We start from the raw sequence: 135690 nt of genomic DNA, 5'->3' as shown, positions 1-135690 counted from the left end.
ATTGCCTGTCTCTGTACTCCATGTTCAGGGGACCGGTGCTAAGTGGGAGGGATGGAAGTTACTATCATGTCTCTGTACTCCATGTTTAGGAGACCGGTGCTAAGTGGGAGGGATGGAAGTTAGCTATCATGTCTCTGTACTCCATGTTTAGGAGACCGGTGCTAAGTGGGAGGGATGGAAGTTAGCTATCATGGCGGGCAGGATGGAAACGTTGGTGGGGTGAGTCTTCCTTGCTCAGAACAGAGCAAGCACACAGTATAATCAATGGATGAGAGAGAAAGAGAGGAGAGAGAGAGAGAGAGGAGGAGAGAATGTGTGTGTGGGGTGTGTGTATATGTGTGTGTGTGTACACATATGGCAGGGACCGGCAAGGAGCAAGATGAAGGAATGGTGAGGGAGGGAGAAACCCTTGTTGCTTCCCCTCCTTCACTCTTCTTGGCAATAAGTGCTTTAAGATCAGCATCTGGGCCCTAGCCGGGTTGTTCAGTGGTTAGAGCGTTGGCCCCAGAACAGAAGGGTCTCAGGTTCCATTCCGGTCAAGGGCATGTGACTCAGTTGCGGGCTCGATCCAATCAATATGTCTCTCTCACATTGATGTTTCTCTCTCTCTGTCTCTCCCCCTCCCACTCTCTAAAAAATCAATGTTTTTTTTTAAAAAAGATCCGCATCTGGAGGCTGGGGACTGGACAAAGCCATTTCCTGTCCCCTTCTGCCCGAGGGGGTCTCCTTTTCCCTCTCCCCCTTGGAACACTCCTGCCCGTACTGAGTGGCCTGAGGCTCCTGTCAGCATGGAGGCTGCGCAAGGCCCCTCATCCCCAGGCCTGGGCCCTGCCCCCATCTCCCTCACCCCAGAGGCAGGGAGGAGCAATCTCCCCCCGCCCCCCCCAAGCCCCATCACTTTCAATCACCTGCCCAGCTCCTGCAATAACCCACGTTCCCCACAGCTCCTCGGGGCTAATGGTATGGCTGCCTCCTGTCCCTGGGTGCACAGCTCTCCCTACATGGTGATTCAATCTGGGTCTTATCACCCCTAGGCCTAGCCCAATGGTGTCTGCCTCTTGTCCAGGCTGGTTAGTGCTAATGGAGGTCTGACCAGGGCTGCAGGCTGATTGATGGGAGGCCTGGTTGCTGAGGGCAAGTTCGCAGGCCCTCCGCTCCTGCCCAGGGGTGGGTGGGCTGGTGCTGCACTATCCCAGGGCGGGAGGCTTAAAGCAGGTGGAGTCATTGGGAGGAGAAGGGGTGGGAACCTGGAGGGAAAAACAGGGGGGAATAGATCTGACAGGTGAGCCAGAGAGAGGCAGTGCAGACAGATGGGGACAGGACCTACAGATGTGGAGGCACGTGGAGACTGCAGGGAGAGACAGCAAACAGCAGAGAGACATACACACATGGGTGGACAGAGGAGGGACAGGGAGACAGATCGTGGATAGCAGCTGAATCAGAGTGTCCTGGAGAACAGCATGGACTCCCCGGGCACTTTCTATCTCACCTGCACTCCCACCCTCCCCACCTCTTCTGCTCCTTGAGCCCCTCTTCAGGTCTGGGGAGTGGGGGTGGGGACTCCCAGCCTTGGAGACTCTGCGTTAGGCTCAGGGGCTCTGAATTTCAGCCAACGTTGAACAGGACTGAAGCAGAGGGGATGGAGGGCAGGTAGCAGAAGGGCAGAAGGGACCTGCCAGGGCACCTGTAGCATTTCCAAGGTCAAGAGCCTCAGGGCATCAGAGACTTAAAATCACAGCTGGAGGTCTGGCTGGAAAAGCTGGGCAGGTGAGGTGAGGGCTCATTCCGGGAGAGCATGGGGAAGGAACTGGATGGCTGTTCTGTCTGTGCCTTAGTGTCCTCCTCCATCTGGGGACAGGAGCTGCAGCCGGTCACTCCACCCCCTTCAGGAGATCTGGGCCCGAGCCTTGTCCTGGGTGGTGAAGAGGGGGGCTAGCACCCACATTACCAGCTTCACTGATAGACATGCATAGCCTGTCCACAGACACACTGGCCAAGCCCTCACAGCCAGGCACACACATACACAGCCCTCCCCCATCACTCAGAGCTGGTGGGTTGACACCCCCCACCCCGCACCCTATTGTGGCACATGCCCTCTCCCTGTTAGTTACCTCCTGGCTGTGCCAAGTCCATTAGCTGCAGCCCCCAACACACACACACCAGGAGCTGAGCACCAGCGGAGATGGATCCATGGAATGGGACCCTGAGGACCCATGGGAGCTGGGACAGGGACCTGAGGCTGTGGGAATCTGGGTCCTCCGGACCTGGCATGGGCCCCTCCATCCAGCGCTTCCTCTCAGAAATGGCTGCCCTGGATGGAAGGCAGTGGCTCAGAAAGGGTGGTGGGCACTGCCAGGGCACCCAGCACCCAGGACAGAACTAAGAATGCCTCTCTCTAAGGAAGCTCCTGCCAGCTCCCTCATATCGACTCTGAGGAGAAGGCCGCCGTGGTGCAGAAGCCAGGGGGCTCCCCAGCCCCCCACATGGGGATAGGTTCTCTGAAGAAGCCAGGGGTCCACGCCATCCTGCCCCCTCTCCTGCCCCAGAGGAAGGACAGTCCTTCCTAAGCAGCCTTGGCTTCCTTCCTATCCTGCTCCCTCAGGGCTGGATTCTGACAGGAGGGCAGAGCTTCTGCTCTGGTTTCCAGAAACAGTGTGGGCAAAACGCTGGGCAGCCTGGGCAGAGAGTGTCTTGTGCCCCCTCGAACCCCCAAGGTCCAAAGGGTTCCCAGAGAGAAGTCCAGACCCGTAGGCCCTGGGCGCTCTGACCACCAGCTGGAGAGAGCCCCGCTTGTCGAATTCCTAAAGGGAAGTGGCCTTGAACAGGCTGCTGGGGAGGGAGCAAGTGAGTGCGGGAGGAGCCAGGACTCAGGAATCCTGACTTTCAGCCACTGCCAGAAGGAACCACCGGGCAGCGAGCTCCCCACTGCCCTCTCCCGGGAATGAGGTGACTCCATTACTTGGAGCATCAGTCCCCTCCCAGACTGTCTCTCTCTGCCCCCCACCCCCACTCCAGCTCTGACAGCCTGCCCTGCTAAGATGGAAGTTTGAGCAGCGTTGGCTCTGGGGCCCTGGGGAGGAGAGAGGTCTGGAGCCAGGAAAGACAGAGACAGACAGGGCCAGAGCAGCAGGAGGACCCTGCAGAGGGGCCCAGAGCGGCGCAGAGGAACAGACTGTGCGTGCAGAGGGCACCGGGCAAGAGGGAGCGAGCGCAGGTGCGGAAGGACAGAGCCGTGGTCTGTGGGGGCAGAGCCCAGGGCAATCCTCTGAGCCCACCTCCCGCTAAACAGGGTGCCTCCCGCTTCTTCCTGGCCTAGGTTCCCTGAAGGCGAAGCCTCTGGACTGGGAGTCAGAGTGCCTGGTTCTGCACTTACAGCTGTGTGATGTCAAGCAAGTTACTCAACCTTTCTGTGCCTTAGTGTCCTCCTCCACAAAGCGGGGGTGAGAATAGCACTAACCTTGCAGGGCTGTGAGGTTAAACAAGCCTCTTGCGTAGAGCTTTTCCAACAGGGCCTGGCCTGCAGTAGGTGCTGTTTGTATCCTCGTTCCCACTCCTCCATTTTCCTCCTCTTCTTCTCTGTGCGACTCCCAGTCCAGGCCCTAGACCTGGTCTTTGGAGAAGAGGCAGGACAGGCGGGCAGGGGTATATTTTGGGGGGATAGGGCTCCCAAAAGAAAAGCTCGTGCCCCCTGATTCCAACCACCCCCTCCAGCTGCAGCTGCTCCAGAGAAGACTTGCCTGGTGGGGAGTGTGAGGTGAGGAGGGGCTGCAGGTCCCTGGGCTGCCCCAACAGACCCTGTGGGAGGAAGAACCCAGGTACTGCTGGGAGGGCAGGGCCAGAGCGCCCCCTCTGGTCACCACCGTCAATTCCAGTCCCCTGACTCCCTGATTTTTCCCAGGGGGAACTTGCCTACCAGCTCACCTCCTCCGGGCAGCCCTCATGGATTAGACACGGATCTTGGTACCCCCATAGGTGCTTCCCAGGGCACAAATCCTCAGACTCTTAGGTCTCCAATGCGTCCATCTAGGAGTGGGAAATGCTTCTGACGCTTTCTCTCCCTCATCCTCGTGGCCTCTCATTCCTGAGTGTCAGGAAGTCCTTCCTGCTATCTGCCCTCCAACTTCCTACCTGGATCTGAAGGGGTTAGTCAGCTCCAGTCCCCCACCCCCACCCTCCACCACTGTAGGTCCCAGCTGCTTGGGGCCTGTGGTCAGAGCTAATGTAGGTGAGAGTTAGCGGACAAGAAGGGATAGAGTTATTAGCATCTTTATCTTTGAGGAATATCGATTGTGGGGTCTCCAGGCTCGCTTGGTCTTATAACGGGGCTCAAGGGGGTGATGGGAGGGGCTCAGGAGAACCTCGTGGAACCTATGGCCCCTATAGTGATGGGAGCAGGGCTGCTGGGCCTTCTCAAAGGAGGACACAGGGACACACAGGTGGGAGGCAAGGGCCCTGGGAAGGCAGAGGGGGCTGAGAGGGGAGTTAGGGTTTGTTATCCTGGGCAGGGAGCACACACTGTGGGTGGGCCAGACAGCTGAGGTGGGCGTGGCTTGGTTTCATTTCACTACACTTTGCTTTAATAGATGCACATTCACGTGCGTGTGCATCAAAGAGAGAAAGAGACAGAGAGACAGAGAATGCTAGAGAGATTCAAAATGGCAGCACAAGAGGGGAGAAGGCAGGGATCCCTCCTCCTGAGGCTCATGAATATGCAAGTGACCCCCAACCTCCCCTCACGGAGGTGTCCTCCCCACTCTTGGATGCTCTGTGCCGCCTGCCAGCGCCTCCCCAAGCAGCCATCTCAGCACATGGTGGTGGGTGGCACCTCACGGTGGGGCATGTTGTCCCCTTCTCACCCCCAGGTGACTTTGGCCCCAGAGTGTCTGGTTTTGTGTTTGCAGGCGACAGTCCCTGTGTGAAGGTTTGTGCAAACTTGGCTCTCTACACACGTCTGTGCAAATCCCCATTCCCAGGCTGCAATTAGAAGGGATGCAGGGCCCTAGCCGCTTTGGCTCAGTGGATAGAGCGTTGACCTACAGACTAGAGCAGTGGTTCTCAACCTTTTGAATGTCGTGACCCACAGGTTGAGAACCGCTGCTGTAGAGCCTAAGACCATTGGAAAACACAGATATTTACATTACGATTCATTAACAGTAGCAAAATTACAGTTATGAAGTAGCAAAGAAAATAATTTTATGGTTGGGGGTCACCACAACATGAGGAACTGTATTAAAGGGTCGCAGCATTAGAAAGGTTGAGAACCACTGGACTAGAGGGTCCCAGGTTCGATTCCGGTCAAGGGCACATGCCCAGGTTGCGGGCTCGATCCCCAGTGGGCAGCGTGCAGGAGGCAGCCAATCAATGATTCTCTCTCATCATGGATGTTTCTATACCTCTCTCCCTCTTCCTTCCTCTCTGAACTTAATAAAAATATTTTTTTAAAAGAAAAGGGGAGCTATGGGGGGGGGGAGAAGAGGAGCACCTGTAATAATCTGAACAATAAAAATTTATTTAAAAAATATACTACAGTAAAAAAAAAAAAAGAAGAAGGGATGTAGGCTGGGGAGAGCTCAGGGATCTGGCCCCTTCCCAACCAGAGGTTATCCAGCTCCGGGGTGACCATTTCCCGGATGGAGCTGGGGATGGAGCTTAGGTTGCAGAAAATCTCCACGAGGGTGAGCACCTCAGAGAGGGAGGTATGGGGGTGCTCAGGACAGAGGACATGATCTCCCCTCCTTCTCTCTCCCCCCCTCTTTCCTTCCTCCCTTCCGCTGGATTCCTTTCTTCCTCTCTTTTCCTTCGGAAGTTGGGAGGAGGGGGCAGGAGTGGCTTCTTGGGCAGGGGGTCAGGCCCAGTTCCCTCTGCCCCAGAGGAGCTGACTTTCCCTCTGCGTGCTGGGAGGAGAAGTAATTAATGACAGGGAGGCCAGGAGGGGAGTGTGTTCAGGGCTAATGTTGGTATTAATGAGGAGCTGGTCCCTAGTGAGGGATAAAATTCAGCTGGGGCATTGTATGTGTGTGTGTGTGTGTGTGTGTGTGTGTGTGTGTGTGTGTGTGTGTGTGTGTCTGTCGGGGGCTATGGGGAACCAGGAGCTCCTGATTTATCCAGTCCCCTCCCTCCCCACAGGACCCCAGCACCCCACCCCTTGCCTTTGTTTTTCTGGAAGTCCCTCCTGCTATCTGCCTTCCAGCCTCCTGCTGAGGGAGGGCCAGGGTCCCTCCCCAAGTCCAAGTCCACCCTGGCTGTGGGAGTGGGGCAGCTCCCTCACCCTTCCTTAGTCCTTATTGTGGGCAGGGAAGGGGGGACGCATTAGGTGATTCCCAAGGCTGTCAGCCCTGCTAATTGCCTCTCAACCTTCCCCTCATCACCAGGGCGCCCCCCACGAACTCCATTAGCCTCCCCTTCCCCTGATAGCCCCTAAATCAGCCCCTGTTATCCACAGGAGGGGGGTGTGGGCTGAGCTGTGATTACAGCTAGAGTGGAGGGGGGTGAGCGATGGGAGCTTGAGTGCCAGGAAGACTGGTGGGCAGGCTGTAGGCGGGGCTGGGAGGGGGAAAGAAGGGGATGGGGGCCTGTGGGCAGATCCAGGCCAGGGACCACTAGGGGAAGGGACCTGAGAGCTTGAAATAGGGAGGGGAGGCCAGGCGGAAGGTGGGCAACTGGGGGTTATAGCTTGTGTTTTAGGCCCCCCCCCCAACACATACTTAAGACCCAAGAGAATTAGGGAGTGGGTCATCCTGACCATTGGTGTCATTGCCAAGCATTTATGCCAAGCTTGGCTGGAGAGGCAGGGATGGCAGCAGGAATCTCCATCCTTTCAGGCCTTCCTGAGAGGACCTGCTGTTCCTTCCAGCTCTCCCCCAGGGCAGCCACCCTCCCTCTGCCCATGTTCTGGTGAGCGCATGTAGAGGGACTGCGGCTGAGACAGGTGGGGTGTGAGGTGAATTGTATATTCAGGAGAGAGACCAGCCTCATGCTCAACTTTCAGCCACTCTTTCCAAGTGGGATCAGGGAGCCCCCTCCAGTCCTCTCCAGTTCCTTCAAGGCAGCTGCCTCTAGGACTTGTCAGCAACCCCCTCCCATCCTAGAGGAACGAGACACCCACACTTTGCCCCCTAGCTCCCCTCTGTGGGCACCCCACTGTGTTCTGAGCCCACCCGCTCCTTGGCACCCCTGCTGGTCCAAGCCATCGGCACTGCTCACCTGGATCCGTGCAGTAAGTAGCCTCCTCACTGGTCTTTCTGCCGCCGCCAGCGGTCGTCCTTGTAAAACCTGAGTGGCATCACGTCCCTCCTTTGTTCAAAATCCGCTCCCCATCTGAGGCAGCACAAAGGCTATAGCCGACCACAGCTGACGAGGTCCTGCAGGGTTTGACCCCCATTACACCTCTGTCCTCAACATCTCTCACCATGCTCCCCTCACTCAGGGGCTCCCCGTCTCCTAACTGGTCTGTGAATATGGCACATGCTGGCCGCAGGGCCTTTGTTTGTACTTGCTCTTCCCCCCAAAATCTGGCTCCCTCCTTCACCTCCTTTAGGTCTTCACCTGGAGGTTACCTTTCTAGCAAGGCTTTCCTTGGCCACTTTTCCTAAACTGCACCCCAGCACTCCCTATCCTCTATGTTTTGTTTTTCTGTGTTTTTCATGATAGGACTTACCATCATCCAATGTGCCACGATCATACTCATTGAGTTTATTTATCATCTCTCCACCGGCACCACTACTAGAATGTAAGCTTTATATTTTACTTTCCATATTTGGAAAGAGATTTTTGTCTATTTCATTCATAGCTATAGCCCCAATGCCTGCACATAGTAGGTGCTCAATGAATCTATTCAATGAATGAATAATTGATCTTTTCCCCAACTAGCATGTGAGCTCTTTGAAGAAGGAAACCTTTATTTCTTCCCTAAATAAATTATTAAATATAGACATCAGCCTGGCCAGTGTGGCTCAGTGGTTGAGCTTCAATCCATGAACCAAGAGGTCACTGGTTTGATCTCGGGTCAGGGTACATGCCCAGGTTACAGGCTTGATCCCCTGCAGAGGGCGTGCGGGAGGCAGCCGATTGATGATGTTTCTCTCTCATGGATGTTTCTATCTTTCTATCCCTCTTCCTTCCTCTCTCTCTAAAAATCAATAAAAACTTTTTTTTGGTAACGTTAGTAGTTGCCATTAACATCATCAACTCATTTTTTCTGTATCCTGGGCATCAGGTAAATACAAAGTGCATACTTGTTGAACGAAAGGATGAATGAGGACCTTGGGCCCCTTGTACTTCCCGCGGTCCTTCTAGCTATAGGACTGGACCCAGGAGCATGTTGGGGTTCAGACTGCTGGAGGAGCATTGCACAAGGTGGCAGCCATTCTCTGTGTTTACGGAGCGCTCACTTTGTGCCAGGCCCTGGGATTGCAAAGATGACTTCAAGCTGGCCCCAGTCTTTGAAGAACTCAGAGTATAGGGAGAGAGGCAAGTGAGACTTTCATACGCGGGGCGGGGAGGGGGGAGGGAGAGGCAGGGGCTGGGAACACTCCCAGAGAAAGGGCAGTTGAGCTGAATGTGAAAGGATGAGAACAAGTGAGCCAGGTGAAGGCAGGGAGGAGCTCAGGTTCCTCTTCTCTGATTCTCAGGCTTCTCATTTACCCCTTGAAGGTGATGGATCACGACTTTCAAGGTCCCTCTGGCTTTTGACATGCTGCAACTCTATGGTCTTTGGCCTCCGGACCCTGGAGCTATCCCCTGGTTTCTGCTGCCCCCTGCTGGTGGCTGTTGGTGGCACATAAAAAAGCAACAGCTCACCTTTTCCTTTCCTTTCTTCCCCAACGTGGCCAACACCCTCCAATCCGCCACCCCCCCCCCAAAAAAAAACAAAAACCTTCCACCTCTCCAACAAGAAATTAAGCAACACTTGATTATCTCTCATATAGAAAATATTCTCAGTATATATTATTTTTTTAAATCTTTATTGTTGAGAGTATTACAGATGTCCCCCTCCTCCCCCCCTCCATTGACCCCCTCCTCCCAGTTCCCACCCCACCTCAGGCCTTCACCACCCTATTGTCTATATCCATGGTTAATGCAAATATGCATATAAGATCTTTGGTTAATCTCTTCCTGCGCCCCCCCACCCACTTCCCTCTGAGATTGGTCAGTCTGTTCCATGTTTCCATGCCACTGGTTCTATTTTATTCATTAGTTTATTTTGTTCATTAGATTCCTTGTTCATTTATTTTGATTTTTAGATTCAATTATTGATAGATATGTGTTTATTGCCATTTTATTGTTCATATTTCTTCTTCTTCTTCTTCTTCTTCTTCTTCTTCTTCTTCTTCTTCTTCTTTTTCTTCTTCTTCTTCATCTTTCTCTTCTTAAAGAATACCCTTTAACATTTCATGTAATACTGATTTGGTGGTGATGAACTCCTTTAGTTTTTTCTTGTCTGCAAAGTTCTTTATCTGACCTTCAATTCTGAATGATAGCTTTGCTGGGTAGAGTAATCTTGGTTGTAGGTTCTTGCTATTCATCACTGAATATTTCTTGCCTCTCCCTTCTGGCCTGCAAAGTTTCTGTTGAGAAATCAGCTGACAGTCATATGGGTGCTCCCTTGTAGGTAACTAACTGCTTTTCTCTTGATGCTTTTAATATTCTCTCTTTGTCTTTTGCTCTTGGCATTTTAATCATGATGTATTTTGGTGTGGTCCTCTTTGGGTTCCTCTTGTTTAGGACTCTCTGGGCTTCCTGGGCTTGTAAGTCTATTTCTTTCACCAGGTAGGGAAAGTTTTCTGTCATTATTTCTTCAAGTAGGTTTTCAATATCTTGCTCTCTCTCTTTTCCTTCTGGCATCCCCCTCTCCCCAGAAGTTGTCCCAGAGGCTCCTTACACTATCTTCATATTTTTGGATTCTTTTTTCTTTTTTGATCTTCTGATTGGGTGTTTTGTTTTTTGTGTTGTTGTTGTTTTTTTGCTTCCTCATATTTCAGTTTGTTTATTGATTCCCAGAATCCTCTACTTTCAACCTTCTGTTGAATCCCTGTAAATTATTCTTTATTAGTGCTATGTAATTCTTCATAGTTACTATGTCTTTTCTCAAGCTGTTGAGCATCTTTGCCATCATTATTCTGAACTCTATGTCTGATAAATTTCTTATCTCCATTTCATTTAGCTCTTCTTCTGGAGAATTAGCTTGTTCTTTCTTTTGAGGATTGTGTTTTTGTCTTCCCATTTCGACTGCCTGTTTGTGTTTGTGTTTATGTATTAGGTAGATCTGCTATGCGGAGGCAGCATCAGACACTGTTTCTTTTTTTTAAATATATTTTTATTGATTTTTTACAGAGAGGAAGAGAGAGTGATAGAGAGTTAGAAACATCGATGAGAGAGAAACATCTATCAGCTGCCTCCTGCACGCCCCCTACTGGGGATGTGCCCGCAACCCAGGTACATGCCCTTGACTGGAATCAAACCTGGGACCCTTCAGTCCGCAGGCCGACGCTCTATCCACTGAGCCAAACCGGTTAGGGCCAGACACTGTTTCTGACTGGCCCTGAGTACCCTGTTTGGAGCTGTCAGCAATCCACAGCTTGTGGCTCCCTCTGCTGGGCTGGGTGCCTTTGGAAGAGATCAAGATGTGTACCAGGATCTGCTTTTCCTAGCCCCAGGCCCGGAAGAAGATCAGGCAAAGACTCAAAGCCTCCAGAGATCTGCCTCTGCCTGCAGTCTGATTGTTATTCTCAGCTTATCTTAGTAGCTACTTAGGAGTGATCATATTCCATTGTATGAATTTGAGGCTATAGACCACAGGATGGGGCAAGAGGTCTTCCAACAGGGTGGGGCAACTGCCTTCTCCCCAGGCAAAAGCCACCTGGATAGCAAAGGTCCTCTCCGCAGCATGAGGGAATGGCTCAGCACAGGAAACTGGGATGGCTGCCCTCTGAGCTCCAACCCCAGGGCCCCCAAACCTGGACTCTCCTCACACAGCTTTAGTCCACTCTGCCCTCTCTCTGCTGGAGCCCAAGATGAGTGGCTGCACACAAAATTTTGTGCAAAGACCCTTTAAGAGGGTGCCTGCATTTCCAGCCATCTCTCGCTGTCAGACAGCAACCCTGCTGCTTTTCATAGCCAGATGTTCTATGGGCTCCTTTATCAGTTCTGGTTTTCAGGGCTGGGGAGCCCAGCTTGGGGTTTAGACCCCAGAGTTCTCAGTGGGAACCCTCTACTGCTGAGACATTCCTCCGGACCTTCAGCTGCTGTCTGTGGGAGCCTGGCCAGTCCTTTTGCGCCTCCGCACTTCCCACCAGCCTCTATGCGGTCTCCACTTTCTGTCCTTGGTTATCAGGGTTCCCTCCCGCGAGTCTCCAGTTGATTTTTCAGGGTGGCTTTTCTGTATTTTAGTTGTATTTCCAATTTGGTCCTGGGAGAGTGTCCTTGTAGCTTCCACTTACTCTGCCGCCATTTTTAGTCTCTCTCTCAATACGTATTATTGACAAAGGACTTGAAACCAGACTACATAAAGAATTTATAACCATTTTAACCCAGCAATCCCACCCCTAAGTAGCTACTAAGATAAAGAAACACGTATATTCACACAAGCTTTTACACAAATGTTCGTGGTAACTTTATTCATAGTATCTTCAAATTGAAAAACACACAAACAAACAAAACAAAACAGTGCCCATCAACTGGTGTAAAGATAAAACAAATTGGGGTAAATTCACACAGTGGAATATCACTCAGCAACAAACTATTGAAAAGCCGTACAGCGGGGGAAAGGAGCTAGCTAGGCACAGATGTGCAAATATTGTATGAGCCATTTATATAAATTCTAGAACAAACAAATCTACAGTAATGAAAAGCAGATCAGAGATTTCATAGGGCTGGTTTGGGGAGGTAAGAATGGAGTTGGGGGTGCAGTGTTTTCTGCGAAGGGCCAGAAGGAAGTTTTTTTGGGGGGGGTAGGGAAGTGTGGTTTTAAATAAACATTTTTATTGATTTCAGAGAGGAAGGGGGAGAGAGATAGAAACATTAATGATGAGAGAGAATCATTGATCAGCTGCCTCCTGCACACCTCACACTGGGGATCGAACCTGCAACCCGGGCATGTGGCCTGACTGGGAATCAAACCATGACCTCCTGGTTCATAGGTTGACGCTCAACCACTGAGCCAAGCTGGCTGGGCTTGTTTGTGGTGTTTTTTTTAAATTTTGATTGGACTGGTGGTTACATAGATGAACACATTTGCCCAAACTCATCAAACTAAATGAAATGATCCAGACACAAAAGGACAAATTTGTATAATTCCACATTTTAGGGACTTAGAGGAGTCAAATTCATAGAGACAGGAAGTGGAATAGACATACAGGGGCTGTGGGAGGAGGAATGGGGAGTTACTGTTTATTAGGGACAGAGTTTCCATTTGGGATGATGAAAAAGCTCTGGAGACGAATGGTGCTGATGGTTGTTGCACACTAAATGAACTTAATGTCACTGAACTGTACACTTAAAAAGTTTAAAATGGTAAATTTTATGTTTTGCTTATTTTACCACAATAAGAAAAAACCATCATCGAACTGTACACTTTTAAGTGGGTACTGGCTCATCCTATAGCTATTATACCTCAACAATATAAAGCTGATTTCTAAAAGTCGCCAAGGAGGAACGTGCCTGTCTTGCTCGTCCTGAACGATTGTAGCTTTTTCTGTCGCAGGCAGCGGTTTGCCCCGTAATCAGACTGACCACAGACCTCGCTTCAAATTCTGCTTCTGCCCCTGACTAGTGTTCTAACCACTCGAGACACGGGTCTCCTCATGTAAATGCATCAAGCTCGATTTTAGGATGAAATGAAGCCATGCACTTAAAGGGCTGATGATGGCGGCCAATGTTATAAAATTGTCTTTGTCCCCTCAGATGGCGACTGAGAAGGGAAAGGTGCCCTAGGATGGGTGGGGGGCAGGTTGGCCTCCGGAGCGAGCACATTGGTCCAGGTCCGTCGCGCGGGCTGTGCAGGTGGCCGCTGGCCGCCAGGTCGCGCCCAGCAGAGGCCGCCGACTAGGAGGCAGGCCGGGGAGGCTCCGCAGGAGGCTGCTTCCCAGCATCACACCTGCCCAGGCGGTGTCAGGGGGCGACACGAGAGGAGAGCCTTCCCCTGCCGCCTTCCCTGCTGGTCTCGATTGAGATCGCGGTCGTTGGCCGCACTGGCAAGGTGCGACCTCATTGACTCCCCCGCAAGCCCACTTGGCCGACTGGAAAGCTGAGGTCCGAGAGGTGCAGCCGGGAGCCCTGCCGCGCAGCTGGCGGGGAGCTGCCCTCCTCCGTCCTCATCCCGGTCCGCTCCGGTCCGCCTGCCGGCTGCCCAGGGTGCCGCTCGGCCTCTCAGTCCCACCCCAGCACCGTTTTCCCCTCCCGGGTTCTCTGGGCTCCCGGCTTCCTTGTGAAAACTTCCTGCCGCGGCGCGGCCCGAGTCCCACCTCCTTCCTGCCCCCCGCCCCTCCGCTTCTCCCCGCCCTGCTGGCCACAGCCTTCGGCTCCCGCCGCCCCGCAGTTGGGCTGGGGCTCCACGCGGGGTCCCTCGTCCCGTCCTCCTCCCCGGCGGTCCCCACGCCAGGCCGACGGAGAGGTAGGACCCCAGGCAGGTGAGTGACTGCGCCCCGCCCCGGGGGAAGGGCGCGCGCACGCTGAAGTCCCCTCTGGACTGGGGTCTGAGCCCCCTGGGCGGGGAGTGGGGAGGAGGGAGAAGGAGATGCCAATGGGTGGTTGTAGCAGAGGGCCCACGGGGACGGGTGCTGTGCATCATGAAACAACAGGTACCTGACAGCAAATGAGGCTGCTTCCAGCGCCCCTGCTGTGCCCCGGTGAGTCCAGGGCAGCCTCCACCTGCTCCCCCGCCCGGGCTGGAGGGACAAGTACCAGGTCCTCTACTTGGCTGCAGGGAGCTTCAAGGGCACCACAGAGATTCCAGGCCGCTAAGTTGGAATCTCTACTCTGCTCCTTACTAGCGGTAGGACCTTGGTCAAGAGACTTAAACTCCGTGCCTCAGTTTCTCATTTCTGGATATACAGTGCCTACTTCATGGGGTCGTTGTTGGCTTGGCAGAGCAAAAGCAAGTCCCCTGGTCAGTGTTTATTGTTCGTGTGTGAGGAGGCTGCAGAGGAGGGACGGCGGTTTGCAGGTTTCTGGCGCTCTGGGCTTTGCCTGTTGGGAGGACTAGGAAGTTGACCGAAGGTCACAGGCACCTGGGTCCTCAAAGGACCCCGTGGGCTTGGGATGATCTGAAGTAGTGCTAACAGCAAGACTGGTGTGTGCGGCAGGTCCAGCTCCAGGAGACCCAGCAGGGCCACCCCTCGCCCCCATCGCCAGCCTCCAGTAGTAGACTCTCTGCTCTCCTGGCCTTTTATGAGTGGCCTCTCCCGGGGCTGGCCTGTGCTCCCAGTCCCCGGGGATGGGAACAGCTTGTGCTGGCCTGAGGTTCCCAGGATCAGCCAGACCTCAGCTCCAGGCAAGATTGGGCAAGGGATCAGCTCTGTACCCTGACCTAAGCTGGGCCTGGGGGGGCAGGGAGCTGTTCTCTGAACCCCATCCCACCCTAGTCCATGATATAGGACCTGTGTGTGTGCCCGTGTGAGCCAGGGTGTGGGGTCAGCTCTCCTGTCCCCTGCTGCTGCCCCTCCCACTTTTGAGGTCTTCCCGAGTCTGCCCATCATACTTGCTGCTGCAGTCGGGGCTACCTTCTCTGCCACCTAGCAGCTGGCTTGGTGGCCAGGCTCACCTCTCTGTCTTCCTCTTTTCACTGCGAATGAGGCCGGTGGTTGGCATCAGTTTCTCCACTGCTCCCACCCCCACCATTCCCTATCAGACTTTCCCAGAAGAGGAAACTCCAGGCAGCCCCATCCACCAATCGGAAACCGGGATAGAGATAGAGGTCACTGGGCTTCTGTCTGCCTCCCACGTCAACACGTGCTGCTGGGGAGGGGGCCGGGCCTCCACTGAGGTGCTCCCTAGCCTCTCCTTCCAGAAGCCTTGGGAGCCTTAAGAAAGAGGACTCCTGGGACACGGAGGGGTTCTGGGGCCCATTCTAACTCGGAGGAGGGTGTTGGCTCCATTCTTGGCACATGAACTTTGGGAAGAAGCCAGCAGGAGAAGGAAGAGAAGGCTGGGACAGAGAAAGAGATATAGAGAGACATAAATAGGGAAATAGAGAAAGAGCCTTAGAGGCTCCCGGAAACAACAATGCTCAGAGGGGGGCGGGGGGCGGGCGGGGGGAGGCCAACTTAGAAAAACAGAGCAGAGACCAAGAGGAAGAGCAAGGAGGGGGAGACAGAGCTTCAGAAGACCAAAAAGAAACCACAGGAGAGAAGGACCTCGAAGGGGCTGCACAGGCTGGTCCAAACCCAGGGACTCGGCTTTCTGACCTGGGACAAACTCCTTAAGCTTCCTGGAATATTTCTTCATCTACAAAATGGGAGGCATAATGCACATACTTTCTAGGATTGCTGAGAGAATGAAAAGCAAGGATCTAGCCCACAGTATACATTTCACAAGTGATGATGGTTGGTATTACCGCTCCCACATGTGGCAAGATAGAGGACTCCAGAGAGGAACAGCATGTGGGTGGGCCTTAAGGCCTCCTGGGTCCCCTCTCCTGCCTCTGACCCCCCACCCTCAAAGCCATGGCATCTGGAGCCTCGTCCCTCTATTTCGGAGGAGGCGTGGATGGACAGTGAGGGGGCATTGCCCCTGGGCTGGAGGGGACACTTCCTGCTCCCCAGGTGACTCGGTGCTACACTGAGGAGCACTCATCCCATAGGAACTTGGAGGCCAGCCCTGAGGAATTCCTGCTAGAGGTCAAGGGGTCAGGTCTGGAGCTGCCTTTCACTTTGTAACAAAGGAAGTTCTTTCTGAAATTCCACCTTCCATGGTCTCGCCAATGCTGTGTCTTGAGGGCCCTGAAAGGAGGGCCTAGTTCCGCTGTCTAGTGCGCCAGGCAGAAGCCACAGCCTCCAAACACCTCTCCCTCTCTCCCATTCCCCACAAAGGAAGACCGAGTCCTACTGGAGAAGGGAGGATTCCGGGGCTTATCAGCGAAATGTGTAGTCACAGCTGGCCGGTGCCAGCACCCTGGGTGCACGCGTGTAGGTGCTGGTGGTGTGGGGATGCGGTGGAGAGGAGGGTGGGGAAGGACCCTGACGCCTCCCAGCTCCCATGGGGAAGACATTCCGTAACTAACGCAGAATGACCATGGGGTGGGAGGGAACATCCCGGGGCAGTCGGCGCCGCACTAATGGAGCCTAGGAGAGGAATTAGGTTGGAGGGGGGTCCCAGTCTCACAAACCAGCAATCACAAGTGGGGTCTCATCACCTGCTCGGTCCATCAGACTCTAGGTGTTCCAGGGGCTGTGAACTTCTGGATTGACCTGGGATAGGCCCACCTGCCCCCAGAGGAGGGATACTGGTACCAAGCCTTTGGCTGGGGTCTCGGGAAGTATTGACCCATGTCCAGTTTGGAGCTGGCTTTAGGCAAGAATTGGGGGGCGGGGAGGGAAGAACAGCCAGGTCTCCTTTGGGCAGGGGGACTGGACTGGTGGCGGGGGGGGGGGGGGGCTGTGGTGAGGAGGGCAGGCAGGAATGGGTGAGGTCTGGAGCCACTGAAGGGGCTTCCTGGGGGAGGCCGGCCTGAAGGATGGGTAGGACCTGGGCATTTCAGGGGTGGCCTGGGCAGAGGCGGCTGTGTGGTGAGAGGCACGTGGGGCAGCAGCTGTGCGGTGTGATGGGAGCACAGGGCAGAGGCCCTGAGGCTGGACATCTGGTGGGGCTCACCCCTCGGAGCCCTTTCCTGTGGTGTGGGCCACAGAGGGCATTAAGAGGGGCGGTGGCCAGAGTGGAGCTGCGCTTTCTGAGGGTACCTGGGGGTGGCGATGAGCACCCATTGGCGGTGGGCCAGAGGGGAGTTTTCCACTGGAAAGCGTGGCTCCCTGGCCTGTGTTACTCTCCACCCACTGCTTTGGTTTTTCAAGGGGAGGCTGGTCCTGCAGTTGCCTCTGACAACTAGTCAGTCCTTGGGCAAGTCATCCATGAAGCGGGGATAACAGTCACTAGCACCTACGGGTGGGGGCGAGGGTGGGGCCTGGCACTGGCGCCAACCTCCAGTAGGCGTGGAGGTGTTTGGTGAATCAGATCCCTGCAGTTTCCCTATTTCCTGATGAGTAAACAGGTCGGACGGAGGACCCTCTAGCTTCTGTTTCCTGAGCCACAGAGAGCGCAAGGCCAGCCCCTCGCCCCTGCCCCCCTCCCCGCCCCGCCTCTGGCACGAACATGAACATGCAGGCTTCCTGTCCCTCCATCCGGCAGACATGCCTGGTGTGCCGGAGGCCTGGCTTGGCTGGACATAGGAGGGGCTCTGAGCTTGCATGTGCAAGCATGGCTATGTGTGCACTGTGTGGCGTGTAGAGCTGGGTCGGAGCGCATCCCTATGTGGGAGGAAGGGGGAGTCTTCAGACTGGGATCTCACGGAGTGGACAGGACTGAGGGATCCTGTCTCCATGGCGAAGATAAGTTAGGAAAGGGCACAGAGAAACAGACACAGAGCCTGGGAGGGAGACAGAGAGGCAGGAGAGGCAGGGCAAGCTGGGCACCACGCTAAGACACATGGCTGAGTGAGCGGATCGTGGCTGCTTCAGCTCCCGCCTCACACCTGAAGGCAGAGTCCCCAGTGCAGGGAGCACACTGCACAATGTACATGGCAGCCTTGATGTAGGAGAGGAAGGAGAGAGGCAATAAGATAGAGGCCAAGAAACTGATGGAGGAAGGAAACCCTCACTGAACCCTGGGAGATGTGAGTGGATTCTCCCACTTTACAGACGAGGAAATGGAGGCTCACAGGGCTCAACTGCCGCCTGAGGTCACATTGCATGTGACAGCTTGTGAGTACTAGAACCTTTGGACTCCAAAGTGGGGAGGACACACACACACACACACACACAGAGGGAGGGAGGGAGGGAGGGAGGAAGGGAGGGAGGGTGAGAGAGAGAGAGAGTAGGGGCCAGCGGAACCAAGCAAGCAGTTGGAGGGTTTTCAGGCTGAGGGCTGGGGAAGCAGAATCTAGGCAACCTGCTGTCAGCCGCCTTTGGCTTGAAGAAGTATCTGGTGGTCAGCCCATTGTTCTGGGGGTTAGGTCTGGGGGATCAGGGCAGCCCCGCCCCCTGCTGTCCCCAGTTCTTCTCTCCCTGTCAGCATCTAAGGCCCTATTCCTATTCCTGATCATCTTGGGGGTTCTCCAGAAAAACACACAGCTTTTCCTGGAATTAATACTCGAAGGGTATGACAGTGCCAAGGGACGTGGGTGGGTGCAGGGCTGAGACAGCTAGTGCTAACCGAGCTCATTATATATGGGCTCTGAGCGCATTATCTGTACTAACTCAGACTTTAGTCTGCCCAGCCACCCTACCAAGGAAGTACTCTTGTCCTCCCCATGTTATAGACGGGGTTCAAACCCAGGCTTGAGTGGGGTGGGAGGGGATGCAGCACTCAGAGGGCATCCTTTGCTGCACCACTTCCCAGAGAAGAGAAGCGGGGAGGGACGGTGTGGAAGGTCCTCTTGCTGGCCTACGCCATCAGCCCCGCTCTTGCTGTGTGCTTATGGATCGTCTGTCTGCTAGGAACTCTCCCAGGGGCCTCGACTCATTCCCCTCCTCCTAGCAGGGGCTGTGGCACCAGGAGGGTAGCTGGCGGGCTCCGCACTGGAGAAAACCAGGCTGAGCTTGGAGAAGAGCAGGGGAGGATGAGCTGGTTTGGGCTCTGTGTGGGTTTGGGGGTAGAGAGGGCAGGGATGCTGGGGCTGCTCAGACAGGACTGGGGCCTGGAGGCCTGGCCGGGAGCCCAGCTGCTTTGCATCTCGAGGTGGAGGAGAGAGAAGTGTCAGCTCATTCTTGACTGTAAACACATCCCGGTTCCCACGCCTCTGATAGTGTTCTTGCTGCAGCCCCCATCCCCTTCGCCGCCAGGCTTCTCCACTGCCCTTAACTGGGGCTGTTAAAAAAGAGAGACAAAGCCCCTGGGATTCCTGCCTGGGCTCGGAGAAGACTGGAACCACAGTCCTGGTGCTCCTGGCGGTGTGGCTTTGGGCAAGTGACTCGCCCTCTTTGTGCCTGTGGCTCCTTATCTGTAAAATGAGTAATAATACCTACCACAATGGACTGATATAAGCTTTAAATAAGATGAGCTGTGTTAATCGCTCAGCACCCTGCCCTACTCAACACTGTAGCCCCTGTGTGGGCTCACATTATCATTCTTGTGAGGGAAGGGGTCTGGGTGCCTCAAACCAGAGATACAGTGGAGGAAGGGGATTAAGCAGCGGGGAGGGGCCTTCTGCATGGGAAGGAGCAGTGGGGGATCCTGGGGGTACAGCTCAGTGAATGAATTGAGGGCCCCTGGGGTGGGATGGGGTGCCAGCAGTTGTCTGATTTAAACCCCTTGAGGGGCTCATGCAATCACATGGGCCCAGTGCTGCTGGGACTGGAGGGGCTGGGAGAGATTGGACCAGGGCCTCGGGCGCGCTTGCCCCTCAGGAACAAAAATGCTCCAAAGGAAACAAGCCTGGGAGGCCAGGCTGGGGCGCTGGGCTCCTGGTCAGGCCTGTGCACCCTCCTCAGGGGCTGAGGCAGGTTAGGCCAAACCCTTCCCCTCCTTCCAGGCTTCCCATCCCATCTCCCCACTCCCTGCTGACTACCCACTGGTCTCCCAGACCACACCCTGGCTTCCAGCCCCACTACCAAGCAGCTGATACTTCCTCTGAACCCCCATCCTACCATGAGGCCCTTTGGCAAAGAGCCTTGTTCGAGCCCAGCTATCCTCACGCTCCCTGCCCACCCCCAGGCCTCTCAGAGCCCCTGGAGAACCATCTGCTCTAGAGGTTGGTGGGAGGAGGGGAGGTGGGAGGGGCTGACGGTGGGAGGGGCTGATGTGAATGGAAGAAGGACTTTCTGTGGGCCAGGAGCCTGATCTGCATGGCCCCTCCTCCTGCCGCTATCCTTCCTGCTCCAGATCCTTCCTGCTGCAGGTTTTCCCACCTCACTGGGGCCTCTAACTGGAGACAGATCCCAGCCAGGGGCAGCCTGGGGTCCTGGTGTGGTTGGAGATGAGGCTTACCCAGGGATGGTCGAGGATCCAGACAGATGGAGTTCCAGCCTGAGGACAGGGGCCCCATGCCAGGGCCACCGTGAGGGCTCAGCAAGAGTGGAATGTGGACAGGGTGATGTGTGGAGGGCTCAGGGGTCTGCCCATGGCCCTGGCTGCTGAGCACTGGAGGGAGAAGTGGGAGGTCAGCTGGGAGCAGACAGGGCGAGCCCTGGAGGTAGGCACTGGGCCTGGGAAGGTGGCTGGAGCAGGGCAGGGGCAGAGGGAGTAGCTTGGGGAGGTTGGGGGAAGGAGCCAGCTCTGTTTGGGAGGGGGATGGCAGCATGTGTGGGGAGGCTGTGGGGTGGTGCACTGGGACAGGCTATGGGATCTGAAGGACACTACTGGTCCCGGAGGACAGGCCGAGTCCCCTCACCCACTCAGAGTGAGCCACAGTGCTCAGCTTGAGAGACAAGCCACTGGAAAGAGGGATCCCCCACATCCCACCTGAGTTGAGGGCAGTGGGAAGGTGGAGTCACCCCACTCCCTGCTGCCCTCCCCCAAATACACATTCCATCTAATCTCCACTTCCTGTCTCCAGGCTCCATATCTTGAGGACCAGGGTCCCCCAGGCCTTGAGGCCACATTGCCAACAACACAACACGTTGCTGGGCTCACCTGAGTTCTGGATGCGGTAGGGGCCTGGTGAGTTACTTGTAGTGAGTTAGTGGGCCCTGAGGCCTGAGGGGAGGAAGTACAAAAGCCAGAGGTGGAGATGTGCCTGCAGGGAGCTGTGAGCCTAGCCAGAGTGTGTGTGTGTGTGGGGGGGGGGGGGGGACTGCTGCTCTGCAGGGCCAGAGAGCGAGGGTAAAGATTGTCAGTGGGAGGGAGGCCACCTGGGAGGAGAGGTGCTGCCCTTGGCTGAGAGGGATTCCTGTGGGGTCTCTCCTTCCGGTGAGACGGGTAAGTCAGGAGGGAAGGAGGGCCGCCCTGACTGGAGCTGGGAGCAGCTCTGGGGCCCCTGGGAGTGTGTGGGTGGGGGGCATGTGTGGGGCCAGGCATTGAGCATTCCAGAGATACTCATGGGTACAAGGGGCCAGCAGCCGACCTTTCTGCTCCAAAATCATAAGCAGATGTGAGCGCCTCTGGGAGGTGTAGAGCAGGAACCAGGGCAAGTTTTAGGAACATTAAACATGGAATCTGAAACCAGCAGCGGGGGCGGCCACTCAGGAGCTCAGCCTCCCGTAACAGACTTCATCTGAGTCCTGACCCGCTTCCCACCCACTGGGCGAGGCTAGGGGTGGAGGAAATGGAGAGGAGTCCATTTCCAGATGGCTGATGGGTGACCCGAGGGAGGTGGGTGCTTTCGTTAAACCCGAGGCCAGGTTGGGGGCCCCCTCGGGTGATAGCTCTTGGAATTGGGTGCAGTGATGAGCTGGCAAGTGTTTGACAACAGACTTGGTGTGTGTTTGTGTGCGGCTGGCCTGGTGTGTGTTTGTCGGTTTCCATGGTGTAAATAACCCCCATATGACATCAGGAGCTGCGAGATGAGCACCATTGGTCCTCATGGGTCCATAGGAGCGGTGCCAACACGCCAGAGGTTGGGAGGGCCTCCTTCAAGGTCACCTGGACCCAGCCTACCTCCTTCGTCCCATAGAGCAGGACGCCTGCAACCACATCAGGGTGGTTTTGGCCTCTGCCTGCATACATCCGGTGATGGGGAGCTCACCCCCGAGGTTGCTCATTCCATTACCAAACTGCTTTGACTGTAAAAAAGTTCTTCCTCCAACTGAGCCCAAGTGGACTTCCCTCGTAACTTGCCCCCATTGGCTCTCGTTTCGAATCTTGGTGTGAACATCGAAGTGCCCTGGGTAGGGCTGGGTTGCGGCTGGAGATTCGGAGAGAAGAGGCATGATCAGGAAATGGGCACGGGAACAGTGGTGTGTGTGTGTGTGGGGGGGGGGGGTGCCGGGGCTCCAGAAGGGGTGGGTGGGGCAGTCTGCTAGTGGGGGTCGAGGAGCAGAGCAGAGATGCAAGGGTGGCCCTTGGGGCTGGACCTTGAAGGTGAGAACTCAAGGTGAAGAATCAAGGGAGGACGGCTAGGAGGGGAGGCAGTGTGAGCACTGGGGACGCCACCCAGTCAGGAAAGAGACCTGGGAGCTGGGCCAGGGAGCAGGGGGCAGAGGAGGCATGGCAGCAGCCTGTTCTCTTCTGCCACCTGCTCAGGCCTCCGCAGAGACTGGGTCCTCAGAGCCTAGGCTGTGGCTGCAGGGCCCCTCGTCATGTCGCAGGCCTCCGCCACGTCGCCACCTCTGCGCTCCCTCCTTCTGGCCCTGGGCCTGGGGCTGGCTGGAGCCCTCAACCCCAATGACCCCAATACCTGCAGCTTCTGGGAAAGGTGAGAGGGGCCCCTGCTGTACCTCACGGGCTCCAAGCCCCCAGCTCCCCATTCTCCCCACTAGGGCCCCTCTTCCCTGACCTCCCGCCCTCTCCCCAGCCCTCACCTCCTGCCTGTTTCTGCTCTGCTCTCTCCTCCCCTCCATGGCTGCCTCTGACTCTCTCCCTATCTCTGACCTTGTCTTAATCTCCATCCCAGCTCTGACCCTGTCTGTCCTTTCTTTATCTCAGGCCCTTGGTCTCGGTGGGAGTCTGGCTGCAGGACAGGGCACAGAGTGGGAGCCATTTTCTGTGCGGGTGGGCAAGCGGAGGGGACATAAAGGACAGGGTTGGGAAACAAGGCCTAGGGCAGGATTTGGCCAGAAATGCTGCAACCCATGAGTGGGCTCTAGCTCCATCTCCCTGCATGGGAAGAGGAGGAAGGAAAAATTGCCAGCTCTGGTCCTATCGGGTGAGAAGGGGCTCTGATGGGGCGGGGGGAGGGGGTTCCAGGAATATTCTAATTCTGGGAGGATCCCTTCAGATTGCAGGGCAGGATGTGGGTTCATTCCAGGTTTGGGGGAGCACGTCCAAATGTTGGGGTGGTGATTCCCCACTGTGGCCAAGCTTCACACCCCTGCTTCTCATGGCCCCTGTGCCAGCTCAGGCCTCTCCTGCCCTGGGCCCCTGGCCCCTTCCTGTCTTGCAGCTTCACCACCACCACCAAGGAGTCCCACTCGCGCCCTTTCAGTCTGCTCCCCTCGGAGACCTGCAATCAGCCCTGGCAGAGCCCCCACACCTGCCCTAAACCCACGTGAGTGCCCTGCCCGCTCTTGGGCAGATGGGCTGCCCCTGCTGCTACACACCCTCATTCTTTTCTCGGAACCTTTAGGGTTTGGAGGAAGCATCTGGCCTCCGGGCCCTCACGGGGTGGTGTGGTCTGCGCTCTCCCAGCCCAGAGTGTTGGACAGGCCCCAGGCCTCCCACAGTGCTGCTCTGTATTGGGGTGGGGAGGGGTGCTGGACCTCAGCAGGGAGACTGACGGCCCTTCCGGGTCTCCGCAGGGTTGTCTACAGGACTGTCTACCGCCAGGTGGTGAAGATGGACCACCGGAAGCGCCTGAAGTGCTGCCAGGGCTTCTACGAGAGCCGTGGGGCCTGCGTCCGTGAGTCCTGGGTGGGGCGTGGAATGGGAGGGGCTGAGCCCATCCTTTCTAGTCCTCCCCTGCATCCACCAGGGTAGGGCTCCTCTGCCCTTTGGGTGTCCCCCTCCTCCTGCTCACCTGGCGTTGTCCCTAGGGACACAGCTGTGATTCCCAGGGCTGACCCTAGCTGACCCCGTTCCCTGCCCTCCTCATGCCCCTCCGTAGTCTGTCCTGCCTCCCGTCTTCCTGTGCTCACCCTCTGTCTGCAGTCTGCCTGTGTCTCTCACTGTGTGTGTGTGTGTGTGTGTGTGTGTGTGTGTGTGTGTGTGTGTGTCGGGGGGGGGGTTGTGTCTGCATCTGTCTCTTCCTGCCCCTGTCTCTCTGTCTCTGACTTGTTGCTGTTCAGTCTCTCCTGTCCCCGCCTCCCCCCACCTCAACACCCTGAAACCCCCAGACTGGGGCCTGCTGTGCCTCTCTCTCCTTGCCTCACCTCTGGCCCGTCATCAGCCCCTGCCAAGCCTGACCTACCCTGGACCCCAGTCTCTGGACAGCATCCGTGTCTAGTTGCTACCTGAGGACCCTCTCCCCGTTTTCTCAGGGTGCCTCGAGAATTTCCCAGGAAGGGGCCAGGGACCCCGGAAACCTGAGGTCTTGGCCCTCAGCCTTTCTGCGTGTTAGAGGCAGAGTGCTGCTTAGAGAGCCCCGGGCCCTGGTGTGGGAGGGAGATGGGGTTAGACTTCAGAGTATGAGGGTGGGTGAGGGCAGGCTTGCGAGCCTCTTCCCACTCCCCCCTCTCTGCCCCAGCACTCTGTGTCCAGGAGTGTGTCCATGGCCGCTGTGTGGCACCCAATCGGTGCCAGTGTGTGCAAGCCTGGCGAGGTGACGACTGCTCCAGTGGTGAGTGGCTGCTGACTGCAGGGCCTCGGGCACACCCTCCTAGCCAGGCACAGGGCCTCGGACCCTGGGGCAGGTATCCACCAGAGCCCCTTTGGGATGTGCTTCACGCCAGCGGTTGCCAACCTTTCGGACCTCACGGACCACCATTGCTCCGCGGACCACCGGTTGGCGACTGCTGCTCTCCGCTGCCTTTGCCGGGGATGTGGTAGCTTTGGGCCAAGCCAGGCGTGGCGTATGTGGGGGATGGGAGACAGGGACAGGGATTAACTGGAGGCTGAGGGGGCATGGGTGAGACCCCTGGTAACCTCTTCCACCCTCCTCATCTCACAGACTGTCCCCCGGGAGTGTGGGGACCACAGTGTGACAAGCCCTGCAGCTGTGGCAACAGCAGCTCCTGTGACCCCAAGAGTGGGGCATGTTCCTGCCCCTCTGGTCTGCAGCCCCCCCACTGCCTTCAGCCCTGCTCCCCTGGCCGTTACGGCCCTGCCTGCCAGCTCTTCTGCAACTGCCATGGGGCACCTTGTGACCCCCAGACTGGAGCCTGCTTCTGCCCCCCAGAGAGAACGGGGCCCAGGTGTGTAGTGGGGGACAAGCACACTAATGGGGTCACAGGCACAGGACCACACTGGCACACATGGGCATATGCGGGAACTCCGACGGGTTCCAAAGGGAGGGTTGGCGTCAGAGGCCAAGATCCGAGTCCCTGCTCTGCCACTCCCTGGCTGAGTGACCTTGAGCAAATCATTGACTTTGTGAGCTTGATTCCTGTCTGTGCAGTGGCAACAGCGTTATCCACGTGGGAAGGTTACTGTGAAGATAACATGAGAGAGCATGTGTGTGAAAGCATGTCATAAAGTGGGGCTGAGACAGGGAGCCTCGTGGCAAGGCCGGGTACAGGGAGAGCTGGGGAGCCCCAGGAAGGAGAAGGTTCACTAGGTGGGAACCACGGCCCGGCTGCACGGAGGAGCTCCGGAGCTGAGACCTCCACGCAGGTAGAGGCTCCCCCAGAAGGAACAGCAGGAGCCAAGGTGGAGGTGGACCGGGTGTCTGGGGCCTCCACTCTACCGCACCTGGTGGTGCTATGTCCCTGCCATTTCCAGTCCTGGCAAGTTTTTGTTTTTTTTTTAAGCTTTTTTTTTTTTTTATTAAATATATTTTATTGATTTTTTACAGAGAGGAAGGGAGAGGGATAGAGAGTCAGAAACATCGATGAGAGAGAAACATCGATCAGCTGCCTCCTGCACACCCCACACTGGGGACGTGCCCGCAACCAAGGTACATGCCCTTGACCAGAATCGGACCTGGGACCCTTTAGTCTGCAGGCCGACGCTCTATCCACTGAGCCAAACCGGTTAGGGCAAGTCCTAGAAAGTTTTACTTTCTGATGCCAGAGTCCCCTACAAGGGGGTGGGGGGAGTGTGCTCACTGAGCCCTGAAGTCAGGCCTTAGGGCAAAGGGGAGGCAAGTACTGCTTGCTCACGCTGACCCACACTGACCTCACCTGCTCTGCCCGCCAGCTGTGAGGTGTCCTGTCTCCAGGACACTGTTGGCCTCCTCTGCCCCAGCACCTCTCCTTGCCACAACGGGGGTGTCTTCGAGGCCTCCCGAGGCTCCTGCAGCTGCCCACCTGGCTGGATGGTATGAAGGGTGGGGCCTGTTGAGCCGGGGTGGGGTCTGATAGGGCCCGAGGAGGGTATACGTGAAGCGGGTGGCTTGTGGGCCCTGGAGCGGTGTGAGGGCTCTTGGTGTGGGAGTATTCAAGGGTCCTGTAACCAGGGGGAGACCCAGTGCCGGGGAGTCTGTCAACCTCTCACTCCACAGGGCACCATCTGTACCCTGCCCTGCGCCCAGGGCTTCCATGGACCCAACTGCTCCCAGGAATGTCGCTGTCACAACGGTGGCCTCTGCAACCCGTTGACTGGGCAGTGCAGCTGTGCTCCTGGCTACACGGGGGAGAGGTGAGTGGCATCGGGAGGGCGGGAGCGGTGGGGACGGGCCAGGAGGATGGACGTGGCCAGGCTCACTCAGCTGGGCGCCCAGGTGCCGAGAGGAGTGCCCCGTGGGCCACTTCGGACAGGACTGTGCGGAGACATGCGACTGCGCCCCCGGGGCCCGCTGCTTCCCCAACGGCGCGTGTCTGTGCGAACACGGCTTCACCGGGGACCGCTGCACCGAGCGCCTCTGCCCGGATGGCTTCTATGGCCTCAGCTGCCAGCTGCCCTGCACCTGCGACCCAGAGCACAGCCTCAGGTGGGCCTGGGGACCTGGTCAAGGACTCAGGAGGCCCGTGGGCGGGGCCTTCGGTGCTGAAGCCACCTGGGTCATATCCGGGGCATATCCACGGGCGGGATGGATGTCACAGAAGGGAAAAGAGGGGCCTTGGGACCGGCTGGCGGGGCGCTCTCGGAACAGCACCGAGCCTTCCTTATGGCCCCCTCCCTTGGCATCGTGGGCTGTCCCCCGCAAAGGGGTCTGGGTTGGCCCGAGGCCCCGGCTCAGAGCGCACCACCTGCCTCGCCCGCAGCTGCCACCCGATGAGCGGGGAGTGCTCGTGCCAGCCGGGCTGGGCCGGCCTTCACTGCAATGAGAGCTGCCCGCGGGACACGCACGGGCCCGGCTGCCGGGAGCATTGCCTCTGCCTGCACGGCGGCCTCTGCCAGCCCGACAGCGGCCTCTGCCGGTGCGCGCCCGGCTACACGGTGAGGCGCGCCCTGCGAACTGGACCCGGGGGGAGGCGGGGCGGGATGAGCGGAAGAGCCGCCGCTCACTAGTCCGCCCGCTGCCTTCAGGGCCCGCACTGCGCTAGCCTCTGTCCGCCTGACACTTATGGAGTCGACTGCTCCTCTCGCTGCTCCTGCGAGAATGCCATCGCCTGCTCCCCTATCGACGGCGCTTGCATCTGCAAGGAAGGTAAAGGGGTGCGTCCGGAGGGGCGGGTTGGGGGCGGGGCCACGGAGAGAAGAGAGGCGGCAGGGTAAGGGAGGAGCTGCTGGGCAGCAGCTGGGCCGTGGGAAAGTAGCCAGGCTACTTCCTTCCTGGAATCTCCACTTTATTTTTCTTCAACTGCAGAAATCCCACTCACTCTTAAAGGCCCAGCCCAGAAGGCCCCTCTTTGGCGAACCCTGTTCACCCTCAGTGATACATAACCACAGAGGGGCAGCACCAGGCAGGGCCTCCGAGATCTCCAGGGGTGCAGGGTGGCAGTCTGTAGGCTGGGTTCTGACACAGGCTAGCTCTCTAGTATGTTTACAAACCTCCAGTCTCCAGTTCCCACTCTTCCCTACTGCCTTACACATGATGGGAAGAATTCACGTAGTTACCTGTTGGGGCCTCTGGAAGCATTTGGTTTGCTGCCAACTCCCTTCATTTTGCAGAAGAGGCATCCAAGACCCAGAACGGGGTGGTGCGTGGCTGGCAGTCACTTCGCCTTTTGTTCCACATCTAACAGTTTATATGCTTGTCTCTTGTAAGGGACCATGAGCACCCCCACTTCACCCCCAACTCATAGCACAGAGCCCGACATAGTCAATGCTTAGTGTGTGCTCACCCAGGAGAGGGGCTGGGTCCCCATGCCTACCTGCAAACCTCTCTTCTAGGTTGGCAGCGTGGTAACTGCTCTGTGCCCTGCCCACCTGGTACCTGGGGATTCGGTTGCAATGCCAGCTGCCAGTGTGCCCATGAGGCAGCCTGCAGCCCCCAAACTGGAGCCTGTACCTGCACCCCTGGGTGGCACGGGGTCCACTGCCAGCTCCCTTGTCCAGTAAGTGCCCAACAGCCTGCCTGCCTGGGGGAAGGGAGGGCATGGCATCCCTCAGCTGACTAGTCTGCCCTCCCCTCCACTCCCTCTCCAAGAAGGGGAAGTTTGGTGAAGGCTGTGCCAATCACTGTGACTGTGACCACTCTGATGGCTGTGACCCTGTTCATGGACAGTGCCAGTGCCAGGCTGGCTGGACAGGTGAGCATTCCGGGTGACCAGGCCCCAGGCCCATTGTGGAGTTGGGGGTATACCAGTAAACTCCAAGAAATGTGTCCAGAAGAACCCTTATGGAAGGGGTAGGGCAGGCCAGGCTCACCCTATTCCTCTCTCCCACAGGTACCCGCTGCCACCTGCCCTGCCCTGAGGGCTTCTGGGGAGCCAACTGTAGCAACACCTGCACCTGCAAGAATGGGGGCACCTGCATCCCCGAGAGTGGCAATTGTGTGTGTGTACCTGGATTCCGAGGTCCCTCCTGCCAGAGACGTGAGGCTCCCTCCCCTCCTCCCACCTGTCAGCAGTGTGGCACAGTGTAGTGTCAGAAGCCTTCTACTCTACCCATCTTGTTTTCTTCCACTGATTCCAATCTTTGGGCCAGTGGGAAGGAGGGAGGGAGATAGTGGGATCAAGGGCTGTTTGCCCCCAATCACCAGGAGCCCTTTTCTCCCAGCCTGCCAGCCTGGCCGCTATGGCAAACGCTGTGTGCCCTGCAAGTGTGCTAACCACTCCTCCTGCCACCCCTCCAATGGAACCTGCTACTGCCTGGCTGGCTGGACTGGCTCAGACTGTTCTCAAGGTACGTGGTGGCTCGTGTGTCTGAGAGCATGTGCATGCCAGAGGGTGGGCTGAGAACCAGCGGCTTCTGTTCCCCTGCTCCTGGGTATGAAAGCCTCTGGACCTACCTTGAGTCAGTTAGTTATATAAACAATATAAACAAAAACTTCTGGAGCATCACCTCCATTCTGGGTGCTGAGGATGCAGCAATGAACAGGTCAGGAGAAACAGCTCCCTGTCCTTCTCCGTGGGAGACCTAGGAAGAGCAGTACAGGGAAGGCGGTGAGGGAAGCCATAAGCTCGTTGTTTTGTTTTGTTTTTAAAAATATGTTTTTATTGATCTTTTAGAGAGAGAGGAAGGGAGAAGGATAGAGAGATAGAAACATCAATGAGAGAAACATCATCGATCAGCTGCCTCCTGCACACCCCCCCACTGGGCATCAAGCCTGCAACCCAGGCATGTGCCCTGACCGGGATCGAACTGAACAGCCTCTTGATTCCTGGGTCAATGCACAACCATTGAGCTACACCGGCCGGGCCACAAGCTCAGTTTCTTATTAATTAATTAATTGGTTCTTTCTCACATCTATAATAATAAAAGCGTAATATGCTAATTAGACCAGATAGCTGAATAACCTTCCAGACGTCCTTCCAGACATCTGGAAGACAACCTTCTGGATGAAGCTGGGGCTGCAAGGGCTGAGGCAAGCCGTGGAGGCTGCGAGGGCCGAATCAAGCTGCTGCGACCAACCAGTGGGCTGCGGCGGGTGGGCAGGGCCTCCTTCTGCGAGGGAAGCCCGGGGCCAGGTGCCTGCTGGGGGCCGAAGGGAAGCCTGGGTCCCGGGTGCCAGAGTGAAGCCAGTGCCGGCAGCCAGGGGAAGGAAGGCCTACTCTTGCACGAATTTCGTGCATCGGGCCTCTAGTAAATATATGAAGAACATCATAGAAAAGATTAATGCAGAACAACCAAGTGAAATAGATTTTGAAAAGGGAAATGAGAAGCTATTGCTATGGAACAGGCTGGATGGAAGCTCATTGTCAGGCAGGGTAGAGAAAAGTCATCCTGGTGGAGAGCTTTGCCATGGAATTCAGTAATAACTACTATTAGATTTTCTGTTAGTATCAGACACATAAAAATTATACCTTAAACAGCGTGAACATTTACTTTTGTCACATTAAAAAAAAATATTTTTAAAGTCCAGAGCTACACAGTGCAGGGTAGTTTGGACGGCTCTGGTCGCCTGGCCCGGCCACGCTGTTCAGAATGGCCATTAGACAGCCAAGTGTAGACGTTAAGTAGGCAGCTGAGCACATGGGTCTGCCGGTCAGCATTTGTGAGTCATCCGAGTGTAGATACTGTTCAAAGCCTCGGTGTCCCTGGGGAGAGAGACCAACGCTGCGGGGAAGGTTTCAGTGTTGTTGGGGCCCAGAATTCATCCGGTGAGTGCAGAGGGGGGCTGGGCTGGCACACCTTGTCTCCTGCAGCATGCCCTCCAGGACGTTGGGGAGACAACTGCGCCCAGCCCTGCCAGTGTCACCATGGCGGGACCTGCCACCCCCAGGATGGAAGCTGTTTTTGCCCCCCAGGCTGGACCGGACACCTCTGCTTGGAAGGTACCAACAGAAGCGGAGCTCCGTGCCCCTGCGCCCAAGTCAGCCCTAGCCCAGTGTCCTGGCAACCTCTGATCTCCGCCTACCTCCTTGGCTCTCTCCCAGGCTGTTCTCCAGGGATGTTTGGTGCCAATTGCTCCCAACCATGCCAATGTGGTTTTGGAGAGAGGTGCCACCCAGAGACAGGGGCCTGTGTGTGTCCTCCAGGGCACAGTGGTGCCCCCTGCAGGATTGGTGAGTTCTCCTCTAGGCCTTGAATATCCCCAGGGAATGAGGACATGGGCACCTGCCTGGATCTCTGCCAAGATCTTGGCCCCTCACCTAGGAGTCTCTCCCATGCATGTCCCCCAAGCTCACCAGCAGAGCCAAGACACTGTTCTGAATGACTGCCCTACCCACTAGGAAGCCAGGAGCCCTTCACCATGATGCCTACCTTTCCAGTGCCCTATAACTCACTGGGGGCCGTGATTGGCATCGCAGTGCTGGGGTCCCTGGTGGTGGCCCTGGTGGCATTGTTCATCGGCTACCGCCGTTGGCAAAAAGGCAAGCAGCACCAACACCTGGCAGTGGCGTACAGCAGCGGGCGACTGGATGGCTCGGAGTATGTCATGCCAGGTGAGCATGCAGGGGGCAGGGGACACATCCAAGTAGCTGGCTCATAGGCACAGGGCTCCTGGGTCTCTCCCTGGACCTGGAAGATGGGAAATGAGGAGTTGGAGAAGGAAGGGAAGTCAGAGGGGCTGATTACTGATCTCCGGGGTCAGAATAGCATTCCTGGGGCCAGGCCTGTCTCCGACTGGGGTGTCACCCTGCACCTGTGTCTGTTCTTGCAGATATCCCTATGAGCTACAGTCACTACTACTCAAACCCCAGCTACCACACCCTATCACAGTGCTCGCCTAACCCTCCACCCCCCAACAAGGTCAGTGCTGGGGAGGGTGCACTGTGGGGAGATGGCAAACACCTGCTTCTCTGGAAAGCTCCATCCTTGCTCCTCCCCCATCAGGTTCCAGGCAATCAGCTCTTTGCCAGCCTCCAGGCCCCTGAGCGGCCAGGTGGAGCCCATGGGCCTGATAACCACACCACGCTGCCTGCTGACTGGAAGCACCTGGACAGGGGTAGGAGCCTAGAGGCCAGGCCTCTGGTGAGGTCGGGGGTGTGCAGCCCAGCGTCCCGCTCCATCTGAGTGTGCGCATCTGCAGGAGGGGGTTCTGGGCACCAGTGTTAGAGGAGACTGAGCCCAGGAGTTTGATTGCGGGTTGCTTCCTCCTCCTCAGGTAGCAGCCGCTTGGACCGAAGCTACAGCTGTAGCTACGGCAACAGTAATGGCCCAGGCCCATTCTACGGTAAAGGTATGAGCGCGGGGGGGGGGGGGGGGGCGCGGGTGTGAGCAAGGGGCTGCACTGGAGTTTGTTTAGGAGCCAGTGCCTCCCCTGAGCCTGAATTCTTTCCCCATCCTCAGGACCCATCTCTGAAGACGGGCTGGGGGCCAGTATGGCTTCCCTGAGCAGTGAGAACCCCTATGCCACCATCCGGGACCTGCCCAGCCTGCTAGGGGGCCCCCGGGAGAGCAGCTATGTGGAAATGAAAGGCCCTCCCTCAGGATCTCCCCACAGGCAGCCTCCTCAGCTTCCGGCCAGCCAGAGGCCGAGGTACCCCCAGCCACAGCCGCAGCCGCAGCGAGACAGTGGTACCTATGAGCAGCCTAGCGCTCTGCCCCATGGTGAGCCTCCTTCTCCGCTGGGGCAGGGGCTGGAGAGATGGAAGGGAGAAGGGCCAAGGGAGGTAGAAAGGGACAGAGAAAGAGAATATGGAGGTGGCACGCTGTGGCAGCAAGAGCAAGGCCTTGGGGGTCTGACTTGGGCCCAGACCGGGCATGATGTTGGGAATCACATTGCTGCTTAGAGCCTGAGCGGTGGGACCCACCTCACAGGGCTGAGGATCGAAATGGCGGTTGTATAGCACCTGGCGTGTGGAGTTGGTCCCCAGAAAAGTGGGGAACCAGGCAGGGGGTGAGCAAGGGGGCTGCATGGGCAGGTGACAGTGTCCTCAAATCCTGTGAGGTGGGCAGGTCAAGGTGGCCTCCCCCACTGGCAGCTGAGAAGCTGCACAAACTGCCTATAGCCAGGCACCAGCTCTGCTTTGGGCAGAAGAGGCTGGAGAGGAGAGAGGAGTAAGAAGGGGAGGAGCCACCTCCTCCTCATTCCGTCCCTTCTCTGTCTCCAGACCCAGACTCCGTGGGCTCCCAGCACTCCCAGTCTCTCGGCCCGACCCCCGGCCACTATGACTCGCCCAAGAACAGCCACATCCCTGGACACTATGATTTGCCTCCTGTACGGCATCCCCCATCCCCCCCACTTCAGCACCGGGACCCTTGAGGGGCCAAGATGGTGTGCAGAGGCCAGCACACCTGTTCTTGCTGCCCAAGGTTGGGGACAGAGCCGGCTGAACCCTGCCAGGAGCAGGGAGAGGTCTGGCAGGCCGGGACCATGAACATGTTTATGAACAAATTTAATAGAGGAAGTGAATGGAGAGATGGGAGCCTGGCTCCCACTTCCACATTGGGACACTGGTTGGCAGGAAGCCTGCACTCCCTTTCCCCAGCCCACTGCTCCCCAAGGCTGCCGGGCCTGTGTACATAAACTGGGGGGTTGAACATTACTGGATAACTGGTTTCATATTGATGTAAAAAACGTATACTGAGCACCTTTTCTCTGCACTCCCAGGCTGGGCTCTGTGTATGTGTGCATATGTGAGCTTTTGCGTGTGTGTGTGTGTGGGGGGGGGGGGGTGTTTTCAGAGGGGTACCAGGGATTGGCCCTATCCTATGGCTCTCACCATTTAGTAGAGAGGCAGCCCCAAACCAGTTAACTAGCAGTAGTCTCCTAGCTGGCCCCCTGCATTCACTTAGAACCCCTGCCAGCCAGCTGCTCCAAATGCAAGCTGATTAGGTGGCCCCTGTCTGAGAGTCTTCATGCTGCTCCCTTGCTCCCGGCCAGAGTCAAAACTGTCAAAGGTCTTAAGTAAAGGCTCTGCTGGCCTCACGCTGTGTCTGCAGCCTCACCCTGAACTGTGTTCGCTGTCACTCTGCCTCAGTAACACTGGCTTCGAGTCCTCCTCTCAGTCATACTTCTTGCTGCCACAGGGACTTCACACGTCTGGAATGCTCTTCTCCCCCACTTACCTGTTAACCTCTCTTGGCTTTCACATCCCCTCCTCTGGGAAGCACCTCTCTTTCTTAGCACTAATAACAGCTGCATGCATTCAACAGATGCCTGCAGAAGGCCTGCCGGGCACCAGGCACCTCAGTAATGTGTTTTTTGTGGGTTTTTTTTTGTTTTGTTTTTTGTGATTCTTTGATTAATTTCTGCTTCTCCCACCAGTCTGTAAGTCCCCTGTGTTTATGGTCAACATTGGTTCTCCTTGGCACATAGCAGGCACTCAATAAATGTTCCCTAAAAGATAGGCTGAGTGAATTAAAAGTATCAGTCACACTATGGTAAGTGCTCAGATCGAGGGGAAATGGCATGTTCTGAGAGTTAATAGACTGCACAGGGGGGAGCCTACCCCAAAGACTGGCATCTCTACAGGGGAACTACACCACGGCTGAAAGGTGGGAAGGGCTGGGAGTGGCACTGGGGCAGTGGAACCGAGTGGGGTGGGGGAGGCTGGAGGCAGGAAGGCAGACGGGAGAGGATATACTTAAATGAGGGTCTAGCAGGGTCTGGACTACCTGAGCACTTAGAATTCAGGATTTCTAAAAAGCATTACCAGACTCATTAACGCATTAGCAGATCAGCTAAGTTCCCAGACCTAGAGGAGGCCACATAGATGCTGTGGAGAATAGGAACCTAGCTCCACACCAGCTCCCTGTGGGTCTCTCTGGGCCTTTTCCACCAGGAGCCCCTCCTTACAGGCTAGGAGGGCAGACCCAGAGAGAGGATCTGCCCCACCCGGACTCTCCCCAGATTCCTCAGACACCCCGTTCCTGATAGGCTGAACCAGCTCAGCTTTCTTGGGCTCAGTTTCCTGGGGGACTTGGGATGGCTGGACGCCCGCCGGCCTTAGCCCCCACCCCTCGTTCTGGTCTCGTCTAGCCCTGTCCCCTCCGCCCCGGCTCTTCCTGGGTCGTGTGGGAATCTTGGCTCGCGCCCTTCCCAAAGGTTTCGCAGGGCCGGACCCTCTAGGGCTCACCTGCCCCCTAGATCTCTGCCGCCCAAGTCCTGCGGCTCCTCGCCCCCCGCCCCCCGCCGCCTGCGGCTCCGCCCCTCCCTGCTACGAGTCGGCAGCGCTCTCTGGCGGCCACGTGCCGCGTGCGCTCTGCGGTTGCCCCCTCTCCGCGGCAGCCCAGCCGGCGTCGGCGGCGTTGTCGTGGAGAGGGACGCGGAAGCTACGCCGCTGCCACTGCGGGCACACCGGGCTGGTGGATGCGGAATAGAGACCCCTGAGCCCGCCACCGCCTGCAGAATCACCACTCATCCTGCTTCCTCGCCCCGGTGAGGGTCCCCAGAGTCGCTGCGGACGGCACCCACATGTCTGTCGAGGCGAGCACGCAGGGAGCCTCCCCCAGGGCCCTGCGTCCCGGGATCCAGAAGTCGTCGGGCACAGTGACCAAGAAGGGGGATCGCGCGGCCAAGGAGAAGCCTGCGACCGTGCTGCTGCCCGTGGGCGAGGAGGAGCCCAAAAACCCTGGTAGGTGGCGGCGGGCTTGGGGGATCGAGGCCTTGAGGCTGTGTGCTACCACCAGCCTCTTGCGGCTCCGATTAGCCAGGCTGGATGGTGCGCTGTGGTGCCAGGCACTGAACTGGAGTGCTGGGCGGGGGAGACAGGTGATCCGGGAAATAATAATAGAATTTCTGGTGCAAAGAAGTGCTGTGGGGAAAGGGCTCCACCCGCTGAAGTTCAGTGTGTGAATGTGCCGGCTCCTGGCACGTGCAAGAGTGTTGTAAGTGGTCACCATCATTCAGTGGGTGGCCTTGGGCACGTTTCTTCTCTGTGGTATGGAGATTGAGTCATGCCCGGCCTACTGAGGTGGAAACGTGTTTTGTAGACTGCAAACTCATTTGTTGATTCAGCAAGCATGCATCGCACACCCACTGTGTGCCGAGCTCCATCTTGGAATATGAATCCCAGTTTGACTCACATCACCGTTCTTGAATCTCAGCTTGGCAAATGTTTGAACTGGACTGATCTTAAAGAACCCACACTCTGTTTGCGATGCTGACAAAGACAATCAGCTGTGATATGATGTATGAGAAAAGAAGGACCAGGGAAGGATGGGAGGACGAGGGCGGGGGGCTACCAGAAGGTGCCTGCTCTTCAGGCAGATGCAACACAGAAAGGAAGATGGGCACCGGCCTGCATGCGTGGAATTTACATTCTCTGCGGTAAGAAAACCACGAAAAGTCTAGGCAGGAGTGTGGCTCTGTGCGTTGCAAGTGATAGAACCCCAACCTAAGTTAATTATCCACAAAGGGGAATTTATTGGAAGGCTTCTTTTTTATTTTTATTTTTTATATTTTATTGATTTTTTACAGAGAGGAAGAGAGAGGGAAACACCGATGAGAGAGAAACATCGATCAGCTGCCTCCTGCACACCTCCTACTGGGGATGTGCCCTCAACCAAGGTACATGCCCTTGACTGGAATCGAACCTGGGACCCTTCAGTCTGCAGGCCGACACTCTATCCACTGAGCCAAACCGGTCAGGGAAAGACTTCTTTAAAAAAACTATATATATATATATATATATATATATTTCAGAGAGGAAGGACGAGGTAGAGAGAGAAACACCAGTGATGAGAGAGAATCATTGATTGTCTGCCTCCTGCACATCCCCCACTGGGGATTGAGCCCACAACCCAGGCATGTGCCCTTGACCGGAATCGAACCAGGGACCCTTCAGTCCGCAGGCCGACGCTCTATCCACTGAGCCAAACCTGCTAGGGCTGGAAGGCTTCTTGATTCACAGCCACAGCTTTGCCATCAGAGAGGGACAGGAACTTGCTGTTCCTGGACTCCCCATACAGCAAGCTGAGAAAAAGTTATGAGACCTTGGTCAGGTGCCATCTCTTTGTCAGGGCTGGTGGCTGAGGGGAGGGAATGATGGGAGTTGGAGAAAGAGCATTTTCCTGAAGGAGAGACAGGACAAAACCCAGTGACATTAAACACACACACATCCCCCCCCCCCACTCTGTATGGGAAATGGAGTGGAAGGGGGAGAGAATGGATGCGGGGAGATGGGTTATGAGATATTTCAAGAGCCCAGGTGAGAGACAGTGGTAGTTGGAGTAGGGTGTGAGGGAGAATGGGTTAGGCTCCTGGGAGAAATACTTCGGAGGTAGAAGTAATAAGAATTGGAGTCCTAGATGGGGTGGAGAGAAAGGAACATGGAAAGAATGATCCCGGGTTTCTGGATTGAGGAGGTAGATGGAGATAGGAAGCCCGAAGGAAGAGTGTACGAGGGAGGACCCACTATTGGAGATCTTAAAGGGGGAGGGGCTGGCAGGTGCTCTCATTTGCCAGGGGCACCCTTCCCATCTCCCGGAACCACTTCTTCCTGAAGCAGGAAAAGCAGGGTCCCCGGGGACTCAACACCTCAGGTTTGAGTAGTGGGATGCGGTGGGCATCTATCTGTCTGGATTCATACAGTGCTTGGATGACTCAATATTCCTGAAGGTTTTGAACAGTGCGGGAAAGGAGTGAGAGCCGTGCACATGTTTGCTAAATAAATAAAAGCCTGCAGCTCTGCTGGACCTCAGGGTCTGTGGGGTGGGAGTGGGAGTGAAGAGATTGTTCCGTCTTTTGCTTCCATCAGGCCTGGCTGGGCTGGGGACACCCTCGGGGAGGCGCGAGGAAGCGCCCTGACTGGGTGGGAGGAGGAGCCAGCACATTTCCACTCCCTGTAGTCCTTTCTCCCACGTCTTGATTTCCCACGGTTTTCAGCGTGGGTCTTAGGTTTTTAAATGTCTGTAAGACCATCCACCTCAGGGGCCTACCGCCCTGAGGCCAAGCCCCGCTGCGCCGCGCCCCTGTCTGCCTCCTCCCGCAGAGGAGTACCAGTGCACCGGGTCCCTGGAGACCGACTTCGCCGAGCTCTGCACCCGGTTGGGCTACTCGGACTTCCCCAAAGTTGTCACCCGGCCCCGCCCGCACCCGGCCTTTGTCCCCTCCTCCTCTGTGTCGGAAAAGCCCATCATAGGTGAGTGACAGTGGAGCTCGGGGTGCCCGCCAGAGCCCCCTCATCCATCCCCAGCCTCCCACTGCACGGAGGGCTGAATGGGGGCGGGGGGGCTCAGGGCAGGGTGGGTGTAAGTGGTGGTGGGGGTGGCTTCAGGGGGCAGGTGGGAGTGTAGGGGAAATCTCCCTCCAAACCTGGCAGACCCCAGCCTGGCCCCAGCAGCGGAGGCCCCGACCAGCATCTCCCAAACCTGCCTGCCCCCCACCCCCATTCCCCCCGCTTGGCTGCCCCGCCCCTCACTGTCTGCTTGCACCTCTTTCTGCTAGATGATCAGCGGCTGTCAGGTTCCTGCAGCCTCAACAGCCTGGAGAGCAAGTACGTGTTCTTCCGGCCCACAATCCAGGTAGAACTGGAGCCCGAAGACAAGACTGTGAAGGAAATCTACATCCGAGGTGGGCCCCCTCCCCCACCTCCCTCCCAACCCTCCACCAGCCCCTCCCGGAGGCCTGGGGCACCGTCTTTCTCTCCCTTCCGTAGGCTGGAAGGTTGAGGAGAGGATCCTGGGCATCTTCTCTAAATGTCTGCCCCCCCTCAACCAGCTGCAGTCTATCAAGTGAGGGGACATGCGGGGGGTGGGCAATGTGGGGGATGGCTCCGGGGAAAGAATTGAAGAGACAGGGGAGATCCTGGGGAGGTGGGGAGGTGGGGGGATGAGGAGGGTGTGGCAGGGAGGATGGTGTGGGAAGGAGGCGATGCTCCAGCTGTGTTCCTGCGCCTTCCACCAACAGCTTTTGGAAGGTGGGGCTGACTGATAAGACCCTGGCCACGTTCATCGCCCTGCTACCTCTCTGCTCATCCACACTCAGGTCAGAGGGGAACAGGCAAGCGGGGAGGCCCAGTGCCTGGTAGCCAGGCTGGGTAGGTGGTCAGAGGGAGCAGTTTGGGGAGGGAGGGGAGTGGCAAGTCCAGCTCCTGTGGGCCTGGGCTGACATCCCTGGGGAAACAGCGTGCAGCTGGTATCTGTTGGGTTTTGAAGCTCCCATCTGACAAGAAGCAGAGTCCCTTTTTCTGCTTCTACCAGCGCCTGAAGAGCCTGCCTTCTGAGGCCTCAGCCCCTCCCCTCTGCATCAGTCCCACCACCGCTCTCTCCCTGGAGGGTTTTCTCGTTCCTGGATGCCTGGGGCCTGACGCTGTACTAAGGGCTGGTTCTCACTCTCCAGGACCTGGCAGTCCAGTGAGGGAGGGGGAAGGATCTAGGAACAGATGCTGCAGGGCAGGGTGGGGACAGTGGGGGTGAAAGAGTGGTTCATAGGGGGAGGGAGTGGGAGCAGAGAGGTAGTGCTACCCCATGGGAGAAAATGTTTAAATAGAGACATTTCTAGCTATTAGTTCAATTTGTGTTGTGACTGGGAAAAAGTCCTCTGTCCTCGCAGCACTGTCGGAGAAGCCACTGCCTTGTGCGTAGGATACATATTAGTTATTTACTGCTGTGGAACAGATCACCTCTGAATTTAGTGGCGTAAAACAACAAACATCTCAGAGTTTCTGTGAAGTAAATCTGGAGCAGGTCAGTGGGTGCTGTCAGCTCAGGTGTTAGTGAGGCTGCAGTAGAGCTGTTGGCTGGGGCTGCACCATCTCACCTGGGATTGGAGCATCTGCTTCCAGGCTCACTCGTGTGGCTGTTGATAGGCTGCAGCGTGTCCACCCTGAGCCCCTCCTAGGCAGTCTGAGTGCCCTCACCACCTGGCAGCTCACGTGACCCAGAGAGCACCCAAGGTGGAAGCCACAGCCTTTTTGTAAGCTGACCTTGGAAGTGACCTCCCATCACTTCTGCCACATTCCATTCATCAGGTGTGAGTCACTAGGTCCAGCCACACTCCAGGGAAGGAGATTATACAAGGGCATAGAGACATTAGGAAGTGGGGGGTCCTCGGGGTCATTCTAGAGGCCACCTCACCATAGGTCGCTAATTCTGGGGAGTGACCCCTTCACGTGGCCACACTTCTGGATTTTTAGTCTGGAGAATTAAATATAATTTAGTTCTCATATAATTTCCTATATTGGGATCCATCCTTTAACTCTGGTTTCAAGCTGCTCCTCAGAGCCCCACACTTCCTCTTTGTCCCTTCCTTCACCTGGCCTCAGTGGTGTCCCCTGGTTCTCAGATCAACCCCACCCTCAGGAAGGTGTCTTTGGAGGGGAACCCGCTGCCGGAGCAGTCATATCACAAGCTCATGGGACTGGACAGCACGTGAGTCTCCTTTCCACCACCCCTTCTCTGGGCCTGTCCCCATTTCAAGCCATCCTAGTCCCCACCCTTCCTTGCCCCTCTTGCGCCTCCCCAGGCACCCTCAATTCCTGCCCCACAAACTTCAGACCCGATGACCCTCCTCATGCCCCCGAGTTTCCTGAGATTCCAGTGCGCGCCCAGGCCCCGGAGTTCCCAGTGACGGTTCCTCTGCCCAGGATCACGCACTTGTCTCTGCGGAACAACAACATCGATGACCACGGGGCGAAGCTCCTGGGCCAGGCTCTGTCCACGCTGCACACCTGCAACCGGACCCTGGTCTCGCTCAACCTGGGCTTCAACCACATCGGAGACGAGGGCGCGGGCTACATCGCGGATGTGCGTGCACAGGAGGGAGGGACCCGCTGAGCCGGGTGCCCACTGGTCTGTTGGTCACGCCCCTCCCCACCCCTCAGGGCCTCCGGCTGAACCGCTCCCTGCTGTGGCTGTCCCTGGCCCACAACCGCATTCAGGACAAAGGCGCCCTGAAGCTGGCCGAGGTGGGCGTGCCGGCTGGGCGGGCTGCGGGCTGGATGAGTGGATAGGCTCACGGTGTCTGACCGCTGTGCCTCGGCCCAGGTCCTGCAGCCCTTCGAGCTGACACACACGGAAGTGGTGGAGCGCCGGCGCCTCCTGCTGGAAAAGGGGACCCAGGAGCGCTTGCGGTCGGTGAGCTGCACCCCAGCCTCTTCCTAGGTCAGCTGTTTCTCAGCAAGCTGGTCCTGTCCCAGTTCCTCTTCTGTACTGACTGTCCCCTGCCCAGCTTCTGCGCTGGCCTAACACACGTTTGGGCTGTCACTGCAGAATCCCTCCAGGGGCAGAACGTATTGGTTAAAAGAAAGCAGTAGCCCTGGCCAGTGTGGCTCCGTTGGTTGGAGCATCTTCCCGTGCACCTAAAGGTCATGGGTTCCATTCCCGGTCATGGTGGGTGCAGTAGGGAACTGATGGATGTTTCTCTCACTTCGATGTTTCTTTCACTCCCTTCCTCTCTCTAAAATCAATAAAAACATATCCTCGGGTGAGGATTTTGGAGAAAGGAGTAGATTTAGACTGCTAGAACTTGAAATCCCTCGTGACCTTGGCATGTTACTCACAGGATTGTTGAAAGGATTAAATGCATGTAAAACACAGGAACAATATGAGTCTGAGCCCCTTCTCCCACCCCCACCCCCAGGGCCCTCTGCCATTTCTCCCCAACAGCACCACCATCCCCAGAAGTCCCAAATGCACTCTTTTAGCTTTTAGGCAGGCAGCTGGGATGGGGGTGCTGCCTGTTGGACCGCCCCCTAGGCACAGACTTCCCCCTCCCCCTGCCGGGGAAGGCGCACTGGCTTCTGCCTCCATTCCCTCCCATTTGTGAGCACAGCCTTCCTCTTCTCGACATGGGGACTACAAAACAGAACGTGAGAAGAATCAGGTGACGGGAGTCAGCAGTGTGGCGCTGATAGACAAGGCGGACAAGATGCAGGCAGCAAGGACCTCAAAGGGCCTGGTCAAGAAAAAGGAGAAGGCAGGGGTAGGTGTGCTGTGGGCAAGAGAGCCTCAGGCAATCTCGAGGAGCAGCGAGGAAACTTCATGGAGGAAACTTCATGATATGCAGGTGGAGCGGGCGGGAAGGAGGCCTTCAAAAGCCTACTTCAGGCCCAGGGTCCTAACACTGGCCTCTTCCCAGCCGCTCCCCACCCCCTAGGGAGGGAGGACTTTAATTTGACTTCTTACATCCTTCATAGGAAGTGGTGAAGAAAGAGGAGAAGTCGGGGTCTGGACAGTCACCCATACAAGGAAACCTGAAGAAGGAAGATGCCACAAAGACAAGCAAGGGGAGTAAGTGCTAGTGCCCCTCTGCAGCGCCTTCTTGGTTTGGAGGAAGGAGCAGTGGGCAGGATGCAGGAGGGATGAGCTGGTCTTCTGGGCACACTCCTTTCTAGTCTGTTGCCTTTCGGGAGATGGTGTGGAAAGCCCTACCTAGTCCCATATCCTGACCACCGCACCCTTGTGTCCCTGGGCAGACCCTGTGGCCTTGCCCTGAGAAGAGGACCCCCTCCAGCTGGGGGTCCCCTGAGCTCTGTTTCTGTTGCACCCAAACCCAGTTTGAGGAGTCGCCTTCCCGGCCCAGCCCTTCTCTCTGGGGAACTGGGTGGTAACAGAGGTCTGCACTGTGCATTCTGACCCTCTTCCTGCTCCAGAGGTGACCATCCCTGAGCAGAAACCAACCAAGGGAAAAGGGACCAAGACTGGGAGCAAAGAGAAGCGCAGCATCCTCCTGGAGTCCGAGGTAGGCTTCAGGGGAAGGGGGCGGGAGCACGTCCCAGGAGCCCTCCTGGCATGTCCTGTACTGTGGCAGCGGCTGCTTCCACATGACACCCCCGTCCCAGCCTGGGCTTGCTGGGGATAACAGGATGCCCCTCCCTTCAGGTTTGAGGAGCCCCCTCCCCTTCTTTTTCCTTGCTTATTAGGAGCTCACACTTTGATCCTGTCTCAAATCAGTTTGCTTCCCAAAAGGCCACTGACTTAACCATCACCACCTCCACCGTTTGCTGGGACAGCTGCCCTGGGAACGGAGCATCTCATAGTCATGGTGTTGCCCCACTGTGTGTGACGCTCCTTCAGACCCTCTCTCCTTTGCCCTGGAGCCTCCCTTTCCCTTCCCACTGGGACCAATTTGTTCCTTGCTTCCTGGACTGTCACCCATTAGCTCCCACCTGCCAGCCCTCCAGCTCTCCTCTCCAAGAGGCTGTCTCTGTCCATCAGGAGACCTTCCCTTTTAGGAGTCCTCTCTGGCATCCGAGACAAGACCTTACAAAAGAGGACGGTCGGGTAGAGAAGAGGGGTGAGGCTGCCTCGCACTCCGTTGTCCCGTCTTGTCCAGGCTGCCGTGTCTCACCAGGACTATGGCACTTTCTTCTCATCCTCTCTCCATCTGTCCCTCCCATCATTGCCCTCGGTGCGCTAGCCCTTAGGAAACGGGGAAAACCCGTGTGCCGTGTACTGTTTCAGGCCTTTGACCACCTGCTCTCTTCGCCTGGAACAGCTTTCCTCTCATCTTTATCTGGTATCTACTGGGTACCATTCAGACTTCAGCTCACAGGCCACCTCCTCTGGGAGACTGGGCTGGTGCTCCTATAGGACCCTGAGCTGACCTCTGCCACTTGTCACATATACCACATTACCATTTCCCTTTCTGCCTCGCACGCCCAGGTGCTTCTTGAGGATATGGGCATATTTACTTTTGTATCCCCAGCACCTAGGACAACGCCTGGACTATAGCCAGCCCTCAAAACATGCATGTCGAATGAATGAATGAGTGGCCTGTAGACCAACCTCCCCGTGGCTGCAATTACTATTCTACTTTAGCAGCTGATTGTTGAAGCTACCGAGATGGTCAACCCTCTGTTGGAGCCCGTGGAACACCGAGATGCGAAAGTTTTCATGCCTGGGAACAAGGTCCTTTTGCACCTCAACCTCCTCCGTAAGAGCCAACCACCCCTGCCCTCCTGTCTCAAGGCTACCTGGGGCCCATCCTGCCCTAAGGGTGCCCCCACCCTGACCCCACAGAGCAGGACCTGGTTCTCCCCCGGTTGGAGGGACACCATCATGATGTCGGAGGCCCTTTTGAGTGAGAGGAAGTCAGGTCCTGGGTCGGGCAATTTGAAGGGAGTGAGAGGATAGGTGGGGGTGGGGAAAAGAAGGCGGCTGAGGGAAGGCAGAGGAGCAGTGAAGGCGTGTTGGGGTGAGGAGTTAGTCTCGGCTGGTGAGCTGGGAGCTGGCGGTGGAGTGAGGCTGTCCCCAGGGTGGTGGTGTAAGAGGCACTTTGTCGGCTCCTTCCACCAGGAAACCGCATCACCGAGGTGGGGCTGGAGGGCTTCCTCAATGCGGTGCGATACCAGGCACAGTTCTCCAAGTCCTCCAAGAGTGCGGCCAAGGGCCCCATGGGGCTGCTCTGGCTGAATCTGGCGGTGAGTCCCCTTCACTGTCCTGCGCCGCTTCTGTAGTTTCCTAGTTCTTTTTCTCACACACGCCCTCCGTCTGTCTTGCTGCAAGATTAGCAAACTCACTCTGCCTTTTGTCCACGTCCCGCAGCCCCTAACCCATCCTGTCCCAGGAAGATCTTTCTCCCAGAAAACTCGTTTCCATCCCTTTTGTCAGCCGTCGGCCTTCCTTTTCCTCCTTCAGAAAAACAACTTCTCCCCGCAAAGCCCTATATACATCATGATCCAGGAACTGATGCTGCCAAGGGACCCCATCAGTAAGGCCAAGCCCAGAGAGGAGGAGGCCATGGCTTCCGCCACCTAGCCACCCGCCTCGCACCTCCAGCCCACAGACGCATCTCCTGTCCAGGTGTGGGCTGACCTCCCTAAGTGAGATCTCAGATCAGGAACAAAGGCCACTGCTGTACTTTTCCCCCCTTGAAGTTAAAACTTTGTTCTGGAACTACTTGGAACATTTGGACTCTTGAGTCTGTTCATGTAACGGCCAGAAATGGCTGAATCGCTGCCGTTTGCCGGGCCTTGCTCTCCTGCTTCCTGAGGGCCTCGTTCTTGCTTGCTCAGGCCAGAGCCACTCTCTCCTGTTTCCTAGAGCACATGTACCTACAGTGTCCGCAGTCGTAAACCAGGGACACCCAAATGGTGTGGGGGCCAGAGGAGTCAGGAGAGCTGGGGGCCCGTCCGAGTGGCTCCCTGAGAGGGCCTGCTGACAGGTGGAGAGCGCACAGGGCTGGCTCCTGGGAACCAACAGCCACTTCATGGGGAGCTTCCAGAGAAGGGTCCCTCCTTCCCCATCCCTTCACTCTGTTGCCTCGACAGAGATGTGCTCACCAGCTCAGGAGGTCTTGTGACTTAGGATCCAGCCGAGAACTCTCTTGGTGAGGCTCAGTGGCTCTCCAGGCTTCTCGGCCTCTGACCACCAGCTCAGCCTCTGGGCAGCTGGCTGAGCTGCTGCAGGAAACCTGGCCATGCTTTAGATTCCCAACACGGAACAATTACAGGTGCTTGGCAAGGATTAGTCACCTCAGCTGCTCCAGTTACTCCTGCCTGCATCCCTCTAAAGTAAAGCTTCTGTGATCCTTTACAGCCCCCATTCTCACTCCTGCACTTCATCACCAATGACTTGTGCACTAATTCTATGCCCAACTAGACCATAAGCTTCCGAGGTCAGCACCTGGAATCATGATAGGTTAGGAGGAGGAAGATTAGGGCTGAAAGAGAATTTGTCTCCAAATCCAACAGTGAAGGCAGATAGTAAAGATTTGATGGTTAGGGGATGTGGCTGTGGCTGTGTCAGTCGTCACTGGCTTGGGAGTGTGGAGCCTGCAGGGGGTGCAGGCTGAGATGCCCCTCCCCTGCATGTTTGCCTTTAAAGCCCTGATGCTCACTGAGGGCAGCTCAGGAGGTCTCGTGACTTAGGATCCACTGCTCCTCTATGTATGTGTGTGTGTTTAAATCAAGTGGGTGAAGTGTTTTTGTGTTTTGGCCATGGGGCTGTGTAACTTAGTTTGCCCAACTGTACTTCAGTGAGCACACATTTGGAGCTTGGGAGAGAATATGGCAAGAGCTGGGTCTGGGACTGGATGTCAGGTGAGGGGGACTTCCTTCTGTCCCTCTATCCAGTCGCAGGGGGAAGAACCACAGTATCTTTTATCATAGCAGTTTAACAAGAATCACACACACACCACTACAGTTAAAGAATATTTAACTTTTCTTAAAAAAAAATCTTAATCATGAAAGGAAGAAAATAAAAGAGTATACATTATTTTAACAACAGAACAGTCATTTCCATATCTGTGTTTTATATATTATATATATATTTATATATGTATATATACACCTAGCACAGTGTGTATATTCTGTGAGTCAGTGGGGGAGTGCCATGGACATGGTAATAGGGGCCAATGTTGCAGTGGCTCCTGGGATGGTCCTGGGTGAAGTTAGGGACTCCAGCATTTGAACCCCCTACTCTGGGGCCCACCCAGTTTTTAGCTCCGTACCTGATCACTGGTTTTCTGTAGGGAAAGGGTGGACACAGCTGGGGTAAGAAGTCCCCTGAAGGCGGGAAGTCCAGTGGGGAGGGTGTAGCTTGGCCCTGAGCCGCAGAGGCCGGGCTTCCGCGCTAGGTGGGCCCACGGGGGACTGGCTCAACCTTCAGGCCCTGATCCTGGAGCTGGGTGAGAACTAGGAGATGCACGGGAACCTCTTCCCTTGGCAGCAGCTGCTGTGGCTGCCTCCAGCACTCCAGGAACAGAAAGGTCCAAGTTATTTACAACAGCCAAGATGCACATACAATACATACATATTTATAGGAAACCAAGTGACAGAAGAGGTGGAGGCACCCTCCTTAGCCTTGGGACCCTGGGGGAAAGGAAGGGGAAGGAGAAAGTGCATTTACACAGAAGCCTTCCCCGTTCACTCGCATGCCTGAGGTACCCACGCGTACCAGTGGACACGCATATGTGGGACAAGGGGGCCTTAAAGATGCAGTCAGCATGCACAGGAGACCCAGGACCGGGGGCCTGAGGGAGGGGGAGACCCTGAAACTGGTCCTGGCCGGTGTGCTCAGTGGTTAGAGTGCTCGATTCCCGGTCACTGGGTTGCAGGTTTGATCCCCAGCCTCTGGTCAGGGTGCTTGTGAGAGGCAACCACTCGATGTCTCTCTCCACCTCCCTCTTTAAAAAAAAATCAATGGAAAATATCCTCGGGTGAGGATGAGCAAGACACTGAAACTGGACTCGCAAGCAACATGCGGGCCTCCCTCGGTACGTCTCCTGAACTGCCTCTGTCTACCGCGGGAGGAGGTCTGGGCTAGCCCCACCCTGTGCCTGCCCGAGGCCAGTCCCTAGCGGAGGAGTGGGGTGCAGAGGACCGTGGTGTGCACAGTTACAGTCCTGGGGATGTGGCTGCGTCTGCCGCGCTGTCTTCCCGGGGGCTTCTGGTGCCTGTGGAGGATGCAGTGATGACTGAGGAACTGGCCTGAGATGACCTTCCCTCTTAGGTTTTGCCCGGAAAGTCCTCAAGCTCCTAAGAACTGGGGGAATTATCTGTACTCGGGGGGCAAGGAGGCCCCCTCAGAACCTCTTTCCCCTCACACTGCGTGGCAGCGTGTCACTAGCAGACGCGTTCTCCCCTGGGGCTGGTTCGAAGAGGAAACCAGCTTCACTCACTGTCCTCAGGGCAGGGCCCCCGTTCGTGGCTGTCCCAGGAGTCCGAGGACGGGGGACCCTTCACTGGAGGCGACAGGGAGCAGTCTGCCCATCTAGCCGCTTCTGTGTGGAAACTGCCCACAGGCGTGGTGCCGCCAGAGGACTCGCCCCCGAGAGACCTGAGCAGCTCTCTGTAGGCCAGCTCCATGTCCTGGAAGAGTGCGGGAAGGTCCGGTTCAGAGGGTCCCTGGGTGCACTGGGGGAGCCCTGGGCAGGCCAAGAGCTAGGGCTCCCATGGACACACCACTGGTCCACATCCCCACCAGTCCAAGCTCCCCCGCCAGCACGACTGAACACGGCTGCTTCCCTCCGCCTCGGGGGCCTGAGCCCATTTCCCTCACCTTGAGCCTGTTGAGCTTGAGGGTGAGTTGCTCAATGGTTTGGAAGATTATGCCCATGTCCTTGATTGCCAGGCTGGGAGGCGAGCAGCTGGGGCGCCTTGGCTCTCCACTGCCTCCCCGTGGCTGCGGCTGCGGCTGCGGCTGCGGCTCTGTCCGCCAGGCAGGGAGGCCGTCGGGCTGGGAGAGGTCTGTGCGTGCCCCTGAGGAGTCGGTGCTGGAGTCCAGGGGTCCTGCTGGCATGCTGACATAAAAACAGTTCCCTGTCCCCATGGCGAGAGAGAGAGATTAGGAGGCAAGTGCAGAGCAAGTGGAAGCCACCTTCTCTCCCTTGGCGCTCCCCGTGCTGCCTGACTGGGCCAAGGAAACCATCCTAGGGGTGAGCTCAGCGCACTCCGCCTCGTGCTGCCTACTGCACGCCTAGAGCCTTCTAGATGGCGATTTTGCTTAGCGTGTCCCATGCCAGGGAAGACACTCAGTGGTGACAGTTAAGGCAGAAGTGGCAGGGTTGTGTGTTTCATTGGGGAAATGGGGAAGGGCTCCCATTCCTAGAAGGAAGGGTAAGAAGGTGGTGGCTGGTTTTAGAAACTTGTGAAAAGCCATGGGCAGTAGCCTCCTTGACCCTATCCCATCGGCCATCTACTTCACAATCCTGGAGATACCTCCACTCATCATAGGGGGTCAGACAGCTGGAGGAAGGACACAGAGGGTCCCTGACCAGGCAGCAGGCATAGGTGAACGCCAAGGAACTGTGGAGGGCATGTAAGCCTATTTCCACCATGACGCTGGAGTGGTGGCTGGTGTGGGCAAGAAGTGGCTCACTGTCAGGCTATCAGGCTAAGGACACTGGGCCCTGGGCACCGGGCCAGGCTTCCCGCCCACGTCATCACAGCACCAGCTGCTCACCCTACTGCTCTGAAAGACACCTGGGCAGCTCTCGACAAGGGGATGGCACAAGGCCTGTCCCTGTCTGTGGCCACAGGCAGGGCTCTAATGCCCAGGGCCCGGCTCTGCCCTCTGGGCCCCACACTCAGCGCTGGCCTGTCTCTGGCTCCCAGGAGGGGTTCATTACCCGTAGCCTTTGCTCCGCCTTCCACTTCAGGTGGCTCAGCCTCTGACTGGCCACCCTCTGGTAGTGCAGGGACAGCCTTACTGCCTGCCACCTCAGCTGCACCGCCACCGCCACCACCACCACCAGGGAGAGCAGAAACCAAAAGAGAAGGGAAGGGAAGGAGAGGAGGAAGGAGTGGGGGTGGAGAGAAAGAAAAAGGGAAGAACACAGTGAACACAAGCTCACACGTGACTCTACCCCAGGGAGCTGCGGAGAACTTTCCCACCAATTCACCAAAGGAGAGAGAAGGAAGGTCAGTTCCCAGAAACCCAGGAGAGAGGGCAGACCTGAAGCAGATGAATAATAAATGCTCCTGGAAAGGGAGGCAGAGCTGAGCACGAGGGGAGGATCGGGAATCCCATCCCACTCCTCAGGAGCACCCTGCCCTGCTGCTCTCCTCCACAGGGCTTCCCTCTCCAGCTGACCCCTCCCCTGCCACGACTCCCTCCCTGGGCTCACTGCTCGGGCCAAACCCGTCCTGAGCACCATCCTGGCCAGGCTCAGCTTCGCTTGTCTTAAAGCCGTCCACCATATCCACAGCTGGGTGCCCTCCCTGCCACCTCCTTCACTCGCCACACCCCTTACTCCCCGAGCATCTTCCCAGACTTGTCCGATGGCCCCTCTCTCAGCTCAACCTCTAGTTCAGCTGCATCTCCATCCCGCACTGCCAGTTCCTTCATCTCTGCCATCTGGAGGGACTGGCTGCAAGCAGGAGTCCTTGTCTCTGCAGGCCTGAGGCTCTGAGAAGAGCCACACCTTTTCCTTAGGACTGGCAGACGAGTGAGGGACACTAGCAGAGACTTTTACTGATGGCTGATCAGTGCCAGGTACTAGGCAATATCCTATTACAGAATGAAGTTCAGAGATGGTCCCGAGTTTGCTCTAAAGTCACACAGGCATGAAGAGATGGAGCTGGGGCTTGGCCCTTGATTGTCCGACCCCAAAGTCTTTGCCCTCTGCACGCTATCAACACGTCTCGTTCCCCTGGGACCCAGGGTGAGCCCCTGCACATGTGGCTTCCGGAATAAGGGGGGGAAGGGAGCAGCCTTTGGAAGACTCGCCTCTACCCTAGCAAAACCAGGCATTCGTCTCCCCCATGGGCCCCAATTTATGTTACCTTTTCTCACAACTTTGTAACTTCCTGCTGCCTCTGTGCTTGAAGCTTCTTCCTCTGGACTCCTGCCTAGCTCAGGAGGCTCCCAGATCCCGGAATTTCTTGTCCTTGGAGGCAGGTGTTCCAGAGAACAGAGAGCCACGTCCTCCTGCTCTGGCTGGCCCCCCTCTGGCCCTGGGAGCTGGGTGTTCTCCCCTTCACCCCCAGTGGGAGCTCGTCCGGGGGAGCCTGGGTCCCAGGGGTGAGAGGTGATGCTGACGACAGAAGGTGTAGGTGTCAGGTCGTCCTCGGGCTCCCCAGCAGCCTGTGGTTCCCTGGGGTGACTTGGCAGCCGGCCCCGCAGGATTAGGTGCCGCAGGATCTCCACTGGAGGGAAACAGGGAGGTGGCTTCCATGCACAGGACCCAGCCAGCAGGAGGAAGAGTGCAGAGGTGGCAGGAGGTGGCTAACTCCCCTCCCACCGCCAACTTGGTGAACCTGCCTCCTCCGTCACCCGGTGGAGCTGGAGGGCTCTGGCCAGCTAGCGGGGCTGGGGAATGGGAATGACAACTGTGTCTCGGCATCATCTCACCTCAGCACAACCAGGGGGAACCTTCAGGCAGGTGGAGGGTGCAGACAGCTGCCAGCTCACACTGGTCAAGCTACTGGGGGACTGGGGGCCGATGGCAGGGTCCACGAGGCACTCACCATCTTCTAGGGCTGCATCGGCAAGTCCTTCCATGAACAGAGGGCCTGGGAGGGGCAGGACGATGGGATCTCTGGTCCTGCCACCTCTGTTCTCTCCATCCAGGGATGCGGAAGGGTGAGGCAGGGCACCCAGCTCCTTGTCCTCTATGCTGCCCTCATGCGTGAGGTCCTCAAGCAGGACCGAGCGCTTCCCTTTGACCCTCTGTTGTGGCCCAGAACCTGTTGTGGTGGAAGGTCAGTGTAAGGCAGGGAAAGAGGGAAGGCATGTGGGGGTTGATGCCATGCCTAGCTTTGGATTTAAGGGGCTGGGAACATTGGGTGATTCATTCTACAATGTGTACTGAGCACCTATTATGGCTGGACACTGTCCCAGCTCTTGGCATACATCAGTAAATAAAGATTGCTGCCCCGTGGAGCTTAAATTCAAGTGCAGGGACGCAGAGGAATAACAAAATAAGCCCATCACCGAAATAAATCAGAAGGTGAGAAGTGCTATAGGAAGGAAGAAAAATAAGAGCAGGGTATGGAGGATCAGGAGTGTGGCTACAGTACTAAACAGAGGGGTCAAAGAAGGTGTATTGTTGCAAAGGTAAGACTTGAAGGAGGTGTGGAAGTTAGGAGGAAAAGCATTTTAAGCAGAAAGAACAGAAAAGGGACACAGCCAGGTTGCCTACCCAGGGAGATTTCTCTCTAAACTCAAGACCCTAAACTAATTCACATACAAACTATCAATGAGAATTGTTCAGGGCCCTCGTGCCTCTGCCAATTTCATTCCAGTAATTGTCTTGGGTCCTTTGAGCTCCCAGTCCCCCTGAGGACCCCCGCACAATGCACTCCCTGATACACAGCTTCTGCCTGCATCTCATTCTCCACTAGTAACCCCTGGTGGGGAAGCAGGGCGTCCTGGACTCCCAAATATCCCTCTCTTCCTCCACTGCCAAGTACCTATCACCATGAGCCAGGGCCACAATCTGTTCAGGTGAGCTAGTCTACACTCCCTTAAGTCTGTTTCCCTTCCTCACTGGCTCTTTCTTCCTCCCTCTGTTCTTATCAAAACCTCACACCTGTGGCCCTGATGGATCCCTCCCATCAACCCCACCCCCGACCACCTTCCTACCTGTGCCTACAAAAAATGGACTGGGGTTGTCTCCCACAAAGACCATCCAGGGGACTTACCTCCAGGGAGCGCCTCTGGTTCTGGTTCCCTCTGAAATACTTCCGAGTCATCCAGTTCTACCCTGAGGGAAGAAATGGGCAGGCAAGCGATCACCTGCCAGAATGCTGGCTCTCCGCCACCCAGGAGTCTAGAGGTCATGAAATTCCACCCTGGCCTCCAGAGTGAGAATGGGCAATGAGGGCGCAGGGATCAAGAAGGAAGCTGCTCGGTTTCAGCACCTGCTGTCTGACTGGCAGCCCAGAGAGGAGGGTGGGTGCCAGCCAAACCTCTCCTGGTCCCAATTCTACCTCCCCGCCCCGTTTTAGGTGCAGTCTCCATTACAGCCATGCGGGGCTGCTGGGGACGGCAGACAGGGAGGGAAGGCAGAGTGTGGGAACATCCCTCTGTCTGCCTGGTACCACCTGTCTGCTGAGGCTGCCCATCCCCCGAGGTGAAGGCTGAAGAACAGCAGAAAACAAGGGGTGTGGAGTGGGTAAGCAAGGGGGCCTGGAGGGCTAAGTACCTGCTGGACCTGGGGCTCTGGTGGGCTGACTCCTGAGGGCCTGGGGGTGGAGGAAGGACAGGTGTCGGGGCAGCTCCTGGGTGCCTGGTGGCATTCCGCACAACCTCTTCTAGGAGTTCCATCCACCTGTAGCTCAACAGGAGTAGAGAGGACTGGTGAAGGGAACAAGATCCAGGCACACAGTATCTCACCTGAAACCCTGCCCAGAGCCTTGAAGCCTTTTCCACACCCTCCCCAGGGAGCCTGGGCCCAGCAGGTCCCACCGCCCCACACCGTCCTGCTGGCTGCTGCTGTGCAGCTCTATTACTTGCAGCTCCAATGACTGAACACCACCCTCTGTTACACTCCGTGCTGAGCATCCTGTATCTGTTCTCTCTCAAGAAAACTCAATACCCACATTGACAGATGAAAACCGGAAGCTGAGAAACTGCCTGACTCAACCTGTCTCCTCCCACTGTGCGCCACCTCCAGCTGCCTCGTCAGGGGGTGGGGACGGGAAGGCAAACATCGAAGAATATGTGACTTTAGAACACTCGACTGGGAAGGGAAGCAAACCCCAGCAGAAAGGGGATGGAGCCAGAGGAAGGAAAGAAGAGCCAAGTGGCTGGGAGATTGCTGGGAACTCCCTCGCCCTCCCACTGCTCACAGGGCAGGGAGGATCCTACAAGCTTCTCCAAGTCCGTCTATCTCCAACTTCCCTGCCCAATGCCTGCCCTCTGACTGCTCTGGGGCCCATCTCTCGCCTCACTGTCCTCACACACACCATCCTGGTCCCTAAGGGACAGCAGTTATAAGGGACCCTTGAATCAATTCTCACGTGTTCTTGTCTGATGACGTCAATGCCACCAGCTCATAGATCTGGGGTGGGCCCAACTCGGAGGTGCAGATGATGAAGAAGGCCCGCTTATCTGTGAGAAAACGAAGGGAGATGGCCCTGCATTGGGGGTAGCAGAGGCCCGACTCCAGCCTGGGCCGGGAGCCAGAGTGCGGACTCAAAGCCCTGACCCTCAACATGGACATAGAATGCAGCGTAAGACAGACCTGGGTCATCAGAACCACTTGGGACCTACTTACAAGGACAGAGGCAATTCTGGAACCCCTAATGGCACCTTTCATGGCCACCCATTACACGCCTGCTTTCCTAACAGTGCAGGCTGATGTGTGTGGTGCTTGGGTTTATAAAACTTTTCATGCCCACCAGGCCTTTGATCCCCCACATTAGGGATCAGGAAAGCAAGCCCGAGCGTGGGGCTGCCAGAGCCCTTCCCTGTGCACATGCCCCTTCTCATGGAAACGTCTGTCCGCTGGACTCAACTCTACTGTGGGGCTTCGGTTCTTCCCGCCACTCTTGTAGCAGGAAGGCTTGTCCTACTCTCTGCCCAATCCTATTCTTCCCAATCCTGCCTACACCTCCTTAGCCCGTCCTGGGTGCTCACAGCCCCTCCTGGTTGTTTATCTTCACCTTGGTCCCCCCATCCAACCCATCATCCTATCCCATTTTGGATCACATCCTCCTTAGATGGCTCAAGACAGGTGGAAAGGAACACAGGTGGACCCATAACTCCCGCAGGCCCCAGACTGGCCCTGCATCACCCAGTCTCACTGCACATCAGTAACCGTGATCATGGCCCTGGGGCCCAGGCCAGCGGGGACGGTCTCCTCAGAGTACCTGTGGCCACGGAGCGGATGAGAACGGCATTGAGCTTGAGCACGGGGCTGAAGGTCTGCTTGTTGTCTGAGGAGCCCACAGCTGTCTTGCTGTGGCACTTAAGCAGCAGCTTCTCATCCTGTTTCTGCAGCAGCACGAGGAGGTCCTCCAGCAGCAGCACGTGGAGGTCTGGGAGGGGGTGGTGCTTGTAAGGCATTTCCAGTTCCCACTCCACCATCCACACACAGGGTGCCAGGGGCTCTGGGATGCCTGGCCCCTTTCTTGTTCGTACCCCCCATGCTGTGCATAAGGAGTCTGAACTCTCCTAGTTATGTTTTAAACTGCTTCCCGGCTCCCTTACTGCCCCTTTACAGAGCACCAGGTTCCAGGAGTCATGCTCTAGGGAGGGAAGTGCTGGGGCAGCCCAGCCCCCCACTGACTTCCCCTGGCCCCAGCACACACCCTCATACCCAGGGTCTTATCCTTGCTGATCCTCCACGTCAGGGGCCCCTCATGGATCATCTTTCTGGTTGTAAGGTCCAGACTCTGTTAAGAAGAAACCATTTGTTCATTCATTCATCCATTCAACAAGTATTTGAGAACCTACTATGTGCCAGACACCATGCTAAGGGGCTCAGGATCAGTGGTGACAAGAAATAGACCTTGTCCTTACCCTCTTGTGAGGGACACAGACAAGTGAACAGGCCACTACGAAGTCACGGGCCATCCACCTTCCTAAGAGCACTGCTTCACTTGCCCATCCATTCAGCTTTATTCCCTCCCAAAGGATCTTTATCTTACCTCAAGTTGGAACTCCCACCCCCTGCTCTTCCCGGCTGAGTCTAACGTCTAGTCTTTATTGGTGGAGCTGTTTGCCCATGTCTGTCTAGGGATGGACTGACAATGCTAACAGGAGGTATGTGTGTTCCAGGGCCCCACCACGCCCTCCTACCAGACAGGTATCCTGCCTCCTACTCTCCAGGCACTGACGGAAGTTCTTCTCTCCAGGGTGCCCCAGAAGCGTGTGCGTGCGTGTGCGTGTGCATGTGGTGACCATGCTGCCCCTCTGCCTCCTACCTTGAATTCTGCTGCCAAGGGGTTGCTGGCCCTCTCCAAGGAGGTGGTGTCCAGGCGTTTCTGATAGCCCTCTAAACGGTGCCGGTTCTCTGTCTGCTTCACCGCTTCATTCACGTACTTAAGAATTTCCCGGCATTGATCCCGGGCCCGGCAAAGCTTCTCATGCTCAGAGGTGCCACCTACCAGTCAGCACAGAGGAGGCAGTTAGGAGCTCGCTCCTGTCCGAGAAGCCTGGAGTCCGACATCACCGGCAACTCACACCCACCACCGACCAGCAGGGATGGTACAGATTCGCCACCCGTGCCTAATCTGAGGACCTCAAGGGTAACGTTATCTTTACTGAGGGTCTTCGGATTTCAGATCATTGCTCTGAAGACACTGACAGCTCTTGGGAATTCTTGCCTAGCCCACAAGCAGCTCTGCAGACGTGGGGGCAGGAACAGAGACTGGGCAAGTGCGGTGACTGTGCCTCTAGGATACCTGTTGAATTACGTGGAGATTCCTCACACCGTATACCCTGACTCCAATACCCCAAATGTGAGAGCGGTGAAAGACGCTCAGGATCCCAGGAACAGTGAAACACGGGTCAGACCCCCTTATTCAGCATGGCCCCTACTCCGCTAGTTACCACACACGGTTGTGTCTTTTGTGCCTTGCAGCGGCATCAGTGTGTGTGTGGGGGGAGGATGGGGACTAAAATCCAGCCATGGCCCCTGGTGTGGAACCATGGCCCTCAGTGGAGCCAAGGTGCCCTCCATGGACCAACCTGTGTCCACTCAGATGCTGTCCTCTTAGCTGTACAAAGGCCCCACATGGGCTAGAGGTAGCCCTCACCCCTGCCACTGCTGAGCACCTTACTTTCCCAAGGTGCATTGACAATCATTATCTTCTTTGAGACTGCTCATAACAAGGCAAGGATGAAGACCCTGAAGACCAGAGAGGTCAAGTGACTTTCTAAGGTCACCAAGTATGTCAATGCTAGGACTAGGGTCAGAAATGAGGGTTGCTACCTCCCACGCTAGCCCCTCGCCCAGCCCTACCCTCCGTGTGCTTAATGATACTCTCCAGCAGCAGTGGGTACTTGGTCAGCCGCTGCATCTCAGAGATAATGAGGTCCCGCAGCTGCAGCCGCCGGCACTGAGGGTGGCTCTCAGCCTCCTAGACGAAAGGAGGCACAGACAGGAAGATGTCAAGCCAGGATTAGGAGCTGGTTTATGGGCTCAGGACCTGGGTGGGTGTGAAAATGCCAAATAGGTCCTAATTCCAGAGAGTAACCCAGAACAGCGGTGGCAGCTTCTTTCTTGAATATTTAAGGCAAAGCATGCGGGGGCAGGGAGACAGATGCCTATGGAAGGGATATGGTCAAAGGAGCCACGCAGAGCAGGTGTTACTCCCCCTTTATAGACAGTAAACAAGTGAGCCGGACCTAATGACTGCTTATCCAGTGTTCTTTCCCGCAAACAGCAGCCGCTGTCTTGAGAGTAGATATAGGTCAGTGTTTTGGGAGAGGTGGCGTGAGGGAGGGTGCAGATGGGTGCAGGGAGTTCGCATTATCCTCTCCAGTAGAGAGAAGGGGCAGGGGTGCTTGGAGCTGGGGGCCAGGAGGGAGTTCAAGAGATCTGGCCCTGCCCCGCCTTTACTGAGATATGACTGACTTGGCTAACTTTTAGTGGCAATGAGAGAAGGCGGAAGGATGGCAAAGAACGCACCTGCATGAAGAGCTGGAATCGGCTCTCCTTCCGCTGCTTGGTCTTGATCAGCTCCAGGGCTATGGATTGGTACGAGCAGAACTGGGCGGCCACTTGCTGGAGTTCCTCTCGGGCAGGACCATCAAACTGAGAGGCAGAGTGGACACGGGCAGGCATCATCACATCCCTACCTAGGACTGGTCCCTCCCCGTCTCCTCCTTTGCCACATCCTCAAGCCTTGGTAATGCCCCCCCTCTCCTCCAAGCAGAAGTTTGCAGCTATACCCGAGCCAGCATGAGGTCACTGATTTCTTTGATGATGGGGCCCTCCTCCCGGAGCTTCTTCATGGCTTCACACCAGGAATCTGGGCAAGGGGAGAAGAAACAGCAAGGCCTGGGTGGAGCGGCAGAGGATCTGACAGCAGTGTTGTGGGGAAGGGTCTGGAAACCAGTATGCTTTGGGGGTAACTGGAATGCTGCTGTACAGGAGAACTGCCAGGGTTTTCCACACAGGGAGGTCCCAGCATGTGGGTGAAAGGGGAACCGAAGCCTGAAGGCTAGCCAGAGGGGTGTGGAGGGAGGAGGGGGGAGGCCATCTCCTCACTGTGGATCTCTATGAGTTCAGGTAGGTTGGGGAAGAGCCGGGCCAGCTCCTCCCGGGGCATCAGGTTCTCCTTCTTCATTCGCTGGTAGAAGATCAGGTCCAGGACCCGGAGCGTGCGCAGATGGGAAGCCTCTGTCACAAACAACTCTGAGCAGCGGTTGTGACAGGAGGAGTAGAAAGACAGGGAGAAAACATATCAGCAAGTATCTAGAGTCACTACCGTGACTCCCCAAACCACTTTGTTTTGGGGGGAACTGAGTACTGTTTTCAAATCGTACATGGACTTTCTCTTACCCAAGGGTCAGAACTGAGTTGTTCCTTAGGATCAACAAGGACCTGGGCCTGTCCCCAGGGCCCACCCTCTTTACTCCTCACACCTATTCGCACACGAGTTAGAGTGGAAATGGGGTGAGTAGGGATGGGGCGAAGAGGAGCACGTTCTCACCGTTGATGACCTCCTGCCGGTCAATCTCCCTCTGGGTTAGCCCCGCCACCACATCCTTGCCCACTGTGTGCTGCCAGTTTTGGGTGTCTGGCTCTAGCTCCAGGTCGGACAGCTGGCCCAGGTCATCCTCTAGGAGGTGGGGGAGGAGGACATCTGTGCAGAACCCCAGGCTGGGGGACTCAATGCTCCTGGGAGAAAATGAGCAGCTCAGCTTTACTTGGAGGAAAAACTCACACTTGGGGTTTGTCCCTCCCTCTCCTGCCCAATCTGCTTGCCCCGTGCCCACTGGGAAGCAGCAGGCCATGGAGGAGAGGCACACCTAACCAGCCATTCAGGGGTGGGAGAAACAGTGGAACGTGGCTGGAACTCAGGCACCTAAGAGAAGTGCTACTGCACCCATCACTCACCTGCGACCCATTTTGGGGGTGAAGGGAGGAGTAGGGTTCTCAAGAGACCTGTGGAGAGAATGTTAACTTTCAGAACCCGCTGCTCCTGCCCCTGCACTATCAGTGGGCTGAGCCGCGGAGCCCTGCCCACCTGGTGGAGAGGCTGGAGGCAGATGATGAGGCTGACTGGTGGAGGCGAGCAGCCTCCGCAGCGGCATCCATGTCAACGTCACTGCGAGAGCGGGGCACATTCTCCGTCTTCCGAGAGCGCTTCAGCTCCTCCCGGCCCTTCAGGCTCTCAGAGCGGCCCAAGCGAATCTCGGAGCGAGAGCTGGGAAAAAGGGCAAGAGACCTTGGGACCCGATGTCCTGGCCAGCTTCATCTGCTGCCCATCTCAAGGACGCCTCAGTGGTGCAGACTCTCCACCCGATCCCCACAAAAGGCCCAAACACCAAGATTCAGCCAAACACGAAAATTCCTAGATGAAAGACGCTTTCCAACGATAAATACTTCTGCTGCTCTACAAAGTTCTCCCCCACCGGGGCAGGGAAGGACAGAGTCTCTCGTCTTGCTCAGGACCGATCAGAAAGCAATCCTAACAGGAAAGTGGAATCTGGAACTAACAAAATCAGACTTGCAGTGTCCTAATGCCAAGGAAACCAGGCCCCATCAGGAAAGCCGTGGGCACCAATTAAACTAGCAGGTCCCATCTGGCCACCATCTTGCCCTCTGCTATGGAACAGGTCAGCTCCCACTGTGGACTCCGCTTGAGCCGGACCCTTCCTTTCACAAGACCATCTACGAGGAAATGTCTTCACACACTCATTCTAGCATTTTCTACACTGCCTGCCAGAACATTCTATCTGCTGACAGAGCACTGCCCCTCCATTCAATGCAGATTTCTTCCATTCTTCACTTCACAGGATCCTTCCCAAGCTTCCATTTCCTTTCTTGGAAGCAGACCAGCTTGGAAGCTTACTTACAGGAGCTGCTTACTGACCATCAGGAACCTGCTTCCCGGCTTGCCAGGCTTGGCCACTGAGCCTCTCTGGGGCTCGATGAGACGCTGACAAGTGGGTGTGGCCCTTTCAGGACCTGCAGCACATCCGCCCTGCGAGAGCAGCATCTCTGGACCCTTGCTGTCCAGGATGTCGCCTCCCCCCACAACCCTGCTGGGCTGCTTCTTTGTTGACATTATTACTAATCCCACATCCTGCCATGCATCCAGGACCACAGGAGGCCTGTAGAGTCTGGAGAGCTCTTAAGAGCACAGCATGCTGCTACACAGGAGCCTAATGGCTTGGTCTCCATTCATCAAGTGTCTCCATACTGTCAGAGGATCTACATGGGGCCTCCATCCTCAGCATCTTTTTTTTTTTTTTTAAATATATTTTGATTTTTTAGAGAGAGGAAGGCAGAGGGAGAGGGATAGAGAGTTAGAAACATCGATGGGAGAGAAACATCGATCAGCTGCCTCCTGCAAACCTCCTACTGGGGATGTGCCCGCAACCAAGGTACATGCCCTTGGCCGGAATCAAAGCTGGGACCCTTCAGTCCACAGGCCGACGCTCTATCCACTGAGCCACACCAGCCAGGGCATCCTCAGCATCTTGAGGGTTTGTCCTCAGGGTTAGAAACCACACTGCGCACTGGTCCGCTACTGAACTCACCCCCGAAATCTGTTAGAACAATTCCAATGCAGACTAACTCAAAACACTTTCACCAGTGCCCCAATGGGTTACTTCAGCACAACAAACTTCATCCAGTGAGGTTACTGGGGCTGCAGAGCTAAGCAACTTCCTTCAGTGCCCATACGTGAATAGTACTCCCACCAACAAGTGAGGCACATAACCCACCTTTGGGACTGCCTTCTAAGTATCTACGACAACCTCTGACCCACTGTGATGGCACTATTTCTAAGGTTGCCAGTGAGCTTAGTCACCAAATCCAAAGGCTTCTGTGAATTTAGGATCCTAGTGAACATCTTAGGGCAAATATACCCAGCAACTTCAAGAATACAAATTTGCAATTGGTCTCAAATATTCTATCAAAATATTGATGTATCTTACAATTGTGTATTTGATCTTCTATATGACTACGCCTACCCCAGCAATTACATAATTTGTATATTTAATTTACTCAGTAATATGAGAACTCAACCTCATCCCAGTACAAATCTTTTATCTTCTCTAAATCTTTGTTAATTCTCATTTGGCAAAATCATTTAACACGTATTAAACTTAACGAAAAGGAGTAACCTTTCACACAAGAAGGAGTGTCTCACATATGATTTAATCATTAGGTATTTCAGAGGTAAATGGTTCGACTATGAAGGCTGCTACTTATTGGGTTGCCTTTGTGCCTGCCTTTATTTAGTCCAGTCCAGTGGCTCAGACTTGAGTGCATACAAGCATTATTCATTATTCTTGTATACATAAGACCACACTCCTGTACCTCAAGGGTGACTTAAGAAATTTGCAAGGACATTTCCAACTACAGGCAAATTTCATTTAGGCGTTGACTATAGAGTCATGCCGTAGTCAAGAACAAGACCCTACTTCCCCTTCACAGTTTCCTCTAGCCTTGTCATTTAGGGTTTCCTGATTAGCTGCTTCATAATATAATTGAGCTCATTCTTGGGATGAAGGCTGCTGAGAAGTCAGGGTTGAATCTGAAGGAAATTTTAAAGGATTGTGGTTCCTGGGCTGGGAGGTCGGGACCCTGCTCTCTCTTCTGCTGGCCTGAGTGCCAACACCTATTACGTCTTCCTCTGAAGATACACAGGTGGGAAGGCTGGGGGAGGGAGAGTCTCACAGTCTAGTGCAGGGGCTAAAGTAGCTGGAATTAAGCTAGCTCCAAACCCTACCCAGGCGCCCCTCCTTGGGCAGCTCCCATCCAGCCACTGCTACCTGTCGCTCTCCAGCAGGTCCTCGGGAAAGCTTCCTGTCGAGAGTCGCTGCATCCCAGGTTCTGGGGCATCATACTGCTGGTTGTTCTCAAAGTGCTGAATGATGTTCCTCACATTGCCTGGTTTAACTAGAAGCAGAAAGATAATGGAGGGCACTCTGCTTTCTGTATAAGGACGATGGCTCAGGACTCTCGCTCCCCTCTAACCCCGAAGACAGAGCAAGGAGCAAGCATGGATGAGAACAGTGTGGGGCTGAGAACAGGAGGCACAGTCTAGACCTGGCTCTTCTGCTGAGAACAGGGTGGCTTGGGCAGTCCCTCTACCTTTCTGGGTTTGCTCTTTCTCATCTGCAAAATGAGAGGGTTTGGAAGTACATAGTCTATGGATATTTCTTTTGACTCCCACATTCTTTATCACAATGATTCTTCTGCTTGAAAATTGTGACTAGGTTTTTCTCAAGATCCACATATAGGTTAAAAAAATACTTAGGGGGACCAAAAAACGTATCTACATGTCGTCTGGCCATGGTACCAAATTATATCGAACACTTTTCAAATTTATATTACTTTTAGAGTTCATGATTTCTCTTCTTCTATGAGTTTTCCTTCCTGTTCTTTCTGCTCTCCACGCCCCCATCCCTGGTCTCCATTATAGAATCAAACCCTTTATTACCAGTGAGGGGGGTCTTAGGAGGAACAAAGAAGAGATGTCATTTCTGGCATTCACATTCCAGCCCCTTTTCAAAGCTAAGACAAAAGACAGCTATTCTTGTTCAAAGAAGCAGACAGGGCATATAAGAGTAAAAAGGCATGTGTGATACCATGCAGAGACCTGGAGAAGACATTTCTGGCTCAGGGCTCAATGGCTCTCATCTTCAAAGTCAACTAGCTCAGCTCCAAGTTCAGTGATATCTGAATAGGAGTTGGACCAGAAATGCTGCTCAGCCTGAGACCAATGGAAGGATAAGTGGGACTGGGGGTGGGGAGCAGGGCAAGGCAGGTACCCCAGAGGGCAGGCCCTGATCCTAACCAACTGACTGGTGTCCTGCTCAAGCTTCAGATTCTGATATCTACATGTACAAACTTACAAATCTCCCTATGTATCGAAATTTCAGTTTCATAAGAAAATTTCTAAGCCACAGGAAACAGATAAATAACATTTAGTTGATCTCCTCAAAGCGCACAACTTCATATCCTTTAGGCAGGTAACTAGAGTAATATTTTTCTAGAACTGTCGGACAGGTGGCTGTGTGTATGTGACAGGAGTAGGGGTATCACCATCACTCCCATTTCTGAGCTCAGGGCCAGACCTGCCTGTCCCAGACTGAATGTGCATCTGGGCCGTGGGGCAACAGCAGAAGCCAGGGCCAGCTGTGCAGCCACAGCCCCAAGCTGCCCTGGCTGGGTGATGACGGAGCCCGGCTGAGTCCACGGTTCCCTCTCCCATGGGCCACTTGGAAAATGCCTTCTGTCCTTGGGATATAGGATGTCCCAACTGTGACAAGAAATAGGCGTGGACCTGAGATCTTGTATAACTAAAAAACCCAGAGTACAGGGTAAAGTTGGTGGGAAGTAGCACATTTTTAAAAAGAGCTAAGTTTGCCCAGCTGGCCGTGGCTCAGTTGTTGAGCATCAACCTATGAACCAGGAGGTCACGGTTCTATTCCTGGTAAGAGCACATGCCCCCAGTGTGGGGCATACAGGAGGCAGCAGATCAATGCTTCTCTCTCATCATTGATGTTTCTATCTCTCTATCCCTCTCTCTTCCTCTCAGAAATCAATAAAAATATAAATAAAAAAGCAAGGTTTCACTAGTAGCCTTTGTTCTCCTTCCTCCATTATCTGAATGAGAATAAAACTAAGTAAGTATATTATGTTACTAACAATCAGATATTCTAATAAATTGGCAAGAGTTGATCATCCTAAATGGCAAAACTCAATATTGAGATTTTCTAGTTTTGGTGGGTATGTGGTCTTTAGAGATGAATATAGGTATGTCTGGTGTCCTGAGAATTTGAGAACACAAACCAAATCATGGTATCATAATTCAAAGATCTGACTCAAAGAGATGGTGAACACCCAGCATCCTGATCCTGCCCCAGGATCAGCAGCTCCACCCTGGGCGTTTCCGTCCCCTCTCAGGCGGACACAAAGCACGCGGCTTGGGCAAGGCTGCTCAATCTCTTAAAGCCTGATGCTTGCTCACGCCGTCCTTGGGCAGGGCAGATGGGACGAAGTATGTGTTAAAACTAAGGGCCTGGGTTTCAAGGCCATTCTTTTATTTTTTTTTATATTGTTTTATAATCACTTTTTCAATAATTATTTTTGTTGTTTAAACAGCATAATGAAACTAGGCATTCAATAATTTAAAAAATTTTTATAGTTTGTAGATCATTATTTTCAATTGACACTTTTACACAGAATGAATTCTAGCAACAGAATCATTTCCTGATTGCATCCCACTGCTATCTTCCTCCATACATTTATTATAGAACCTAGAAATATTAATCACTTAAATATTCCCTCGCTGATGGGAAATGAACTTGTCTAATTCTAAGTTCTAGCTTCTTTGGGTTAATGTGTATTATGTATATATGTTTTAATACACATTTTAGAAGACAGATAATAGGTAATCTACATATTAGGGTCATTCTTTTCTTTTTAATATATACTTTTTAATTGATTTCAGAGAGAAAGAGGGAGAGAGAGATAGAAACATCAATGATGAAAGAGAATCATTGATAGGCTGCCTCCTGCATGCCCCCTACTGGGGATCGAGCCCGCAACCCGGGCATGTGCCCTTGACCAGAATCGAACCTGGGGCCCTTCAGTCCACAGGCTGATGCTCTATTCACTGAGCCAAACCAGCTATGGCAGGGTCATTCTTTTTTAACTGTTGTAGTTATACAGTGCTGGCAAAATTAAGAGTCAAAAAGATGGAGGTACTATACTAAAGGGATTAAGCAAAGTAGGTGATATAAATTAAAACTACCCCAAAAAAACTGCTGGAGACCCATTATTTATTTTTAAAAACCCACAAAAACCCGTAACCTTAAAAAATGAGGATTTTTGTTATTATTTCGATTGAAAATAAAAATCTGAGGAACTTCTGCAGGACATTTCAATGTGCAAGGGTTTCCCTCATTTCTATAAAATCCTGGACGGTTGGCACCTCATCCATGGAAAGGTGACAGAGTGAAAGAGGAAGGCCTCAGACTGTGGGACAATTGTGAGGAGGAGTGTCCTGGCCCTTTCAACCCTGCAACAGGCAGGCGTGAAGGTGGGAGCCCCCTGGGCAGTGTCTTGTGTCCCAGAGCAGCTTTAGCAGCAAGGCGGAACGTAAAAGAGAAGTGGAATAAGGAAAGGGAGGGAAGGAAGAGGGGCAGGACAGGAGGAGAGGATGAAGAAAGAAAAGGGAAGGAAAGATGGGATTTGGGAAATGGAAACTCAATGCTAATGCAAAGAAAAATTCAAAGAAAACGGTCCTTTTACCTTCCACAGGGGACAAGGGAATATGAAATGCTAAAAAACAAACAAACAAAAACAAAAGTAAACCATGAAAAGTCAAATTAAAATAAAAATTACATCAAGCTGGAAAATGGATGTTGTGGCAAAAATCAGGGCTGATCTAGGAGTCCCCTCCCCTTTCCCCCAGAGCAGCAACTTCAGAAAAGGCAGCAGTCCCACCCACGGCCTTCACAGATTTCCAGGACTAGTATTGGTGGTCTTAGGGAATGACTGTGAGGGCCAGCAGCAATTTCCAGACAAATGACACAGTGGGGAAGAAATCAACGACAGGACCAACCGAGCTGGGTTACTGATGGCATTCAGGGAACCTCTGGGCCCCAAACCTGCCCTCTTTCCAACTAGTTCTGCTTAATAGTAACTAATTCCCCATCAAGGGCCCATAATTGCTCCCAACACACAGGCCCTCAGGAGTACAGATGAAGGTGAAGGAGGCACTCGGTTGTCAACAGAGCAATACTGCCAAGGGGGATATATCCTCCCATATGGCTGTTCAGCGAGCGGCTCTGGCACAGTTACCTATTCCTCAAAGAGCCTGCAGTGGTGTGGCCAGGTGAGAACACAGTAGCACCAAGAGGAAGCTGCATCTCAGAGTTTGGGCCTGTGGCTCTCAGAAACCCTGGAAGACCTTCTGCCATCATGCTGGTCTATGAAGGGGCTGAGGTCCCCCTTGAGGCTGTTGCTCCCCAAGTACTCACTACTCTGGGACGAGCTTTTGGGCTTCCCGATGTATTTGAGGATGGGGTTTCGCTTCTTGTCTTCCAAGGCATCCTTTTCTTTCTTGGGATTGCTGCTCTGCTGAGAAAAGAGACATGGGGGTTGGAGAAGATCCCAATACCCAGATTTGGCCACTAATCACTCTGCCACTGCTCCGAAGACTGGCCCTAAATAAGAAACTGGAGAGCAGGGTTATGCTTGTTCCCTAACTAGGTTTGGAGGAAGGGAGAGAGCTGCTCGATGGTGAGGATTTTCACCATGGCCACAGGGGGTGGGATGAGCTAGATACCTCCAAAAGGGCTTTCCCAGTCTGCCTCAGTGCGGAGACCTGTGTCAAGAGAAGACACTTTATAGGGTGGCTCTGTTACCTTCTTGGTCTTCGGGAAGAAGGGCAGCCACTTGTCCTTGTCAGGAGCAGACAACGGGGCCTTTTCAGCCGTGTTGGAAGACCGTGCCTCTCGAAGCCGGATCCCAGCATGGCTCATGTAGGTGTTGAGGGCGAAGTCCATGGGGGCGCTGGAAGGCAGGAGTGGGGTGCTGTCTCACAGAGCTCAGTCATGTCTCTGCCAGCATGGGGAAGGGCAAGAATGCTGCTTTGGTTCCTCACCACCACCCAGTAGGGTGGCAAAGCGGTAGGTAGGGGCCAGGGCAGTCTAAGGGAGGCCTGGAATATTCAAACAGGGCAGCAGGCAGAAGCTGGCTAGAAGTCTTGGCTGCCATGACTCCCAGGAGAAATTGTACTTTTCCTGAGCAGAATTCTTCCTAACACGGGGATAGTGGTCAGTGGAAGGACATGCCAGTTCCCTACAATGGAAGCAAACCAGCCGTGGGAAGGCCTGGAGGGCCAGGGGAGGACCCAGTTCATGTCCTCAGGCACTTACTTGGGGGTGGAGTGGCACAGGGAGGGGGAGAAATGCCAACCAGCCTCTTCTAAGGCAGACTGCCCTCGCCACCCGCCCTCAGCCAAGTACAAAGAGAAAAGACAGAAAGGAGCTGTCAAGTAGCTTTCAGTTGCCACAGATGAAACTGTCCAGAGCTCTATGTTTAAAAATGGATTTGGCTCTCAATTTGGTAGATGATCCACTTTGTGGGTTCAGTGCAGCAAATGCCCTGGTTTTCCTCTCCTCTTAAACAGACTTCTAACCCCATCCCCGCTCCCCTAGGAAGTGTGGATGCTCAGGGAATGCATGCTCATTTTAACACTGGCTGATGAGAAACAAAGATCTGTATCCAGACTGCAAAAAATAATCATAATATGTGCCAAGAGAGAAAATATTTTGTAGCTCAGCTCCTTTCTGTAGGTGCTGCTCTCACAGGCCGTCCTACACCCTTACTTCTTTAGGTAGGCTAGGAGAAAAAAGTGGGAGGGAGACCAGGGCTAATTTGGGTGAAGGGATGCAAGGTATGGGAATACTGTGAGCGATGGCAGCTCAGCGTCTTCACACTGAGAAGCAGACGCCCATCCCAGGCAGCGATCCTGAGTATTAGGGGCCTGGAGCTCATGAGCTTGCTGTGTGGTGGTGACACAGATGGTGCCACCAGGGATAGACAGTGATCCTACAATGCTGGAGACTCTCCTGTGATTGGCAGAGATGGGAAAGCACAGCAGCTCAACCTCATTCCTTCCCACCTTGAAACTACACCACAGACTCACTCACCTCCTGTCTTCCTCGTATTTGAACCTGGAACAAAAGAAAGAACAGATGACTCAGACTGCAAGGGCAGCGGCTCCTCCACCGGTGCAGACTGGGAGGAAGGGGGTGTGGGGAGGAGGGAGGAGTATGGCGAAAAGATCAGATGTAACTCTGGGTCTCAGCTCTAGAGCCAGTGTGGGGGCAGGAGAGGAGGGTTCTCATTCTCTCGAGGGACTCCATCCACAGTTTTAACGACAATGTCCTTCTAGCTAACAGAGGGGAATGTGAAAATCCAGCTCCTGCCTGTTATCTGTTTCAGCCTCTGAAGTTATTATGGAGGAAGAGGCGCCTCCTTTTGTCCACCTAAAACTAAAGGAGGGGTTGGGTTGGGCTGACACAGAGGTCAGAGGAAAGAAGGTGAGAGAGCGAGATAATACCTTGGGACCCGATTCAAAGAAACCTATTGAAAAGAGGTGAGTAAAGAGTAACTGAAACTTCCATTTGAGTGTTAACTATGGGCCTGGCACTATCCTAACCTACTGACAAGTATTAACTCATCTAATTCTCAAAATAACCCATGAGACGGTCCATGTAATGAGACTGAAGCTCCACTGCTTTAAATGGAAACCATTAGAAGTGGGGTTCTTATGCTGTCTGTAATAATCCCAAATAATTCCCTGGTGCTCCAATCTCAGAATGGGCTCAGTCAGGTTTTGCCTCCATCCCTGGACTGGTTGGGTGATACTGCCATCTGACTGTGAGGGAAACTAAGGCCCAGAAGGATTCAGGGCTTGGCTGAAGGTCAGAGGGCTGTTTTCAGAGAATATGCGTTCCCTGTCTGATCTCATCTAGTCTCAACTCCATCCAGCCCAGACCTCTTATCAAATACCAGCTTCATATATGCAGCTGCTACTCAACTCTCCAGTTTGATGTCTAAAAAAACATCTGTCCATCTGAGCCCCCAACCGTCTACTACAAAACTGCTCCACACAGTCGTTCCTATCCTGAGTGATGGCTCCTTCCTTTGTCCTTTTAGTAGCGTAGGTTAAAAAACCATGGCGTCTTCCTTGACTTTTTAAAAGAAACCCATTTGCTCTACTGTCAAAGTAGACTGAGAACTGACATCTTTCCACAACTTCCATGGCCACCAACCGTGGACCACGCCCCCACTGCATGGCTTTGGGAACTGACTTCCCTGTCTGGAACCCTTCCTCGCTCTCCCCCCACCCCCCACCCCCCACCCACTTGAGTCTCTCACAGTTCCAATGGCTTCTCAGTCACAGGTGCTAGGTGGTTGACCATCCTGTTACCTCTCGAACTTTAGCACTGTCTTTCTGAATCTGCTCTGTCCACACTGGTCTGCCATTCTTCAAATATGTCAAGCACATTCCTACTTTGCCCTGGCTGCTGTCTCTGCCTGCTCTTTCCCCCAATGTCTTCAAGGATAACTCCTCACTTTCTTAATTAAAACTGCACTCCCCCGACCCCCGCCCAGTTCTGGAGCTCCTGCCCTCCACAGCCTGCTCTATGCCCCACCACCTCCCAGCACTTACTATTTTCCAATCTACTATGTAATTTACTTATCTATTACACATTGTTTTCTCTCCCCACTATAACAACAGCTCCACAAGAAGCACTGTTTGGTTTACTAATGTATCCCAGGAGCCTAGAACAGTGCTAGGCACACAGCAGAGACTCCAGAAATAGCTGCTGAATTGAAAAATCAGTGTTAGTAGAGACTATGGAGATCGTCTAGTCCAACATTTGCCATTTTATAAGTGATACTAAGGTAGATGAAGTGGCTTGAACAAGGTCACACAACTAATGAGTAGCAGCAGCACTGGGGTGAAATCTACCTCTAAGCCTGAAGTGTCCCCACAAAGCCACCACAGGAGCTTGCGACACTTTAGAAAATGGGACTGGAAAGGAGCAGCCACAGCAGCTATGCCAGAGGCTCTTTAATACGTTTAGTTAGGCTAGTCTGCTGTCAGCCAGTTCTATCCATCTCCTGAAGTAACTTGATCCATTGGAGACTGTGTGCCGCTCAGGCTCAGTCAGATATGATCTTAGGGACAGGAAGGGAGACCAGTCAGGCAGAGGGCTACGAAGGGGAAGCCTAAAGCTTACTGCCCTGGCTGGTGTGGATCGGCTGGGTGTGTCCAGTGTACCAAAAGGTCGCTGGTTCGATTCCTGGTCAAGGCACATGCCTAGGTTGCGGGCTCGATCCCCAGTAGGGGGCGTGCAGGAGACCATCAATAGATATGTTTCTCTCTCCCACCCGCTCACTTCCTCTCTCTCTAAAATCAATTAAAAAAAGAAGGAAAGAAAGCAAGCAAGCAAGTTCACTGCACTCCTAGAGCCCGTGGTTTATCAGACCCACCCTATGACTGTCAGAAGCCCTGAATTCTGCAACTCCCTTGATATATCATCAGCCCTCAGCCTGAGAAATGCAGCCCCATCTTTCAGGGGAAGGAGAATCAGACAAGAAGTGGAAGAGGAGAGGTTGGTAAACAGACCCACAAAATATCAACCTAGCCCTACCTGGTTTGGCTCAGTGGATAGAGCGTCACCTGCAGACTGAAGGGCCCCAGGTTCAATTCCAGGTCAGGGTACATGCCAGTGTGGGGGCTGGATCCCCAGTAGGGGGCATGCAGGAGGCAGCTGACCAATGATTCTCTATCATCATTGATGTTTCGATCTCTCTCTTCCTCTCCCTTTTTCTCTGAAAAATACATTAAAAAAAAAAAAAAAAAAGTCAACCTATTGTGAGGGTAACAGTGGAACTGGAGACTCACAGAATATCTCCCAGGGCAGCCAGCTGCTTCTCGGCCACTTGGCGCTCTCGGAGAGGGTTCCCGTCCAGGTCCAGCAGGTCATGTTCACCGTACAGGCTGCCCAGTCCCAGAGTGCGCTTCGTTCTGAGCCAGAGAGACACAAATGTACACAAATGCTTGACAGACAGGTACCCAGAAATGTGACACACACACACACACACACACACAACGAGATACACACATCACAGGGGAAAGAAAAAGGGCGAGGAGCAGAGGGAAGAGAGGGCCAGGCCACCTGTAGTCCTGGATCTGCTCCTGGATCTCGGGCATGGCTGCCTCCTGAGCCTCACAGAGAACGCAGCGCAAGTCCTCGCCACTCCGCAAGCGCAAGTCTATGATGGAAGCCAGAGACAGAAATGGGGAAGGACGTTGGGGAGGAGGAGATTACATTAGTAGAGCATGTCAAAGGGAGGGAGGCTAGCTTTCTGCCCTTCTGTTAGCCAAAGGAAGCGGAGGCCTGGACCTAGCAGGCATTCCCGAGTTCAGGACTAAAATCCCGATGTGCAAGCCCCAAGGCAAGGACGAGACCATTTTCTGGATGTCCTGTGCTCTACTAAGTGGAGAAGTATTAAAGCCCCCTCCTGGGCTGTGTCTAGAATCTAGACTAGATGCTGCCCTCCGATACCAGAGGCATGAGTTTGAGAGGCTCACACTCCTCCTAGGCCCCAGGGCCAGCTCACAAGCACTTCATATGAAACCCACTCGCCCAGACACTGCACACTCTCCTACCCGGCATCTAGCTTCACGCAGCCATGGCCAAGTTCCTGGCAGTGGTGGCTCCCTCTCTGCTTTTAAGCAATCTCTGCTCACCCTCTCGCCTGTGCCCATGAGCTTTCCTTCCTTCACCCTCTCTCCAAAGGCAGCTTCAAATTCTATCTTCTGGAAAACTGGCTGGGATCCACCCCTCAGGCTGGTGACTGGAGAGAGGAAGGGAGCGAAGTGCTCACCTAGGTCACTCCAGGCCAGCTGTGGTCAGCATTAGCTGAGGAATGTATAACAACACCCCGAGATCCCAGCTCTGTGGGTGGGTGGCGTGAGGCACTGGTTTCTGTGCTTTTAAAGAGTTCCCCAGCGATTCTGATGACCGACCAGGCTTAGAAATCTCTCACTGCACCCAATTTTCTCTTTGTACAGATGACCCAACTGAGGCCCAGAAAGGTCACATGGCAGGTTGGCAGACATGAGCCCAGGTCTCCTAACCAAGTTGTGTCTTCCTGTGACAAGCTCCACCAGGCAGTGAGCTCCCGGGCAGGGCCTGTCCCGTTTGGTGAGGAGTGCTGGAGGAACTGTCTCTATTTCCCCTATTAGAGGATAGCTGCTTGGGACAGGGACTAGGCCCCTCTGCTCTGCAGCCCCCCGGGCACCGAGGACAGGATGGGCACTAACTGACCAATGAGCCAACTTACCGATTTCAGCCTGTAACGTCTCTGGGACCTTCACTCTCAGTGGCTAAAAAACAGAAGAGTGGGGGCAGAAGTGGTGAGGTCACCACCCCAGGGGACGTGGGAGACAGCACTGCCTTCTCTCCCTTTCCCTACATCTATCCGGCACTCCTCTCACCATCCCCCAACCTGTACATATGAATTCCAGGCTAGGGTTTTTGGAGAAATGGAATCTGAGAATACAGAGTAAGCCGGGACTATACTGAGGGTGGGACATGCGGTTTCTTCACTCTTATTTCAAGGACATCAGAGTGCATGGGATGGATGTTCCAAGAAAGTGGACTGGTGCTAATACAGCAGCAAGGCAGGCTCCTTTATTAGGCTGTTGGATGGGCTGCCCCTCCCTGAGCTCCCGGGAAACCGGTCTTATGTTACCCAGTCTTCCTGTGAGCATGTTCTGGCTTTTGCTCTGAGTACCTGACAGCTGGGGTGGTTCCACAACAACCAACAGGGAACAACCTGCCACTCTAATCGCCTTATTCAAGATCCATCTAAGGGGCAACAATAAACATCTTGAGGAAAAGCAGTTCATTTCTCACTCATTAGTCCTAGTAGCCAGATGAAGAGTCTTGTTGGAACTGGCTTAATCAGGTTAGAAGGTCTAAGACGGGAGCTGCCGCCAGCCGGGTCCCTGCAGCATCCTTGGGAACTAAGCCCAGCTGAGGTGCTCATCTGTCCCCCTTCTCTGGGCTGTCCTCCCTCTGAACTCTGCCTGAGGGCAGTCAGAGCAAGGCAGGCTGGCTCACCTGATGTCTCTGAGCCTATTTCTTAATACCAGGGACGAGCGAGGCAGGAAGGGCTGGGGACACTATGCCTGGAGAGAACCACTCAGAGAGGATGTGTATTGCATTGTGGTGCATACGGAACAAAAGAGGTTTCCAGAGCAGATAAGCCCTGAGAGAGCAGAGCTAGAACAGGATCCGGGCGTCTCAATCTCTCAGCCCACACTTCTCTTTAAGAACCTGTTTGCTTTTGGCCTGAATGTTTTGCTTAGTTTTTCCTGTCTCTGAGTGGTCCAAAGAGTGTAATAAAATTGTAATCCAACCCATGACTGTCATACCGCATTTTTCTCTAGGAAAATATTCCAGATGTCTTTTCCCAAGCTTCGGGAATCCTTGGAGTTTGTCTGCTGATAAACTTCTGCACACAAGTAAAAAAGCTAGGAGGAGAGGAAAAGATGGGTTGGTGAAGTAGTCCTCAACCAGGAGGGACTCTGCTCCCAGGAGGCCATTAGCAATGTCTGGAGACACCTGAGAGGAGCTACTGCCGTCTAGTTGGCAGACTCCAGGGACGTGGCTAAATATCCTGTAATGCACACGATAGCCCCCCCACAGCCAACCACTCTACAGCTCAGAACGTCAGGCAGTGCGGAGGTTGAGGAACCCCAGCTTAGGACGTTTCAGGAGCCTAAGGTAACCCCCTCTGCCTTTGCATGCACCATAGCCAACACAACTGTCTCAACTCTGTACCCTTCCTACTCCGGATACTTTGCGTCTTGCACTTGCTGACAGGTGGTTTTCTAAGGGCCCTGCCTTCTCTCTCTGTGACTGATGTGCTCCCTTCATTCAGGAATGTTGTTGAGATACCAGCCCTTGGGACTTACACACAGGTACTCAATGGCATCTGTTGAGCAAAGGGATATTGACTGGCTGCTAATAGTGGTATCCCCAGAAAGAAAAACCAGTAGTCCTTGCCTTGGGCAAGAAGGTTATTCTGAAGAGCATAACATCAAGCTCTCTCCTTCATTCCACTTCCTTTTGAAGCAGCTGAGCAGAATGAGAGCAACTGGTAAGGCTACTGGCTCTGAGCACTATCCCAGGGCACTCTGGCCTGTCACCTCCTAGTCCTTCTTATCATCACCTTCAGATCCAAGGCCCTTTGTTGTCTTGTCCCTCTGCCAAGCTATCTTGTAGTAACACTGTATATTTCCAAGGGCCACTCTCAACTCCCCCTTTGATCCACTTTTGTTCACAAACCTCTAGAAGACCATCCCTTCCAAGCTGACCAAGAATGAGCCGTCTTGGCCTTGCTCTTGCTGCTTCTCCCTATGTTGCTGATGTGCGTAGCAGTGAAACCTCCCTTCCACTTAAGTTTCACCTCCATATATATATATATATATATATATGTTTTTTTAATATATTTTATTGATTTTTTACAGAGAGGAAGGGAGAGGGACAGAGAGCTAGAAACATTGATGAGAGAGAAACATCGATCAGCTGCCTCCTGCACACCTCCCATTGGGGATGTGCCCGCAACCAAGGTACATGCCCTTGACCGGAATCGAACCCGGGACCCTTCAGTTCGCAGGCCGATGCTCTATCCACTGAGCCAAACCGGTTAGGGCTCACCTCCTTTTATATTTTATCCATGACCTGGAGATGCCTAACGGTGCCATGGAACAGGGAGAGGGGTCACCTTCATTCAGGAATGTTGTTGAGACACCAGCTCTGCTGGTGAAGCACAAGCAGACACTCAGTCAAGATGGACCCTTCTGACTTACCAGTGGGCTGGGGTCTGCCTGAGAGAAGATGTAACGTAGAAAAACCCCCAGGTGAGCTGGCCGTGACTTAAGTTTCTCAAGATCCTGGAATATGATGTCGCTCTGGAAGGCAGAAGGAGACTGGCTGGGGGGCACAGTGGCAGGGTGCAGCAGCAGGGCCTGTTCCAGCGTAGTGCCCATGTTCTCGGCCTCCCAGGGTTTCTAAGCGGTGGCTCCCTCCTCCACATTCCCTCCCAGATGGTGTAATCAAACTGCCCCCAGTTGAGAGCAGCCAGTATGACAAAGAATGATGAAAGGAGAAAACCAGGAAACCGTTACCTCGTTGTTGAAATAACCCGGGTCATAATCTTCTTCTGGGCCAATAATTAAAGGCTTTGGGCTTTGATCTACACCCTGGGGGAGAGAGCCGAGTTGTAGAGATGAGAGGTTAGAGGACAGGGGATCCAATCCCTTGATGAAGCCTGTTTAGTAAGAGCACAGCGCTGACAGGAAAGCCACATGTGTCTGGCAAACGCTGACATCTCACTACCATCCCCAAATCTCAGAAAATATGATTTCCACTTGCAGGAAGTCAAGTGCATCTGGGGGGGTGGTGCAGAGCTGACTTAGAGGAGCCTGGTCACAGGACATATGAAGATGGGAAGTGAGAGAAAGTGCACTCTTCCTGTTTGCGAAAGAACTGGGGAGGGAATGTCCGCCAACAAAATAAGAACCTGGCTCCTGTTGGGTGCAGGCTTTGTTGTTCTCCTAAACAGCCACCCCCACACAGAACACACCCCCTCCAAGTCCAGCAGCTACAATGTTACTTGATAGTTACTGTGTCTACTTGATAGTTACTGACAGCACCTGAAGCAGTCCATGTCTACCTCCTTGAGCATTTCCTTTGCCTGTTCAAGATCTATGGTAGACATCCATTACCTGTCTGGAATCCCAAATTCTAAGATTGGCTTTTCTTTCTCTCCCTCTTATGCCAATTTTAATCACCTAACTCTCACTGGTGTGCCATCGACATAAGATATGATGAGATTTCAAACTGCATACACTTTTCAGATGCTGCAATGAACAAGGCTTTCTCCTACAGGTTCCTTGCACGTTCAAAGCTTTTCTAGCAATTATATTTTTCTCTCAATTTAATCTACCTCATTTCTAACAACTCCCCAACAAGGGCTCAGCTTCTGGAGCCCACCTAGATTACTCAGGCCTACCTCTTTGCAGGCCTCAGATACTTCCTAATTCACTATCTAGGGGGCTTTTCCTGACAGTTCCTCCTTGCTACTCCTCACTCATCCTTGTTCTCCTGGGTATGTATAGACTCTAAGCCCAGAATCACTGAGTCACGAATGTGAGAGACCCGGAAGACACCTCAGAGCTCAGAGTCTAGCACTCATTTATAAATGAGAAAGTGAGGCCCAGAGAGACTGAACGGCAAGTGCAAAGCTGCAGAGTCAAGCCTGATGTGCTATATTTGTATATCTCAGAGGATGGGGGGGGGGGGGCAGGGGAGAGGAGGAGGGAGAAGAGGTGCTAGATGCCTCTACTTGGCTCTCAGAACCTGAAAGCACCAGGTTTTTGCTTGTTTGGGGAGGATTTTTTTTCTTTAAGCTTTACAAATACATAGTTTTTCTGATTACAGAAGTAGAATATGCTTATTATAGAATAACCAAACATTTCAGGATCATGTAACAAAGTTCCCTTTGATCCCATGCCCTGCTGCTGACCGTTTCATGGACAGTACAGGTTTCTCCAGACTCTTACTAACATAGATTATTGTTAAGAAATTGAAACTATACTGTATTTGCTCTTATCACTCAAAAATAGCAACTTAAATAGTTTTCAGAAGATGAACAGATTCAAAGGAAGAAAAAATGGACGCCAAGACTGATTACTGCTCCTATTAGCCACCTACCAGAAACCCTCGCTAAGAACAGCATGTGAACCCGACCTCCCTCGGACCCTAACTTGGTCCTGCAGTGCTACCGAGGGGGTGGGGAGGGACACTCAGAGAGCGGCCAGGGGAGGAGCAGGCTGGGCTGGGGCTCAGGAGAACTAAGTTCTTGTCTGACGTTGCCATTACCAAGCTGAGTCCTTGAACAGTCCCGTAGCCTTTATTTGCCTCACTTGTCTCACTTACAAATGGAGATATTGATGCCTACTTCCTTTCCTGATGGGGAAAATTAAATGAGACATTTTTTCCTAAAGGATCTAGCACAGCAGCTGGTGTACGAGGCATTTTAATACAGGTAGGACCATTTTCCCACCATTCTCCCTCCATGAGCTAAAAGTAACCAAACTCTATCCTGCGGGTATAACTAAAGCATTAAATAGTGTGTGATACTGGTTTTAATGTAAGGGAATGACAGAACTGCTTTAAAATAAACTGAAGTGTAAACAAGTGAGTTAGCTTAAGGAAAAATATTATGTAATATTATACAATTGGCTTGAGACTATGGAAAAAATCATTATGGTGGTAGCAGATGAATTTTAAGAGACACTGTTTTACAAAACTTGGAGTTCTCTTTCCAGCGTCTCTAACAGGCAGCGACCTACCTCCTGCCTGAACAACAAGCAATTCCCTGGCTCTCAAGTCCGCCCATCCCACTGTCAGACAGCCCAGATTCCTGGAAAGCTCTTTGCACTGAGCAGACACCTGTCTTCCTGAAATCTCCCTGGAACCCAGCTCTCCCCTTCAAAGCAGTGGCTTTAGGTCAGGCTTTGCGGAAGCTCAGGCTCCAGGGAAGTGCCCCTGAGGGTGAGGGGAGGTTCATCAGGAAAGGTCCCAGGGTACCTGAGCTTTTATTTGTTCTCCATATTAGGGTGGCAAATAATAAGATCATGTTTACAAAAAGGATTTTGCTAAAGACAGAGAAATTTGCTATTACTATTCTGGAGAAACACTAAACAAACCTATTTCCTGTTTTATACAGACATTGAAAGATCACCTATCCTCTCCTTAGACATCACTTCGCTTCAGATGTATTCACTGACTCTTCACACAGAACTGATAGTCTTACTTTCATGCACTTACTGATAACAAGTTCTTTCTTTACTATTTATTCTCTAGGTAAGTGTCTATCTCAAAACAGAGGTTTGGTTTGATTATTTAAGACTATGTACTAGTGACCCAGTTTTTGAAAAAGGGAAAGGAAGACTGCAGGTTGGCTTTGAATCACTCACCTGGTCGCTGGTAGGGGGGGCTGGTGCATCCGAGCCCTGCCACCTGTGGTGCTGGGCCACCCTGGCCATGATCACAGGGGAGGTTCGAGGACTGTCTAATCCAGGGTCTGACAGCACTGAGTTCCGATTTATCAATGACTAAAGGAACAGAGAATTCTGTGAGAAGGAAACTCATCCAAAAGACTCTCAGAGCTCTGCTCACTTGGTGGTAACACTCATCAGCTAATATGAATTCAGTACTGATTCTGTGCCTGACACTGTATTAACTTGATTATATAGTACCTGATTTAATTCTCACAACAGTCCTTTGAGGGAGATACTATTATTCTTCCTACTTTTCACACAAGGACACTAACACTTGGAGCAGTAGAAGACTTGCTGAAGGTCAAATAAATACTAATGTGGTATTCCCCGGCTTCACCCTGGACAGTCTCATCCCACAGAAGGGGTCACTGCATTAATCAAGCCCTCAGCACTAAGCTATGATGCCTCCCAGATGTCGAACCCTCAAGATAATGTAGATCATTTAGGACCCTCTGGCCCCTTCCTCATGTCTTTCCTGTATGCTGATCCTTTCACATACATGCATCATCTTCCCCCAAATGGACAGGAGCAGTAAGGAAAGAAAATTCCAACTCTTATTTAAAATTAGGTTTTAAACATATTTTAAATGACCGATTCACATAATTAACCTGGTTAAGTATATACTTTGCGAACATCACTATTACATCTTTCATTCACTTGTATTTTTATATGCAAGTTTATATTTGCAGTTTACATATGCAAACTGAGAACACCTGGAAGAGGAACCTTTGAGGCCAAAGGATGAACTCCTCAGACCACTCCAGGAAAGAAGTACAGAAAGATCTGAGACAGAGAGAGAGGCAACACTGCTTCTGCTAGGCAGGGGTCACCGCATTAATCAAAGACGAGTTACTAGTATTTGCAGCCAGGCAGAAATGTGTTTTGGGCCAAGTCACCACAATTTTAGATTTCTGTCTCTGCTCCCTTACACTCAAAGGCTTGCTACAGATAATGACACGCCTCTCTCTCCACCCTACTTTTTTTTTTGTTAATCCTCACCTGAGGTTATTTTTCCATTGATATTTATTTTTTTAAATATATTTTTATTGATTTCAGAGAGGAAGGGAGAGAGGAGAGAGAGATGGAAACATCCATGATGAGAGAATCATTAATTGGCTGCCTCCTGCATGACCCCTACAGGGGATCAAGCCCGCGCCCCTGACCGGAATCAAACCCAGGACCCTTTCAGTCCACAGGCCGACGCTCTATCCACTGAGCCAAACCAGCTAGGAATTTCCACTGATATTTAGAGAGAGTGGAGGGGGAAAGACAGAGAGAAACATCAATGTGACACATTGATTGGTTGCCTCCTGCACAGGGATCAAGCCTGCAACCGAGGTACATGCCCTTGACTGGAATTAAACCCAGGACCCTTCTGTTTGCGGGCCCACGCTCTATCCACTGAGCCATATTGGCTAGGGCTCCATCATAGCACGGAGCTATGATGAAACAGAAGTCAGATTTGGTGATCTTTCATATAGGATGCATTTGAAATCCCTTTTTTGGAACCGAGAGCAGAGTGACTGACGTCCTTAGAATTGGAACTATCGAAGAGGCCCACAGACGACGGGCCAGAGGCCGTGGCAACTGGAGAAGGAACACTAAACCTACAGTTTTAAATGGGCTCGCCCCTGCTGGCACTCACCTCACTGAGGGAAGGGAAGCGTTCTGTCCCAGAGTCCAAGCCACTGTCCCCGTCCTGTGAATCCAGAGAAAGTCGGCCTGACAAGGAAACATAAGCAGGAGCTGTGGTTTGGGGAAAGGAGAACCGTAACCGGGAACCTGTGACAGGGCAGACGAGGGAACCTGCCACCTTCCTTTCTCTCCGTTTCCCTTTGTCTCTCTTATGTCATGATCCCTCCAGTCAGACGCTTTACAACTAGCTTTCACCTGTGCCCAGGCCATGTCACCCCCTGAAATAACACCCATAGCTCTATCTCACAGTCACCTCATCCACAACTCTCTCTGGTTCCTGTTCATTTCCTCTTGCAACAATATTTCTTTTTTGTTGTTGTTTTTTGTTTTTGTCAGTCCTCACCTGAGGATATTTTTTACATTGATTTTTAAAGAGAGTGGAAGGGAGGGAGGGAGAGCAGGAGGGAGACAGAGAGAAACATTGATGTGAGAGAGATCCATCGATGGGTTACCTCCCACACACAGGATCAAACCTGCAACCCAGGTATGTGCCATTGACTGGGAATCAAACCTGTGAACCTTTGGTGCATGGGCTGATGCTCTAACCACTGAGTAACACGTCCTGGGTGCAACAGTATTTCTTAAGCTCCGAAGTGCCAGGTGCTGGTAGGCAAAGTGGCATCTGGGCCATCATCATGCCAGTCTCTTCCTGGCACTTATCTACCCAGTGCTACTGGCTTTGCATTCATTTCTATTGAATGAATTGTATCCAATTTCTCTGTGCTCTGATACTGCTTTTTCTCAGGACACTATTTCCCAGAGGCAGATACTATATGTTTTCTTTCCCTGAATCTGCCTCATGGAGAGGGGACAATGGATAAGAAACCTGGACTAGAGACATGCCGGAGAAAAAAAGGGTGGTGGGGGGCTTACCTTCTGATGATCTCTGGCTGATGTCACCGTATAGTGGAAGTATGTCCTAAAAAAGAAAGATTCAGAGGGTGGGCAAATTCTATTAACCTCTCTCCCTACTATTTCCTTCCTCCAATCAAGCCTTCCCGTAGTCTCAGCAGATACTATCTGCTTACAGTTAGTGGCCTCTTTTGCTTTATTGCCTTAAAAATGCCCAGCTATAAGAGCTATTGCTTTATTTGTACAGTTTCGGGAGAATGGTGACCTCTAATGGCAGAAAGAGAACTTTACCATCAGAAACATTCTAAAAATTCGCTTGATTTGTAACCTAAGCATGACCTCAAGACATCTTCTGCCTTAGTTGGGCTACACACAGAAAGAACGTCCGTCACGTGGTACGGAACGCTCAAGCAGATGACTGAGCGCACATGTGAAAGGCCCATCTCTAAAGATCTTTGAGGTGCTGGCCTCCGGCTGGCTGACCAGCCAATGTAGGGAGAATTATATTCATAGTGTTTCACTGTTTATAAAGCCCTCTTTTCTCTCTCTCACGTAGTCTTTCAACAACTCTGACGTTGACCTCTCATGTTATAAATGAGGAAACAGAGCCCAGAGATCTTAGGTAACTTGCCCAAGCTACACAGCAGTGAGCTATAAAGCCAGGGCTGCATTCCGATTGCAGGTGGAGCATTTCAGACTCGCACCTCACAGAGCACACGAGTGCACAGGCAGTGGCAGCAGCAACATGCACAGGCCCCGTGCTGAGGACACGCTCTAACTCCGACAACAACCCGTCAGGCAGAGCCTGTCTCATCTCCATCAAGGCTTCCAGGGATGAAGTAACTTGTCCAAGAGTCTCAAAACTGGTGAGCACTCGCACTGGGATGTGAATCCAGATGGTATTGAGTCCAGAACCTGAGCTCCTATCAACCATGTGACACTGAGAAGTCCTTCAGAAAATAAAACAGCTTACATTTGATTAGCCTATGTTTCTCAGACTTGTTGGATCTGATGTTCTAAAGGAGAAAGTGGATAATCCTCCAATAATTTCTATATGGCCTTGGCAAATACTACTCTTGGAGATCCTCAAGTTTCTGGAAAGTTACTTCCTATGTAGCCAAATAATTAAGGCCTGCAAGAGATAAGACACTACCAATAGCAAACGCCCTACTAGAACAGATAAGGACCCGAGTCTCCTCTCTGGGATTTTCCACAAAGTAGGGTTAGCTGCTGCTATAAAAACCTCTCAACCGACTGGGAATCCTTTCTTAGGCTGACTTTTAAAAGTACTTGTATTTATGTGAGAAGATCTGAGAAATAAGTGTTGGAAAAGTTACCAGATGAATGCTGAGTGGAGGTGGTGTAGAAATATATATGTCACTATGAAGAAATTACTCAGAAGGAGATGGATAATTAGGAGACTAAAGCCAACAGTAATATTTTATATTTATTTATTTTCACTGCAACTATAAGCTCTTGGAAAGGTTTTTCTTTTCTGTCTCCAGCGTGAGGACAGTGCTCAGCCTCTTTGGCTATAAAAAAGGCGGACCTTTGTTTCCTGGTTAGATACTAAACACTTCCTAGCTCAGCCTTGGGTCCTGGCATGACTCAGGAAGCTTCTGCCCTCACTTTCTCACTAATTCCACCCAGGCCACCTGCAGGGTGCCCATCCTAGAGCTCTGCCTACTATCACTCACCACTAAGCCACCAGTCTCCTGCTGGATCTTCAGCTGCAACTGAGTGACTCGCCGCCGGGCAGCTTCAATCTGCTCTTCTAGCAGGCTGGTGGGGTTCCGGCTATACACCTCACAGATATGCTGGGGGGGGGGGGCGGGGTGAGGAGGGCAGGGAGGAGGGGGAAAAGGCAGATGGGGTGGTTAGTAGAGAATGGACAACTCATCAGTGAGAGGAACAGGCAGTTATTCCCAAACAAAGAGAGAGCGATCTTTGTGTTCTAGTAGACACACACTATTTCACGATCAATTAGGAGCAGAAAAAGTATAAATGGTGAGAAACAGAACACAAGGCAACTGGAGAAAGAAGACACAACACAAAGGCCCATCCTAATCTGACCCATTCTTCAAAGGTTGGCTTAAGCCCCACACCCTAAAAGAGGTGTTCTTTGACTGGCGTACTACTCGTGTGAGATGTAAGTGACTGTCCAGATCAGCACTCGAAAAGGTGCCAAAGAGGAAACACACACAGTGAAAAGCACCTCGATGAGAGGAAGAAGCGCGGACGAGGGAGCCACCATCGCTCTTCACAGCCCCGCAGCTGGGAAGCAGTCTGACACTCATCTAGCACTCCTCCCAGCACACAGGGAGCACAGCACACACATGTACAGCGGGGCTGTGCAGTCAGGGAGTCCTGGCTTTGAATTCTGGTGCCTTCACTTACTAGCTGTGTAGACCTGGGCAAGCTTTCATCTGTCCTCACTGATAAAAGTACCTGCAAATGACAGTACCTGCCTCTTGGGAGAGCTGAGCTATAAGGTCTGAATAAGATTATGCATGTGCTTTTCTGGTGCTTAACAACATTACTGAATATGGCCAGCTATTTCTTTCTTTCTTTCTTTCTTTCTTTCTTTCTTTCTTTCTTTCTTTCTTTCCTTTCTTTTCTTTCTTTCTTTCTTTCTTTCTTTCTTTCTTTCTTTCTTTCTTTCTTTCCTTCTTTCCTTCTTTCCTTCTTTCCTTCTTTCCTTTCTTTCCTTCTTCCTTTCTTTCCTTCTTTCCTTCTTTCCTTCTTTCCTTCTTTCCTTCTTTCCTTCTTTCCTTCTTTCCTTCTTTCCTTCTTTCTTTCTTTCTTTCTTTCTATCTATCTATCTATCTATCTATCTATCTATCTATCTGTAAAAGCCTAAGCGACCATTATGACCTAACGACCAGAACGACCAGTCCACCAGTTGCTATGACGCGCACTGACCACCAGGGAGCAGACGCTCAATGCAGGAGCTGCCCTCTGGTGGTTATTGCACTCCCACAGCCAACCTCCCACGGCCAGCCAACCTCCCGCAGTCCCTCCCCCTGTCCCTCCTCCCAGCAGGCCCCAGCCGGCAGGCACCCAGGCCCTCGCCAGGCTGGCCCAATCAGGACTGGACAAGATGGCCCTGATTGCTGGCCAGGCCTAGGGACCCCTCCCATGCACAAATTTCATGCACCGGGCCTCTAGTTTCACTATAAAATAAAATACTCAGTAAAGCTGGCTGGTTAAATAATTAAATAAAGACTGCATGCATATATTCTCAAGCTCATCTGGGCCTTGCTGCTATCTGCCAATCCTTTTTACAAATTCCTCACACTTGCTTTTTCCATCTTCTCCAGGCCTAGCAAGCCTCCAACCCTTTCCCTAGTCTCAGCAGACAATATCATCTGGTAAGAACTTTTTCAACTATTTCACTTCAAAACATTTGCAGCTATTCCTCCTTCCCCCAGAAGAGAAACTATGTCTAATCTTTTACAAAGTTAATGCCTCCAACTGCCTCAGGCTCTTCTTAGGCACTAGTCACATACCTGCAAAGTTTTCTCTTTCCAATGGCTCCTTCTCAAGTTTCCAATCTTAAACCACTACAACAAAACCCTTTCCATCAACTCAAATTATTATTATTATTATTATTATTATTATTATTATTTTTAATATATTTTTATTGACCTTTAGAGAGAAAGGAAGGGTGAGGGGAAGAGAGAGAGAGAGAGAGAGAGAGAGAGAGAGAGAGAGAGAGAGAAGCATCGATGTGAGAGAGAAATATTGATCGGTTGCTTTCTGTACACACTCCGACTGGGGATCGAACCGCAACCTGGATATGTGCCCTAACCAGGAATCAAATGGACGACCTTTCGGTGCATGGGACAACGCTCCGCTAACTGAGCTACACCGGCCAGGGCTCAGCTCTGATTAATCTTCAAGCCACTTCCTCAGGTTTTTCTCCCTCCTTTCATGGCCACATATTTCAAAACAGAAATTTACACTTACCCCCAGATGGCTTTGCCTTCCAGTCACTCCTCAATCTAGTTCCTCCCTAGTATTTCAAACAGCTACAGAACAAAATGACCTAATTGCCAAATCCAATGGTCTCTTCTAGGTCCTTCTCAAAATGCTGCCCTCTTTTGACTTCCTAACTCTACACTATCTTGGGTCTCCTCACACCCCTTTCCCAACTGTATCTTTATCCCTGCCTCATCTCTGAAATCTAGATGAGCCTTCAGTCCCACAAACATTTACAGAGACCCAATATATGCCAGGTCCTGTGCCAGCTGTGCAGGAGGTATATTCAAATGTAGAAATAGAGGCAAGGTCCTTGTCTTTAAGAACTTAGTCCAAGCCCCAGCCAGTGTTGCTAAGTGGTTAGAGTGCCTGCCCATGCACCAAAGGATCTTGGGTTCAATTCCTAATCAAGGGCACATACCTGGGTTGCAGGTTTGATCCCTGGCCCTGGTTGGGGCATGTGCGGGGAGCAACCAATCGATGTGTCTCTTTCACATCAATGCTTCTCCCCCCCTGCCCCGTGTCTCTCTCCTTTCCTTCCATTCTCTCTGAAAAGCAATGGGGAAAAGAATATCCTCAGGTGAGGATTAACGAGAAAGAAAGAAATATAACACAACTGGTGTGATGTTAGAGGTTGGTGCACTGTGCTACAGAGCACATAAGTTTCAAAATTCCATCCTTAGCTTTCTTCTCTCTCTGCATTGGTGCCCTGGGTGATATCATCTAATTTCCAACTTCAACTACCACCTTAGTGCCGAGGATACCCAAATGTCTATTTCAACCTAGGTCCAGCCCTGTTACCTCCATATGTTCTGTGATAGTCTTTTTATCTGAGTGTCCCAGGGGCACCTTAAACTCAGGACACCCAAAGCTGACCTTCATTTCTTTCCCCTAAACCCTGCTCATCTCCCTGTCTCACTTTCTCAATGGCATCACCATCTACCCAGGCACCCAAATTCCAGGCTTTTACTCTCTCTCCTCCTTTACTGCTCCTTCCAACCGATAAGTTCTACTGATATGACTTCTGATATGTCTCCCATTGCCAGCCCCAACTTTCTGTCCTTACTTCTGCTGTTCTTGTTAAACCTGTCATCATTTTTTACCTATTTCAATAGCCTCCTCAATGACTTCCTCATGCATCAATCCACTTAACACACTAAGAACACTGATTTGAAGATATGTTCTTTCTCCTACCCAAAAATCCTTTGATCAATTCCTACTGTCACCAGAATAAACTCCAAGCCCATCCAGGCCCAAAGCATTTTCCAGAGGGAAACAAATTGATCCCAACTCAAGCATCACCTCATGAGGACTTCTCTGATCATTGCATAATTAATTGTTCCTTCTTTTGGGCGTCCACGGTGTTTAAAAATTTCACTAACATAAACGTCACCACTTTAAAATGTACAATTCAGTGGTTTTGAGCATATTCCCAGAGTTGCTTCTTTCACTTAGTATAGTATTTTCAGGGTTCTTCCATGTTAAGGGCAAGACTTGTCTGATCTTTTTCATCTCTGTATACCATAGGAACTAAAACAATACTTTACATACAGTGGGCACTTACCAAAATTTGCTGAATTGAAATAAGTGAGGGGCTTGCTGCAAGCCACAGCTACTATAGGAATCTGATGATTCCACTCCAGCTAAAGTAATCTTACTGCTCTCTACGCACATCATTTCCAGGCCGGAAAGTCTCTGTGCATCCCATTCACCAACAGTGCCCCCTTCTCTATCAGCCTGGCTGGGCATTCACCTATCCACCCACCTTCCTTCTCCCTGACCCTTCCTTTCCCTGGAAACCATCAAGATCAATTCCAACTGACTCCATTCTCCTCAATTCTAATGTTCCCTCATTTTAATCTAGTCTACTTGTCTCATCACTTGTTTGTGTTTTGTCTACGTATTCACTCTTCTATATATTATCTATGAGCTATTACCCTATTCACTCTATTGGTCACATTCTGTTTTAACAAATTCTTATTTCATTAAGGCAATGGCCAGTCTACCCTCAGCAGTGACCTTACCTGTAACTCTTTTTCTTCCTGCCTCAGCATATTCCTAAGGATCTGGGTGGCATGTTTTTGAAATTCGAGATCCTAAGAATGAAAAACATGACAGTAGTGAGAACTAAGTATCAGTTCGATTCTCTTCTACCAGCTGATTCGTGGGCAAGGAAAGCTATGAGAGTTGAGTCTGTGTCATAAATGTCTAACACTTGGAACCTTGCTAGAATTCAGTAAACATATCATCTTATTTTATCTGAACTTCCTAGAAACCTTGCTGTAATCACCTCTGGTATCAAATTGCTCTCTAAAGTCTCCCAGGACTTGCTGGCTCAGCCTTCTTTCCAACCGGGAAATCCCATTCCCCATTCTATCTGCATCTTGATCTCTTCTAACACCTCACACAGCTTCCCCTGGTCCTCAGGTTCTCTCCCTACGTGTATGTTTCCTTCCCTGACTCTCTCCCCCTCCACACTGGGCTCCATATTTCATTCCTCCAAGCAGCCTTTCCCTCAGGAAGCCTTCCTTCTACTCCGGTTCCACACCCTCCTGACAATGACTGGCAGTATTTAACAGATGCCCTGTCTGTGCTGCAGGTGTGGGAGGAGCACTCTCAAAGGGCCTCCTGAGTATTCCACGTATTTTGGAAATGCACTGTATGTTGCTATCTGATACAACTACACATGCATTTACATGGAAGAACATCTCTTTGGTTTGTCTCTGTTTGTCAGCATATCTTTCAATTTAACCTGCTTTCCCCCCGATGGGAGTCATTTAGAGGGACAGCAGAGCGAGGAGAGGAGAGGAGCAGGAGGACCATACCTGCAGAGGTTTGGGTCCTGTGATGCGCTGTGGAGGTGGCAGAGGTGGAGGAGGTGGTGGTGGTGGGATCACAGGGGTGACCTGAGGAGCTCCTGCTGGGTCTGGGTCCTGCTGGAGCCCAGAGACGCCGACAGTTGAGGGTGAAGAGCCCAGGAGGGTCAGTGCAACATAGGCACCAGCTGGAGGGACAGATAAAAGAAGGCTTGCTCACATGGTCCTGTTCTGGAGAGCAGACATTCAAACAAAAAGGAAGCGGTTCTTTCCCCTTCTCCTCTCTTTAAGCTTATAATTCTGTAGGAAAAGTTCTCCTCACTTACCATGCCCCGCCCCCTCTAATTCCTGCTTATCTACCCTGCATCAACACAAGTACCCTTTCTTTCCCTTTCTTCATGCAGAGACCTCAACCAAAATCCCACCTATATATACCTGGGAATTCTTCCGATGGTCTGCCCGATCAGTCTCGTTTCTTCCTTTGTCTCACTAAATTAAGTGGCCAATATAAAGCCCCTAGTATATTGCCTGCTTGGCACATGGAAGGCACTCAGATTCTAGCCTTCTACCCTCCCCAAACTTCCTACACCCTTTAACTGTTTCCTTATGATTTGTTGCTTCTGTTTGATTACCTGGGAAGACTCGATTGTTGCATCTTCCTAGCTGCAAATACAGTATTTTTGCTTTCCTCGCCAAAATAAGAAACAAATGAGGAAGAATGTCTGTGAGTGGGAGCCAATGGTATTTGAGTGAGACCTGGTCTGAGTAAAATATGGTCTAAATGTGAGTGCAAAGATGGGTGTAAAATGAAGATGAAGATGTTGATGAGAGACTAGCAGTGTCTCCACCTGAAATGATAATAGAAAACTGTGGCAGTCTAAGTGGGCGATTCCACGTCAAAATTAAAGATGTGACTTTAGCCGCTGCCCACATTTACAAAGGAAGCCTCCAGGGTCAACAGGGCCTGCCCTTGCCCCATTGCCTACTAGCTCAACTGCTCCCCTCAATTCTTTAGTGGTCAATTCTCTCCAACTCACATTTGATAAGCTTCACCACCTCCAGGTGTGAGCTATTGGCCACCATGGTGCCGTTCACCTGTTGGGGGAACAAATGATATTGAGTAATGGAGATGGAAACTAGGTGATCTTTGTACAAGTTCAAAATGCCACTCCTTTAGGAAGCTATTTTCCAGAGTTCTTTAACCACCTCTGGTCACTTATTTATTCAAATCCACATTACGAATTTATTCCTGTTCACATCTGCCACGTGTTTTGTCTTCCCAGCTGGTCTGTAAGTTTGCAAGGATAAGGCCTGCAGCTTCATTCGTTTGCTCGTTCATTCATTTAAAAGTTTCGGTACATGTTTTTCCAACCATTAGCCTTGTACACGTGTCAACTGACGTAACGGCTCTAGGACTCTATTCCGGAAGAAAGCGCTGCATGCATAGGGAAGATGACGGTACTTTAGAATTGGCAAGGACCCAAGTGAGCATTGTATGGAGGACAATGAACAGCAAGCCAAGAATCTGAAGGCACTGAGTCCTTCACTGGTCTCAACATCTCCCTCTCAATCTTGCTTTTGTCATTTGTGAAACGGGAATAATAAAACCTATTCTAGAAGCATGGCTACTTTAAAGTCAAGAAGAGCTAGAATATATTAGTCCTCACCTTCTGTCACCATATACTACTGTGCTCACGCTCATGGAACCACCCCTAACTCCATGGCTGACGGACAGCTGGTACTGAAATGGACATGCGCACTCCCTAACTCCGTGGCTGACTGATAGCTGGTGCTGAAATGGACATGCGCGAAGGGAAGGTCACTCACTTTGATGATGCGGTCACCCTCTCTCACACCGGCTTTCATGGCTGCACCTCCTGTAAGGAGAAGGCCTGGTCAGCAGAGCCCAACATCCTGCAGATGTCACTGAGTGTACACCAAGGTCCCTGTTAGATCACTTCCCTCCAAAATTTCTTCTCACCTTTCTGTGTTAAGTACCTCAAATGTGTACATCCTACTTTGCTCCAGTGACAAAACCACTTTTAAACTAGAGTGGACTATACCAGGTCACATCTCTCTCTCTTTTTAAAATTCTCACCTGAGGACATGCTTAGAAAGAGGAAGGGAGAGAGAGAAACACTGATGTGACAGAGGAACATTGATTGGCTGCCTATCATACATGCCCAACTGGAGGAACAACCCACAACCCAGGTATGTGCCCTGACCGGAATAAAAAAACCAATAACCTTTAGTGCACAGGATGATGCTCAACCAACTGAGCATGTAGTCAACACTGAAATTTCTCTTGTTAAGACTAGAAACATCTAGATGTGCTTTGAGAGAGTTTTGTTTTGATCAGATGAATGCAGCTGACTTACATAAAACCCTGATTTTTATGCTTCTCATTAACTTGTCTCAGTGTTAGTGTTTCTTGTGCTTCCTGGATATAAACTCTAGGTCATTTAAAACCACATAGTGGTCAAAACCACTGCAGTCTTCAGTCGAATAATTTTAGAGCACATTCTGAGTTCTAGGCATTCAGTCACAATCTTAATCTGGTCTATTTGAAAGGAAGAAACTATTGCCTTGGTTGAATGTGGACCCATGCACCAAGAGGTCGCTGGCTCAATTCCTGGTCAGGCACATGCCTGGGTTGCGGGTTTGACCCCCAGAAAGGGGTGTGCAGGAGGCAGCCAATCGATGTTTCTCACTGATATTTCTATCTTTCTCTCCCTCTTCTTTCCTCTCTAACAATCAATAAAATCATATTAAAAAAAAAAAAAAGGAAGACACTGGAAATAGTTTAAAACAGTTCTTATAACAGAAAATAAAACCGTTATCATTATCATCTTTAATGAACTCCCAAAGTATTTTTATGAACTTCTCAGAGCTTATGAGCCACTGTTTAAAAACTCTTGTTTTAATCCTTTTCTCTGTATTTCTTTTAGGAATTATTACATTAGCAATTATATTTAATATAGTAAACTCATTTTTCCCACTGGATAAGTAACTCTTATTTGATCTTGGGACGCATCCAGGAACATTTAAACAAAGCACACATACTCTTCCCAGAGCCTGGCCCGTCTCCTGTTGTGGCCTGGCCTTCCGAAGTCTGGCATCTGAGCTAGGTGGAAGAAAGCCATTTTGCCAGAACGTATGAAATGCAAGTGACTTCTAATAACTTAGTGACTAAAAAAGAACCCTTCAGAGTTAAGGGATCTATATATCCTATCTAATAAAAGAGTGATCTGGAAATTGACTGTCACTCCAACACACAAGATGGCTGCCCGCATGTGGTCAAAGATGGCTGCCCCCATGTGGACACAAGATGGCTGCCACAAGATGGCCAGCAGGGGAGGGCAGTTGGGAGGGACCAGGCCTGCAGGGGAGAGCAGTTGTGGGCGATCAAGCCTGCAGGGGAGGGCAGTTAGGGGTGACCAAGCCAGCAGAGGAGGGAAGTTGGGGGCGACCGGGCCTGCAGGGAAGGGCAGTTTGGGGGGACCCAGGCCTGCAGGGGAGAGCAGTTGTGGGGGGACCAGGCCTGCTGGGGAGGGCAGTTAGGGTGACTAGGCCTGCTGGGGAGGGCAGTTAGGGGTGACCAGGCCTGCTGGGGAGGGCAGTTAGGGGCAAGGGGAGGGCAGTTAGGGGCAAACAGGCTGGCAGGGGAGCAGTTAGGCATCAATCAGGCTGGCAGGGGAGTGGTTAGGGGGTGATCAGGCTGGCAGGCAGAAGCAGTTAGGGGCAATCAGGAAGGCAGGCAGGTGAGCAGTTGGGAGCCAGCAGTCCTGGATTGTGAGAGGGATGTTCGACTGCCCATTTAGGCCCGATCCTACTGGGATCCCTTGAGAGGTCCCAGATTGGAGAGGGTGCAGGCTTGGCTGAGGGACACATACCCCCGTGCACGAATTTCGTGCACCGGGCCTCTAGTACTAGTATAAAATGCTAATATGCTAAGTGTCTGACCATCCAACTGGTTGCTATGACGTTCACTGACCACCAGGGGGCAGACACTCAAGGCAGGAGCTGCCAAGCTGCAGTGACTTGGCAGTGGCGGTTCTTGGGTGACGCACCCCAAAACCAGAGAGGAAGGAGCCCAATTCCTCATGGGGCTGTACAATTCCACCTTCAGCTGTGGGTTATGTTGTTGCTGGGGCACTATCGGCCCCAAATCTGGCTTACTGCACACTTGTGTTTGCGTTCCACACCCTGCATGACAGCAACTTTGTAGAGTGCCCTCTCACACTCCAGGACGCCTTGGGGGAATGTCGGAGAGCTGGTTTTGGCACGATCCCCACAGGCCAGGCCAAGGGACCCCCACCTGGCAGAGGGACCCCATTCACACTGCAGACACCAGGGAGGGACCACGGGAGGTTGGCTCCAGGGCATGTCAGTCCTGCCCCAGTGGCCACCTTCTAATTAATTTCCTTTCAATGTGCACAAATCCATGCACCGGGTCACTATTTAGAGCAGAAGTTCTCAGAGTTAAGTACAAGAATCACCAGGGGAATTTATTACAAAGCCTATTCCTTGGCCCCCTTGCCAGAAAGTGATTGAGTACTTCTGAGGCTGGGCCCAGGATTGCAGACTTCAACCTTTCTAGCATCCAGGTGATTCTGATACAGGCAGAACAAAGACTACACTTTGAGAAAGAGTGAACCAGAGGAACCTAATATCTGAAAAGGCAATAACTGCTGTGTTACTCTTGTGATTTCAATGCCAATCCAAGTCTCTTCCTCTCTCCTTCCCCAAATATACATACATGCACATATTTTCCAAAACTCCTATTTTGCTGCAACTCATCCTTTTGTTCTTTCCTCTCTGGGTCTGACTCTACTCAGGCCTAAGAGGAGGAAAAACTGAAGGAGTGCTGAATTCATACTTCAGGGAGGAGATCTCCAAACTTTCTGTATCAAAGAGACCACAAAGGTAAAGTACAAGTTACTGGCAGTCCAACTAGCTGTTTCACCCAGTCCAGCAACCTTGAGAGAACAAGGGAAGCAAAGAAAAAAGTATCTTTTCAGAACTCTAGCCATGGATATGAAAAACAAACTTCCCACTGATAAGTCGCAATAATTGTTTATTTTATTGCATGATCCATTTACCTCATTTTGGTCATAAGTTTGACATCCTCTTTTTGTCTTTCCCATAAAAAAATCCCAAATCTTTCCAAAATTACTTAAAGTGTATTTGCCTTCCCATTTTGCACTGTACTTAGGGTGACATGCTAGCCTGCTCCCTACCCCTTTCCTCGTATCTTTAAACAATGTCCCCAGGCTCAATACCACTTGCTACACTGCTGTCCGCCCCTCTTTGGGACACTTGCTTTACGCTCTCCCCTGTGCTCATTTCCTGTTTTCTTCAGCCTGGGTTACTAACAACGATGATTCTCTCACCTGACATATAAACAGGCTTTGAAATATTTGAAGTTCTTTCATACCTAACTGGTTACTTGATTGACTTGCTTTACCATGTCCTCCCACTCTTCACTCCCACATTCCTACCTGCCAATGTGGTTTTCACTTCCATCTTTCAAACTACTCCTGAAATACTATTTCATTTATTTATTTATTTTTGTTAATCCTCACCCAAGGATATTTTTTCCATTGATTTTTAGAGAGGGTAGCAGGGAGTGGGGAGGAGAGAGAGAGAGAGAGAGAGAGAGAGAGAGAGAGAGAGAGAGAGAGAGAGAGACAGACATCAGTGTGACAGAGATACATCGATTGGTTGCCTCCCGCACACCACTGACAGGGGCCAGGGATCAAACCTTCTTAGCCTGTGCGTTGGCCGACATTCTAACCACTGAACCACACCAGCCAGGGCAAAATCCTATTTCTTTTAAGAGAGGTTCTGGAACTGATTAAAAGAATAATATATCTCGAACCACAAATTTCCAAACACCATTTCCTCTCCTGTGCTGTCCAATAGCCATCATACATCTTCTGACCCAGTGTGAAGAGCTCCCTTGTAGGGCAACCAGGCAGCTAACTGATGCTATTTTTACACTTCCCAAGAGGGGAAGTGAGCATAAAGTGACACCCCCAGAAACTCTGCCTTGTGGCTTAATTTTGTGGAGACCTTCCCAAATGCTCCTGGGGAACCAGTTCTAGAGTAATTCAATTGTGCCCCCTACGACGTCCCAGGCCCTCAGAGAAATGACATGTAAGTTCTCCACGTTATGCAGCATTGTCACATACAGGGTGGCTTTGTGAGAACTGCCACGGCAGGAGGGATGCAATACTTACCAGGCCGCACAGACTGTACCAGAACGATGCGGTCCCCACTGACTGTGAAGCCGAAGCCATGCTGGTCCTTCTGGATGATGACACAGCGCTGAACAAGACCTGTGAATGGTGAGAAGGGGAAAGAAGGGGGTTAGGTAGGCACTGTCACGGGAAGATCAGTGCATACAAGCCAAGACCATCCCAGGAGAGCCCCAGATGTTTCTTCCTCCAGAAAGTCTTTCCAGACTAACCAGATTCCCAGACTTAGCCTGTCCAAATGCTATGGCAACGGCATGCCTCCCTCAGTGATCCATTCTATACTCCATACAAGAAATCACCTTCTCTGAGATACCTGTCTCTCTTGTACATGTCTGTCTCTCTCTGTTTGTCTGGGTGAGATCTCTGAAGAAAGGGTAGGGCCAACTCCAGGCTGAAGACTAACGTTACAGAGAAGCAATCCTGGGACTGAAGCCCAGTGAGACTGCAAGTTTTCTGTCAAATTACAGCTAGCGAATGCAGCAGGTGGGACGCCAGTGCTTGCTGACTCTGCAGAGCTGGACAACTCATTCAGGGTGACCCAGGGCTGGCCCCTTGCCAAATCCAGGGAAGAATAAATGACAAGAGAAAACCCTTTTTCCACTTGTGCATCCATACACAAACATAGAAAATAAGAAAGGCTGTAACTCCCAACTATCTCCATCTTGTGGGTGTGTATTAGGCTTCGTGCATGTGTGCAGGTATGTGACTGCTTCTTGCAATGGATAAAGCATGAGTTCTAGATTTAAAACCCCTTGGTTTCAGGTCCTGATTCCGTCCCTTACAAGCTTGTGCACTTGGGCAAGTTTCTTAACCCCTCTGAACCTCAGCTTCCTCATCTATAAAACAGAGATAAAATCTACTTTCTACAGTTGATATAAGGACTAAATTTATATACAACATGTAATGTTGCCTAGTACACAGTATGAGCGCATAGAAAGGCTAAGTAGTTTTATAGGGGGTAGTTGTAGCGGGGTATACGGATTAGTCTGTATGAGTGTACACCTGTGTCAATGTGTTAATGCCCCAAGAAGGACGTTACCTGTTGTCTCAGAGGAGTCAGGCGGGCCGTGGTGGGAAGGGGTCTTGCGTTCAGGTGCTGAATCTCCCAAAGACAGGCTACTTAACCTGGAGAAGGAGTAATAAAAGCATATCAGTGAGGTGGGTAGGGAGGGACCATTGTAGTGGGGAAAAAACCCCTGTAAAAAGCAGCCCCACGTTTTGGGCACTAAGACACCAACCCTCTACCTGAAACCCACTCCACCTGGTGGAAGATTAGCCATGTCTACACCACTAGCAATACCACCTATTTGGCATCCTAGGCTGGCAGGGCTAACATGACCTCTTTAATACTCATCAAGGTGTGAAGGGAAACAGCCCTTCCTGGAGTCAGGAGACAAAGAGACAATAGCAAGAACGGGATGTGCACAAATACACACACTTGTTGGGTCTTACCAGGCTGCAATGGGGCTGATGGAACAGAACAGAGCACCAGAGAAAATGAATGCAAGAAAAAGACAGGAAAAAATAAACAGCTAGTTAGTTTTAGGTAAAGGAAGGGGAGACTGGAGGGAAAGGACATGGTGAGTCAAAAACATACAGAAGCCTGCATGAGCACAGCAGAGGACTGCAGTGGTGGCAACAGAGATGATCTTCCCCACTTTAGTTTCATTTCTTCATCTCTCCCAGTATCTCTGGGAGGGTAACTGGGTATTTGGTTCTCACCTGTTGGGTAACAGGCAACTTGTACATTTTTCTAGAAAGGAGGGTACAGAAATGACTCAAACCTTTGAAAATTCCATTCATCTTGTGGGTACCATGGGAGAACAGGAATCTTATCTATTTGGTGGTAGTATTCTAACCCCACATTCAGCCCCACTCCTACCACCAGACTGAGGCAGCTTGCCTCAAGGTACCAATCAGATCATCAAACTAGATTTATTGCTCGATCTCCTCTTTAATAGGATCCCTGCAGGAACATGAGAAGCTCAAATCATTGCTATGCCTCTCCTGTTTAGAGAAGTGTCCAAATGGCCAGTTCCTAGTCAACTGTTGCTGCCCCTCTGAAGGGCATCTCCTATTTACATCTACAGCAAAATGGAAGCACTGTTTGCAGTGGCAAAACACTGGAAGGAATCTAAATGTTCACAATGGGTGACTGGTTAAATAAATTGCAGAATATCAATGTAATGACACAGTAGCCAGCCTACAACAGAATGAGGAGCTCATTATATACCATAAGGAATGGTCTCTAAGACACATTGGTGAGTGAAAAAAGCAGGATGCAGAATTATGTGGACAGAAAAAAAAAGTGGCTAAAAGAGAAAAAAAGGAAACTATTTTTTATATGTTAAAATATCTGCTTATACATGCATAAAATACCTAAAATATTCCTGAAAGGGTGCAAAGTAAGCCCTTTGTACACTGGTTGCCTCCGAGGAAGGAAAACTGAGTGCCGGGGGCACAGGGATGGAGTTGGAAATTTCTTATATTTTCATTTGTAACTTTTAAGTCCTGAACCATGTGAAGGTGCTAGCTATCCAAATAACAAGTACAATTCAAATAAATAACTTTGAAATTTAGAAGAAGGGGGGGTCTCCCCTCCCTCACCCTGGCACCCCTCTTACCTGGACAGGTGAGACTGCTTTTTACCGGCTGATCTTTGGATCAGAGAGAGAAGGACATCAAGGAAGAGGAGAGCGTGGGGCCCAGGGGAGAGCAACACAGGAAAGGAGGAAGAGAAAGAAAAAACAAAACAAGACATAAACTAGACAAGACACTGGAAATGGTTGGTTCCAAAGAAAAACCACAGTCAAGCTATCATGGACCCAGGTATGGAAATTGACCACAATAGAGTAGAGTGAGCTTACTAAAATGCAAATCTGCCCCATCATTTTGCTGCTTAAAACCTTTTAGAGCTTCCCTATTATACTCCAGAGAAAGGCCATCCTGTCTCCAAGTTAGGGCCATTAAACCATGGCATCTAACAGGCTGCCTGATGCTGGTCAGCCTCCAATGCCTGCCACAGCTCCCAGGACCTGTGCTTCCTGCAGCACGAATACCAATGGAACTGCTTGTTTGCTTGTCTGGTCTGTGGGCTTGTTCAGACGAAGCCGTGGATCCATGAAGGCAGGGTGGTTCTGAACAGGTCCCCAGTGTCAGACTCCATCCTATTCCTGGTCCCTGCTTTGTCCTCCTTTCACTTGCTATGGCTTCTGGCTTTTGTCTTTGCCCGTATTGTTCCTTCTCCCAGATGTCCTTCCTACTCTACTCCTCATTACTGTATCTATAAGCCAGACAAGAAGGTAAACTTCCCGAAGCTACAGCTTCTGGCTTTTTTTTTTTTTTTCCCCCAAATTACCCTGTCCATCATTCCTGATCACACCTCCCTCCTCTTCATTCCAGGTAAATATTCAGCTTAGTTCATCATTTAATAAGTGTTCTAGAATATATGGATAATAACGAAACTTAATGTGGTAATAATTTCACAATATACGTAAGTCATGCTGTACATCTTAAACTTGTGCAATGCTGTATGTAAATTATATCTCAATAAAACTGGGGAAAAAAGTTCTAGAATCTAGACCTGTGCTATCTAACACAATAGCCACTAACCACATGTAGCTATTAAATTTAAATTTCAGTTTCTCAGTTGTATTAGCCACAGGTGAACTGCTTAATAGCTACCTATGGCTAGTGACTACTGTACTGCACAGCACAGAATAAAACTGCCATCACCACACAAGCTCTGGCACCACTGGGCTTGTAGTTTCACATGGTGACAACTGGCTGAAACTGGGTGGTATCAATCCCCTCAACAGAGGTTCCTGGTCTCTTTGTCCTTACCTTTATCCCACCACAAATATGTAAATGAGGAAAAGGTCTAGAATACCCCTGTTCTGTGATAATAATGATTAAGTTCTTATTACCTACCAGGCCCTGTGCTAAACATTCGACATACATTACCTCATTTAATCATCATAAGAGCCTGGTGAGGTAGGTAGTACATCCGTTTTCAGGTAAGTGAAGAGAGAGGTTAAAAAGTAGAGTTAAGATGTACATAAAGGGCACTCTCCTCCCGGGAGCACACCTATGCCTTTCCTTTCCCTCCCCCACCCCCCACATTACAATTAGCTTCCTCACTACCAAGCTCCAAGGGCCCTTCCTTTATGTCTATAACTTGTTTCCTAGGCCCATTTCTTCTAGGAATTACTTTATCTACCTCTGTGATTACACAATAAATGTTCGCTTACAAAAAAAAAAAAAAGTTGGTCTGACTTCAAGGTCTGTGCTCCTAAACAAAAAGTTATATGATCTGTGGCCATGTGTATATCTAACTGGTCTTTATTAGAACTTCTCTCCTATTTTCTTTTTAACATACATATATACACATACATGCGCATAATATATACACACACGTAATTTGTGCACCTCACATGTGCACACACATATGTGACATACATGATATATAGAATATATGTGGTATATGTGTATATAGAGATACATAACACAGATGATAGAGATAAAAAGCACACTATACAAAGGCTGGCCTAGGAGCAAAGTAATATGCCCGAGTCCCTCCCCAAAGCCAGGAGCAGCAGTTAACCAGGAAGGAGCCACCCTGCCAAGACCTTAGCTCCAGATAAAATCCACACTCACTGAACCATGACCCGGCCTTACTACTCTGGTTTCCCTTATCTACCAGGGTGGAGCTTTAAGCAGCCTCCTGGCACCCTAACTCTCCAAGGATTCTGCCCCTGGTAGAATTTTCCCTGTGGTCTGAGGCTCGCAAACAGCCTCCTGGGCCTGTATATCCCTACAGGAAAGAGGCCTGTTTGCAGACAATCCCTGCTGATAGAACATGACACAAATGCTCCCTGAGAGCTTACACTACGGAATACAATCTATATATATCAAAGCCTAAGCGACCAAACAACCAGTCGACCGGTCACTATGACCCGCACTGACCACCAGGGGACAGACGCTCAACGCACAGGATCAGTCTCCCTCCTCTCTGGATCGGGCCTGCGGGGATCGACCGAAACCGGCTATCCAACATCCCCCAAGGGGTCCCGGATTGCGAGAGGGCACAGGCCAGGCCGAGGGACCCCACCAGTGCACGAATCCATGCACCAGGCCTCTAGTTAGAAATAAAAGGACTCAGAAAGCAGTTGCAATAAGAACCAGAGTGCAAAGTTAACACTCTAGGAGTTATAGAAATAGGTTAGATTTAGGAACCCAGGAAATTCAGGAGCTAATTCCAGTTCTGTCTCTAATTCACTATGGGCCCTTGTCTTCCACTTGCGTCAGCTCTCTCATCTGTAAAACAAGGGAAGACAAATGGAGGGAAAAAGTCTCTGGCAATGTGGCCAGAAAAGGCTCACATCTCAACTGGATCATCTACTAGCTGAAGAGCAGTGCATGAATCACTGGAGGCTCCAATCCTGGGGATCCAATTCAGCAGGTTTGTGGTGTGGAATCTATTTTTATTTTAACAAGCAGCCCAAGTGATTCCTTATTCAGAGGGCCATAACTTTAAGGAACTCTCAAAATAAGTCCCTTAACTTCTGAGTCTATCATCAGTTTTCCCTATGAGACCTAAAAGCCCTTGAGAATGAGGACAGAATCTTACTCATCCTTGAATCACCAGACAAGTTCCAGCATAGTGACTGGTGCATGGTAAGTGCCTGCACCAAAAATGTTTGCTGAAGTAATATACATGTCCTTTGTTTCAGAGCTGATGTGAGGATCAAAGAGGCAATGTTTGTTAAATTCTCTGAAAGTACTGTGGACCCTGAGAAAGAAGAGACCTACCAAGGACACCTAGTGGCTAACTGGGCTCACATTTAAAACAACAACAAAAAACAAACAACAACAAAAACAGAGCCCAGCAGCCATTTCTAAACAGGGGCCTCTCACACATGCCACACTTCAAGGAAAAGCCTGCACGGAACTGCCAGTCTACCTGCACTATGTTCCTGCTATTTGAGTCAACCCCTATAAAGGAGTTCCTGGAATTGTATTTCAACCAAAACACAGACTTTTCCTGTCAAATCAGAGCCCCATCAGAATTTTCACTGAACAATCAGAACTACTCCATTCTGACCAATTACGACAGTGCTTTTTTAGATCAATAAAACTGTGAAGATTTGGAAACCTCACCTGCATGAGAACTGACCAATCAGGGACTGGAGGCAGGAACTTCTCTATATATGTCAGCTCCCCTCTGGCTTGAGAAAGCACACTTTCCCTTTCCACCAAAGACTGTGTTTCCAGAGCTGAGCTGAGCAGGGTCTACACACCAGCCGGGAGGTGGGGCAGACTGGAGCAGAGCAGGGCCACCTCGCCTCAGGGCCATTTCACAGCTGTGCTGTTGCCTGGCGTTTCGTAACTGATCTGTAACATTACTGAGCTGTCCCACAGCTGTGCTGTATCACAACTGAACTGTTTGCACTGAATGAAGTTTCCTTCTTCACCGTACCTGACAGTGAGAATTCATATTGACATTGAACTGGCACCAATAACCATCGGTCAGCAGAGTAAAGTCCCATGCAAATAGGTCCATGGGGGTGACCTATGCTCAACATGTGTCAGGGGTGGGGTGAGCAGGACAAGAATGGGTGAACAATAAATAGAAAGGGGACGATTCCTGGTGTGTTCTAAATCTAGGGAGGGCAGAGCCAGGAATGCTCTCCTTCCTACTGCCACGGAGGCCTCTTCAAGAAAAGGAGAGTTTAGGACTGTTTGACTGTCAGAGCAGACAACTTGGCAGCCAGGTGTGTGTGCAGGAGGAAGAGAGAACTGGTATGTTGAGAGGGCTGGGTAGCTTGATTCAACATTTAATACTTAACATACAGCCCATGTGGTGTGGTTTGGCAAGCAGGGCTTTAGGAATAAAACACAGTAAGTCCTCACATAAAGTTATTGATAGTTTCTTGGAACTACAGTGAAACGATGTATAACTAAACCAATTTTACCACAGACTGATCTAAGTAAGAGCTAAGATCTTATAGCATTTTATCAACATTGTAACCAAACAACAATTAAACAACTATATTCAAGGAACTGCTGTACAGGCTCAAGCTCAGCTCAGCCTCCTCCTAGATATGTCATCTTAGGCAAGTTGTCCAACCTCTCCAAGCCTAAATTTCTCAATGACAAATGTGCATTATCCCATTTTTCTCAAAGAGGGGTTGGGAGGACCAAATCACCTTCACCAATACTTCAAAGCGAAAATGTCCAAACTGAAAAATCTATTTCCCCATCCCAAACCTGATGTCCCATGCAAACATTTCCTTCTCAGGAAACAATGCAATGCTCATGCCAGCAATCTGAGTTATCTCTGATATTCCCCTCCTCTAATCTAATCAATGGCCAAGACCTGCTGATAATACTCATTAATATTTCTGGAATTTATCTACATCTGCCTTCCCCATCACAGGCTGGTGTAAGACACCATTATCCCTTACCTACAACAACTAGTGTCACATCTACTCTAGCTTCCACTTTTCCAGAACCCATTCATTCTCTACACAAAGTCAGAGGGATCTTTTTTACAAAAATAAACCAGAACATACATCACCCTTTAGTGGTTTCCCACTGTCCCTGTATAAAGTTCCAAATCCTTCACATGGCCTAACAGGTCCTCTGTGACATCCTCATGCTTACTCTTAAGTCTCATCATCTCTTGCCACTCCCCTCCTTGCTCACTATATATCAATCCCAGAGGCCTTCTCTCCTGCCTTGGCCAAGGCAACTCATACTCATTCATTACTACAGAGCGTAAAGAATGTGAAGGCCCTGTGCTAAACATTCTGACACCGCTAGGCTGGATCTCCCCTGTAATTTCCCTTTGCAGTGCCTAATTCAATAGCAACTAATTACTTGGGTGCTTTTTTTTTTTTTTTGGTTTAATGTCTGCTTTCCCTGTTTAATGACAAGCTTCATTGTCTCTTGTTCTCTATAGAGCATGCAACAACTCCAGAACCTAGTGCACAGTAGTCAATACATATGTGCTGAAAGATAAAATCAGAACTTATGCAAATAAACTTTGTAGACATCAAATATCATAAACATACACTTACAATCAAGAGAAAATTTTGAGTGACCTCCATAATGCATGTAAGTTAGGATTAAATTCACAATTTCATAGTTTTAGCAAAGACAAAAATGGAGTGGGAAGGGGTTAAGCCTGTTCTGTAGACTTATCGCAGGGAGCAACATCTTAACCTGGCTGTAAGAACAGGTTAATAAGCTCCTAAAGCCTCCAATTTCCCAGATTTCTAGAATTCAATTCTGTACACTCAGCAGTGAAACATCCACTAAACAGATAATGTGTGTTGATAATCAACTGAAGACTAGCTGGAGAGAACCCTGATAACCAAGGATGGAAAGTGGAGACCGCATAGAGACTGGTGGGAAGGGAGGAGGCACCAAAGAGCTGGCCGAGCTCCCAAAGACAGCAGCTGAAGGTCCAGAGAAATATCTCAGCTGTGGGGGTTGCCACTGAGAAACAACCATCGGTTGCCTCCCGTCTGCACCCCTACCAGGGATCAAACCCGAAACCTAGGTGTGTGGGGACAACGCTCCAACCACTGACCTACCTGGCCAGGGCTGTTGCTCTTTATTTTTAATGTGGCTCCTAGAAAATTTTCAATGTCGCTTGCATTCTGTTTCTACTGGACAGTGCTGGTCTGGCTTCCTTGGGTCACAGCTGTGCCACAGTTTTCCTTCTTTCCCATGGCAAGGACTCCAGCCCTCAGACCAGTCAGAGGAAACTAGAAGCCTCCCTGAGTAGCTCCTCCAATAACTTCTCTGTTTCCCATAGCACCTGGTACATATTTCTGCCAAAGCACTTCCCACATGGGTGCTGACTTTTCTCCCTTGCTTGCTGGACTAGTGAGCTACTGAAGAGCTGATGCATGCTAGATTCCTGTCTGTATCCCAGCAAGGCATACCTTGCTTTATACTTTGCATAAACAGAATTGTTATTTGAGTCCATTTTTTATTATTATTGGCACAAATAAAGAATAATCTATAAAATAATTAACCCAGAGTTAATGGCCAATCTAAGAAGTCTTCATTTGGCTCAGAAGATTCACCCTTCTAATTTAAGGTAGATTTTAAATTAGTTGCCTCCCTCAACTTCATACCAAAATTGACAGGAAATTACTTGGTGGCAGAGGAAAGTTAGTTTTAAAACTGCTGAGGTTAAACCATAAAGCCAATACCTCGTGGTAGTAACCTGAGCAGATGGTAGAATGGCTGCTCTTCTCTGTAATCCCTTTCCTACCTCAGGCAGGCAGCACCCTTTCTCCAGCTCAGAGATGCAAATCTAGTCACAACATCTGTAATGGGGGTTGTGAGACCTAGAGTGTCACAGGCTGAGTGTCCCTACCCTCGCCATTCTTAGCTAGTAACTTCAGGAAGCTTTACCAGAAACAGAGAGAGGAAAGATGGGCGGGTGGAGGAGGTTCTTTCCCAGCTTGCAAAAGGCTCCCTACAAATTCCTTGTTCCATCCTTGTAAAAATTGCCTGGAAACTCCCATCCTTCAGGAAGTTTTCCTCAATTAACCCTCTAATGATGACTTAGGAGTAATCAACATATTCTTTGCATCCTTCTACCCCTCAAGCATTTGACTTGGGCTATAAGCACATCAAGTATTCTATCTGTGTTCTAATAAAATACCTGTTCTGAAGGAGGGACTTATGTCTTCTATTTTGTGTTTCTTCAGCACCCACATCTCCAGCCCCTAGTCTAGCACCCGCCCTGAACTCCCCCAATAATCTGAGCTCTACAAAGTATACTTGACAGACACAGTTGGGGTTAGGAAGCTGACAGAAGGCCAGCCAGAGAAAATCTGAGTTGACTTCCCTAACAGCCAGAGACCCCTGTAGCTGTCACTACGGTTTCATCACCATGCGACCCTCCCTCCATCCTTCATGTTGACTGATGGGACTAAGACTGCTGGACAGCCAAAGCTGTTAAAACATAAACTCGCCTAAGACAACTCCAAGCAACAAACCCACAAACATTTCCCCGACAGGAGGTAGAGTGGCCACAAACCAAAAGAATGCTCCACTGGCTCTGCCTATCTGGACACTTCGGGGGCCTGCCAATCGAGCTTATACAAATAAAGAGAGTAAACCAGCTGCAGCCTTCTCCACTGGGGGAAGTGCCAGAACATTCTGTGGGAAGACAAGAGTTTTCAGAGCAGTGGCCCTGGCCACTTCCAGCAAGTGCTGCTGTCTCTCTACTTCTCCTAGTAAATTAAATCTTTCACATTGAGAGGGCTGCACAACAGCGAAAGCAGTATTAAGACAAAAATTACTGGTGCTGGGAGATAGGCTTATACCCACCCACCCACCCCACCCACCCCGGTTACAGGTGAATAGAAATAATAAGCATTTGTTCTATGCCAGTGGTCGGCAAACTGTGGCTCGCGAGCCACATGCGGCTCTTTGGCCCCTTGAGTGTGGCTCTTCCACAAACTACCACGGCCGGGGCGAGCCTATTTTGAAGAAGTGGCTTTAGAAGTTTAAGTTTAAAAAATCTGGCTCTCAAAAGAAATTTCAATCGTTGAACTGTTGATATTTGGCTCTGTTGACTAATGAGGTTGCCGACCACTGTTCTATGCAGTTACACTTCAGAGCACTTGCACTGGCTCAGAGCTTATTGTTTATTATCTGGCAGCACAGAGTAGTCTGAATAACGTGTCCCACGGTTTGAAGGTCTGGATTAGTTCTAGGCCTTAGTTTCCTCATAAATAAAAAGTATGATGGGGTATGTGCGCGTGCACGCGCACATGAGTGCGTGTGGAGCAGAGTGATGGGGTCAGGTGTGCGGCAAAGTGATGCAGACAGGAATGGATGAACCAAATGGTCCCTGAAGTTCCTTTCCAGGGACTTGGAAAATGCGCCCTGATTATATCCAGGCACAAACCACATTATCATATTATTTGGGGTTTTATTATATCAACAAGGGGCCACCTAGGGCAGAGCAATGAAAGTATTTCAATTAGGTATTACCGGATTGCAAGACATAATCTTTAGGAAACACACCTGGATTGACCAAGAGAAAAACAATGGCAACTGAGCAATCAACACTGATCTTCCTCTCCACTGGGCCAGGCACAGAGTACATACGCATTAAAAACTTGTTGACTGATGAATGACAATCTTAAAATTCTAACCCAACTCGAGCACTCTAAAGCACTCTTGCCCTTGGGCCCAGTTTCTAGGGCTGAACTCAAGTATGCACTATCTTCTCTAGGAAGTTTTCTGAACTAGTCCACCTTCTCCAATGATCTTTTTAGTAACTAAATTCATTTCTACTGCATTTTGAATCCACACTGTATTCCTTAGCACTTGTTTTCAAATTATGTCATCCACATTGATCTTGTCTCTCTCTAAATAAATAATAAACTTAAGAGCAGAAAGCCGGCCACATGCTTTGTTGACAGAGACCACAATGACTAGCATGGTCTAAGCACATACTGGTACTCTCAGGAAACACTGTGACTGACTGATAGATGGACACCAATGATGAGGATAAGAGCTAGCATGTTTTTAAGCACTTACTGAGATAAGATAGCATGGTTAGGCGTATGGGTTTCTGAGCTCCTTGCCTAGATAGAAATTCTGGCTCTGACATTTATCAGGTCTGTGATCTTACATAAGATACTGAACTTTTCTGCATCTCACTCTTAAAACAGGGATATAACAGTACCCATTTCATGGGATTATTCAGACCAAATTATTAAAAACATAAAAATAACATGCTTACACCAGGATCTGGTTCTCAGTAAGAACTCATTATTATTATAGCCATTCGTATTTATTTTACTTAATCCTCACAACAGACCCATGGGATGATACTAATAATGTCATAATTTTACAGATGAGCTACAGAAAGGCTGAGGAACTTGCTTAATTCATGCATCCAGTGAGTGAGATGAAGCTGGTGTTTGAACCCAAGCAGTTTAACTGCAGAGCCCTTTCTCTGCTAATGCGTTTGCTCCCTGTCTAGAGTCCTCACCATTCATTTTTTTTTTCTTAAATATATTTTATTGATATTTTACAGAGAGGAAGGGAGAGGGACAGAGAGCCAGAAACATCGATGAGAGAGAAACATCGATCAGCTGCCTCCTGCACGCCCCCCACTGGGGATGTGCCCGCAACCAAGGTACATGCCCTTGACCGGAATCGAACCCGGGACCCTTCAGTCCGCAGGCCGACGCTCTATCCACTGAACCAAACCGGTTTCGGCTCTCACCATTCATTTTACTTTGCTATATAGATCAACTCTTACTGCATGTCAGTGTTCTGAAATATCAGATCACAAATTCAAGGTGGCATAGGTTGGCTGCTATTTCTCCTTATATAATTTCAGATTCTGCTAACATGTATTAAGCATCTGCTGAGTGGTAGGTATTGTGCTGGGCAGCATCTCATCTGATCCTCAGAACAACTCTGAACATACACGTTTTATAGATGAGGAAACTGCAGTTCAGAGAAGACAAAGGACTTGCCTGAGGTCCCAGGGTTGGTGACTCCAAGTCCAACAGCCAAACCTCACTAAGCCAGTCTGGCTCTGGGTGTTTCCTGGAACAAGTGTAACACACAGTGCAGATTACCATTTATGTCTGATGGCCAAATGCACAGGTTTTGGAATCAAATCACTGGGTTGGTAATCCTGATGCTGACACTGGCTTTGTGATCTTAGGCAAGATATGTAATCTCTCCACCTCAGATTTCCTTGTCTGTAACTGAAGTAGGGAACTACTTCACTAGATTGTTATAATATTAAGCACAGGGTACACAATAAATGTGATGTATATTAGCTCTTTTATTATTACCACCATGGGAAAAAGGGGACTTAAGTTGCTCCCTATATTAGTCTAGCATTTCCCCATCTATTATTTAGGAATATCCCTGTAAAAAAAGACAGATGTTCAAATCAAATGACAGATGGGAAAACTAAGGTGTAGGAACATTAAGGCCCTTTCTCAAGGTTAGAACTGATCTTCTAACTTCTAGCATATATAACTCTTTCCCAGATCCTGCTATCTGTTGCCTCTCTGAACTTTTCTAAAGTGTCCAGGATTTCAGAGTATACAACCTCTCATCCAGTTCCAAAGGAAGGCCTGATAGTCCTGGCTATCTTAATTGTCCCTTTTGAGCTTTAAGAATTCACCTTATCTTCCAACCAAAAATGGGTGCTGGGCAAGCTGGTCCAAGCGGAAAATTCAACTCCATCCCAAATCTCCGCTGTCCCAGCAGATTTCCAGGATGTGCTGGCTCCCAGAAACCACAATTACAGTCAAGTTCAAGGCAGAGGAGTAATTAGGCCCATACCATTGGCTCAGCAGTCTCTTGGCCTCTCCCTTCAGGGCTGACTCCATCTCTCTACCGCTCCCACCCTCCCCCCTACCCAAACCTCATCTCAACCACTGCAGAGAGAGATGCAATGGGAATTTCCATCCTTTCTCTCTTCCAGATCCTACTCCATTTCCAGGAAACTAAAGAAGGGTGGGGTGAGGGAGGAAAGAAACCATCTCATGGATATAACACACTGAATGGCAGCAAGAGATGGAAATAACTCTGACGGAAAGAGAAGCATTCTTGATTTCCCTCCCTCCGTTACATTCTCTACTTCCCACAAAGATGACATCATGAGGGAGTTCCCAGGTGAGACCCCCAAATGTGAAAATGAAAGGGATCTGGTATAACGAGAAACAGCAACCTCAGTCTCTCCAGACAGGGAACAATCTTTGCTGGAGATGGGAGGCAAGAGGTGACACCTAGAAATCCAAAGGAATCTAGGATTCTCTCTCTTATCTCCAAGATCCTGGAGGGGTCCTGCAGGATATTTACCTGTCACAGCTCCTCCTAATCTGGGCTAACGGGAAGGAATGCCAGGCCTTGCCTTCTTTACTAAATATGCTGCTCTTCTTTCCTGAAATATAAAACTGATGTTCCCTTTATTTCATACTCCAGCACAGGGGTACTTTTGCAGTACTTTCCTTCTTTCTTGCAGTTACTGTCCATTACTTGGGGGGTTGATTCGCTCAGGTTAGCTCCAATGACTGCCCTGGACACACAATTACGAAACAGAATACTGTCCCTTATTGCTCCCAGGGCTGTTCCCAACCCCCATGACCATAATGTTGAAGGACTTCAGTGGGTCGGAGTACCCTATAATGTTGGACAGTGCAGAGGACAGGGAGGGGTTGACACCCTAATAGGGAGTGGACTTTAACATCCTATAGCAGTGGTCGCCAACCTTTCAAACCTCGCGGACCACCAGTTGGTGACTGCTGTCCTATAGAGCTTTTCAGAGGCCAGAACTGAAAGTTGTCAAGGCAATTTCTTGAGGCCATTCCAGAGACCCCGGAATTGTGGCTGACAGAGAAGACTGAGAATTCTGCAAATGAGAAGGATTTTCTTTTCCAGATTTCATTTAACGAGACCTCTCTCCACATCTGACAATGTTGATCTTTCAGGCCTGCTGCTCTTACCCTACACTCCCTTCGTAGGGGACAATATTTATTCTGGTGTTTTCAGCCAACTCTTTTAACACTGACTCCTCCCGAATCTTGTTTTCAGCGCTTAATATCTCTCAAGTTTCTGACTCCTCTTTGTAACTTGGGGAAGGTGGCGCCTCAACCTGTAGATACTCAAATTGAATGCACTGAAAACCTTATCTCTGTAAACCCCACACCTTTCCTCTAGCAACCAATCTTGACTCTTCCTTCTCTCTGACCAAATAGCCAGTTAAACAATAAACCTGCCAATTTGATACAAATGTTTATATTTCTCATTTTCCCCCCTTTACTTCAAGACTTGCAAGAGACTGCATGGTACAGTGGTTAAGAGCAGACACTAGAGCCACACTGCCTGCATTTGAATTCTAGTTCCACAACTTACCAGCTGTGTGACCTTAGCCTTCTCATTATCTTCAGTGTAAAATGGGGACACCAACAGTACTAACTCTCAGGGTTGTATGATTAAAAGAGTTACTATGCGCAAAGTGCTTAAAACAGTGCCACCCACTCCCTTCCCCTGCCTGGGTGAGCTATCTTTACCTTATGCCACGAACTCACAGTGAAAATCTCCACCCCCATTACTGCATTCTTTGTGCACTGTAGTAATCTATTTAATCATCTATGAGCTACCTGAGGCAGCGATTATCTTATTCATTCTTGCAGAATTAAGGCATAATGCCAAACCTGCATTCTAGGCACTCAGTAATGTATAGGGCGTGTCTGTTAATAGTCATTAGATCACTGAGAGCCTTAACACATGCAACACAGTTATGGGCAGGTCAGTTCTTACCACTGAAGGAGAAAGAAACACTGAAATGGAAAACTGACTACCATACTACTTAGCGTGCTGGCCTGATAGGCATGTTTCCCATGATGAGCTGGATACACTTCATTCACTAGGTCAAGAACATATACTCAGTTCCTACCATGTTGCTCTGCTATACTGGTCTCTGCCTTCTGGAATTCTCAGTTCAGAAAGGGGAGAGAATCTTTTCAAAATAAGGTGATGGCAAGAGTGAGTCATGGTTTTAGAAACAAATAGAGTGTGGATAACTCTTAAGTTTTCAATCACTAATGAAAAACAACGAAGGAAGACTTCTGATTAGGTTCTTAAGAGCTGGGTAAGTAGTAAATAAGTTTATCAGAAACCATGACCCAGCCACTCAAAAATAAGACACCCCTGGTGCTTATGAAAATTGTATGAAGTCATGCATCCACAGCACCTATTACAGGCCTGGTACATAGTAAGCAATAAAACAGTTACTTCTAACATTACTGTTTTAAAACTTTTTTAAAAAATATATTTTATTGATTTGTTACAGAGGTAGGGAGAGGGATAGAGAGTTAGAAACATCGATGAGAGAGACACCGATTCAGCTGCCTCCTGCACACCTCCCACCGGGGTTGTGCCTGCAACCAAGTTACATGCCTTTGACCAGAATCGAACCTGGGACCTTTCAGTCCACAGGCCAACACTCTATCCACTGAGCCAAACCGGTTAGGGCCTAACATTACTGTTTTAAACTATCTTCCTCTATGATAGCAAGATTCCTCTAAAATGAAGAGTGCTGGTCTAGATTAGTCTTTCCGAAATTATACAATTTTACAAACCAATAAAATACTGAATTCGGGGGGGAAAAATATTGATTTCACTACAAAAATTATTTACTCTCTGGTGGCCTGGAAAAATTTCCTTACCTGTAAAATTAGATATTATTATCTAATTATATTATCTGGAGGAAACCAAAGCCTGACAACTAGGGCTAAAGAGAAATTATACCAACATACACATTGTCTATTTTACACCTCCCACTTGCCAGACTCTGGTAAATATCCTGGGGCTACAAAGTCAAAAGAATGTTTCCCCCTCAGAATGTATATGGCAGGCCCCTGGCCGAGTAGCTCAGTTGGTTAGAGCAGTGTCTGGATATGCCAAGATTGCGTGATCAATCCCTGGTCAGGGCACATACAAGAGTCCACCAATTCTATATAATAAAAGCCTAATATGCTAAGTGTCTGGTTGTCCAGTCGTCCGTTCAACCAATCAAAGCATAATATGCTAATGATATGGTAAGGCCACTCCCTATGACGCGCACTGACCACCAGGGGCAGACAGTAGACCGGTCGACCAGTCGCTGTGACATGCACTGACCACCAGGGGGCAGATGCTCCGACCAGTAGGTTAGCTTGCTGCTGGGGTCCGGCCAATCAGGATTGAGCAAGACAGGCCGGACATGCCCTGGAGCCCTCCCACGTCCCTCTCCAGCCCCAGTAGTGCACCGGTGGGGTCCCTTTACCTGGCCTGTGCCCTCTCACAATCTGGGACCCCGTGGGGGATGTTGGAGAGCCAGTTTCGGCCCACAGTCCCACAGTCCAGGCCAAGGGATACCACTGGTGCACAAATTCATGCACCAGGCCTCTAGAGAATGCATAAATATGTAGAACAACAAATCCATGTTTTTTTCTCTCTTTCTAAAATCAATTGAAAATTTTCAAAATGTATATAGCCGGCCCTCACTGGTTTGGCTCAGTGGCTAGAGCGTTGGCCTGCGGACTGAAGGGCCCAGGTTCAATTCTGGCCAAAGGCACATGCCTGGGTTGCGGGCTCGATCCCCAGTAGGGGCCGTGCAGAAGACAGCCGATCAATGATTCTCTTTATCATTGATGTTTCTATCTCTCTCTCTCTCCCTTCCTCTCTTAAATCAATAAAGAAATATTTTTTTAAAAATGTATATGGCTGGAGAAACGTAAAGACCTCAAAGGTTGCTATGAGGGGGAAAAAGAGAATACAAGCTAAAATGTTTTTTAAAAAAGCAAAACAAAACACTGTAGAAATAGGGCAACAGTACCCAACTCATAGGACTCTTATGAGTATAGCAGCATAAATTTTAGTACCAACAGTAACACCAGGTCAAATAGCCTTGCTTGCATTGTCCCTGGCCTTAGGTAAGTGAGGTTTAAGGCTAGATGCAAAGGCCGGGCCATACCATCTAAGATGAAAAGGAAAAGGAAAAGGAAAAGGAAGGAAGGAAAGAAACATCTATAAAGATGTATGTATTTCTTTCAGGCTTTCAATAGTAATCAAGTAAATACAGACAGTCTGGATGGGTAGGATGCAGAATTTATCAGGGCAGAGCTGTTTAAACCTTTTCCTATCAACAGTGAGTCAGTCTCTCCCATCCAGGGCTGCAGGGCTTGCAGAGTCTCTTCCCCCGTGATTCTGAACAGTCCTGCCTCTAAATCCCCAAAGCATAACTATGGCTCTTACTATACTTACTTGTTAAGTTGTAACTACTTGTTTCTATGTCTGTCTCTTCCTTTAGTCACTAGATAGTGTCTGACATACAGCATACACTAAATATTCATTGAATGAATAAAGGAATGGATACAGAATTTAATAATCTCCTTTTTATTTTTCAAGAATTCCTAATGAGGAAATCCAAAATCTGCTTCACAGGTCTAGGAGGTCTAGGAAAAAAGTTCTAAAACCCAGATTTTCTCCAAAATTAAAAATATATACAGATTAGAAATGAAGAGGTAAAACCGTCATTATTTGTCAGGCAAGCTAATTCCAAAATCTTAGGGAATTAACAAAAAAGCTACAAGAATTAATGAGTTAGTTTAGCAAGGTTACAGGATATAAGGCCAATATAACAAAAATCAATTGTATTTATATGTAAACAAAAAAATAATTGAAAATTGGTACTTAAAATATTATCAAAAAATAAAATATTTAGGGGTAAATTTGACAAAAGATATAAAAGACCAGAATACTAAAACATACAAAACATTGCTGAGAGAAATTAAAGACTGAAATAGAAGGAGCACTATACCATGTTCATAAACTGGAAGATGAAATATTGTTAAAATGACAATTTTTTCCAAACTGATCTATGGAGTCAACACAATCTCAACCACAATCCCAGAAGCCATTTTTGTCCAAACAGGCAAACTGATTTTAAAATCTTTATGAAAATGAAAAAGCCCTAGAATAACTAAAAGCAGTTTTGAAAACAGAAGAACAATGTTGAAAAACTTGTATTATCTGAGTTCAAGACTTACTATAAAGTTATAATAACTAAACCAGTGGGTTACTGATATAGATCAATGGAACAGAGTAGAGTCCATACCACATATATATGATCAATTTTCAGCAACAGTGCCAATGCAATTCAATCAGGAAAAAAAATATTCTTTTTAACAAATAGTGCTAGGACAACTGGACATCCATATGCCTAAATAAATAAATAATCTTAAACTTTATCTCACACCCTATATAAAAAGTAACTAGAAATAAATCATAGATCTAAATGGAAAAGCTAGAGCAATAAAACTTCTAGGAGAAAATCTTACTGACTTTAAATTTGGCAAGGATTTATTTATTAAATATAAAGAGTACAAACTATAAAAGGAAAAAGCAATATATTAGATTTCATCAAAACTTAGAACCTCTGCTCTTCAAAAGACACTGTATGCAAATTTAAAACAAGTTTTAAAAGACATTGTTACGAAAATGAAAAAGCAAGTCACAGACCGAAGAAAATAGTTGCAAAAACATATCTGACAACAAAACTGTATGTAGAATACACAAAGAACCCTTACAATTTAATAACTGAGTTAATACTAGGCAATTATGCCCAATTAAAAAATAAACAAAAGACCTGAACAAACACCTCATCAAAGAAAACATATACATGGCAAATAGGCACATAAAAAATGTTCAGCATCATTAGTCATCAGGGATATGCAAATTAGAACCACAATAAGACATTACTGTGCACACTTACTAACAAGGTTAAAATTAAAAAGACAGACAAGATGTAGAGCAACGGGAATTCTCATACACTGCTAGTGGGAATGTAAAATTACAAAACCACTTTGGAAAATAATTTGGCAATTTATGATGTTAAACATACACCTACCATATGACTCAGCTATTTCTATCATCGGATTTACACAAGAAAAATGAAAACATATCCACACAAAGACTTGTACATGAATGCTCATAGCAGCTTTATTTGTAGTAGCCCAAATGTCCATCAACAGGAGAATGGATACACAAATTATCCAGAAAATATAATGCTATTCAGCAATAAAAGGAACACACTATTTATACATACAACAGAGATTAATCCCAAATTGTGTGAAAGAATTCAGACAAGAAAAGAGGACATTCCATTTATGAAGAATTATAGAAAATGTGAACTAATCTATAGTGATAAAAAAGAAATCCCAAGGAGATTTCCCTGGGGATGGGGGAGAAGAGAAGACAGAGATTACAAAACCACACAAGAAAACTTTTGGGGATTATCGGTATGTTGCTTATCTCGGTGGTGATAGCGTCACAGATGTATACATGTGAAAAAGTAAATCAAGTTATATACTTTAAATGTACACATTGATTGTACATCAAATATACCTCCATAAAACTATTTAAAAAAACAAAACAGCCTTAAGGGGAAAAAAAGTATTCTAGGCCCACACTAGAAACTAAACATTGCCCTTCTTAATTACAGAGATATAGGCACAGACTCTTTTTACTGGTAATACAAGTCTGTCCTAAGACATTCTGTTTATTATGCAGGTCACAGTGTTGCCAGATCATAAAACGAGGCAATGGCCTTTGGATTTAAAACAGGGGAAAGCCACAATATTTACACACACTCTTATATTCTATCTTTTTGTACATACAAATGATAGTTTAATCAATGAATGCACGGCAAGTCCCAAATACCCACATTAATGAAGAGACAGCATAAATAATCAGCAAAACCAGAAAATCCAAAAAGCATTTTCATTTGCTTTTGCAATTTAATACATGGTTTTGTTTTGCAGAAGACATTCTTGGGCTTTGACTAACATTAAAATGAACAGTCATTTTTTTCCTATTTTATACTAGATCAGGAGCCAAGGAGTTCACAGATGGCAAGGGTAAATTACAATACTGACATCAATAAAGCAACTGAGTTACATGTAGACATTGAGAATTCTAAAGCATTCATACATGTCTACCAATGTTACATACTTACAGTTAAACGTCTGCCCATGTGCTTCCCACTAACTCTTCTGAGCTGCCCCAAAGAGTTTTTCTGGTCCTCTAAATGCTTATACCTCCATGTAAAATGTGTTATAGCTTGCCTATGCACACATCAGAAAAGGTGGAAAAAGCAAAAGATTTAATGCTGAGATTCTGTCTGTAAATTCTCAGCAATTGCAATCTCAGATGATGCAGCTGTTATGTAGGAAGGAGGGAGAGACAGGTGTGATGGGTATACAGTTCAGGTAGAAGAGAGCTGTTCAAGAGAAAGATACTGAGATTTCAGGCCACATGGACATTTAGCCAGCAGTATACACTCTCCTTACACACTTTAAAGAGGGCACTATAGAGATGCATCCTTCCAATTCTAAAGCCTTTATTAAGTATTTACTTGGGCACAGCAAACGCTGAGTACTTTAAAAAAAAGAAAAAAGAATCACATATGTCTTTGTTCTGTAATGCTCCTGAGTGGAAAAAAAAAAAAAAGAGAGAGACAATGACATGGACACATTTAAAATCAAATGAATAACCATCAAGGACATATATTTCATTATCATCCAAAATGTATCCAATATTAAGTCCTAATTGTGTGGCCATCTGATTAGAGCATTAGAGAGACCACCTTCTGGGAGTTTTCAATCTAAGCAATAATAAGGTTTCAAAGAAGGAAAAACAGCCCAGCCTAGGCCAGTGTGACTCAGTTGGTTAGAGTGTCATCCCATACATCGAAAGGTCGCAGGTTCAACCCCGGTTGGGGTGCAGAGAGGCAACAGATCAATGTTTCTCTCTCACATCAATGTTTCTCTCTCACATCAATGTTTCTCTCTCTCTCCACCCCCCTTCCTCTCTCTCTCTCTAAAATAAATAAAACAAAAACATCTTTGGGAAAGAATTAAAAAACAAGGGGGGCGGGGAAGATAAAGAGCCAAATAAGTGAAATCAACTGTCGGTTATCTATGCTAAAAGAGAGGCAAAGTGAAGCACCGGAAAGAAAATTAGCCTAATTAAAAAAAAAAAGTATTGCATTCCTATTCCAGTTTTGACACTCTGTAGTCACAGGTAAACTGCTTAATTTATGCCTCAGTTTCTCCATGAGTACCCTAATCTCATAGGGTTGTTATAAAAATTAAATAAAACTATATGCATAAAAATTCTCATAAAAATACAAGCAAACCAAACCATTACTATGTAAAAAGGATTATATACCATGACAAAGTGGGACTTATCCCAGGAATGCAAAGTTGGTTTAATATATGACATTTCTCTAAAGAAGATATACAATGATCCATAGCACATGAAAAGATGTTCAACATCATTAGTCATTAAGGAAATGCAAATCAAAACAATGAGATACTACTTTACAGTGTACCTTTTTTATTAGCTATAATTAAAAAGACAGATAATTAAGAGTTGGAGAGGATGTAGAGAAATAGAAAACCTCACAAATTTTTGGTGGGTCTGTAAAATGGTGCAGTCACTTTGAAAAAGTCTGGCAGTTCCTCTAAATGCTAAACACAGAACTATGCTATGATCTAGCAATTCCACTACTAGGTATGTACCCAAGAGACTGCAAACATATACTTGTACACATATACATGAATGAACCTTGAAAATATGCTAAGTGAAAGAAGCCAGTCACATAGGGCCACATACTGTATGATTCCACCTACATAAAATGTCCAGAATAGGCAAATCCATAGAGACAGAAAGTAGATTAGTGGTGGCTTGGGACTGGGGGAGGCGCAATGGGAATGACTGCTAATGGGTACAAGGTTTCTTTATGGTGTGATGAAAATTTTCTGGAATTAGATAGTGGTGATGATTGCACAATTCTGTGAAAATATGAAAAACCACTGGGGACTTCTGATCAAGATGATGGAACAAATAAACACTATGCTTGTCTCCTCCCACGACCACATCAAAATTACAACTAAATTACAGAACCACCCCTGAGACAACCTGAAGACCAGCTGACTTCTCGCACCTGTTTCCCATCTTTTCCAGCTTCTGGAGGTGCCTGTGTGCCTTGGCCTGTGGCTTTGTCCTCCATCATCAGAGACAGTAACATAGCATCCTTCCGCCCCCCTGACCTCATCTTCTGACTGAGGCCCTCCTGCCTTCCTCTTATAAGGATTCCTATGATGTCACTGTCCCCCTGGATCATCCAGGACCACCTCTCATCTCAAAATCAGATTCACAGGTTCAGGGGACAAGGACATGGACTTCTTTGGGTCGTTCCTCTGCTGACCACAGCTCTCCAGACTGAAGAACTCCAGCCATGGTTGGGGAGGGTCCCTGAACAGCTGGATGGTGAGTGGCTCAACACATGTCTGTGCCCAAGAGTTGAGTTCTGCCCCAGGGCTCCTGCTCTCGGACTGCTGTGGGGTTTGCTCTAAGAATCCACAAAAACACAATCGTGGGTGGCGTTTTTCAGGGCTGAGTGTAAATCCATGTTTTTCTGAAATCTTTGGCACTTGCTTTGCTGGCAAACTACAGAGAGGATGGGTTTGCACTTCCGAAAAACAGGATCAGAAAGTCAGAACAGCCACTGCATGTGTGACAAGGTTCACATTCTTGGAAAGTGTCTGTGTCAACAGGAGACATATTTGGAGTCCTGCACAGCAACGTTCATGACACCAGTTGGGGTGACAGCACTGCTGACAGCACATGGCTTTCCTCCTCACATTTTTCTTTATCACTATACTTTATAACAAGAATGTCTTGTTTTTATAGAAACAATAAAATCATTATTCTAAAGAAAAAAAACCTGACCTCCCCTTGACTCATCTTTCCTTTAATCCTGTCACATATCCCCTCTAGCTTCTCTCACAGCAGTTATAAACAGATTCTAAATTCTTTTATGCTTTAGATCATAACTCATTATTAATAACAATAATAATAATGAGAAGTAGTTGTTATATAGCTGTCTGTCTTCCTTAAATAGATGTAAATTCTAACTATCCCCGGTGCCTAGAACACTGCCTAACATTTAGTATGTATTTAATTAATATGTTGAATGAATAAAAATTTCCCATATCCCACACTAACAAATGGGAAGTAGGATCTTAATAAGGGAGTGGTCTCTCCCCTATGCCTTGCCTACTACTTTCTCATACTGCCAGGCTTCAAGTTCAGGATTAGTGAAAGGCCTGAGCTAAAGCAGAAGCTGAGCTATTAGCCTTAGGCTAGGCACGGCTAAGAGAACCAGGATTTCTTCTGGGGTTCCCATGACTTCATTAAATGATCCTAAGGCCTGAAACGCTCTAACACAGGCCTTGTTCTGCACCTACCATCATCCACTGACCCACACCAATGCCTCAGATTCCTGGAGCCACTGGTCTGGAGAATCTAGGGAGTTTTCTAGAAATTCTGAGAAGCAACCCCCTGATTCACAGGGTAAAAAGAAAAGCAGGAGAAGAGGGTGAGACTAAGGTCAGAACACTTTTGGGAACCTTGGTAGTGTGGTCCCTGAACCCCATTTCAAGGGGAGTGACAAGGGCCCTAAGAATAGCGACTCCAGAACAGCATGGGATCCCTATTCCTATCCCTGGAGCAGAGAAGCTATTGGGAGTGTGCGCTGCTGCAAGGACAGAATGACCACTCTACAGACATATGTTCTAGAGATGTAAGCTCTTTGATACAGGAACCACGTTTTAAAAATCATATTAATATTCTAAAAGGAATCAATTACATGGAAAATTCAGAACCTAGGAACAGTTTGGGGAAGGAACCATATTAGGAAATTTATTCTCTCACTTAATCCAAAACTGAATTACTAAAATTATGTACATTTGATTTTGACATTTGCTATAAAATTTGACATTTCTATAAGATTTGTTCTAACCTTTTTTTTGGGGGGGGGGTTGTTAGTTTACTTTGAAATTATAAAAAATTCTATAAACCCACCTATCCCTGAAGATCTCTAGTAGATAGGATTTATTTGCACCTAAGCCAATGATTGAAAGGGCTAAACAAGGTTTCACAGATGTAGGGCCCAGAAATTCACTTTAGTTTAGCTTACCTGTTTCAATTCAACTTATTTAACCAGTATTCGTGGAATGTCTACTGTATGGTAGGCACTAGGTTAGGTGTCAAGGTTACAGAGTGACCAGCCTTTGCCCCCAAGGTGTTCACAATCCATTGAAGAAATCCACAACAAAGAAAAAGTTCTGTTATAAGAAGGTAAGAAAAGCTAATGAAGAGCACAGATGTGGTAAGACAGTGGCTCTCCAAGTATGGATCACCTGGACACTGTTAAAAATGCAAATTCTCGGGCCCCAGCCCCAATCCAAATTTAGTGAGAAATTTTGGGCTGGGGAACAGCAATTTGTATTTTAACAAGCTCTCCAGCTAATTCTAATGTGTACTAAAGATTGCAACCTTTGATTTAAGGCAACTTAGCCCTACCTTGAAAAATTAAACTAAAAGTCTTACTGACAGGGACCAGGAGCTACATTTTTTCTCTTCTTTCTGACCAAACTCCATAAAAGAACTGACTAGACTGTTATCACCATTTCCCCTTTTCAACCCACTGCAAACTGGCTCCTGCCCCTCTTCACCCTTTCACCTGGAGGCCATTCAATCCTCCTCAAGTCCAGACATTTCTCTCTCCTTCCCATCCTTCCCAACTTGGGAGCATGACATTGCTGACCTTCCCTCTTTTCATTTCTGAGGTTCCACACTGCCCTGGCTCCTCCTGCCATCCCTCCACCCCCTTTTGCCTCACCTTCAAATTAGTGCCCCTCGGGGTTCTGTCCAAGGCCCTCTTCTCACTATCCACACTTTCCCTGGACAGTGCCATGCTTCCACTACTCTGTCTAGATGGTGATAGCCCACAAATGTGATTCTCTATACCAGAACAATCTCCTACCTCCAGATCTACGTATGCAGCTGCCTGCTGAACATCTTCCTTTGGTCTCCCACAGGTACTTCAAACTCAACATGTCCAAAGGCATGCTGACCTACCCCCTTTACTCTTCCTTTAGCGTTCCCTTTTTCATTAGTAGTGCCACTAGTAGCCCAGGCCAAGAATAAGGATGTCATCCTTGACCCACATTCTCCTCACGACCTACCTCTCCTCACATAACATAACCAACTACTCAATCTCTAATCCTTCATTTTTCACCATCTACAATGTCACTTCCCTAGTTGAGGTCAACCTCACCTCCTGCCCAGATGACTATGATGGTCTCCTAATGCAATTTCCCTCTCTCTATTCTGTCATTCTTTCAAGCTAACCATCCACACTACAGCCAGGGAAGCCAGGGAGATCTTGTTTTCTTAAAGGCGCATCTGATCATGTCACCTCCTACTTAAAGTCTTCCAATGGTCCTCCACTGCCCTCAGGATAAAGTCCAAACCCTGACATGGGCGATTACATGCCTATGGCCCCAGCTCCTACCTGTTCTTCAGTTTCATTTAGTTAATTGTTCTATGATCTTGCCATCTGATCAAAGCTACTTTAAATGCCTCCCATCTCCCCCCCCCACACACACACACACACCATGTCCTTTCTTGTCTTCATTCTTCTGGATGTGCTGTTTCCTCTGCCTGGACTTTCCCTCTCAAGCCTGGCTATCATTTTTAGGCCTCAACCACTAGGTCCTCTCCTCCAGGAAACCTTCTTTAACATTGGTCTCACATGCTTCATAGAAGAGAATTTGGGGTGTGATCATACAACTCCTGCTATTTTCCCTCCCCTCACAAACCACACTCTCCTTGAGGGCAGGGAATACAACTTATTCCCAAGGAATCCAGTGCCCTTAAAGGCAACACACCAATGAGGATTTGTTAAATGGACCAATCTTCTTATATGATGGATAACGTGAATATCCCTAAACCTCAGACCCTGTTCCTGTGAAGACATGGAAACCCTAGTGGTTTTTTGCCCCTCTCCTTAGGGCTCTGAGGAGAAAAGGGTCTGTGGTTCTAGCCTCATAAAAGGTCCCATTCACAAAGCTATTTACTGCACTCTCTCTAGCACCTCCCACAGAACAACGGCGGCCTTTCTCTGCCGCAGCAGTCTCTTAGAGGGAAACTTCTGAGGGAAATAAATGGGGCCAGCCTGGGGCAGGCAGGACAATAGCAGGGTGGGCCCTCTGCCCCTCAGACTCCTGCAGGGAAAAGCAGTCAGGAAATCAGGCTGCCAATGGGGAAATCCCCCCAGCCCTGGGATGCTGAAGAGAAGCAACCCCAACAAGGCTGCTCTGTCCCTAGAAGAAATACCAAGTGCCCAGAGACCTAGCACCCAGGAAGAACAAGGGGGATTCGTGATCTCAGTTCCTGGCAGCAACGTTTAGAGTTGCTTTCCTGCAATCCCTTGGCTAGAGGCATGGAGGGAATTTGAAATGTCAAAAACGAGCTAGGGTTCAAGTCAGTAAACAGCCAGTAGAAATATACCTTGTATAAAGAGAACTAAATAGGGCACTAGAAGGAAATCCAGAAAAACGAAGGGACATCACTTCTGAACCCTGAGTAACAAGATATAATTACCAACATAAAACATACAAAGAATGGAAGAGCATCAACATTTACTTATAATAGTTCACCACATGCTAGACATTCTATTAGAACTTTTACATAAATTATTTTACACAAACAAAAAAAGAGTTGAATTGCTCTATGCATGTGCCAAAGAAATGCTAATAAAATATATAGTTTGATGGTAATGACCAGAAAAGGTTTCCTTGCAGGAAATAAGACCCAAAGAGTTGGGGGAGAGAGAGAACACTCATGTAAAGGTGTGAAAAGAATGAAGTGTGCCCCGGAAGCAGGCTAGTCTACCTGAAGGAGGGTGGCAGGTGCAGTCATCAGACCTAGAATTAGGGAGATGTGGGCTGAACTGAAGGAAGAAATCATGAATCCCAGGCCAAGGAGACTGGGCTGAGAAGGAAAGAAAGACACTGGGTTTCTAGCAAAGGATTACTTTAGGCTGAGAACTTATGCACCTGATTTTTAACTACTCTGTTTGCTTGCTATGCTACCAGAGCCATGCCTTTCAGTCCTTGGTTTAGAATCAGCATAGGCCTGAGCACGCAAACACAGCTGAGGAGAGTTCGGGCCAATCTGGAGTCCTTGTCAAACTAAATGCCTTAACAACACTCACATGTTTGGCACTATAGAATTCACTAAACGTTTTTACACAAATCATTCTGATCACACAGTTAGTTAGTGGCTGAGCTGGAGCTCACACAAAGATCTCACTCAACATCCTAAACCAGGCATCCTCAAACTACGGCCCGCGGGCCACATGCGGCCCGCCGAGGACGTTTATCCGGCCCGCCAGGTGCCGCTGCCTGTCCTGCTTAGCAGCCGACTCGTTCCGGGCCCGCAGTGCGCATAGGAATTTGTTCATAGTTTTTTTTTTAAACTATAGTCCGGCCCTCCAACCGTCTGAGGGACAGTGAACTGGCCCCCTGTCTAAACTCTTTACAATTATGCCACTAGGGGCCCTGGCTGGGTAGCTCAGTTGGTTAGAGCAGTGGTCGGCAAACTCATTAGTCAACAGAGCCAAATATCAACAGTACAACGATTGAAATTTCTTTTGAGAGCCAAATTTTTTAAACTTAAACTTCTTCTAACGCCACTTCTTCAAAATAGACTCGCCCAGGCTGTGGTATTTTGTGGAAGAGCCACACTCAAAGGGCCAAAGAGCCGCATGTGGCTTTCGAGCCGCAGTTTGCTGACCACGGGGTTAGAACATCAGGTTAGATCCCTGGTCAGGTCATATCCAAGAATCAACAAATGAATTCATAAACAAGTGGAACAACAAATCAATGTTTCTCCCCCCCGCCACTTCCTCTCTCTCTCTAAAATCAATCAATAAATAAAAAATTATGCTACTATGATGGTTTCTGCATAGATATTCCTTCAACCCTGGAATGAATGTGAAACTGAGGAATGATTAATCAGAATCCATCAAATATATGTGAAACTGAGGAATGATTAATCAGAATCCATCAAATATATGCTAATCTCCTCAAATCATGATTCAAATCCCTAAGGGATATCCCAGGACTCACTCCCCTTCTCTTGCTCTCTTTAAAAGGTTGCAGTGAGGAGCTCTAAAACTCTCTGGTAGACATGGCCTAACCTAAGGGGCTTGGCAAGTTAAGTACCATTTGATATGCTACACTCAGTGAATTGCTGGGTACCAGGAGAGACAAAGTGATTTTTTAATGATGGTCTTATTCTCTCTAGCAATAGCACTACCCTTCTCTCATCAGTCAGTCTCAACTTGGGAATCAAATTGGATTCAGCCTTGTTGATTTTCCTTTCAAATTGTCTTTCAAATCCTGCCCCTCTTCTTCCCCCCCACATTATCTTTTGCTAAGATTGCTGCAAAAACTCCTCGCTGGCCCTCTTGGCCCTAAGCTCTCTTTGCATATATGTATTAACATCAAAATTCTCTCTTTATTTTTGGATAATTGTAAGGTGCCTGTCTTTGGATAACCAAATTATCCAAAATTGATACTATATGATTTTTATCACCATATATTACATAAACCTAACTGGCTCCCTTTTTCCTACCATATCCAGTGAATAGCTTTATCCACTCCCATACCTTGACAACATAATTTCTCTCTGCTTAACAAAGACCATCTAGATAGACACTCCGTATTTGGTTCTGCCCCAGAACCTTTGCTTATGTTGTTCCCCTTGTCTGAAATGCCCTACTCAATTTCTTTCACCTAAATCATTTCTGACTACCCCTCCCCTGGCTATTCTCATGAACACCAACTTTCTACTCTTCGCTAAATATACCTTTTTGGTATATATCAAGATTCAGTAATAAAAAGTACTATCTTTTTATTGTTTTGTTAACACTTCCCAACAAGAATGCAAACTCCACATTCTTACAAATTATTTCCCAGAACATCAAGAACTGAGCTGAGCATGGAGCTATTCAATAAATATTTGCTGTCCAACCAACCTGGGCATGTGCCCCCAATTGGAACGAACCCAGGACCCCTCAAGAGCCCAAGCTGACACTATCCACTGAGCCAAACAAGCTAGGGGGCTAACTTTCATATTTTTTTGTCTATTCTAAATGGGAAGACAGAGACTGATAGTACTTAAGACCATTAAAAATAAATTTGTTAATCAAAGGGTGCTCTTTCAGAAATGCTTTTGTGTATCTAAAGTTAAGTTTAGCTTGCTCCTGCTCATAATGGATATTAATTGCCAAATGCTTCATCTGCAAATCCCCTGTCATCTTTTATCTCATCCCCAGATAGGACAAGAGCACATTTTGGAGAGGACTCAGTATTTCAGGGGACTTACTCTTTGCAGCTCTGGATACCTGTCACTGTTCTGGGAAGCCAATCTTCTAAACTAGGTAGAAACTCAGCTGAGTGGTGATTTCTTGGTTCCAGGGCTCAATAAGAAGAACCTGAAGCATTCCAGGAACCACACCACACCCCCTGCTCAGATAAGCCATCTCTTCAGCCGCAGCTACAAACCTTCCCCTCAGCCTGAGGCTCTTTCCTAGGAAAGGCCTACCTACCATTCCCCTCCCTCTTCTGCCTTCTCTTTCTCCCTCCTCCACACACCTTATATGAAATTTTGCCTCTTTTAGAAAAAAAGGCTACAGACTGGAGAAAGGTTGCATTCAATCTCAGATCCCTATTGCTGGTCTGGATTTATTGAATTAGGAAAAGTCATATGCTTCTAAAACAAGGAACATCCAGAGATCACAAAACAAATCTTTCCTATCCCCATCTAAAGGAGCCGAGATAGCTGAAGCCTCCATGGAAATTCCTGGGAAGGAGATTCAATAACCTCCTCTCATATTCTCCTAGTATTATCACCCAACCCTTACCACCGCAAAAGCATTCCTTCTTTCTAACTTCATGTGCTTCTGCAACAAAAAACCCTGTTCACTCCGGTTAAATTCTTCAAAACAATGGAAAGCTCTTTCAGTTACTCTTAATTTGTTTTGGGCTGCTTCAGAAAGTAGTGCATGAAGCTAAATCGAGTCCATGTGTTTACCATCTAAAATTTATATACAGTTTTACGATTTAGAACACAATTTGAAATATATTATCTTATTTGATTTACTCCTTTCAACAGCCCCGTGAGAGAGATGCAATAAATGTTATAATCCTCAAATGACACACTATGTTTGTGAACTGGAAAGCATTTCATATGAATGAGCTATTGCTTTACATATGAGGAAACTAGAGGCAGTATGTGACTTGCCCAAGGTCACATAGTTAAGGGGAATGCCAGGCTCAAATTAAGAACTCTTTTTTTTTTTTTTTCAAATTAAGAACTCTTGGCTTAGCCGAAACCGGTTTGGCTCAGTGGATAGAGCGTCAGCCTGCGGACTGAAAGGTCCCGGGTTCGATTCCGGTCAAGGGCATGTACCTTGGTTGCAGGCACATTCCCAGTAGGAGGTGTGCAGGAGGCAGCTGATCGATGTTTCTCTCTCATCGATGTTTCTAACTCTCTATCCCTCTCCCTTCCTCTCTGTAAAATATCAATAAAATATATTTAAAAAAAAAAAAAAAGAACTCTTGGCTTAAATCTAGTAATTCTCTGTTTTGGTCCTCACTTGAGCTAACTAACTCTGCACAGAGAAAAGCTGTTTTATGGATGCAGATTTTAACCCATCAGGCCATCTCAAAACATTTGCCATGGAAAATGAGGCCAGTGGATATAGATGACAGTAAAATTCATTACCATTCCTGTAAAAATAATTCAGTATCATTACCTCTGCTTGCAATATCAAACACATTTTTAGAAACTCTAGAGAAGAATATATACTAATGGGCAATAAGCTGTTCATGGACAAAAACTGAAAGGAAATAAGAACAGGTATGCTTTAGTAACCCATTTTCCAGTAACAACTGATTAACACTAAAAGATAAATATTAGTCAGAAATACTCCATGTTTCTTTGAACCCAGGAATCACTCCCCAAGAAGGGGTTAAAGACTATGTCAAATAAATATTCCAAAGTCCTTTTTACTTTGAGCCACAGTATCTCTCCACGGACATCATCCTCCATCGTGTTGCTGACCTCCTAGAAAATATATATCACCTGGAGAGCCTTCTCTAATCGACTTCACTTTAACTACATCTGAAATTAATACATGAATGCAAAGTCTGAAATTGAAGAATTTATACTTGCTGACATTCATTCATTCTAACATTCATTTGTCGATATTTACTGAACACTTACTCCATACAAGGTGCTAAGCTAGGCACACAGGACATACCTGAGCAAACCAAACACAGTCTTTTATGGAGCTTGTAGTCTAATGTTGCTTGTAAGTGGTTTTCAATAGTCTTAGACCTTTCCTAGCTCCCCAATTAGATTGCATGCTCTTTGTGAGAAGAAGTGCATACTTCAATTTTCTAAATCACTCTTATAGCATCTTACACTACGCTCTCTACACAGCAAATTGATAAACTAAGAGAATCCTTAACTCCATAAGCAGGGGCATTTACTTCCACTCAATCCCTCCGGGATGATATAAGATTGTGAATTATTTACTTATTCATTTGTCCAGCACGAATAAGTCTTTATTTATTCATTTTATTTTCCCAGGGAAAAGAGGGGAAGGGAAAGGGTCAGCATATGTTACAAAATGATAGCAAAAAGAAGTACCCAACACAGCAAAATCAACCATCAAATAAACAGTCCCCAGTGATGGGGGTCATGAAAGTCCAAGGCGGGCTCAGTCTCCTACAGTTCAGAAATGCAGGGAAGGGACCAAGGAAAGAACCGACAGGTACATGCTTTCCTGCAGATTGTGAATTATTTAAAATCCTCGGGGTCGTGAAACTGGGATGTCAAAAAGTCCAACATAATGAATCTACAGCAAAAGGGATAAGATCCAAAGCAACTGGAGATAACTTGAAGGGGGCAAAGGGCCCAGAACTGATCCTCTAATGGGCAAGGGATTCGGGGCAGGAGTGAAAGTGAGGAGCACTCACTCTACAAAGCTGCATTATGCCACAGGAGAAAATGGGGCTTTAGCCATAGAAATGACAGGTGCGAGCCCCAACACTGTTAAAAAGTTCAAAGGAATGATGAAGAGCATCTTACCCCACTGCCAAAAAGAGAATGAAAGAGTGCCCCACTGTATACAAAACTATTTAGACAGAGTGGGGCCATGAAGAGCCATGGATTCAGAATCAGAAGATCTGCATTTGAGTCCAGATTCTGCTAAGAGTCAGGCAAGATGGCACTGGGCAAGCCAGGTACCCTCTATGAGCCTCAATCACCCCTGTAAAATGGGAGTAATGACCGCTGATTTATCTGCCTCACAGAAATACTGAGGCTCAAATGAGGTGCTCCTATGAGAGCACTTAGGACAATGTACTGTGCTCTACCAACCCTGAGATGACAGTGAGGATATACAAACTCCCAGAGGAGCAACTCCCAGTCCAGGAACGCTCACTGCCTCCTTCCTGTATTCCCTCAACACTTAAGTTTCCATCTTCTCATATCCCTGAATTCAGAGGAACCGTCCACCATCCACATATCAAAAATGCAAATTCCAAGAGGGGGAAAAGGGCCGCATGTAAACCATCTCAACTCCTTGCCTTGACATGCCTGTTCTCCCTTTATAAGAGTCAAACTATGGAGTGTGGCTCAGGTGGTTGAGCATTGCCTAGCACACCGAAAGGTCACTGGTTCGATTCCCGGCCAGGGCACGTACCCAGGTTGTGGGTTCAATCCCTGGTCAGGGACATGTGAGGTCAATGGTTCCCTCCCTCTCTCACTCTCATTCTCCCTTCCTCTCTAACATCAATAAACACATATTTTAAAAAAATAAAATAAAAGGTAAAGGATGGAGGTTCAGACATACACTTTCTGTTCTTTGTGACTATCTGCCTTTTCCTTTTCACTGCAAAGTCTGTCCTCTGAGGACTACTGAACTAAGCTAAACAGGACTCCGAAGCAATAAGAGTTACTGTTTGGGGGAGAGAGACTATATGCACTTCAGGACACATCCCATAGCAAAAATATATATATATATTATTTTTAGCATGACTTATCAGTTAACTGGACTATGAAGAAAGCAATTACTCCCTTGCAAGCAGTCTTGCCTATCTCTTTCATATTTGTTCCAGGCCCAGGCCTTCCATTTGCGTGTTCAGTCCTCCATCCTGTTAGGATGAATGTGCAGTACCCACAAAACAACCCTCTCTCAAGATTCTCAAGGAGAAAGGTTAAGGGGGGCTGGGGAAAAAGGGAAAAGACAGACACCTTACAAAGTTGTAAACTGTATTGTTACCAGTAATGGGGAGAACAGACAGACTCTGGGGATGGGGGCGGGGCATCCTGTGCTCACACTCTAAGGGCCAGTGCATATCTATTTGCCCATCAGGCCTTTGGTCCCAAAACAACTCCTTCCGGCTCTAAGCAGAGAGAAGGCCCATTTTGCAGTCAAGCTTATTAAAAATGCCTTGGAAGATTAAATCTAGAGCATTAGCCAGTTGGCAAGTCTCAAGTTAAACCCTAACCTTGGAGAGGAAAAAATTCTAATGTGACCTATTCATTTGGGAGCCGTTAAAGAAAAAAAAAAAAAAATCCAGCCCTGTTGGGGTGCAAAGGGTGTTTCTGTCCCATCATTCAGACCACCAACATCCTCCCCATTCTAGAAATGGGATCCACCCCATCACCAAACCCCACCATTCCACAACAACCAGTCCGGTGGGGGCCCTTACCCCCAGCAGCTCCAACACCTAAAGCCAGTCCCAATCCACCCTTTCAAATTCACTTACCCTTACCCAGGCTTTCCCCGTTCCCTACCCACTGGGCTGGCAAGTTAAGGACTCAAATTGGGCCTCTAGCTTGGCAAAAGCCAAAGTTGGCTGGAGGCATGTGCCCCTCCTCCCCACTCCTGGCCTCACTGTCTATTGCTTGTATAAAAAAAACAACACACTGAATCAGGAGATGTTTTGAATATGGATACACAACAGGGAAGATAAACACACATGCCCAGGCAGTCCCCAGAGATCAATGCATGCTCCTACCCCACCATTCCCACAGTCCGCCCAGGCCCTTCTTTTGCAACCTTTTATCAAAATGCAACACCCTCCCTCCCAGTCTTCCCCTAAGTGTTGAATATTGGCAAACCTACCTGTCTATACTCTGGGGTAATCTTACACTCATGGTTTCTCGGTGTCTCCACGGTTTCAGAATCTTGCAGTACTGATGTCTTGATCAGGATTGAATCCTTGCAATTTTTAAGAAAGATGAGAGGAGGGCCTCCCAACTTGAAGATTGAATTCTTTTTCTCCAGCTCTCAGGACCCTAGTAACTGAAGCTCCATTCTACTTTACCAGTTAACACGGTCTACTTTCTTAGTCCCCTTTTCCCCTCCCCCTTCTTAAAAAAAAAAAAAGAAAAAGAGGAAAATCTATGACCTTAGAAACCAAAAACTCAACCACAAATCTCTAAAAGGTTAGCGCTATAGGCTAAAAAACGAAACACAAAGAATATTCCCTCAAAGTATCAGTCTTACTACAAAATACAGATAAAAACCATCCTTTTAATCCAGTTTTCCCAGCTGTCCTTCTGTTGGTAAGAGCTTCAAGCTCCAAGGGGGAAAAATTCTCCGTTCTTCAATGCTTAAAACGACAACAGATTCATTTGAGAAAAAGGGGGTGGGGGGAATGAATAAATCCGAATTGGCACTTGGAAAAAATATCTTCCAGCTGATTTGCACAGCAAAAAGAAAAAAATTAAACCATACAATAGTATGTAAACAAAAGCACTCCTTCCAAGTCCAGTATAACCCTGGAATCAAAATTATGAATTTCCTTTTTTTTAAAAAAAAAAAAAAAAAAGCTTTTACATGAAAGGTTCTGAAATTCTTAAGTGAGCCAATCGCACCAGAAAAAAATAAAAAAACACCTGAAATGCAATGCTTTTTACCTTTACAATGGTAGCAATAACCACAAACCAGAGAAAACCTCCTCTCCTTTTCTTTTTCCTTTAAACTTGCAGGTTTTTCCACCTACCCAGCCTGAATCTCAGACCCAGCCTAGGTTCGGCCTTTTTCTGAAAGACATGCCCTGAGTTAGTTCTGCTGTTCTGCTTGTCCACATCCAGGCTCCGATATTTTCTGTTGCCTCAGCCTCCATGAAACAGATTTCGCTTCCTCCCGCTCGCCCTTCGCTCCCACTCTCCCGGCCTGAACTGCTCCCTTATTATGCGGACTTTGGATGATTATTGCGGATTTGAGTTCGGGTGGGATTTCCCTCCACACCAGCCTTCTGGAAAATCCGGCCGCCTGCTTCTCTCCCGGCCTCGGTGCCTCCCCTGCCTAAACGCGCAGGACCCGCGGCGGCCTCCGGCTCCGGCCCCGCTCGCCCCGCGCTCGACCGCTGCGCTCTGGCCTGGGCGGCCGCAGGCTCCAGCTCGGGCTCAGGCCGGGAAGGCGGCGGCAGGCCGGCTCGGGTGGGCGTCCGGCTCCCGGCGTCGCGGCTGCGCTCGCCTCCTTCCGGGCCCCTTCCCCTACGGCTCGGCGCAGGCCCAGCCGGCCGCCCCCTCCGCGCCCTCCTTCCCCCGAGCCTTTCTCCTTCCCTCGCTCCGACGGGGGCGGGGCCGCAGGCTCCTCCTCCGCGCGGCGAGGCCGCCGGCCTTTCCCCTTGCGCCGCGGCCGGACCCGGCGCGGCGAGCCGACCGCTTTGCCTTCGTGGGGGTCCTGCGGCCGCGGCTACTGCCCGCCCGGCCGCCGGCCGCTGGGCCGGCCCCTCTGCTGGGCTCCCTGCACTCTCTGCCCCCGCGACCCCGCACCCGCACCGCCGCGCCTCGGCCCGCCCCTCCGCGGCCCCACCGTCGCCGGCCCTGCCCCTCGGCGCGGCCTAGCTAGTCCCGGGTTTCACGGCTTCCGACGCTTCGCCCGGTCCGCTCCGCTCCGCCCCGCCGGCGACCCCGGCTCCGACTCCGCGCCGTCGCGCGCCGCCGCCTTCACCGCCACGCCGCCTTCTCCCGCGGCTGAGGTCCCCCCTTTACTGCTCTGCGCCCGAGACCCGACCTTTGTCCCGCTCCCGCTGGGTTCCAGGCCCCCTCCCCACGTTCCAGGTCTTGCCTCTGCGTTCACCAGCATCGCCCTGCGCTCCCACCGCCTCTGCTCACCCTCTCTCCACCTCTATTTTCATCCTACTTTTCAAAAATTTGTCGCGGCCCTAGCTGGTTTGGCTCAGTGGATAGAGCGTCGGCCTGCGGACTGAAGGGTCCCGGGTTCGATTCTGGTCAAGGGCACATGCCCGGGTTGTGGGCTCAATCCCCAGTAGGGGGCGTGCAGAGGCAGCCAATCAATGACTCTCTCTCATCATTGATGTTTCTATCTCTCCCTCTCCCTTCCACTCTGAAATAAATAAAAGTATATATTTTTTATATTTGTCTCACCTTCCTGGGAGTCAGGAGCTCTTTGTTTCCTCCCATTTTGGGGGCCCTTCGCACTTCTAACACCCAGTGACTTTGGGGAAAGAGACCTTTACTTGGTTGATTTGGTGGGGGGCCTGCGGGAGGCAGCCTACGATCTTACGCTCTCATATCCATGTTTCTCTCTTCTCCCTTTCTCTCTCTAAAAATCAATAAACTATTCTTTAATAAAAAGAAAAGCAATGACTTTCTCATTAATAGACTGTCATTTTCACTTTAAGACACAGATGACATAGATTTTTGTTTTTGAAAGTAAGTGCTAAATAGTAAACTCTTGGCTGCCATTTCTAATCATAGAACATCCTATCCTATGAAATAAAAGGCTAATATGCAAATAGACCAAAGGGCAGAACAACCGAACAACTGGTCGCTATGATGTGCGCTGACCACCAGGGAGCATGTGCGGAACATGGCGAGCTTGGCCGTGGTGGGATGGTGGAGCAGGTGAGCAAGGGCGCCATATCCGCCCCTGTGCCTACTGCAGCCTCACAGCCCACAGTTTTTTCAAGGTGCACAAATTCATGCACTGGGCCCCTAGTTGTAAAATAAAAACGTGTATCTCCTCTATGCTCAATATCTCTTTTGAGGTCCTTCCCCAGGAGATAACCAATGAATTTCTGTAGAACAAAGATTTTCATGGTCATTCTCCCTGTCTTTACTAAGAACTGTAAGGTTTGTAGCAATTAATAGGCTTAATTTTGTTCAGTGGATGGGCAAGCATTATGAAGAAAATGAATATCTGTGCATGGCATTTCCACTGGTTCCTGGGAAAGTCTCACATATTGCACGAGACAGATAGCGTTTAAAGTGGTGACCCAGAAAGAGTGCTTGGTCGGTCTGTATGTTAAAGATAAGTGTTAATAAAGCTAATTGCTTTTACTATAGTTAAATACAATTGTAAATGCATTCTTAAATACTTTCCTCATGAACATGAGTGCATTTCTTTGTACACTCCGCTTTGAAGCCTATGGGGATGGGGTGGCTTTAGCAGGATAGAGTTCCCTGAAATTAGCTGGCTATGTAAGCAAATTGCAAATCTCAAGTTAAGGGAGAAAAGAGATTATATTGTGCCCAACACAGACTACTGTAGGAATTTCGGAGCAGCTATTGGTTAATGGAAAGAGCACTAGACAAGGAGTCCAAAGAACTGAGTGAATTTGTTTTGGGCTGTATACTTTCCTAGCTTTGTTACCTAAGGATTAATTAAGATCAAGCCTGGCCTCTGTAAACTATAGTGCTGGGCAGGAAAATCAGGATAAATGTTAAGAAGTGATTTTGAATTGACATAGTCCTTTTTAACTTTTTTCCACAGAATTCTTCATAAATGAATCCTTTTTTAAAAAAATAAATCTTTATTCAGACTATTACAATTATTTCTCCTTTTTCCCCCCATAGCTCCCCTCCACCCATTTCCCACCCCACCTTCTGCCCTTACCTCCCCCCCCACTGTCCTCATCCATAGGTGTATGATATTTGTCCAGTCTCTTCATGAACCCCCCATACCCCTTTCCCCCTGAGAATTATCAGTCCACTCCCTTTCTATGCCCCTGATTCTATTATATTCACCAGATTATTCTGTCCCTCAGGTTTTTAATTCACTTGATTTTTAGGTTCACTTGTTGATAGATATGTATTTGTTGTTCATAATTTTTATCTTTACTTTTTTCTTCTTCCTCTTCTTTAAGAATACCTTTCAGCATTTCATATAATACTGGTTTGGTGGTGATGAACTCCTTTAGCTTTTTCTTGTCTGTGAAACTCTTTATCTGCCCTTCAATTTTGAATGATAGCTTTGCTGGGTAGAGTAATCTTGGTTGTAGGTTCTTGCTATTCATCACATTGAAAATTTCTTGCCACTCCCGTCTGGCCTGCATAGTTTCTGTTGAGAAGTCAGCTGACAGTCGTATGGGTGCTCCCTTGTAGGTAACTAACTGTTTTTCTCTTGCTGCTTTTAATATTCTCTCTTTGTCTTTTGCTCTTGGCATTTTAATTATAATGTGTCTTGGTGTGGTCCTCTTTGGATTCTTTTTGTTTGGGGTTCTGTGGGCTTCCTGGACTTGTAAGTCTATTTCTTTCACCAGGTGGGGGAAGTTTTCTGTCATTATTTCTTCAAATAGGTTTTCAGTATCTTGCTCTCTCTCTTCTTCTGGCACCCCCATAATTCTGATGTTGGTACGCTTGAAGTTGTCCCAGAGTCTTCTTACATTATCTTCAACTTTTTGGATTTTTTTTTTTGCTTTTTGCTTTTTCGGTTGAGTGTTTTTTGCTTCTTTGTAATTCAATTCTTTGACTTGATTTTTGTGTTCCTCTTGTCTGTTTTTGGGTCTCTGTATAATATTTTTTATTTAAGTCAGTGTATGTTAAATTTCTAGTTGGTCCTTTTTCATATCTTCGAGGGTCTCGTTATATTTATCGGCCTTTTCTAGGATATTCTTAAAAAGCCTTATAACCGTGGTTTTGAATTCTATATCCAGTCGTTTGTTTTCCTCCATTTCTTTTGTTTGTGATCTGATTCTTTGACGCCGCATTTTCACTGCTTCCCTGAGTTGGTAAGGTAGATTTGTGTGCTAGGTTTCCAATATGGCCCAGTGGGTCTGCCTCCCCAGTTAACCTGAGGTGGACACTCTTGGTGCACCCCTTTGTGGACTGTGTGTACAGCCTTGTTGTAATTAAGTCTTTATTGTTGTTGGTATCACTGGGAAGAATTGACCTCCAGGCCAGTTGGCTGTAAGGATCAGCTGTGTCTATGCTGGGGGAAGTTCGGTGCTGGAGACAGCCTTATAGGATTAGACTTGCCAAATTGCAATAGCCTCTGTGCTCAGCTTGGATGGGGTGGAGTCTCAGTCTTGGCTTCCCGTCAGCCTTGCCCTTGCGCGCACATGCGCGCCTTCAGACCTCTGCCTTCCCGGCTCCCAAGTCTCCGCCCGAGAGTCCAGACTCCCCCCACAAGAGCGTGGGTCCCCAGGGGCTCGCCTGGAACTGGGGTTCACTGCAGTCAGAACTGGGGCTCAGTGCATTCAGGAGCCTCTGACTCCCTTCCACTAGGGAAAGCCTGTGGCAACCTCCGCAGCCTTTGTGCGCACTGGCGCGTGCACGCTTTCAGTCCTCTGCCTTCCCCGGCTCCCGAGTCTCCGCCCGAGAGTCCAGACTCCCCCCACAAGAGCGTGGGTCCCCAGGGGCTCTCCCGGAACTGGGGTTCAGTGCAGTCAGAACTGGGGTTCAGTGCGGTCGGGGGCTTCCTTCCCCCTTCCACCAGAGAAAGTCAGCCAGGCTTTCAGCCGCCCTTCCTCTCTGCGCGCACACAGACCCTTTGCCGTACCTCCAATTCTCTGTGAGCTTTTCTCTTTCCTTCTAGTTGTAGAATTTTCACTCAGCCAGCTTTCCTGTGGTTCTGGATGGTGTCCGTTCTGTCTTTTAGTTGTAGTTTTGAAATTGTTGTGCGAGGCAGCAGTTTAGGTGTTTACCTATGCCGCCATCTTGGTTTCTCCATAAATGAATCCTTTTCTCTGCCCAACATCTTGTGGTAAGACATTAGTCCTTATGGTCATTAGTTGTTACGTTAAGTTCATTCACACTCAGGAATCAATGGCAAAGAAGAATCTTAGGTGATTTGCATGAAATCCCATTAATTGATAGAATTCATACCTCCTCATTTTTAAGTGTGAGAAGCAAAAGTAAAAACAGGTATGGTCAACTTTTATTTGCTGAGACAGATTCTAGAAGCTGAATATTTTACTGAATAGCTGAGGGACAGCAGTGGGGTACTGGAATGGTTCACACTGGTGAATTCTAGAGAAGCAGCTTCTCATTCATGGATAAATATCCCCAGCCCCAAACACGTGTATTTTATAGAAAAACGGACTTCAGGTTGCAGTTATTTAGTCATTCTCCTTCTGGCGTGCAGTTAGGGGATAGGCCTAGCAAAATAGTCACCACTGGAGGAGTAGTGCCCCCGTTTCTTGGAGATCCTTCACCTTCTTTAACTTTTATCAGTTGGAAAAATGATGTGGAAAAACTTGCCTAATTATCGTTTAGTCGTAAGGCTGAGAATGCTTTGTGGTTTATTTTGTAGCTGATTTAGATTTCTCCAGAATGCTTCTAGGTAGCTAGAATAACCAATATTAAGCCTGTGTTACAGACATTATTTTATTGTCATGCAGAATATTCTGTTTATTCAACCTATCGGGTTCCCAATAAAATTTTAATATGAAGTAAGGCATATTTTGTTTTATTGCACCTCGATTTATTGTGTTTTGCAGATACTGCATTTTTAATTTTTTAAATTATTTTTTAAACTAAATTTATTGGGGTGATATTGATTAATAGAATCATATGGATTTCAGGTGTGGATTTCTATGTTACAAGATTTGTATATTGCACTGTGTGCCCACCACCCAAAGTCAAATCATTTCCCATCACCATAGGTTAGACCCCATCATCCCCAACCCTCTACCCCCTTCCCTCTGGCAACCACCACACTGCTGTTTGTGTCAACGAGTTTCAGTTTTATATCCCACATATGATTCTTAGCTTTTTCTGCCTGACTTATTTCATTTAGCTAATATTCTCAAGGTCCATCCATATTGTCACAAATGGCAGTATTTCATCTTTTCTTATGGCTGAGTAGTATTCCATTGTGTATATGTACCGTGTGTGTGTGTGTGTGTGTGTGTGTGTGTGTGTGTGTGTGTATTTTAATTGATTTCAGAGAGGAAGGGAGAGGAAGAGAGCAATAGAAACATCAATGATGAAAGAGACTCATTGATCCGCTGCCTCCTACACGCCACCCATTGGGGATCTAGCCCATAATCTGGGCTTGTGCCCTTGACCAGAATCCCACCCAGGATCCTCCAGTCCACAGGCCGACGCTCTATCCACTGAGCCAAACCAGCTAGGGCTATGTACCACATCTTAATCCAATCCTCTATTGAAGGTCACCTCTGTTGTCTCCATGTCTTGGCCACCGTGAATAATGCTGAAATGAACATAGGGGTGCATATATGTTTGCAAATACACTTTTTTTAGTTTTTCAGTACATACCTAGAAGAGGGATTGCTGGGTCATATGGTAACTCTATTCTTAATTTTTTGAGGAATCTCCAGACCATTTTTAAAAAAATATATTTCTATTGATTTCAGAGAAGAAGGGAGAGGAAGGGGGAGGGAGAGAGAGAGAGAGAGAGAAACATCAATGATGAGAGAGAATCATTGATCGGCCGCCTCCTGCACACCCCTTACTGGGGATCAAGCCCACAATCTGGGCATATGCCCTTGGCTGGAATCGAACCCGGGACACCTCAGTCCGCAGGCCAATGCTCTATCCACTGAGCCAAACCAGCCAGGGCTCCAGACCATTTTTTTAAAGTGGCTGTCCCAATCTACATTCCCACCAGCAGTGAATGAGGGTTCCCTTTTCTCCACAACCTCTCCAACACCGGTTATTACTTGTCTTGTTGATAATAGCTATTCTAACAGGTGTGAGGTGGTTTCTCATTATAGTTTTTATTTGCATTTCCCTAATTGCTAGTGAGGTTGAACATCCTTTCATATATCTGTCGGCTGTTAGTATGTCTTTTTGGAAGAGGTAATCTGTTCAAATCCTCTGCCCATTTTTCAATTGGATTGTTTGTTTGTTTGATGTTGAGCTTTATGAGTTCTTTGTATATTTTGGATATTAAACTTTTGTCTGAGCTATTGTTTGCAAACATCATCTCCCATTTGGTCGGCTGCCTCTTTGTTTTGTTGTTGGTTTCTTTTGCTGTGTGGGAGCTTTTTAGTTTGATATAGTCCCATTCATTTATTTTTGCCTTTACTTTCCTCGCCTTTGGGGTCAAGTTCATAAAATGTTCTCTATGACCAAGGTCCATAAGTTAGTACCTATGCTTTCTTCTATGTACTTTATTGTTTCAGATCATATAGTTAAGTCTTTGATCCATTTTGAGTTAATTTTTGTGCATGGGGACAAACAATAATCCAGTTTCATTCTTTTGCATGTGGCTTTCCAATTTTCCCAGCACCATGTATTGAAGAGCCTTTCTTTACTCCACTGTGTGTTTCTGGTTCCTTTGTCGAAAATAATCTGCCCATATACATATGTTTTTATATCTGGGCTCTCAGTTCTGTTCCAATGATCTGTATGTCTGTTTTTCTGCCAATCCCATGCTGTTTTTTGTTTCTTTGTTTTTTA

General features: G+C 49.8%; 3 protein-coding genes across 15 annotated transcripts; 2 read left to right on the top strand and 1 right to left on the bottom strand.

The window, feature by feature from the left end:
- Positions 1–22381: 22381 nt before the first annotated feature.
- On the top strand, positions 22382–34114 carry PEAR1 (platelet endothelial aggregation receptor 1). Of its 2 annotated transcripts, none has more exons than XM_080647631.1 (22): positions 22382–22498; positions 23186–23290; positions 23541–23641; positions 24425–24517; positions 24848–25091; positions 26035–26155; positions 26339–26475; positions 26558–26767; positions 27042–27216; positions 27307–27427; positions 28114–28277; positions 28370–28472; positions 28611–28757; positions 28942–29067; positions 30531–30659; positions 30762–30890; positions 31098–31271; positions 31490–31578; positions 31663–31774; positions 31934–32008; positions 32119–32379; positions 32883–34114. In XM_080647631.1, exons 1-22 carry the CDS (start codon positions 22383–22385, stop codon positions 33032–33034), a joined length of 3084 nt encoding a protein of 1027 aa, XP_080503757.1. In that variant the 5' UTR covers position 22382; the 3' UTR covers positions 33035–34114. The 2 variants fall into 2 exon arrangements, with proteins under 2 accessions (XP_080503757.1, XP_080503756.1); XM_080647630.1 differs by having other exon boundaries at positions 31059–31271.
- A 916-nt stretch (positions 34115–35030) lies between these two features.
- LRRC71 (leucine rich repeat containing 71) lies at positions 35031–45005 on the top strand. 2 transcript variants are annotated; one of them, XM_080649264.1, is made up of 15 exons: positions 35031–35348; positions 37707–37856; positions 38162–38287; positions 38373–38448; positions 38624–38701; positions 40018–40086; positions 40302–40461; positions 40539–40622; positions 40702–40791; positions 41489–41638; positions 41853–41946; positions 42309–42397; positions 43480–43591; positions 43954–44078; positions 44296–45005. In XM_080649264.1, exons 1-15 carry the CDS (start codon positions 35189–35191, stop codon positions 44413–44415), a joined length of 1683 nt encoding a protein of 560 aa, XP_080505390.1. In that variant the 5' UTR covers positions 35031–35188; the 3' UTR covers positions 44416–45005. The 2 variants fall into 2 exon arrangements, with proteins under 2 accessions (XP_080505390.1, XP_080505389.1); XM_080649263.1 differs by having other exon boundaries at positions 43477–43591.
- A 791-nt stretch (positions 45006–45796) lies between these two features.
- ARHGEF11 (Rho guanine nucleotide exchange factor 11) lies at positions 45797–129245 on the bottom strand. 11 transcript variants are annotated; one of them, XM_080649253.1, is made up of 44 exons: positions 127193–129245; positions 95139–95171; positions 94112–94267; positions 93967–93981; positions 93554–93639; positions 92497–92595; positions 88082–88131; positions 87292–87349; positions 86264–86442; positions 85463–85534; positions 81155–81274; positions 79479–79524; positions 78556–78632; positions 76827–76964; positions 73971–74045; positions 73653–73754; positions 72213–72311; positions 71117–71159; positions 69946–70042; positions 69672–69794; positions 66901–66924; positions 65611–65758; positions 65224–65323; positions 64493–64522; positions 61003–61129; positions 58245–58424; positions 58115–58162; positions 57708–57895; positions 57263–57409; positions 56944–57023; positions 56681–56806; positions 56012–56129; positions 54972–55150; positions 54365–54440; positions 53916–54083; positions 53064–53154; positions 52247–52372; positions 51744–51805; positions 50568–50786; positions 49884–50246; positions 48728–48823; positions 47659–47918; positions 47279–47468; positions 45797–47053 (listed from the first exon to the last, which is right to left on the bottom strand). In XM_080649253.1, the coding sequence occupies exons 7-44, from the start codon at positions 88118–88120 to the stop codon at positions 46995–46997; spliced, it is 4473 nt and encodes a 1490-aa protein (XP_080505379.1). In that variant the 5' UTR covers positions 88121–88131; positions 92497–92595; positions 93554–93639; positions 93967–93981; positions 94112–94267; positions 95139–95171; positions 127193–129245; the 3' UTR covers positions 45797–46994. The 11 variants fall into 11 exon arrangements, with proteins under 11 accessions (XP_080505379.1, XP_080505388.1, XP_080505378.1 ...); XM_080649262.1 differs by having other exon boundaries at positions 94112–94236; XM_080649252.1 differs by lacking the exon at positions 94112–94267.
- Positions 129246–135690: the final 6445 nt, after the last annotated feature.

The sequence above is a fragment of the Plecotus auritus genome (assembly GCF_963455305.1).
Source record: "Plecotus auritus genome assembly, chromosome: 12".
Lineage (NCBI taxonomy): Eukaryota > Metazoa > Chordata > Mammalia > Chiroptera > Vespertilionidae > Plecotus > Plecotus auritus.
Note: the sequence above shows the minus strand (reverse complement) of the source record. Positions and strands in the feature narration are given on the sequence as shown.

Excerpts from the sequence above, each read along its gene's own strand:
- PEAR1 (XM_080647630.1), top strand. The coding sequence starts at position 22,383 with ATGTCGCAGGCCTCCGCCACGTCGCCACCTCTGCGCTCCCTCCTTCTG. Across the intron at positions 26,156-26,338 it reads GCTGCCCACCTGGCTGGATG|GGCACCATCTGTACCCTGCC; the intron begins GTATGAAGGGTG and ends CTCACTCCACAG. Across the intron at positions 30,891-31,058 it reads TGGTGCCCCCTGCAGGATTG|GAAGCCAGGAGCCCTTCACC; the intron begins GTGAGTTCTCCT and ends CCTACCCACTAG.
- LRRC71 (XM_080649263.1), top strand. The coding sequence starts at position 35,189 with ATGTCTGTCGAGGCGAGCACGCAGGGAGCCTCCCCCAGGGCCCTGCGT. Across the intron at positions 40,623-40,701 it reads GCGCCCTGAAGCTGGCCGAG|GTCCTGCAGCCCTTCGAGCT; the intron begins GTGGGCGTGCCG and ends GCCTCGGCCCAG. Across the intron at positions 42,398-43,476 it reads GCATCCTCCTGGAGTCCGAG|CAGCTGATTGTTGAAGCTAC; the intron begins GTAGGCTTCAGG and ends ATTCTACTTTAG.
- ARHGEF11 (XM_080649252.1), bottom strand. The coding sequence starts at position 127,224 with ATGAGTGTAAGATTACCCCAGAGTATAGACAG. Across the intron at positions 81,275-85,462 it reads AGGAAGAAAAAGAGTTACAG|CATATCTGTGAGGTGTATAG; the intron begins GTAAGGTCACTG and ends CCCCCCCCCCAG. Across the intron at positions 48,824-49,883 it reads TTACAAAGTTGTGAGAAAAG|CTGAGGTGGCAGGCAGTAAG; the intron begins GTAACATAAATT and ends GTGGCGGTGCAG.